The 144,179-nt window shown below is 34.8% G+C and overlaps 9 protein-coding genes across 10 annotated transcripts; 6 read left to right on the top strand and 3 right to left on the bottom strand.

Moving 5' to 3' along the window:
* Positions 1 to 2,568: 2,568 nt before the first annotated feature.
* LOC144446403 (uncharacterized) lies at positions 2,569 to 8,899 on the bottom strand. Its single transcript, XM_078136157.1, has 6 exons — positions 8,655 to 8,899; positions 6,913 to 7,758; positions 6,118 to 6,268; positions 5,393 to 5,566; positions 4,397 to 4,538; positions 2,569 to 4,044 (listed from the first exon to the last, which is right to left on the bottom strand). The coding sequence occupies exons 1-6, from the start codon at positions 8,837 to 8,839 to the stop codon at positions 3,794 to 3,796; spliced, it is 1,749 nt and encodes a 582-aa protein (XP_077992283.1). The 5' UTR covers positions 8,840 to 8,899; the 3' UTR covers positions 2,569 to 3,793.
* A 267-nt stretch (positions 8,900 to 9,166) lies between these two features.
* On the top strand, positions 9,167 to 15,585 carry LOC144446968 (coiled-coil domain-containing protein 172-like). The gene is made up of 9 exons (XM_078136834.1): positions 9,167 to 9,329; positions 10,112 to 10,197; positions 10,907 to 11,023; positions 11,465 to 11,630; positions 12,693 to 12,794; positions 13,331 to 13,433; positions 13,925 to 14,108; positions 14,553 to 14,773; positions 15,454 to 15,585. Exons 1-9 carry the CDS (start codon positions 9,251 to 9,253, stop codon positions 15,497 to 15,499), a joined length of 1,104 nt encoding a protein of 367 aa, XP_077992960.1. The 5' UTR covers positions 9,167 to 9,250; the 3' UTR covers positions 15,500 to 15,585.
* A 7,791-nt stretch (positions 15,586 to 23,376) lies between these two features.
* On the bottom strand, positions 23,377 to 33,150 carry LOC144446292 (uncharacterized). The gene is made up of 3 exons (XM_078136040.1): positions 32,939 to 33,150; positions 26,782 to 27,205; positions 23,377 to 24,829 (listed from the first exon to the last, which is right to left on the bottom strand). The coding sequence occupies exons 1-3, from the start codon at positions 32,993 to 32,995 to the stop codon at positions 23,604 to 23,606; spliced, it is 1,707 nt and encodes a 568-aa protein (XP_077992166.1). The 5' UTR covers positions 32,996 to 33,150; the 3' UTR covers positions 23,377 to 23,603.
* A 274-nt stretch (positions 33,151 to 33,424) lies between these two features.
* LOC144446486 (putative ATP-dependent RNA helicase DDX41) lies at positions 33,425 to 43,421 on the top strand. The gene is made up of 15 exons (XM_078136256.1): positions 33,425 to 33,590; positions 34,514 to 34,600; positions 35,096 to 35,249; positions 36,203 to 36,338; positions 37,123 to 37,240; positions 37,641 to 37,732; positions 38,094 to 38,247; positions 38,590 to 38,726; positions 39,036 to 39,198; positions 39,600 to 39,803; positions 40,056 to 40,152; positions 40,511 to 40,660; positions 40,824 to 40,895; positions 42,115 to 42,225; positions 42,509 to 43,421. The coding sequence occupies exons 1-15, from the start codon at positions 33,534 to 33,536 to the stop codon at positions 42,643 to 42,645; spliced, it is 1,869 nt and encodes a 622-aa protein (XP_077992382.1). The 5' UTR covers positions 33,425 to 33,533; the 3' UTR covers positions 42,646 to 43,421.
* Positions 43,422 to 44,481: 1,060 nt separating this feature from the next.
* Positions 44,482 to 58,313, top strand: LOC144446461 (dual specificity protein phosphatase 3-like). 2 transcript variants are annotated; one of them, XM_078136228.1, is made up of 5 exons: positions 44,482 to 44,690; positions 55,889 to 56,071; positions 56,406 to 56,517; positions 57,390 to 57,501; positions 58,053 to 58,313. In XM_078136228.1, exons 2-5 carry the CDS (start codon positions 55,932 to 55,934, stop codon positions 58,259 to 58,261), a joined length of 573 nt encoding a protein of 190 aa, XP_077992354.1. In that variant the 5' UTR covers positions 44,482 to 44,690; positions 55,889 to 55,931; the 3' UTR covers positions 58,262 to 58,313. The 2 variants fall into 2 exon arrangements, with proteins under 2 accessions (XP_077992354.1, XP_077992352.1); XM_078136226.1 differs by lacking the exons at positions 55,889 to 56,071; positions 56,406 to 56,517; positions 57,390 to 57,501; positions 58,053 to 58,313 and adding exons at positions 50,970 to 51,123; positions 51,681 to 51,792; positions 52,203 to 52,314; positions 52,830 to 54,416 and having other exon boundaries at positions 44,484 to 44,690.
* Positions 44,745 to 50,638, top strand: LOC144446460 (antiviral innate immune response receptor RIG-I-like). Its single transcript, XM_078136225.1, has 4 exons — positions 44,745 to 45,635; positions 46,221 to 46,716; positions 46,926 to 47,171; positions 47,491 to 50,638. Exons 1-4 carry the CDS (start codon positions 45,156 to 45,158, stop codon positions 48,726 to 48,728), a joined length of 2,460 nt encoding a protein of 819 aa, XP_077992351.1. The 5' UTR covers positions 44,745 to 45,155; the 3' UTR covers positions 48,729 to 50,638.
* A 1,569-nt stretch (positions 58,314 to 59,882) lies between the features above and the next one.
* LOC144446955 (dual specificity protein phosphatase 3-like) lies at positions 59,883 to 63,733 on the top strand. Its single transcript, XM_078136813.1, has 5 exons — positions 59,883 to 60,004; positions 61,099 to 61,253; positions 61,801 to 61,912; positions 62,636 to 62,747; positions 63,515 to 63,733. The coding sequence occupies exons 2-5, from the start codon at positions 61,111 to 61,113 to the stop codon at positions 63,721 to 63,723; spliced, it is 576 nt and encodes a 191-aa protein (XP_077992939.1). The 5' UTR covers positions 59,883 to 60,004; positions 61,099 to 61,110; the 3' UTR covers positions 63,724 to 63,733.
* Positions 63,734 to 65,579: 1,846 nt separating this feature from the next.
* LOC144446291 (uncharacterized) lies at positions 65,580 to 132,317 on the top strand. Its single transcript, XM_078136039.1, has 85 exons — positions 65,580 to 65,744; positions 69,086 to 69,182; positions 69,619 to 69,661; positions 72,034 to 72,221; positions 73,037 to 73,143; positions 73,611 to 73,696; positions 74,840 to 74,907; positions 75,334 to 75,458; positions 76,192 to 76,276; positions 76,881 to 77,219; positions 78,041 to 78,175; positions 78,531 to 78,742; positions 79,119 to 79,249; positions 79,598 to 79,791; positions 80,544 to 80,689; positions 81,347 to 81,679; positions 82,128 to 82,270; positions 82,722 to 82,953; positions 83,377 to 83,543; positions 84,235 to 84,397; positions 84,839 to 84,973; positions 85,260 to 85,442; positions 85,741 to 85,897; positions 86,312 to 86,472; positions 87,149 to 87,287; positions 87,527 to 87,736; positions 88,287 to 88,387; positions 89,166 to 89,316; positions 89,814 to 89,935; positions 90,488 to 90,644; positions 91,470 to 91,540; positions 91,841 to 91,998; positions 92,484 to 92,706; positions 93,284 to 93,556; positions 94,151 to 94,357; positions 95,179 to 95,502; positions 96,240 to 96,363; positions 96,853 to 97,024; positions 97,521 to 97,615; positions 98,331 to 98,501; positions 99,700 to 99,880; positions 100,053 to 100,219; positions 100,911 to 101,084; positions 101,640 to 101,831; positions 102,131 to 102,310; positions 102,451 to 102,704; positions 103,228 to 103,352; positions 104,020 to 104,188; positions 104,583 to 104,742; positions 105,122 to 105,287; positions 105,962 to 106,230; positions 106,745 to 106,965; positions 107,246 to 107,455; positions 107,766 to 108,012; positions 108,477 to 108,695; positions 109,001 to 109,094; positions 109,426 to 109,686; positions 110,430 to 110,566; positions 112,204 to 112,455; positions 112,799 to 113,084; positions 113,352 to 113,481; positions 114,115 to 114,372; positions 114,731 to 114,934; positions 115,515 to 115,689; positions 116,149 to 116,306; positions 116,807 to 116,929; positions 117,287 to 117,539; positions 117,792 to 117,983; positions 118,374 to 118,528; positions 119,033 to 119,211; positions 119,357 to 119,486; positions 120,096 to 120,291; positions 120,838 to 121,013; positions 121,341 to 121,524; positions 122,511 to 122,681; positions 123,388 to 123,619; positions 124,344 to 124,423; positions 124,986 to 125,102; positions 125,592 to 125,748; positions 126,114 to 126,256; positions 126,901 to 126,992; positions 127,474 to 128,574; positions 129,290 to 129,477; positions 130,556 to 130,844; positions 131,040 to 132,317. The coding sequence occupies exons 1-85, from the start codon at positions 65,580 to 65,582 to the stop codon at positions 131,148 to 131,150; spliced, it is 15,651 nt and encodes a 5,216-aa protein (XP_077992165.1). The 3' UTR covers positions 131,151 to 132,317.
* A 2,678-nt stretch (positions 132,318 to 134,995) lies between these two features.
* LOC144446789 (dual specificity protein phosphatase 3-like) lies at positions 134,996 to 139,166 on the bottom strand. The gene is made up of 5 exons (XM_078136622.1): positions 139,137 to 139,166; positions 138,037 to 138,193; positions 137,268 to 137,382; positions 136,065 to 136,176; positions 134,996 to 135,408 (listed from the first exon to the last, which is right to left on the bottom strand). The coding sequence occupies exons 2-5, from the start codon at positions 138,186 to 138,188 to the stop codon at positions 135,200 to 135,202; spliced, it is 588 nt and encodes a 195-aa protein (XP_077992748.1). The 5' UTR covers positions 138,189 to 138,193; positions 139,137 to 139,166; the 3' UTR covers positions 134,996 to 135,199.
* Positions 139,167 to 144,179: the final 5,013 nt, after the last annotated feature.

Genomic DNA, 144,179 nt, shown 5'->3' with positions numbered 1-144,179 from the left:
GAAGTAAACTCGTAGTTCAGAAATGAGAGATTATTGTGGTTGGATTACAACAAAGAGAATTTTGACTTATACTATATGTAATGTCAGTTTACATGTAGAATAGATATTTTAAATGTATGTCAGTGTTGATATGTATACTTTGTGTACTGGAGCTGCAGTGATGTCAAATACTGTATGTTCCACAATATTAGAGGAGATGTTTTGCTGTATAGAATATATATGTTTGTTAGTGATAACTGTAAGTGAAGTTCTAAGTAGTTATGTGTTACATCAAAGTTAGATAGTAAGGTTGCGTGAACTCCAAGGAGGACATTTTTCATGTGTGCTTTGGTGAAACTTACAAGTCTCAACTCAAGATTTTACAATTCACTTACTGCAGTTTTAAAAATACAATTTTTCCCTGAAAATGTCACAATATTGAATGGAAGTGGGTGGAAAGCGTTGAGAAGAGTAACCTATAGACACTGCCATGAACCCAACATATTTTAAAGCCACTATGAAGTGTGCATTACAACTGAGAAATTGGGTTGTCTGTGTCCATTTGGTTAAACCACTGCAGTTGGGGTTTCAACCCATTCAGGGTTTGATTAAATTTACCATGCTGTATGTAAGAAGTGTCGTTCAGTTTGACTCTACTGTACAACACAGGTTTTCCCCAGGTACTCCAGTTCCTCCTGCATTAACACTGAACCAAAGGAGCCGAAAAATAGCTCCTGTTGGTTATCCAGTAAATAAATAAATAAAATTTAAAAAATCAAGCAACATAGAAGATATTATGACATAAGGAGCCAGGGTTATTATTTGAATGTGTATGAAAAATCACAACTCTGGGGCAAGTGTTTTTTTAATGCGAGACAAAGAGAGAATACTCAGCTAAATGTCTACCATTACCTATCAGTCTTTTATTCACTGATGAATAGTATGATGGCACAAATACAGCCACACTATTCTATGGTTGTTTTACAGAGGTTTCTTTTGCTTTTGTTTTGAAAACATATTCAATGAAATTGTGTCAGTAGAGTCCAGGTGTAGTTATTACCGTGGTAGTTGAGCCTTTTCTAAGATAGACCACAGACAAGTAACACCAATGTTACTTGTCTGTGGATGGACACAAAGTAAAACTATTGTCGCAACATGTTGATACAACAGTGATAAACTTTTGAATGGATGTTGGTTAATTATAGTCTCGGTAGGGAGATGTCTCTGAAAACTAGTCATGAACTTGTAGTACTGTGTTTGGACTTCTTATATTTTACACTATGTTGATCATAGGGTGATAAGAATAGCACAGCAGAGGAACTGCTATCACCCACTTGTGTAATCAGGGACGTATATACATCCCTGGTGTAATCTACCACATTAAAGAACAATAGATTTAGTTTGTGTCTATTCTTAGTAAACCAAAGGCTTGATTACCAGTTCCGTATCAATTATTAGTAAGAAGAAGAAGAAGAAAAAGAAACAGCTTGAATTTCCATCTAGTTCACTCCAGTTAATTAATCTCTGACATACAATATTCATATTGGGATATATCATAGTCTGTATGTTGGATTTCTTGACTGAAGATATCAACAGATATTATTAAAGGGTCCCAATGATTATCATTGCACATCTTTGGGAAGCTTTCCTTAATCCTCTCCTACTGGTAAGTTATATACAAATTACATCACGAGGAGAGTGTCAAGTCACATAAAAACTGAAGGCATGTGGGGCACTCAAAAGCTATACCGATTAAATCTATGATTCACAAATAAATAAATTTGTATTTTTTTCCCCAAAATATGTCAGCCACTTTTGAAGCAGGGTGTGTATTCTAAAGTATGGACTCAGCTCTTGATGAGATTGATCCAATGTCATTCGTGTTAGGTTGGGTTGGGTTAATCCTCATGCTTCCCCAATTGCATGAAGAGAATCAATTTTGGGTAGTCAGAGTATGCCATCACATGATCATCACGCATAATTTTTGGCAACTTGAGGTTCTTTGATGCTCACCTGGAGTATGTTTGATTTGTACACTTATATCTTATCAATGATTGTCAGTGAATCACAATCATAACATCATGTTTGGTAAATACCAATCACAATCCTGATTGCATAATCACAGTAATGGTGACTTGAACCATGACTGATGTGATTACAAGATAGCAACCATTAGAAAAAGCATTTGTGAATAGTCAGACTGGTCATTTGTTGTCATAACAACAATTTTGATGGTGTAAAATGAATTGATTTTTAGGAAATACAAGAAACTTTGTGGAATTATTACATGTAAAATAACCATGTTTGTGATCAAGTGTTTTGTTTACAATCAGATAAATCAAAATCATGATTGTGCAAATCAAGTACGACCACCGACCCAGGTAGCATAAGTGAACACACCTCAGAGATTATAAAATGTATTCTGTAACCAGATATGAATATGTATGTATTAGTTGGATAACAAGCAATCTCTTTAATTCTCAGATTGTCTGGTAAATTGTAGTATATGTAGCCTACAAATTCTTTGTTGCCAAGCATACTTTACCAGAAATAAAACAAATGTTAGCCCTCTAAAAAAGAGACTTGGAGTAATATTTTCTTAATGTGAGTATCTATTTATTTATTGTTTTTATGCAAATACATATATGGTTTCAATGTAAATACATTTTCTTAGGAAAAATACTTTTTACCATCTATGAATGATGCAAAAGAAATTTATTACATGTGTTTTTAAAAACATACTACGCTTCCCTGTTTTCAGTTTTGTATATACATCCAATGGCCATATACTCAATAAAGTAGAAATATTTCAAATCAGAATTAGTTGTGTTATGATTAACACCTGCTTCCTTTGCATCAACAAGTAAATGAATATGTAAATGAAGATATAGTGGTATTTGATTGGCTGTTTGAAACATGCTTGTCCAATGGGGGCATTCTTGCAAGCCAGAGCATATTTTCTATGTTATGAAAAATAAGATGGATGGTGTGGTGCCATAAAGAGGTGTGTACTTTTATGACAATGAGTGGCACAAAATTCTATCTGTGTTCATTTGTTGATGTCAACTTTAATATGCAGGAAGTCTATACAAATGTTACTGTCATGTGTGGCAATACTGAAGGAAACTACATCTTAAATTGGACTAGACTCAAATCAAATATTTGAGTTATGGTAAATGAAATAATCATTCAATACTAGTATACAAAATGGCAATGTAAGTACAAAAGATAATGGAACTGCCCATTAAACAAATACTATATTAATTATACAATATGTTAAATGTTGACCTGTTTAACAAATAATCATACTAAACCTTAGAAAAAGTTGCAAAAATGTGTTGCGATAGTGAAAAAACTTGTCATGCCCAAAATAGTGCCATCTTAACTGAATAAACTAATAGCATTTTCATGTGGATAATTGTAGATACTAAACAATTTTTACAAAATGTTGGTGTTTCAGATAACTATATATATATAATCATAAAAGCACTCGTACCCTGTGATGTGGGTGCTAGAGTTAGTACCCGGGGTATTTCCACTTGTTCTTGTGGGACTTTCATTTCTGCTTCACTCATGAAAATACACATCCAAGCACTCTTGCAACTATATTGAGTATGCAACATTAGTATTCACATGTCATGAAGTTCTATCTTATTACATAACTGGTCATGTGTTCTATCCAAATCTTTTGGATATACCTGTATATTGTAAGGTGTTATCAGTACTGAGGTTTTACTTGCAGGCAGGTCACCTATCAATAGTGTTCTCTCTGACAAGGTATTATACCATGAAATTGTCAATACAGGCAGGCATATTAACTTGATTCTTCAACATTTTCAGCAACACATCTATATGCTCGAATGACATCACGTATCGGTGCTCTACACATGGGGCAGTTTAACCCTTGACCTTTGAGTCGTAGACCACAGGTCATGCAGACACACATGTGACCACACTGGTATAGAACACTGTCAACCCCTCTATCCAAGCAGATCAAACAATTTCCATCTTGAAGTGGTTGAGCAGTGGAGGCTGGTGCACAACTCGGTGATGCATTGCTTCCACCTGTCAGTGAAAAAAAGATATAAAATGTAATTGTTTAAAGATAAATGTGATTTATGAGCACATTTTTTTTATATTTTTATTTAACTTGCTCAATTTCAAAATCAGGCTTTTCAGCTCTCAAATGTCATACAATTTTGTACACACATTAATATACATTATAGTGTATAATTCTGTTGTCTCAAGTCAGCCTAATACTGAGAAAATACCCCAAAGGAGCACTTTCAGTTCACCATCTGGTTGTAATGTGTACCTTTAGTAATTCTGAAATTGTTGCGTATACTAAATGAATACTGAATAATAATCAGGAAGTTACAAAAAATGAAATCAGCCTTATAAACAAATAATTTCTTACCTGCAACAGTTGCTAAAGCTGCTGCCACCTCCTGTCGTATAGCTCTCTGGATGTCCAACTGCATCTCAAAATTCATTCTCACCATATTCTTCAACTCTTCCAGTTCTTGTCTCATGGTTTCCAACATAGGATTGGCATTACTCTGCAATTTATAACATTTAGAAATGATGTAATATACTTCTTTAAATCAATTGTACAATATGCTAGTAGGTGACTTTTTGAACCAACCTTCATAATAGGTATGTAAGACAACAGTTTTTGGTATGTGTAATGGTTGGAATTTGTCATGAAGGCCTCCATATCAAACCAACCACTTTAGAATCTAGATCACTTGTAGTCTTGGTTACCCAGACTCTCACTGCTGGGGGCTCTACCAAGAGACCACCCAGGTGACAGCCTGGGGAAAGGTGATCCCAAATCGCCCACACTGGATCCGTCTCACAGAGCAGTGCATTCTGGGGAATACTTCACATCATCCAGGTTCCTTCATGACAGGTTTGCATGTCTCAAGTGACTGATTCATCTTAATTACAAAGAACGGGCCCTGTAAGACTGTTTTTCATGACATGGAAGAAATTTACTGTGTGACTTTCGGTGCAGGTGACTTGGAATTATGTTTCCCCAGACTCTCGTCTGGGTGGTCTCATTGTAGCGCCACCAGTGGTGAGACTCTGGGTAACCAAGAATAAATCACTGACTGAAGTATCACAACTTGTGCATGGGTACTAGTCTCGCTGCCAGACTCGTGACTATTGTCCGTTAGCTTTGTAAGGTGCATAAAGTGCGCCCTGAGCAGTGAAGCCGCGAAAAGTGAGGGATTTTAGTCCTGACAAGTCCCTCTATTCTTGCGGCTAAGCTGCTCGGCATCCATAAAAAGATTAGGGAAGATAGTCACGTGCCTGGCAGCAAGACTACATGGGTACCTGAAGAGCAAACAAAGAACTTTAATCCTTCTATAACTAGAAATAGAGAATGTCTAAAACAAAATATACTAACCATGTAAGACATCTCTTCTTCTGCAGTTAGTGGTACTTGTATACCAAGGTTACTAAAATCATTTCTTCTGTGGGGTGTACTAGACCTCAGAGATCTGACAAAGTCAGCAACATGTTGTCTGTCTACACCTGTTTCTCCTCCTTCTACTCTTTCAGAAGCTCCTTCTAATCTTCTCTGTTAACAAATACACAACAACAACAAATTATTGATTATACCATGCACGAGCCAGGTTCAACAAAAAATATGGAATATGTACTCTGATCATTCTATGTTATGATAACGTGTGTCTATTACATTGGTTCTGCTTTGAAATATGAGTCAAAACATCAAAATTACTTTCCCCAAAATGTCTTTGATATTACTTGTGCTGGTATAATTATGTTATTCTGCAATATTTTTCTTTCAGCCGGAAAATACTTGTGATCTAAGGATTTTCACTACTCATCTAGTGACGCATCGTGACAAAGGAACCTTAGGTCTCTCATATTTTCCTTGGCTGAATGAAGACAAATATTGGGGAATAACATCTAAGCATCTGAAGTGAACAATAAGGAAGCCTTTAAATAACATAGTTGAAAAAAAGAAATTGCCACACTTAGAGGTCATTTCTAACAGTAAATATGAAATTTGCTAAGCCCCACACCTTTGAAATCCTAAGATAGACATCAAGTTTTTATTGAGAAAATGACAAAACATCGTATGACAAGGTGACAATGAATTCTTACCTGCAAGTGAATTTCAAGACGTCCTCTGAGATCACCATCCAAACTTTGTGATACCAGTCTTCTATGAACAAGCTCACTAATTTCAGAAACAAGTTCCTCTCTCTGAGCCTCTCTGACTTGCCCTGGATCACTCCCAGTCTGTGGTTGCTGCCTGAAAATATCATACACAAAAGTTTAAATTACCCAGACTATTTTTTTGTAAACAGACCACATTTTTTGTATGGACCATGATCATAACATCTGGCTCTAAAACTACACTGTTTGCACTTATCCAGACAGAATAAATGACTTCGGTCTTTTTATTTGTATCAGATGCATTAATTAAGGGAAAATGGGCTTTTCTTTAAAGTTTTGTCATAGGATATTTACATATTATATGATTTTAAAATATCATACAATAATTACATTATGTACAAATGAATACTTGCCTTGGTGTACACACATACTAGTGGCATTTACACTGCCACCACCAACAAAAACATTAGTACATGTACATACTTATATGGAAGTAAGTATGCCATTATTCCATATTCTATGAGAAATCTCATGCACAGACTTGCATTTTTATGAAATTTGTGCTTTCAGATAAATATATCAAATAATATCAGTGCAAATATGGGTACTCTGGTATTTGCACATGTGCTTGTAGCAGTTTCTGCTGTAATATATCATTCACTTCCCTCTTGAAAGTTTGGTCACAAACCACAAACACTCATGCAAATATCATGTTTACACGATCACACTGGCACTCATGCGTCTTAAGATTCTTTTGTATTATTTACAAAGTATACTTACTGCTGTGGTAAACGTATTCTGGCATTGGGTGGCTGTTGTTGCCATTGGTTTCGTACTTGTGTTGGCTGCCTCTGTTGCCATCCTTGTGTCTGTGGCTGATGTGGGAATGGTTGTTGTGGCATTTGTTGCCATGGTGACATTCCATGGTACATCTGCTGTGGTTGTGCTGCTGGCATTGGATGCTGATGCATTCGTTGCCACTGATGAGTCATATTCATATGTCCTTGTTGCTGTGGCATCTGTGGCCATGGTGATTGTTGCTGTGGCATCTGTGGCCATGGTGACTGGTGTTGCTGTGGATACTGTGGTGGGAACTGATTCATCATTGTGGGTTGTGGTTGGGGTGGTAGTGCTGGTGGTGGTGGTGGTATGTTCATCATTGGGTAGGGTTGGTTTGTTGGCACATGGGGTGGTGTGAATGATGGTGGTGCAGGCCATGTCAAATGATCCATTGAAGAATGTGAGCTGACAGCACTGACAAAGCTTGACTGACTCAAAGTGTCCCAGTTGTCCTCAGTATTCATCATAGCACCTGCAGCTCTCTCCTGTTCACGTCGCTCTCTGTGTGCCTTATCGGCTCCTCCTTCCTGTCTAATTATGGTTCCACGGATGACATTTTCTAGGTCTCGTTTAAATGATGAACTCTCAAGGACTGATGTTACTCTTCTTCGTTCAAAGAGTCCCTGTACTTCTAACACTAAAGGGTCATTAGGGGAACGTTCTGGTCTTGTATTCATTCTTGGATTGGTTTGCTCTTGTAGGAAATTCTCCACTTTCTGGCGGGCATCTTTCCCAGTGACTGGTTTTTCACCATGCTGTAGTTTTCTGAGTTCGAACATGAGCTCACTGGAAAATAAAGAAGAATGTACACTAAATACCTAAACTAGTACACACAGGCAAATGTATTGGTATATTCTGATGTATCGTAACTATAAGACTTTCTCTTGACCTGGGTGAAATAGCTACTGGTAGCATTTTTAGTCACAAGATCAAATGACTCTGAGTACATGCTAGTATGAGTCATAGCACTTTGGTTGTCAATTTGACTCAAAAAGTAAAAATAAAACAGTTTATTTACTTTATCAGTACTTGTATATTATCCTTTCAAACTGTGTGCACATATCTTAGAGCACTATGAGCATAATATCTTAGTTGTGGAAGGTGTTTCATAAATATGTACTTTTATTATATTCACACAGCATATAATTTGTATATCAGATTAATCCAAATACTTGATAGCTTGCAGTATATAACAGCAAGCTCAAGTCTAGGTTAAAACAATGAACTACAAATATCTGCAGGGGTGTTGCTTGCGAAATTTCTATTTTACTTTTATTTTCCAAATGGGTACTATTATTCGTTTTCTCTGTCGAAGTCGAGTTCTGCCCGTTCAACACCAAAAAAAAATTATTTCTAAACTGAATAAATCGCCTGGTGGTTGGTATTTATTCTCTGCAGTTCTGTATATTGCACTCTGCCTAGATCATATTACTTTTTATTTCCTTAAAACATTGGGTAACACGGAAAATGTGTCATTTTAACACATGCCGGCATGTATTAAAATGACATATTTTCCGTGTAGATGACAATCGCGGTTACAACCGAGTTATTACACATAAGGGGTTATTTACTTTTTTTTCAAGCTCTGAATGGTACATACAATGATACATGTAATGCGTGATAACAACATAAACTTTAAACTTTCACTGAAATTGCGTGGGTGGAAAAAAAAGTTAACTTACCTTCGTTGTTTCTGTATGAGCTTTTCCCAGCCTGAGTCACCTGTTGCGCTTGAAGGGGCGGCACAAGGCGTCTTGTTACCGGGGATGCTGTCGTCTGCTTTGCAGCCTCCCGCGGCCTCCGATATGTCCACTCTCACGTCTTCTTTGCTGGAACTGCTTGAAGTTGTACTCACAGAGTCTGCCATAATAACGATTTTCGGTCGGGATTCTTCTCGCGCTACCTAGAGAATGTTGCTCTCACTGCCGTTACCTTGCTGTATCTGCAGTCTTTATATAGGTCAGGTGAGTCATCATTTGCGAGGCCCTGCCCACAACACAATAAACAAACATGAATATCGCGCCAGCAGTATGAGCTCATCTTCCACTTTTAGTGACTTACCTCACCGACCTATGACATCATTTAGAACACTTTCGATTGGTTAAGATCATGGGCCATATCTTTTATTTCCGCTTCCGGTATTACATGTATGAAAAGCAGCAGACGACCTTTTACATTTCTCGGACGATAAAATCCAGATGTGACAAGTCTACTCCTTAAAGAGTATTTTAAAAAATTAGCAAACGTACGAAGAATTTGAGAAAGGCTTCTGTGAACCATGAGTCTTGATGAATTATTTGTCCAAATTTTGCAGTCCGAGCAGAAAGCTCAAGCAAGGCGAAATTATTTGATAAAAAGTAAGTGGCATGTCATGTCATACAATTTCATTTCTGGTATTTTACGATAATTCATGAAAACTCGGAAATTTTAAAATTAAATGTTGCACCTGTAATATTTATTATTGATTCAGTCATAGACCCTACACCAACGTTGCACTGTAGGGTCTATGATTCAGAACTCAAACACTGTAAATTGAATTTATTAAATTAAATATTTGAATAACAACGAAGATAGCGTTACATAATTTGTAGTCCTGTTTACGTTTGCAGACGTAGACGGACTTGGGATGGGAGTACGAGTAACTCGATTGTGACATTGCCTCATTTACACCACCCAAGGACCAATGTCAAAATACCGTCCCTGGCCATATCATTTACTAGTATATAAACACTTATCAATATTTGATTGTCTTTGTCAGCTAGCTTTGATACCCATAATTTTACATGTGATATTAATACTAATAATAGAACTTTGAGAATTCACAGTACTTAATTTTTATGACGTCTCAATTACAGAATTTGTTGCTGAATTTTGTGCAATAATTAAATAGGTTTTTATATTTCTGCATTGCTCTATCATTTTCCGATAACTTTTAGAACTTCTGATGTTTTAAAGAGAAGGCATTTTAATACATATAGTCTCAGTTATCTGAACTTCTGGCAAACATTAAACGTTTTTTATATCCCTGCATTTTTTGATACAGTAAGAACTTTGACTGTACTCATGTTTTTTTTAATGTTCTCACAAATAGAAAGAGGGGACATTTTTAACATTATAGTCTTTATTTTCTGAATTTCAGATAAAACTGAAACAAACGTTGTTCATGAACTGGTAATAGATACAAATAAAGAGGTGAAGGCATTAAGAGAACAGTTACTTTTAAAGGTATGCAATGAAAAGGTGTGGTGAAAATGATAAGTACCACAACAACTTTTAACCTGAAAGATTGATAGGCAAAGGATTAGCTTGTCTACTTGCATCTCAACGAGCTTTGTTTTGGCATGTGCCGTCCCCTTCCCTTTACTGGTGAAGAATTCATTAGACATATACAAACTCTTTAACTTTGTATTCTCCAATTAAGATAATGAAGTCCATGTTCATATCTGTCCAAATAGACTGCAATATGGTAAGCAGTCATTTTGTGGTTTCCATTTAATAAGTCATGACCCAGCTTGACATATGTCTTTCTCCTAACCTGTCTGATTTTATGTAATCTTAAAATTTATCTTTATAGATCTGCTTTTACTTTTTGATGAAAAATTGAACACAAAATTGTGTTGTATATACTTTGCCATCTTTCATCATGTTTTTACCTTAGATGTTGATGCTATCTATTTCCTGTTTATGATGTGTATTTCATAAATTTTATTTCCATGCAAGTAAACAAATGCATGTATGCATTGCCTTGATTAAATAAATGAATAATAAATATATGAATAGAAATGAATAAATGCATAATAAATATACATATAAATAATAATGATTTATTATACCTCAGAGCCAAACTGAAAGCATATAGGCAGTCTATGTAAGGGATACTTATAAGCCAGGATGTATAATCTATATTTTTGTCTTCTATTTCATAACTTTTAAGTATCAAACATTAGGTGACGAAGAACTGAAACTGAAATGGCTCAAAAGTAAAGAAGGCATTTTACAAGAACAAGTTCAGGAACTGGTGGCAAGCCAAACTCTTTATACAAGTAATTTGGTAAGAACTAAAATTCTATTTTTTCATTTGATAACTTCATGTAATAAAAATCATAATTTTTTAGATATCAATTTGCAAAAAATTCAAATAAAAGGCTACCAAATTGCAAATTATATTATACCAGTATATTGATGGCGCAAATCGAGAGATCTGATTGGTCTAGACATCGAAATAGCGCGTCTAAAATGAGCGACAATGCACAGTTGGCACGCATCCAAATTTTGATGTTCACTGTTCGGTTTTGACCAGAGAACTCAATATATGCACTCGCTATCGCTCGTGCATATATTTCATTCACTGGTCAAAACCTCTTGGTATACCATTCCCAGGGGGTGGTTTATTGCTTAAATATCACCATGACAATAACATTGGTCTGTTCTGTTAATGTATACAATACTCTATGCTTTATTTCTCTATGTATCAATATTATATCAACTAAAGGAAGAGACACAGACAACAGCTCTCAAAAGAAGAGAAAATTTTGTGTTCAAAATTCAAAAGTTCAACAAGAGATATGATTTATGTGAAAGTGGTCAAAAATTAAGGCAGGATGAAGCAAAAACCAAACTTACCAAATTGATGCAAGAGGAAGAAATACTAGAGAAAGGTAACATCTAGACTTTTAAATTTTGATCCATTATGTAGATTACTACAGTATTTTTGCTAAGTAGGTAAAATCTAAAATTCAAAATTAAAATAACTGGGATTCCATGTTATTTTACCTGGATTCCCTAACAAAATTACCATAGACAATATAAAGTAAGGTAACAAAACAAAATAAAACAAAACAAAACAACAAAAATTACCATAACAAAATTACCATAGACAATATAGGAAAACACTGTCATTTTTACCCCTTTCTCCCTTTCTGTTACCAAGGTTCTCCAACCTTAAAAACACTGTTACTAAGATTAAAATTTAAACTCCAGGTATATGTGAACATACAAGTACTTGAAAAGTCAGCAATAGCCAATTGTCTGAAACCAAAATCATTCAAATCTATCCAAACTTTGCCATATAAAAGCTTCTTCCTTGCCCTTTTGAAAAAAGAAAAGAAAAGAAGAAATTTAAGATTCACCATCTTGTTTTCGAGGAAATCGACAAGCTTTTATTTTCCAATAGAGTTACATGTAACACAGTATTTGGTTGCCACATTTGATTCTAAACTAGGTTAATCATAAGATAATTTGTACCTCTACTTCAAAAACATGTATGGTGATCCTTGATTCTTTACTTGATAGGTACTAAGAATGAGGTCGCAATTTTTTCTAACAAAGTTATAGTAAATGTTTAATACTTTTATTTCCAAGACACGTAGATTGTGATGTCTGTCACTTTTATGCATTTTCACTCATTCACCATGCCCTGGTATTTCCTGTAGGTATTTTATTTCTTGTTCTTTTAATGTTAGAAAATGAGGGCCTAATGATATACATTGTGCTGTTTTTTATTCATTAAATTATGTATGATATACTTCACTCAGAGTCTGAATTCCAAAAATTAGCATCTCATGGTTTCACAATATGTGCATTTCTGTTTGTAGACTCAGCATATACAGTATGTTCAATCAGAATGGCAAAACCTACCTTTTATATGAGTCAGTTAATAAAAAAATCATGATAAAAAAAGGGGTCATTATTTAAAATGTGCTTTTTTATTGTAAAATCAGAATTAACTACTTTCAAGAGCCACCGTGAACAAGTGCAGTGCTTGGAGGAAGACAAGTGTCTACTAAAATTGGAGTTAGAAGATATTCTACAGAAAATTCATGGTATTCTGATTTAAGGAAATTTCATTGCCTCAATTTGCCTTGAGATAGTCCTAAGGGAATATACTGCGATAATAGTATAGATGGAATAAAGACCATTTTTATCTGAATCATTGCAACAACAAAAATGTAGAGCTGAACAGACAAAAGCAACACTATCAATTTTACAAGTTAAAATATCCTATCCTACCACCATATATTTTAAGTGTCATACACAGTAAACTTGTTATATATATTGTTTAAAAAAATATTATTGAAATACAACCAAAAACATTGTTTTCTTGCTCAGGAATCATATTTTGCATCTGTTCTGAACTCAGAGCGTAAAAAATGTACCTAGCATATTCTGCGAAATCACTAAATTGAACCAAACAAAACATCACCTTAAGAAGCTTAGTGATTTAGCTAGAATATACTTTATGGTTAATTATTTACATTCTGAGTTTGAAAAATTATTTTTTTTAAATCATTGAGATAGAAAATTACATATAATTTCAACATGTTTAACTATTTATCATATTCTGTCCTATAATTTCAAGAATTAGAAACAGAAATTGAGAAGGAACATGCTGTGATAATAGAGTTAGAGAAAAGGAAGATGTCAGTTGCTAAGAAACCACAGACTGATCCAGAATTTCAAAGGTAAAATGTTGTCTCTATATAAAATGTGTACACTTAATTCCCCACCTTCAATGAAATTATGATGTACTAAAGTAACACTTGCATTGTATCAAATGTAAACAAAGTATAACAATCATTTTGACCCTGTAAATTTTGATCTCTCAATATTATTCATTGAAGTTCTAAATATTATTCAGTATAGATTTATGTTAAATGTATTTTCTTGTGTATTTTCTTTTTATTGGAGGGGGTGGGATTGTATTTTTTTTAAAATGTTTTAATATTTTACAATTATGAGGTGCTTTTACATGACAGATCTTACTCAAAGAAATTTGCTTATTGTATAATATAAAGCCTTGCATCCCCATGCAAGGTCAAATTTTTTACGGCGGACATACAACTTTTTTGGAACAGCGCCCTCAAACATACATGTTATCTTTTATTTTGTTTTTCATTTTATTCAAATGTGAAGCCCTACATATACCTAACTTGTACTGTTTCTCACCATACAGGTTACAAATGGAACTTGAATCATGCAAAGCATACTCAATGGAGGAAATGTGTGAAGTATACAGGTTAGAACTACAGCAGCTACAACAAAAACAGTGGCAAAAACAGCTTCAACAAAGACAAAATATGAAAACAAGAAAAGTTTCACAAAGTCAAAATCAAAAACACAGAAATAGTAGAATACAGGTAAACCATTCATTGGGTAAAAATTTGACAGCAGGCTTAAATAACTTATTATTCTATTATTACTTTGAACTGGTGTTTTTGGCAGCTGATGTATGTACAAGTTTGAACTTAGATTCATCATTTTGAACAAACAAGCAAAACATTTAACTAATAACCAGTCAGTGGTTTTGATCTTAAGTGATTTATGAACAAAAACAAACTGTAATTTGTGTCTTCACATACTGTGCTAGAATTCAGAGTATCAGTTATAAATATTCTACGTCAATGTGATTATGCGAGTATACAATCCTTGAATTTGAAAACTGATAATACTACACTATGCCACTCATATATACTATACTATTGCACTTTGATTTTGATTGTAAATATATAACATGTAAATAATAAAAGGGATAAATTTCTTGCTCAGAAGTGAAATATAATATGTATATTTTTTTATTGTAGATGGTCCAGGGTAGGTTGGCTACTGTTAATCCCTATCAAAGTCAAGATAACTTAAATGACACTGATGTTCAGACAAGTTCTGATGTTGTGGCCATTACTAGAAGAGAACAAAGTGAACCAGCAGCATCTCAACAAACACAACCAAATCAAGTACACAGACAAGAATCTGAAAGTACCAGTACAAGAAGTATGAGGAAATCATCCAGAATGTTGCCATCCATGTAAGTGTCTTTCACAGATATATAACCTGTACTAAAGTGAAGTAAAAATAAAATTAAAACTGTGGTTGTCATTTAGGTCATTGAAGCTATACTCAGTATAAACAGGCCCATAAGGTTGGAACTTTAATGAGTAGTGTTCTTCGATACACAACCAAGTTACTTTTTTTTCACCATACCACCATCTAGTGGTGAAGAGTAATCATTGTCAGTTTGTCTTGAGGAAGGCAACAGTGATGTTGCCGAAATGTAGATGTGAAAAAAAGTAACTTGGTTGTGTATCACAGAACACTACTCTATCTTTGAAGTTGTAATTTGGCAAGCAGAATAACTCAGTATTTATGAAATACCGGGTATATACAAATTGTTCATAACCACACACTTTTCATTACTAACCCTGTAATAGTGCAAGTTCTAAGCAACAATTTACTCAAACAATGCGTGGCAGGAAAGTCAAAATGAACAAGCATATACAAATGCAAAAATTCTGACTACTAAATGGGTGTAATTGTCAGAATGACATCAGTGTTATACATTCTATCCTTTGCTGACAGTCTTTTCCCTTTGATGATTCTATATTAGTGAACTCCTCTGTAATAAATATTATAGGATATTTAAAAATTATTTTAGAGTTGAACTAACATGCATGCTCAAACAATTCATGTTTCTGTTCTGTTTCTTAGACACCTACCTCCTCGAGCAAAGAAAGTCCATTTCAAGAATTCTTGAACAGACATGGAAAACAAAGAGAGAAATGTGTGTACAAGTATTTGACTGTTGTTCTTCACCTGCTTAAAAAGTATCAACCACTGGAATCATAATGAGAAATATGAAATTGTCACCTTTGTTCTTTGCTTTCCCAAGGTGACAATGTCAACTTTCTTATATCTTTCAACTGCCTTGGGTGGCCACCTCAGTGCTCTTGGACTCCTTAGTTTCTTAAGATTAGTCAAACTATTGGACAGATTTTCAGCATGATACAGTCAGGAAAGATATAATTACATTAATAGAGGACTTGCATAATTGTTACTTACTTCAGGCGAAAGTGTGGTTAGTGCAAAGTGAAATGTCTGGTAGGACAAGCACTCAAGATGAAAAAACACAAGTCTTACAAGTCCATTAGTACAATTGTTTGAACTAGTACAGATGTGGAAGTGGAATAGTTTCTGCAAATAGAAGTCAAATGCATCAGCATACCTTTGTTTGCAAAATTGAACAGCTTTGTGACACTGTTGACTATTACTAATTGCTTGTTCCAGTACAAATATTTCTTCGAAATGTGAATGAAAAAGAACAATAAAGAACACTTTAATCTTTATTAAAATTAATATTTATTATCTCAGTCTACATTCCATGTAAATGGTTATTATAAAACATTCATATTACTACAATAACATCTCATATTCTTAGAAAACAGAACTAATTTTGATAAAAGAGTTTACCAGCGGTCAAGAATACAATACAACTAAATGAGTGTATGAAATTATTGACTACACAAACAAAGTTTTTTGAAAGATTATGTTATGTAAGCAAGTCAAAATTGGTTCAGTATTATTGGTGTGGTTTTTCCAGTATGAAGAAGTGATTGATTGTTAATCTTATTCCTGCCAGATGAATAGAAGGTTATTGTATAACATGTCCACAGGCATTGACTTTCTTTTACACATTCTAAATCCACTGGCTATGGCTTCAGTCAATTGTCAGTATTTAACAATTACTTTAAATAGCTATACCTTTCAAGTTAGAAAATGTCCCAGTGCTCACCTCATATAGTAGCCTAGTGCTATCTGTGGCATCGAATCTCAAGCTTTTTACAGAGTTAATTAGACACCATGCGTAGATCTAGAATATTCATACAGTGCATTCCCAATCCCTTCAGTTATACTTGAAATTATAACTGTCTGCTATAACAACTGAGCTGGCAAAGCTTCCATGGATACATGAGAATAGCTGTGTACTATGACCAAGATGACCCCCCCCCCCCTCCATGCAGTAAATGCATGTAGACAAGTTTACAAACTGTATGTGATATTATTAGACTGAACTGTTATTCTACCTCACCATTCTGTATTTACTATAGAATCACATGAGATAGCACTGATCTACTCTCAGGTCAATATAACATTCAAGAAACCTCAAGTCAAAATTTACAACACATCACTGAGTTAGACCAAATAGCTCTAGCTATGAGTTCACAAAATTTCCCACATTTGTGTGGGTATGTCAGTTACATATAATGTGTGAAGTAACTGTTCACTGTGGTATAAAACAGCTTTGTAAATTGTAGTTAGTCTTGTACTTATTGAGAGAACATCTGTGGTTCACATGGATATTCTATGAACTCATGCAGCTACTTTCAAAATTTCAAGTAAATTTCAAGTAAATAATTCTGGTGAGGCTAGTGGACTGTGCTGTTGAATTCTTTGATATAAAGCTGACATCAACTACAAACTTAATGAAACAACAACAAAATGTCAAATACTTACATAATACTATGACTAATACTATGATCTCTACTATAGACAATTGTCTACTATCTATCTTTATTGAAGTTGAAAGAGAAAGGAAATTTTATGGTAACTCTTCAGGCAGTTTTCTACTACAAATTTGTAGAAGCAGATCTTTACTGTATTCACTACAAATCAATACATTTAGAATTAAAATAAACCACAAAAGAAGCCTGAAACAAAAACAGTTCACTGATAATACAAAACTACTTTTCTTTACTCACAGATACTGTAAACTTGACAGATATACATCTATCATGCTAACTAATTTTGGTGTCACTGACAGCAGAGTTGTGTTAAAAAAAGTCACAAAATTTCATTGCTTCTATACACACATTGGTTTGTTTTTTTAATGTGATGCTGTTCATCTAATTTCTGTTGCATGAATTAATAACATACTGACTTCCCTTTGAACACACTAAATGTCTGCATGTTCTAGAAATAATGCGCATGAATTAAAAAGAAAATTGAACTGATGCATCTCTATTTCAACAAAGAAGAGTAGTTGCAGTCATTTTTGATTCTGTTTTATCTGAACTTGACAGCACTAGATGTGTTTAGTAGATATTTTAGACAATGCTATAACTACCTGTTACTACCAATACATAATTCAAATAAAGTATAACGCTTTGAAAACATCTGAAAGTTCCTTGAATAATACGGGAGACGATAAAATTTACTAAACAGACAATATGATTAACAACGTAGTAAATGCCATCTTGGGTATTATGTAGCTACTAAGTATACCAGTACCTATACTGTACAGCTTCTTAATAAATGAGACCATCATTTACAAAGTAGTAATAATTTTTAAACAGCGCCCTCTTGTGACAATTTGGCTATGTTATGAAAGATAAGATTACTCAACATGTACTTTTAAAAGGGACATTTCAGGCAAAAATAAAAAAAAAAAACGTTTGTTTCCGATAACATGGCTTCATAAAATAGGGTAGGTAGGTCGGAGTTTTATATTTTTAATTTCATGGGGGGTGGGGGGGTGGATTGCTTCAACCCTAAGACATGATAGTACTCGTGTGTAACAATACTTCTGTGATAGTTGGCAAGGTATGAAAGCAGTACATGAAGACAACTTTAGGTGAAGTATACAAACACAATATGCATACTGTATTCTATATAAGCATATAAATTCAACTTATATTTTTGAAAGACTCGATTCTGGGGTGGGATTTTAATAATGAAATGACCAAAGATGCTTTAATATTAAACAAAATTTACACAGATATAGTAATAAATTCTCACCATTAACATTTTTTCAATGTAAAAAATTGCTTAGGGTTGGCGGCTTAAACTAGGGTTGGTCGGGTTACCGGAAACATACAATTTTTTTTTAATTTGTCCTAAGCAGAATGTATTGCAGAGTTCATTCTTAATATTTATAGGCATAATATATAAACAGCTTCACAACATAATTTAGTATGCATATACTAAAACATCAAGGAAGTCCCTATTATACTATCCACCATTCCAACAATGCCAGTAGTAGAAGTTATACATTGACACTTATCTAACAGTATACTATACTAGGATTTTTGAGATTCTATGTCAATTTTCCCCAAAGTAAAAATACTTATAAACTCTGGATAAAATAACTGAAAATTTGAACAAATACAGGCACCATCCTTAAAAATTTGTTTATACAGTATAGGCATCATTCTTACACCACAGCATTTTACTATCCACAGGAAAATGATAATGTGGAATTTTGAAAAAAATACACAAACTAAAACAATGCCTTCCGGCTGGTAGCTGATGAACTTGAAATATTGCATTTAGTTAAAAGAGATCCACTCTTCTACAGTATTAAGAGATAGCAGAGATCAACTCTACATCATTTTTCTGGGTATAAATCATCTTAACAAAGTGTTTATGTCTAGCTGACATTACCTATAAACATGATCTACTCTTCAAAAAAAGTTGTCTGTAACTCTCAATAATATTTAGGTAATGTCTCTCTGTAAATTCCTGGATTGTATAAGTTTTATTTTCCCTTATTATTTTTTCTGAAACACTAGCATACAAATTAATTGTTAGACTATATCACTACGTAAAGTATAATCGGAGCAAGAAATTCAGCAAAATACAAATGAAATTCTAAAAAAAAAATATTCAAATTGTTTGTCCCAAGTTAAGATTAACCTTGTGCTTTACATTTAACAAGTCAATGAAAATGTTTGAATCCTTTGGTTGATGTAAATCGATTTCTGATATGGGATGTTTCAGATAACAACTTGTATACAAACTTACATTCTAAAACTGGTATATGAGATAAGCCTGCAGTGTGCAAACAGCAATAAAACTACACCAGTACCCAATGGCATGTTCAAGAGAGAAATTTTCCAGGTAAATTTTCTCTTTGAAATAACTTGTATTAAAGTCTAAATGACTCAATTGATAATTGATAATCGATAATCAATCAATCAATCAATCAATCAAAATGAATTTCTATAGCGCCAGACTCCAAAACCATAGTTATGTTCAATGGTGCCAAAAATCTGTTTGAATAGAAGCATCTTCAGTTTGTTCTTGAAAGTGTTCAGATTTGATGATTGCCTTATTAGATTTCATAAGGGTAATCATCATGAGACTAAAATTAGAGACATGTGGTCTGTTTAGATAAGCAAAGTTTATAAAAAATACCGCCAATGGCGTTGTAGCACAACTGTAGTTTTTAAAAATGTTTATCCATATGCTAGTCTATGCTAACAATAGGTGTTTATTTGCTGAATAACTATCCAGTTGCCTATCCAACCATGTTGCTATCTTTACGATAAATGCTATCATTTGGCTGTTGCTATTGGCGTGGTCATGTTGTTAGATATATTTGCATACATTTGTGTATGTTTTTGTTCACTTGTGTATGAATTCCTGATATTGTCTTTGCAATATACGTGATCATTTGGCTGTTGCTATGGGCGTGGTCTTGTTGCTAGGAAAATTTACATACATTTTTTTGAATGTTTATTCAATTGTCTATTAAACCCTGTTGTTATCTTTGTGAAATACACCACCGTTTGGCTGTTGCTATGGGCGTGGTCATGGTTACTAGGGTATTTGCATACATTTTTTAAATGTTAATTCATCTGTCTTTCTATTCCTGTTGTTATCTTTGCAATATACGTGATTATTTGGCTGTTGTTATGGGCGTGGTCTTGTTGCTATGCAAATTTACATACATTTTTTGGATGTTTATTCAATTATCTATTAAACCCTGTTGTTATCTTTGTGAAATACACCACCGTTTGGCTGTTGCTATGGGCGTGGTCATGGTTGCTAGGGTATTTGCATACATTTTTTGAATGTTTACTCACTTGCTTACCAGTTGATGTTGTTATTTGACCAAAATATACTGCCATTTGGTTGTTGCTAAGGGCGTGGTCATGGTCGCTAGGGCCAATTTTGTCAAAATGTTTTTAAGAAAATCTGCAGAATAACAGTTTCAGAAACATCTCGCCAAGTTTCAGACTAATTGACCAAGTACTTTTTGAGATATAAGTTTTTGACCAAAAATGAACATTTTTACACCTAATTTGCATATCACTCATGGAATCATGGTAAGCTTAATATTTCTTCGTCCATACATCCCTAGATACATTCCCATTAAATTTCAGCCCAATCTGCTCAGTAGTTTTAGAATTATAGATTTTTAACCAAAAAGACACATTTTTAGCCCTAATTTGCATATCACTGATGGAATCATCCCGTCATGAACAAATCTTACTTTACACCACCTTAAGAATGTTCCCACCAAATTTCGCACCAATCTGCCCAGTAGTTTCTGAGTTTAAGTTTTTTGACCAAAAATCACATTTTTTGACCCAAATCACACACCTGTGATGCGATCATTTTGATTTGAACAATTTCCCAACTAGACACCCAAAGTAATGGACCCACCAAATATCGTGGCAATCGGTTCAGCGGTTTTTGACTTTAAGTTGTTTACACACACACACACATCCACACACACACACACACACACACACACACACACACAGACAGACAGACGCCGGGCGATCCCTATAGCACTACTGAACAAGTTCAGTTGTGCTAAAAATCACCTTTTCACTGTTGTCTTATCTTTCGGCAGTGATTAATTAAGTACGATTGAAAGAATCAAATTTTTAGTATGGATGATACAAACCTGTCCTATCTACAGTATTTCACAAGAATAATATTATGTCTGTTTACTCAAGGTAGTATCCAATCTGATTAAAATCTGATGTGGTGAAAGTGGCTAGATGTCTTAATTTACCTTTATTTCCATCGATTTATTATCGTTTGTTTTGTTCTGGGTGATCGCGGGAAGGTGATACAAAACGATACAAAATGATGGAAATAGTGGTAAATGAAGGCATCTAGCCGCTTTCACCACATCAGATTTTAATCAGATTGGGAAGTATCATACAGTCTCTAAAGTATTTCAACTACAATAATCCCATATGCATGTAGATACTCTCCATTTTTATCAAATCATTGTTCCAGTACTTGATTTCCAATTTAGAAGTACTTTGTGAATTGTGATATTGTATACACTGCAGTACTCCCCAGATAAGAATGAAGATTGTTCACAAGCTAACTACTGCATTAGTTTACATTGTAAAAACAAGCAAAACTTACTTTAGTTCATATTTTGTAATCTTAACCTGTTTGAAACCCAAGCACAAGGAAAGAAACTATGATATTACTTGTAGTTATTTGGAGTCATTGCTGGTCAAATTCTGTTGCCCCTTATTTAAATTATTAGGGGATAGAGTCTTGTTTTATCTGATAACTGTATCGATAAACTGAAAACTCTAATTTAAACCATACATGTACATAATTATATCATTGTGGTATTAAACCAGCCAAACAGAGTCCAACATTTAGCAGTATTTAGAGTCCAACATCTGTTACCATGACAAGGAGTTTGTATATGGCAATAAGAGGACACAATGATAACTTTCAAAAGGCATCTGCAAAACTGGACATTCACAAATGTTTCTTTCCAGTCTCTATCGTAAATAAAGGGAACACTGCCAAACTATGTGATCTTGTCAAAAGACACTTTCAGACTCAAAAGAGATTTCAACTTGCATAACAGTAATTTACATTTGTGCACTACAAACAGAACCTAGGGGACTTTATAATCCACAGATATCTGTCCCTTAAAATGAACTCAGCTGAACTGAGTTCAGTGACTTTGTGTTCTCAAGTGTCCAAAAGGTCTACAGGCAAAGACTGTCTTTTCAGCTGACTACCAGAGACTACTGTCAGTGCTGGATTTTCAGCCTTATTATGAAAGTGTACCATGTATAAAAGTTACCAACCTAACTGCGAGTATTTCACAAATTTTATCAAAAATTCTGGTTCATTTGGTAGTGAAAGGTTATGACGAATCATCAAGTACAAAATAATGTCTTTGATCCTCTAAATATATTTCCTGAATATGTCATTCTGAGTAAATTATGTCATAAAAAATCGATGAAAATACAGAATATGTGTACATATATATAAATGAATAATTGTACGCATATGCCATTACGTAGCACATCTTTCAAGTCAAACAAATCAAAGTGTCGTCTCTGATAACATGACATATGTTACTTTATAGGAAGTACTGGTAAGGAGTATCTTAACTGAGATTTTAACATCCAAGAAAACCTGCATCAATGAGATAATATTGATACACACCCATGTAAAAATAATGTATTCCACTGTTTACTGTGTATGGATAATGAGCAAAAGTATGAAATATTTCTTTCTGACTATGCTTCAGATTTTCCTAAATTTATATTTTCATAACTTTGCTGTATAAATGTCTTTAATCTTGTCTGATTACACAATACACAATGCACTTTCTTTACCTTTCTTTCGTGTATGTATGTGTGTATATGAATTACATGTAGATGTGTGTGAATATGGCAGATAAAGAATATTAAAGTGACAGAATAAACAGTGTCGGCCTAGAGACTATGTTGAAATTGATGGTTTATCTGAATATTTGAAATCAGACACTCATGGAATGAAATGTAGGCATATCATGATCTATTCAGCATTGTTACACAATTACATTCATGGTAGTTTTAAATGCAAATTTATCCAGTATGTGACTGCAATGTGGATGACATGGCTGTTTTTCCCATAATGTGGGTTGATGACCATATTACAAGAAGTTGTCTGGCAGTCAAGATAAGATGGAATCAAATTTCAGCTCCAATGACATGAAATGTAAACTATCAGTAAAATTAAGTTATCTTTATATCGCTGGGGTTGATTTTGAACTCTGGCCTCAATACACTGACCTTACTCTGTGTATATAGTCTGTCAAATTAGTTATTAACCTCATCATATGTTTTAAACTCTGAGTTGTGTGGTTTATTAGCTTTGACAGATGCATAGGCATATGGATTACCATCTGTGGGCACAGTAACTGGTGGAGTCTGCATGACCTTTGAATGTGTGAAGTATCCATCTTCATCTTGTTTTAAGTCAACAGGTTCAAGGGTACCCATTGCGTCTTGTCTGACAGTCTCATACTGATCCTCTTCATCTAATTGGTATTTTGACAGATTGTTTGAAACTGCCAGGGAATCATATGTTGATGCACCGCCCCCAGTTGTTTGGTTGGGTTGGGTTGCCGCCATTGGTTTTCTTTTCATTGGCTTAAGTTGGAGATGATCATATGCTTCACCTACAGGTGCAGCTACCAATGCGGGTGTTTTCGGTTGAAACATTGCTTCTTCATATGAATCCTCGGGCCCAGCTCTTTTAGGTACATCATAATCTTCTTGCTCTGGATTAAAAGTACTTTCAACATGTATATTGACATTACGACCTTGTTGCTTCCAAGCTTCCTGCCTATCTTTAGTTTCAGCATAGGTGATGTCTTTCTTGTCTTGGTCAGTATTCTTGACTTTCTTATCGACACTCCCCTTTGAAATACTGTTCAGTCTTGGTTTAGCTGGAACAGCTGGCTTCACTTTGACACCACTAGTATCGGAGCGAGTTCGTGTGACAACAAGCTTATCTCTAACTTGTTCTGCAACACTTAAAGGTCTTGAGGCACCCGGGGGCTGATCTGGAGCTGGTGCTGTACCAGGTGGTGGTATTGGTGGTAGACTACGCTGAGGAGGCTGCCGCTGAACTAAAACTGGTGATGATTGGGCACCTGTTGGCCGTTGTGGTGGGGGTGGTGTTGACTCCTTTGGTGGTGTAGTACCAAAAGGGGCGTCAAGGACTTCTCTAGGGTTTGGTGGTAGTCCTTTTAATTCTCTGACATAATTATCTACTGTGTAGAATATATCATTACCTTCCAAAGTGCTAAATTCAAAGACCCCTGGACCTGAATCACATCGTCTTCCTGCTTCAAAAGAAAACATACTGCGATCTCTACCATATCGTCGCAGGTACTTGTAAGGCCACACATACAGAGTCGTCAATGTAGTAGGATCCACCAGTGCAATATTAACTGAATCCAATATCAGGTCATACTCGCCACACAAGTTGAGTTCTACTGCCTTCTCTACTGGTTTAATTACTGTATGGAAAACAGTCTCTGAAAATGAAAGGAAAATACTGGAGTGAGATGAGATGTTCAAACCGATTCCCATCAATGTCAGTCTGGGTTGAGCATCTTTAAAGGGTAACACCACTCCAGGAAATAAATGTATTTTCATAATCTTGGGGTTCTGGAGAGTCATTGCATGATTTCACATCCCATATTTTGCATGATTGTGACGAAACACTAAAGTGACACTCTACTTCACCTTCATTGTCTAGCAGTGGTTCACTGTTGCCTCATAGGCATTAGTACATATTAGATGATGCATGACTTCCAAGTGCGTATTACCTTTGGATAAATAATAATGAATATTTGTTGTTCATCTGATACATATACATGTATATACATATCAGCTAGTACCATGGGCCAACACTGAACCACTACTTGAACAATGAAGGTGAAAAGAGAGTTTCAATATGGTGTTTCTTGTTTCGAAAAATGTATGTGATGTGAAAACATGAAATGACTCTCCAGAACCCAAAGTTTAAGAAAATACCTTTACTTCCTGGAATGGTGTTCCCCTTCAATCTTACTTTTACATGTAAAATTTCAAGAGCACAAAAAACAACTTGAAAATCAACTTCCAAATCATGCTTTGAAAAGTGATGCATAATATGCATTAAAAACAGAGCACTGGAAATACCATAGATAACACATTTAAATGTACTTAAAATTCTTTTCAGTGGAACACTTTTTACCATGGTTCATGTGTCAATTGATTGCTGGCATTGTGTAAAGTGAAGTAATCACACTTTGGTGGACAAAGAAGGTATGGGAAGGCATTCAAGTGTCACCAAGGGGTTTCACATAACATTATGATGTCTGTTTGTTGTCCTTGGTTTTAACACAGACAACTTTAACATACTTCCTTGTATTAATTCACTTTAATCACCTTCTCACAATATACACAAGGATTACCGTCCAACTGTGGTAATAAAAGAAGTGACCCATGGTCTGGTTGCTACATGTTATCTCATATATCAAATACATCATGTATACTATATTCAATATGATGTAATCATATACATGTAATATAAAGAATTAATAGTGTATGCAAAGACAGATGCACACACACACCACTCTGATGTTGGGTTCTTATATATAGCACTTTCCCACGCCGTGCTCAAAGCGCTTTACAATTATTACCCCTGGCTCGGATCAGAACGGCACAAAGACCCTTTAGTCTTCCTCAACTCCCCGGGAGCATACAAACCATTGCAGCCATTTTAGCGCATAGGATTAAAGCCTTCACATTGCAACCTACATCCTACCAGGTCCCCAATTATACAGCTGGGTTGACTGAGGCGCAGTCATAGTTCAAATCTTGCCCAAGGACTTTAGCCACTCAGAAACAAACAGCAGGCAGCGACAGGGCTCGAACTAGTCTTGCTGCTAGACGTTCGGACTTTCTCCTGATACAATAAGCGATGTTCGGTCATGTGTCATAATGTATTGGAAGAATATCCAAGGTCTAGCAGATAGACTAGGCTAGAACCTGCAACCTGTAGATTCCAAGCCGGTCACGCTAACCATTCACCCATCATGATGCCACACTCTAAATATAGTACCATAAACTGAAAGGTCATGCAGGTTGCAGACTGCACTGGTAAATACTGCATACGATTAAGTTATCAGTTCAATGAATGTTTACAGAAAATATCTTAATTACCACCTTATTAAATTGAGAATGAAATTATATTCATTCATAATTCATATTTGGAACAACAAAACATCTGGGCATGTATAGCCATATGATTCCCTGGAAGCTACATGTTTTTACTTTCATACCTTGTGTATGACATAATACCATTAGGATTGAAATTTTGGTGAGAAAAACAATGCCTGGCAGACCTACAAAAATAGCTATCCCATCACACAAGATATATAATTCTCACGGCTCCATTGATAACATTACACTAATGCAAGAAACTCCAAGTGTCACTTACTTTGAATTGAACTGTATGCAGTGTTTTCCTGACTGGAATACTTTTCCATTGGTGTAGGAATAGATTTGACAGGTTCTTGAACCAACAGCTCACTATTATTAGCATATTCAATTACCGATACATCCTTTTTAGAAGGCTTAGTACTTCCACTCGCAACATCTCTTAGAATTTTCACCCACTTGTCCATCTCCTCTTTGTTCTCTGCAGCAAAGCCATATGTCTTTGCATCTGTGGTTATTTCAAAGTAGAATTCTTTATTTTTATTCTTAACTACTGAAGTATTGGTACTCAAGTCAAAGTAAACTGTTTTCTTATTTGTTGATCCTTCCTTCTCAGCATTCTCTCTACTATCATACATGGATAATGCTGCTTTTCCATCATCTTCAGTTAGTGATAAAATACACCATTTCTTTTGCCAGGATCTCTGTCAAATAGAAATTAATAGGCTGTGATTAAAAACATATCAAATACAAACTTTGTCATATTCAATTATACATTTATTTTTAATGACAATATAATAAAATTGAAATCTGATCAAATTTCTCCATGTGAAAATGATAGCCGAAAGACTTGGGTACCTGACTAGATGATGCCGTTTGCCTGAATAGCCGGGCATTTTCTAACTCTATGGATCCAACATCACCTAATCAATGATCCACAATGCTCCTTTCCCATCTAAAACAACGGACGACTACCAAGGCACCTCTAAGTGTGCCAATCTAATTGTTTGGAGTTGTGGCCTTCAGCTCAGCCAATGAGATCCATACACAGGCATTTATTAATGCAGTACGTTCACACACATCCAAATGGCAGTAGTAGTGCGAAGTAACCAATGCCTTTCAATATGGTGGCAGTGGTGGGATTAATCCTTACCATTGATTCTGGGACTCGTGTCCTTTTACATTTCTTTCAGTATTTTAAACAACATTTTGAACTGCTGGGAGGGTCATGTTTTAGAGAAAGAAAGTTGAGGAAGTGCCACTTTTTAGCATGACGGAATTAAGGGAGAGTCACGTTTTACACAACAGCCCGAGCCTGACCCCCCACCCCCGTAATTTCTGAAGGTTCTCTTTGTCATGGTTATAATCGGGTTGTATGACGCACATTTTTAAATCATAATTACCAATGCTTTCAGATTCTCAATACAAGTGTGCTATGAGAGATACATGTAAGCAGAGCACAGGCTAAGATAATCACAAAGCCAACCACAAAATGATTGATTTCATGATGGCTCCATCGACATATCTGTGTGGGCTGAGAAGTTGCTATTTGAAATTGTAATCTAAATTTAGGTTCGATTATAATACCATTAACACCATTCTTAGACATGGTGTAAGTTAAGCAACCCAAATCAACTGCAAGCCTAGAGTCTAGACTGGTGATATTGCTAATCTGAAGTTTAACATGTTTGGACAGGCACCAACATATCAATATGAGGGCACACACACCCAAAGGAGATATATAGTCACATTGACATATGTATGGAGAAAGTAAATCCCTAACAATTTTGTCAATCATGTTCATCAAGCACACTGCACACTTTATCATGTTGTGACTGGAAAAATACATAGCAAGGTCTATCTGTCTTTTAGAATTCTTGGTACCTGCAATAGCATTTTACCTCATGCTACACTGAGGGTCAAAATAGAACAAGACAGTTGACTTATTCTCATGCCAAGCCTATAGTGCATGCGTACATGTAGCGCATGGAGCAGAAGTTATAGTGTCAACCAAGATTTCGAATAGTCACCGTTTTTAGGTCAAACCTAGTTGGTAGAATTTTCTTTCAGGTACTGAGAATTAAATGCAGACTCTATCATTTTGATTATAACAAGGAACAAACTTTTAATTCACTGTGCTAAAAAATCCACACTGACTTCTATTTTACCAACTAGGAAAACTTGTGTGGGTGCTACTGAAATATTATATCTTTTTAAAGGACATTTCCTTGAGATCCGTAAAATATTTCATTTCGTCGTGATTGAATAGTGTTAAAGTTAGTTCCTGCTAGTTGTGATTTAATATTAATCATTACATGTATTATGTGTTTCATTAATGACATCAGATAAAAAGACCCAGTGATACATCTATTTTGGTACCAAGCAACCAAGGCTACATCTTGGATGTATCTCACTAATAAATACATGGTTTATAGCCTAGGTAAAGAATGTTCAGTTCAGTTCAGGAATAAGGTTAGGATTATCCGTTCATAGTAAAAATTCACTTCACATGCATGATTGCGCGCCCAAGTTGTTAGGTTGTCCACCATGATTATGTAAATATTATGCTAATTTATAAATGGAACGCTCAACTCAGATCCCTAAACACTAGGGGGTGCTTCCGGGTTAGTACAGATGTCGGATTATATTTATGTGTTCGAATCCTCAGCTCAGAGAGTAGCATGCGTTCTGTATCATGTGTACATGTATAGAACAGAAAATGTGCACTGTACATTTTTTTGTACATGCTGATTATTATATCGCATATTATAGGTTACGTATGTGTATTTAAATAAAAAAATAATTTCAAAAGGTTTTTTAGGAATACGACAAATATAATTCACATCTGAAAACAGACTATGTACTATAATACATTGTACTACTGTACAGTAACCGACAGTGCTACAAGCATGTCATACACTGAATTCAGCACACACCCTATAGAACTCATTTCAGAGTCTATGAATTCCAGTAACATTGTACTGTTGTCATCCACAATCAATCTGTATAACAAGTTGTATTTGATACTGATTATGATACCATAGTACAGTAGAATAGGCTACCTATCTAGAATCATCTATCCATTTAGGTTGTCATCTACTATTGATCTGTATATCAAGTTGTCTTTGGCATTGATGCCATAGTACAGCTAATAATGTTTTCTTTCTAGTATGATCTACACAATTAGTACTACATATATCTATACCCAATATTACTATCTACCCCAATTAGTACTATCTATTCAATTAGTACTGTCTACCCCTATTAGTACTATCTATTCTATTAGTATGATCTACCCAATTAGTACTATCTACCTAATTAGTATGATCTACCCAATTAGTATGATCTACCCAATTAGTACTACAGGTATCTACCCAATTTGTACTACATGTATCTATACCCAATAGTACTATCTACCCAATTAGTATGATCTACCCAATTAGTACTACAGGTATCTACCCAATTTGTACTACATGTATCTATACCCAATAGTACTATCTACCCAATTAGTATGATCTACCCAATTAGTACTACAGGTATCTACCCAATTTGTACTACATGTATCTATACCCAATAGTACTATCTACCCAATTAGTATGATCTACCCAATTAGTACTACAGGTATCTACCCAATTTGTACTACATGTATCTATACCCAATAGTACTATCTACCCAATTAGTATGATCTACCCAATATAATAGTACGATCTATCCAATTAGTATGATCTATCCAATTAGTATGATCTACCCAATTAGTACTACAGGTATCTACCCAATTTGTACTACATGTATCTATACCCAACAGTACTATCTACCCAATTAGTATATCGACCTAATTAGTAATACAGTACATGTATCTAGTAATACATGTATCTACCCAATTAGTAATACATGCCTCACTTAATACAGTCTACCCAATGACACCAAGACTTACATGTATGTGTGAGGTGCTGCTAATATTCAGAGTTTGTAGTCAGTAATGGAAATAATACACATGAAAAAGTTCACAAACTTTCTTTAACAACTTTAAAACTTTCCTATACTGCATACCACACTCATTCTTTCAAAGATTTACATTTGTTGACATTAAAACTCAGGTCAAGCATTTTATTTTCATAGTCTGTCGCCTCACTGCTGAGAATTAGGCATATTTCTAACAGAAATATTCAAAACTCAAATCCTTTAAGTGGCAAAGTATGTAACTGGAGACTATTTTGGCAGCGTCAATGTAAAACAATACATTACATGTTAATATGTGCCTTGGAAGGATATAATATTATTATTCAGTCACATTACTTTGTACATAATTATACACACACTCTGGTATAAAATTCCCTAAAACTAACACTGTATAATTGTGTTTATCAATTATAACCAGTATGGTGTTATTTAATGTAAGTCACAACTCAAGCTATTAAACTATATGTCATGCCATGGTGACTCTATGGTAAATCATTCTTCCTGGTTCAAAGTGCATAACAGTCATATTATGTACAGACTTATCTCTGACCTATTCAAATACACAGAGAAGTCACTTCCAAGAAGGAAACTAAACTGAGCTCTTTACAGCATCTTTGTACACCCACTGAATATTCTTAGTAGTATTCCAAATAATATGTATTTGGTAAAAAATGCATAAAATTGTGCTAAATTTCCATGATCTTGAATACCATTGAACACAAAGCAGTGATTGTATTGCATTATTGATATACAATGTACATCCCCTTATCTACTTCATTACATAACGTAGTTGTCATATACACTTGCATTAAAAAAAACTACTGAAACTATTTGTCTGGAAATCCCTAGTCTAGTTCTTATACAGTATCACTACCATTTACACCTCCACTCACGGTTTAGTTAGAGACCACGTTGGTGTCCACACTAGGAAATCCCATTTCTTGACAAAAAGGGACGATATTGATATTGTTATCGTTATGGAATCAGATGAAACGGAAATCAGAAAAAAAATATATGAAATTGTGGAAAATTAGGAAAGGTTAAAAGTGGAAGTGTGCATGTATGTTATAGATGACATTTTTAAATTTCTTTGTAAGTAATTTATAGCTGACACATGGTAAAGTCTATCACCCTGTGTCTGTACCACTAACTGAGTTCACAAGGTTATCACATGTCACATACTATGGTGACAATATACAATGTATTACATAAAAATTTCACAATAAATCATATTTGATAGACAACACTGAAAAGGGTTTTTGCAATAGTTTGGGAAATTCAGTACCAGTGGTATGAAAGTAGGTAAAATTTCAATGCATACCATACACCATGATTTTGATGGGATCGAACCCTATAAAATACCTGTGGCACTGGAGTAGATTTTGCCAACTTATTGCCCTTGACAAAAACATGGGACATATATTTACAAGATGTTAAAGTCAAACTTAAAAGTGTTTCCTATATGAATAACTGGATGGTGGAAATTGGGAAGGAGATTGAATTTGAATAACAATACAAAACATTGTAAAGGTAAGTTTATTATTTTCAGCAATAATCTCTGTATGATGGTCTGGAGAGAACTGAGACTGATACTCTGAGTTGCTAATTCTGTTGACAATATACACAATGGTGAAACTGATACTTTTATAAATCTAATAAGCAACATTTAACATTTTAAAATCAATACTTTTATCTAAAAAAAAAATTTAAATAGTGACAAACACTAACAGCCTTTCATTATACTTTGTTTAAAATCTGGAATGAATTCAACTTTCAGGTACAAGCTGCATGAGCAAAGGAGCAGCTAATAGAAAATGTAATATCACCCTGTGTCTGCACCACTAACTGAGTTCACAAGGTTATCACATGTCACATACTATAGTGACAATATACAATGTGTTACATAAAAATTTCACAATAAATCATATGTGACAGACAACACTGAAAAGGGTTTTTGCAATGGTTTAAAATCTGGAATGAATTCAACTTTCAGGTACCGTACAAGCTGCATGAGCAAAGGAGCAGCTAATAGAAAATGTAATAGTTATTTCTATTTTGAAACTGCCTTTTGTATTGGTACAGTACACTAGTGCACTTTATAGCGAAAGTCACACTATTGTGAATTAAAGGCTGTGGTGCATTATGAAGAAACCGATTTACTTGCAGTCAAAAATGTGCCTGGAACTTCATACCATTACCACTGAGCTGGAACTAATAGCTGATAGTGCTTATCATGTCTGCATATTTCCTCATCTTGTTATGAGAGGGGTATAAAACCAAAGACTATCTAAGAACTGCAAACGACATTCAATATTTCAACAATCTGAGGGTTAGTGCGTTGCACGATTTGAAATCTTTCTAATCAAGACAAATCTCACCTGCAAGACTCTATCTAGAACCCGGAAGTATCAATCCAATCAATACATGCAATGCGGAAGTAGAGTTGTAATTTCATTGTATATCAAATTATCGCTTACCATGAGAGATTTGTGCTGTTTAAAAAGATACCCGTCCATCAACGTTTCTTCGCCCATGGTGGTATTCTATGTTTTTGGGTCTAGCTTAGAGTTGTCGTCTTCTTGAACGATTCACATTGCACACACCGCGACCCAAATCTTTCGCTGATCGGTGTACGTCAGTACGTACCTTGAGCTTGAGCGTGAGCAGGGTGCTTTCTCGCGTCTATTGAACTCCCGTTCCCGTCTGTAATGATATAATGAGAATCTATTTACAGTCCAATGTTCAATAGTGTTTTCTTTTACATGTTCCAAGTAAATTCGAATTATTGATATATAAGAAATAGTGTAGTAAAATATCAAACCATTTAGAAGGATTTTTCAAGTATTTGAAGATTCTTATTATTGATTAGACTGTTTTATATTTAATTTGAAATTCGACAACTAGGACTGCAAATGTAGGTATAACCTTTAACCCCCAGATGAGTCGTGACTCGCGTATCGCATCTAATACGGAAGAAGACGTGGTGTTTACGTTTGAAAGGTTTGATCATTAGCTCTGGTCATTAGTCCAACGGAAGTTATAGTCGCTCTACGAAGACCATCCCATGTAACGATGAGTTCGGACACGAAAAAGAGAAGTAAACATATCGACGGAGATAAGCCAAGCAAAGTAAGAATGTCTATTGCAATTTACATGTACACGGTCCTGCTTGCATACGGAGTAATCCGGGACTCGATTCTGACAATTGTCCCTCCTGTTTAGAGTCAAGTCAGTAATATAGACTCGTGCACCGTCTGTAATCAGCACTACGTAATTGTAAATACGAAACATTTGTTTATGTGCAAATTATGATTCATTTTTGCTATTTGTAACCGTTTGTAAAATCAACACAGTAAAAGTCACAGCTGTATATCAGTAATACATCCACGGTACGCATACTAGTACATGTATGTAGATCCATTGAAACGAAACAAAAGCAACCTCTTTTGGATTCATCCCACAGAATTCAAGTTTTACAATAATAAAAAAATATGAAACGTTTAACCAGTCTGAAAAGTTTATATATAATGATTTATACATGTACAGTGGGAAGACTCAGTGTAGGTATTTTATGTTGTTCATACCATTTTAACATTGGCCTATGGCCATATATGTACCCATACCAATACAGTTCTTACAAATGTATTTACCAAAACCTGTAAAATTGTTAAGACCATTTACTTGTCAAAAATTAATTGCAATGGCAAAGTTAGAGAGGATGCTCTTAGGTTGAAAGTTATTCTTGATAAAATTGATGATTTGTGCATATGTATAACTTAAGGCAAAGCAATGGATTGTTCAACTTACTAAAACATAGTCCTGCTTGCAGATAGTGCACAGGTCTAGATTACTGACATGACCCTCAACACCAAAGGGATGACTTCTCTATATGCAAGCAGGACTAAAACAATATAAAGACACAAAAAACTGTGTTTGAAAGTATTCTTATTTGAAGTTAACAGTTGTATCATAGCCCATACATAACAGTCATGTAACTGCACCCAAGACCTGCTAATATGAATTATTTCACATCTTCAAATTTGTTATTTCAGTATGCTAGACAAGATGACAGCAACAGTGATTCTGATGATGATGACTATGTCCCATATGTACCACTGAAACAAAGAAAACAACATGAGGTAAGGGAGATGCATTAAGTTTATGATAGTTTCAGTGTTCAGAGAGTGTTCACAAGACAGTAAGTACCACCACTTAATATAGACTAAAGCTATGCAAAGACAAGTTTCCCAAACAAGACTGGAAACAAAAGAGATATATTCTATCTCACTCTTAGATATTGAAAGAAATAATTGAGCAGATGTGCCAGTCCTCTTGTATATTTCTGAATGAAAGAACAGCTCTTTTTAAAATTTCTTTCAAGGTTCTCTACACATATTATAGTCAATGCTAAAAGTAAATGTGGTAGATTTTTATAAAGGATTTCCATCAGTTGTTATGGTGACCCCACTACTTTTACTTTTGTAAACTTTCACACACCAACGGACTCAGCCTCATGGTTAGTATCCCATGACAGCATATCATATTTTTTGTTATTATTGAATAAAGCAACTTACATTACAATTATGACATAGTATTACTTATTTACTATAACAAGTATAATTATTATCATACAGGTGGAAAAAGCAAAGAAATTTCTGAACAGAAAATTAATGGTACAAACAAAGCAGAAGAAAAACATTGAGAAAGAAGAAATAGAGGAAGTTGAAGGACCACGACCAAATGTTAGTTTGTTAGATCAACATTCAGAGTTGAAAAAGAAAGCTGAAGGTATGTACAATGAGTAACACTGAAGTAAAGCACTTTCTATATGTGCTACACTCATTTATAGTATTCATATCAAGTATAAAGTATACTGTTTCAGTTGGTTTATTTACAATCCCAGCATGTGGCCTTTCTAATGTGGTCAATTAGCAAATGAAACTATACCTTTATACTTGATATGAATGCAATAACGATTGTGGTACATACAGAAAACACTTATGTTATGGGTTGTAAGAAGTATGTAACATTTATGTGTCAATAGATTGAGATTTGTCTATGGTGGATCTTTGAAGTGAACAGTCTGCTCTCTAGAGTCTAGCAACATAACATTGGAATGACTCATGAGAACATATATGGTTACACATTACTAGAAATCATGTGTTGTAATCAGAAATTTTTGAAACTACACCATCTTGAGTGGTGCATTGTGGAAAATGTTATATCATGGTTATGGAATCCATTGAAAAATATGAATCGAATACTGTTGTTAGCAATCATGCTGTCACATCGATTGTCACAACTAATCTAATTTTAGATTACTCTTGGTTACCTGGAACCGTGCAGGAGTTGGGCTTTTCTATGTCATGGTGGTTCTGAAACGTCATTTCTCTAGAAACAAAATCTTGATATATTTATCACAAATCTAGTGATCTTGTAGAATAGAACAGATTTTGTTTCCAAGGTATTGTCAAGCAAATTCAGGGCCTGTAGATTTTTCCCAAATCACATTGCACACCTATTTCATTGCATCAGTTTTCACATATAGAAATAGACTTGCTCATGTCTCTGGCCACTTTTCATTCTTTATTTGAATAAAAATGTTATTTTTAAAAAAAAAAAAAAAACACAACTGTGTTTTGTTTGTGTGAAATGATAACCTGGCTGAGTGATTGCAAAACAGTGGGTATAAACCTTGGGAGACTACTACTAATATGCTCATATTCACTCTTTATATACAGTCAGCAAAGAAACCAAGAAAGATAAACAACTCCAAGAAGAAGACAAGATCTTACAAAGTATCCAAGAACAAAAAGCTTTGATGACAGTGAAAGAACTTGCCAAAGGTATCACATATACAGAATCTATCAGAACGGGGTAAGTCTGAGATTTTTGTCATTGTAGAGCCAATACACTCACTAGGTTCTTCACCAATTCATTATAACAAAGCATTCTCACAAGCCAGACCTCATATTTCTGCTGAAACACCTCTTGGTGATGTGTCTTGAGCGGTGCTGTAAAAGAAGCTGTGGTTTACGATAATGTACAAAGTGGATCCTATTCTACGTTTTATAAAAATGATAAATGGTCATTTTGTTGTAAACATTGATAACTCTCTTCCAAGAAAATTCTGTTTACTATATTTCATCTGGAATTCCTATGAACATGTTTGTATGATGTTAATATGATTTTGCGAGCAAATTGTAGGACCATATTTAAGAGATGTTTTGAATAGCACATTAGTGTGTGTGTGGGGGGGGGGGGGGCTATGTCTTTGAGCATAGAATAATTGTTTTCATTTGTAACTAGTGCCAAGAGACTAAATTTTGACACGCTATTGAGTCATGTACAGTACATTATTGTAAACAGTTGTTAAAAGACTGTTAAACTACAGCAACTACAAATTTCATTTCTTTTTCTCCTCCACAGAATTGATGACACTTTGCCTTTTCATGTTTACACTATCTGACAATCACTTACAATTATGGTACATTAATCACTCACATACTTTTTCTAGAGATAAGAAAGTGTATTCAAAGTCATACTAACCAAATTTATTGTGTCAGCAATGTCCCAAATTTTTGAATGATTGATGTGTGTGTAAGAGATTGTGGCTCAGTTGTGTGTGCAGATGATTTATGTTATTCATATTCTTCTTTAGATGGAGACCTCCAAGGTATATTTTAGAAATGTCTGAAGGAAGGCACGAAAGAGTACGAAAAAGATGGCATATTATAACAGAGGGAGAAGATCCTCCTCCACCAATCAAAACTTTCAAGGTGAGAATATTTGCATATATTACAGATGTCTGTAAAACTATAAGTCATAATGTGGCATTGCCTTGTGATGTCAAAGGGGAACACTTGACTAACAAATATATAAGTCTGGTCGCCATCTTTGATTGTCCCATAATACCTTGCAGTGTCAAAGGTCAGTGAATGCAAAGTTTGAGCTCTGCCTGATATATTGCTGTCTGAGAGTAATACTCTTCTGTATTATTGTAAAATTTCTATTTTAATGTACATTCCAAAAATTTGAATTTGATACAAATATATTATCCATGGTATCTGTGTTATGTGAGAGTTGAGATCAACTCCATCTTAATCTGCACACATGGACAAATTTTGCTTTAAAAAAAGATGAAACTATAACTCTGCTATAATTTATTTTTCTGTACAGGAAATGAAATTTCCTCGAGGAGTGATAAATGGTTTAAAGAAAAAGGGCATAACACATCCAACTCCAATACAGATCCAAGGTATCCCGGCAATGTAAGTGTATAAATCTCAGTCAAAGACATGGAAGAATCTACCATACAAAGGCCACTTTATTAAATTGTAATTTAGTTATATTTGTCATACATACATGTGAGCACATGATCACTATGTGTCTCTGTATGTCTGTGTGTGTCTGTGTCTGTCTCTGTCTGTGTCTGTATGTGTATGTGTGTGTGTGTCTGTGTCAAGTCATCCATCCATAGAACACAAAAGTCAATTCACCTAGTTGTAATTCAAATTATTAAAAACTATGAGAGACTCGGCGTAAAGTAGTAATCATTAAAAGCCATATGATATTCTTACACACAAAGTCTACATCAATCATAATAACTGAATCTCACTTTCTGTTTTACAGCTTAGCAGGTCGTGACATGATTGGCATAGCATTCACTGGTTCAGGTAAAACTCTGGTGTTTGTATTACCTGTTGTTATGTTTTCTTTGGAACAAGAGAAAAGACTGCCATTTGTCAGACAGGAAGGACCATATGGACTTATTATTGGCCCATCAGTAAGTCATTACTACATTCCAGCATAACATGTTCTCTCCTAGACTGTAATATATGTCGTCATATACATAGACTGTAATGTACGTCATCATATACATAGTCTCGTTCAGCCCAAATTAGTCTTGTCTTTACTGGCTGGTACACATAGCACAACATGTTGTATCTTACAGACTAGTTCTTCCTTGTATATATCATAGCCATAATATATTTATTCATTCATTTAGTTGGTTTTGATTTCACTGTTTTCTAGCATAACAAAATATGTTTTTGAGTTTTCTTGAAATAACGGTGAGAACTTCAACGCATCACTACTAAATGTCTTTATCATTTCCTTGTATTTTTAGAGAGAATTGGCCCGTCAAACCCATGAAGTCATACTTCATTTTTCAAAGTGTTTAGAAGCTGAGGGACAGCCACCACTTAGAACAATGCTGTGTATTGGTGGTGTTTCTGTTAAAGAACAGGTTGAAATGATGAAAAGGTATGTACCTTTGTTTTCTTTCTGATGTTTTAATATGATAGTTCAAAAAAAGTCTAGTAATGTGTACTAAAAAGTATGAAGTTCCCATGTCAATACCACCAGAATTGCACTTGATTGGCCAATCATCTAAGAGCAACACAACCACAATTTCTGTAAACTTGTAAAAGTACCATCTATCATACCTTTCTGAACTTCTAACAACTAATCATAGAATCAAACTCACTTCCCTGTAAAGTGTCTATATCATTCAATATACATTTGATATATAAGATATACAATATATTTAACTTCTTTTTTTCCATTTTTCAGAGGAGTCCATATTGTAGTTGCTACACCAGGACGACTGATGGATATGTTAAACAAGAAATGTTTTACATTAGATGTATGTCGGATTATGTGTTTAGATGAAGCTGATAGGATGATTGATATGGGATTTGAAGAAGACATTAGAACTATTTTGACTTATTTCAAGGTAGGTTGAAAGCTCTCAACTTCACACAAGGACACCACAGAAACTGTTTTACCCAACCTACTAATGATAACAATTTTGCATGGCATAGTGCCATTTGCATTAACATATTCTCTAACTTGTACTGCTATAAAGCCAGACTCTGTTGTTTTCCATGAGTCCCAAAACAAACTACAGTAAATAACATATATTTGACCAAGTAGGCTTCATCTTCTCCCTGATTTTTATTCATTCTATTTCAAAGAAGGGCACTTTATGACTTTCAAATGATAGTAAACATTTGTTTTAAATATTCCACATAATGAAACACTCTCACTGCTATAAAAACAACACTTATACAAGAAAGAGTCAGTGAGAAACAAAATATTGTTATTTTCAACTACACTGAATTTTTCACCTTTCAGGGGCAACGTCAAACTCTGCTCTTCAGTGCTACTATGCCTAAAAAGATTCAGAACTTTGCCAGGAGTGCATTGGTAAAACCTGTGACAGTGAACGTCGGCAGAGCTGGGGCAGCCAGTTTAGATGTCATCCAAGAAGTAGAGTATGTCAAACAAGAAGCCAAGATGGTCTATCTTCTAGAGTGCCTACAGAAAACTTCTCCACCAGTAAGTGAAAACTTTCTATGAATTGACAAACATATAAGTAATTATTAAATATTATTTACAATTGTTGGAACTACTTTTCATTCGTGATATCAGGTACACTGTAATTACTGTAGGCTCTAATGCATACATGAGTTAGTATTAAATATGTAATTGAGTGGTTGCCAAACATATTGTGACTCATTGGAAATTTCTGCTCAGATCTTTGTAACCTTGGAAACACTGATAATATCGTGAACATTGTTTACTTCACAGGTATTGATATTTGCTGAGAAGAAGTCTGATGTGGATGATATTCATGAATATTTACTGTTAAAAGGTGTCGAAGCTGTGGCAGTCCATGGTGGCAAAGGTAAGAAAACGTTTATGTCTGTACGAGTTTGATTTAAAACAGAAAGATCCAAACACTGCTAACATTTCAACCTAAGCCATTGTGAATTGTAAGATGATATATCAAAGTAAGGGTGTATGTAAACTTTAAATGGGTTTCTATTGTCATCAATGATTTTGTAAAATTTGAATTATTCATTACACACTGTACAATTTTGAGATGAGAATTTAAGGCACAAAGACTGCAAGTCTCACACAAATAGTTCAAATCAACAAGATGGCTGATCACATAATATTGACCAGAATTTCAATGGTGTTGGCATAGATGAGCTTGGTATGTTGAAACTATCGTGCTAAGTATATCTTCATTGATATTTCAGACCAAGAAGAAAGAACCCGTGCAATAGATCAGTTTAGGAAAGGTGTAAAGGATGTGTTAGTAGCTACAGACGTTGCATCCAAAGGACTTGACTTCCCGGATATACAGCATGTTATTAACTATGATATGCCTGAAGATATTGAAAACTATGGTAGGTCCAAAATAAAGTTCTTGCCTATATAGTAGTAAGTAGATACTGATGTGTACTCCATGATTGATGGATGCACGTTCCTACTAACACAATGGCAAGTCTTCTACACTGTCTGTTAAACTCTCATGTATAGATAGACTTACATCTTCTCTTTTGTTCACAGTACATAGGATTGGACGTACCGGACGATGTGGTAAAACTGGCATTGCTACGACATTTATCAACAAAGCTTGTGGTATGTTTCTCATTCGATTCTTTTATTTTGCCATTGAACATAACTTGCCAGTGTACAGTATACAATTGTTAAATCATTGAAAGTATTCTCTTTCCAAGTATTACTGTTAGCATGCTCCATTTTTCATCTGTAGCTCTATTATGTAAATGTAGTGTTATTGCTAAGGGTTAAAGGTCATCTCAGTAGATGGCCTGGGACTGAGGGCAAATCTGGGTTAAATTTACAGTGTTCCAAGTACAGCTTACCATGAATTACTAGTTCTGTTCTGATAAAACACATAGAGAAATCTAGTACATTTTACTCATACAAAATCTTTGGTGCTGGACCTCCAATTTGGCACATTTCATGTGCATGCTTGCTATCAGTATCTGTATATTGTTTGTGTACAACTGCCGACATCAGACTGTGGACAAATGGAACCTATCACAAACAGGGAAAGTAAACAACTGAATTGGATTAACAACACTTGGCACAGCCTGTTGGAAGTGTAGAGACTTGTATTACATTCCATCATTTGATATGAACAGTTTCATGGCCAATGTACATAACAGTTCACATTCACAAACAAAAGTCCAGTTCCCCTGGCAATTCATGTACACATAAAGAGGCCATAAAAGTGTTCTTATCAAACCGTGGTGTGTAAATACATGTCTGTTCTGTTCCAACATGCTGAGCCAAGTGTTACTAATCCAATTCATTTATTTACTTTCCTTGTTTATGACAGGTTCCGTTTGTCCACGGTCTGATGTCGACAGTTGTAATTCATAACAAAAAAAGTTGTGAGATGTAAAACATTGTGCCTCCTAACTGAAACTCTGTCGTCTTTCTGATTGGTAGTAAGTTTTAGAAAACCAAACATTGAAGAAGCAATCTATTCTGTTCAATACTTCACAAACTGTAGAACCATAAATATATGTGAATTAATATTTATGTATGCTGAATTACTAAAATTGTAACACAAGAACAGTTCAAAGTTTTTTATCATTGAGCTTTTGATCTGTCTTTGTCGAATATGCTCATCAGGATGACAAATTTCATAGTTACAACACAGACCTACAATCAGCTGATCATACCATCACATCAGCTGTAACTATGGACTTTGTCATACTAATAAAGATCATCAACCAAGCTAGATCAAAAGCTCAATTCTTAAAACATGAACTGCTTGATCTTCCAAGCTGATAAACATTTTTGGTCATTTATGTGTGTTTTGCTTCAGATGAGTCTGTATTACTTGATTTGAAGCACCTACTTCTAGAAGCATCACAGAAAGTACCACCAGTATTACAAGCATTACAAGGTGATAATGAAGAGTATCTCACATTGGGCGGTAAGTATTACAATTGTACATGCAAAAAATGTGATATAGCAAGCTTACACACTGTACTTGAGAGAATCTATTGATGTCCATGGACTCGGGATTAATTTACTACTCAAAAGTCAATAAATTCTTGAAAATAAATACCAAATTTTCAGTCAGCTGATAAACCCCTTAAATGTACTGACAAATCATACAAACGTTTAATGTCATTCTTATAAAGGAATGCTAGCATGACTGTTTATATTGTGGAAATTTTACACTTACAAATAATTTTTGTCATTCTTAATTACAGAGGAGCGTGGCTGTTCATTTTGTGGAGGTCTTGGTCATCGTATTACTGAATGTCCAAAGTTGGAAGCAATGCAAACCAAGCAAGCCAGCAACATTGGACGCAAAGACTACCTTGCCAGTGGTGCTGCAGACTGGTAGATAACATGTCAAGAGACAACATCACAAAGAAATACATGACACAGTTAATTTATAATGTGTTCACTGCCATGTACTTTAGAAATAACTTACTACTGTCTGTCTGTCAGTAAAGGATGTTACAGTACTCAAAATATTAGAAGACATGGAATGACCATGTAAAATATGAATCACTTCTTTTGAGAATCTATGATGTGTATATATTTCTCCTTGTGTTTTCAAACATCACAAATATAAACCCCACGTCTGTGCAGTTATATGGGGGAGAAAACAGGTTGTGCATCAATGGGACTGTGTGTTAGCCAGAGAATTCTTTATTCCAGAAAACTAAGATGCTAAGATTATGTATGTTCATGTTATTTCAGAGACTGTCAAACTATAAAGCGAAAGTGTTATTTTTAGAGACTTTATACTGCATGCAGTGCAAGGAAGCAGAATAGATAACTGTCAGAGATAGTCTGTAATGTATACAGTGACAGACCACCAGTGTGCCCTCTAATGATAGCCAAATTTTGTTGTTGTGTGTCAAAATATGAAAAACTGGGATTTCTTGTGAGTCACCACATAGTAAGAGATAGGGGAACTTCAATTTTTTTCAGTCACTCGAAATTATGCACATCAGTGGGACGTCAAATTGGCTTAGAGGGCACACTGCAGAGCGCCCTCACACATCAGTCAACCTCTTAGAACTGGCCAGTGAGGCCACTGTGACACAGTTTATGTATCTTACAGTCTTAGTCATACTGAATTACTACATACTTTCCACCAATGAATTATAACCATCACTGTATGTATATATTTTTATAAATTTAAAAAAATAATAAACTTCCTTCAATTTTTTTGAGTGACTTCAATGGTCGGACAAAAGTTAATTGTATTGGGTAATATCTGAGGTAATATGTGTTGTCTTTTTACAAACATTTTCCTTTGCTCTGTGTTACTTTCAAAACTCTCAGGGTGAAATTAAATAGCAAGGCTCGTAACTTAATTGGGACAATGGAATGGAAATACCAGCAGTATACAATGTCTTCTTGCAATCGTATGACAAGTCTATGTCATTGTCCTGTATACAATAATAGCTGAGGAAGGCCAAGTGATTCAGCTAAAATGTGCTAGGAAAACTATCTATGCTGTGAGTTAGGAACTCCCACAAAGTATTATTCGAGAATAAGACATTCTTGCAAACCAGAGCTTATTTTTCTTCTGTGATGCATCATAAAATCTCTTGACAGTGCATCTTGAACGGTTGTTGTAAAAGAGGCTGTGGTTTTACGACAATGGAGCAAAGGAACAACATTTCTTATGGTATCAATAGTATACCAGATATATTTCTTTTGAAACATAACTCCTTATTTGAGAACAGTGCCCCGGATGGTGAAAAGAACACATGACACAGTAACAGCAATTAGCCCTTGGATATGCACTCTCAGCAGCTACAGTTATGTTTTTGTTTGTGTTTTACTAGACTGATGCAGGAATGAAGACATGAAATTCATCTTGATTATGTAAAATGGACTATTGGTACTTGTAAAAACTTACATGTATATACAAAAGTACATGTATATACAAAAGAACTACATGTACAACAATGAAAATTGCATTTTGTTTCAAAACACCGTCCATCATCATCACATCATTGGAATCCTTTGTCGTTATTGGCAACGACTAACTTAGGTGGTCGAAATTAAAACCCTACAAAGTTAGTGGGTTTTGACCTGTGACCCTGTCTTTTGAGGTCAAAGTTCAGATACAGAAAGTGATCAACGCAGATAAGATCCGTGATCTTCAAACTCTCGCTTTCTAGACTCGAATTGGGCGGACAGGGAATTACTAATCGGGTCATTGAGCCTACTTTACATTCACGGTTCAGATCATGAAAGAACGTGTTTTCGAACTTTCACTTGCATTATCAATATTATTAGGTAATGTCTAAAGATAGCCGTGAGTCATACTGACGTTGTGACATCATCATACATCTGTGGACCAAACAACGGGTGCGGTGTAGTTGCTTGTGTTGTGGAATGGTAAGAACCCATGTACTTAAACAGGTAAGTTTTATATGTTTATGCCTACATTTAAGAAAAAACACCCAGGACTCAATAATAGCACCGGGGAATTTCGTAAGTTTCGGTTGGAAATTCATGACGTCATTTCGGGGAAGTCCCGAACGCTCTTCATTGGAATATCCCGTGCACAGTCTTTCGTTTTCACATTTAGCATGTTGTGTGTTGTAGCAGGTAGTGTTCGTTTGTTTCTCCGTACGAAATAGACGCCAGTTGCGGAATTATCACCGACGGTGTTGCATTGGTTCAGTTCGTCTCTTTACGAAGAGAGAAATTATTGCACAACTGGATTGTTTTGTAGACATCGACCACACACTAGCTGAAAGATCTCAGTGGAGAGGATGTTTTGTTAACGCATAGCGCAACTGCAGACATGGTTCAGGATATACGGTCTCTCTTACCGCAACACCATTAACAAGCCGTACTTTGAACCGATCCATCTATTGCCATATGCTGAAGCGTATCACCTTTTTGAGAAATCGAAACATATTTGCAAAGAAGCGAAAAACCATGGATTTCCACACATGTGAAGTTTGTGATGTCGAAGTGTCAGGTTATAGTAACTATCAGCAACATTTACGGGGCAAGGCCCATGCTAAAAAAGAACGGCAACAAATGCTGTATGGGCCTCGAACCACCCCTCCAGCTCGTGAGCAACAACAAGAAGATGTGCAGCTGTTGATGGCTTCCAGCTCTGGTATAATTCCACAGACGTTTCACTGCGATGTGTGTGGTGTCGATGTGTCAGGTTCAGCTAATTATCGTCAACATTTGCAAGGTAGACCCCATGCTAAAAGGAGAGAGCATGCTCGACTCTTTGGTCCCCGGACTTCACAAGTCAATACCATTACTACAGATGAAGATGCGATGTCAGAAATGACCACAGACTCAGAGTCACCAAGTAATTATGATACATCAGGATCATCCATAGTAAGTTCTGATTCGTCCTTCCACACAGATAGTTGTGTAGAAGATGACATTGACAGTACAAATGACTTGTCTTTTTGTAATGTATGTCGTGTTCCCTTTACTGGCCCAGAACCTGCTAGACAACACTACGTCAGTATCAAACATAAGAAGAAAGCAGAAATTGCTAAAAGAATGAGTGGACTGAAAAGTAAAGCTGCCAGCAACATACTTTTTACAACCCATAATTTTTGTGAAATTTGTAATATAACCTGCTGCACTCTATATGATTTAGATCGCCACAAGCAAAGTCCTAAACATGTAGAAAAAGCAAATGCAGGCATGGATCACAGCTCAGATGCTTCATATGATGAAATCAGCGAAAGTAATTTTGGGATGAAAATTGCCAAAGATACCGACTCATGGCAAAATGAAGAGCAGTTCTGCCCAATATGCAAGGTTTCATTATCTGGCCCTGAACCAGCAGCCCAGCATTACTCTGGTTCAAAACATCGCAAGAAAGCAGAAGCAGTCAGATCAGCAACAGAAAAGTTTGTAACATCACGTGCATATTGCAGTGATTGTCATATTTATTGTGACACCTTCCAGCAGTTACAGATTCATAAACAAAGTCCAAGCCATTTGGCAAAGGCAGAGATAGATGGAGATTCCACAGGATCAAGTTCTGATTATTACAGTACTGGTGGTATTGATGGAGGAGAGATGGGTGATAGCTGTGAGGTGTGTAAAATTGACAGCTTCACTTCATTTTCACACAAGCATGATCACTTTTCTGGAAAGAAACACAAGCAAAACATGGCAAAGCAATCATCAGCAAGTTGTGCAGATCCAGGAAGATTCTGTAATGCCTGTAATGTTGTACTCTCAACCCCAGCCCAAGCTTTTGATCATCTCAACAGCCCTAATCATAAAAGTAATATAGCTAAAACTATGAAAGCACCAGAGAGAGTGCTACCATCAATTAAAACAGAGATGATGACCAGAACACCACCACATGAGCTGACTCAGAAAGATCCAAGAAGTTATCAGGTTGAACTCTATGAGAAAGCCATCCAGGAAGATTCCATTGTGTTCCTACCAACAGGTGAGTGCTGCAAAAATACCCTTTTCATGATTTCTAGTTTAAAATTAGATAGCTGATGATGGTATGGTACCAATTAACTGCATTATTCAATTGCAAACAATCTATTGAGATTGAAACAAAAGACTTTATGTGTTCATATAGTAACCCTTTTTGGGAAAAAAGACAAAAGAGAATTATTTTTGAAAATCAAAAATTTCTTTTTTGTGCAGGTACTGGTAAAACACTGATTGCTGCCATGGTGGTAAGTCATATGCTACAACAGAATCCTAAACGTCAAATTGTGTTTCTGGTTGATCGTGTTTTACTGGTGATTCAACAAAGCAAAGTTCTTAAGACAGAGTTATCTCATCTGAAGATTGATGGCAAGAAGGTAGAAATTGCAGAATTGTGTGGAGAGAAACAAGATGTGAGTGGGCAGCCATTACATGAACATCACATACTTGTCACAACTGCAGGTAAGAAAAGGAACTTTATATTTCGTAAGAGTTGTAATTTGCCCCTTTTCTGTGCCCTAAGCTTTCTTCCACAGGAGTGCAGTTTTGTACACCACCACACTGCATCAATCATTTAACACCTCCCAGTATCAGTAGTAGAACAAACAATAAGTTTACCTGAATGAGTGATCGATACTGACAGAAACATGTTCTATTTACACTTGTTGGCTTTACATACAAACATAAATCAACATAAAATTATTTTGACTACTGTAGATTTATTTTAAGGAAGACAAATATGTGTTTATAATTTATGATTGTATTGTTCTTTCTTTACCAGCCTACTATCTTAATCTGTTGGAGAATGGAACAGTTCGCTGGCAAGACTTGTCACTGGTTGTTTTTGACGAAGCCCATCACTGCACCAAGAGCCACCCCTTCAATGTTATCCTAGAAGATCATTACGTGAAGTATGCAGAAACACCTAAACTGTTGGGATTGACAGCATCCCCAGCAGGCCAGCTAACAGTCAAACAGACCTACCTGATGTTGCAGAAACTACTGCTCAACTTTGGCAGTGCTAAGTTAGCCTTTGTTGAAGAAAACAAAGATGACTTGTTAAAGTTTAAAACTGAAGCAGAACCGATCATAACGAGTGTTAACCTAAATATGAAGGAGACCGAACTAAGTGAACAATTGCAAATGTATTTGTTCACATGTTATTATAAATTAGACAAACTGATAAGTCATCTGAGTGATTATATTGATTTAAATAATGTATCAGTAATCACTAGCTCTCTGTTGCAAGATTTGCAAAGAAATATATCTGATATTTTGTTACCTATGTATCAACGGCAACCACCCATTCACCAGTTTCTGTCCCATGTTCTAGACATGGCTGATGTTTTAGGGGTATTGTGGGAATGTGGGTTAGAAATCGCAATTGAGAAATTGAAATCAGTCATGGATGGATCTAACATCAGAGTAGCCAAGGAAATGAAAATACAGCTTAGCGGCAAGATTCACAAAATAGTGAAGGAATACAAAGTGGGAAGTAATGAAATGACCGCCGTTACGCAGTTATTGCGAGAATTAGAAGAACATATGGATTGGAAAAATGGCATTGCATTGGTTTTGGTGAAAATGCGACGCTCAGCTAAGTCTATTTGCAAATACCTGAATGAGTCCTCCCTGTTAAGGCAGAAAAGTACCCAAGCCATACGCATGGTTGGTCATGGTGGTGGTAGTCAGGATGGTGGAATGTCTGTCAACAAACAAAAGTCAACAATTCAACAAATTTGGAAGGACAACAATAATCGTGTCATCGTCGCGACAAGTGTAGCTGAAGAAGGGCTTGATTTGCCAACATGCGATTTAGTGTTGGTGATGGACCCTCCTAACAATGTTACTGCTTTGGTTCAAATCCGAGGAAGAGCACGCAAACGAGGGGCCAAGTTCATCATATTATGTCGCAATCATGAACAACGTCAGAAAATACAGGATTTGCTGAGAAAGGAGAAGAATATGGAGGAGGCAGCTGAAATGATCAAAAGTGCATCAACAGTTGACATCTATTAAAGTGAAATGGAATGCCTCATGAATATTCAATATTCATTAACATAAATGAATACTAATTAGCTTCCCATCATGCATTGGGGTCAATGTGAATCATACATTGTTGTATTTAGAGAAATTTACATTTTGAAACAGAAAGTACTAGAGATAGTGTTTTTAACATATTAGTAATATGAAACAAAATTTCAGATCTAGAAGTTCTTAGTTTTAGAAATACTTATGGTACTAAGAATTTCATCAATGTATACAACATATTATTCTTATAACAATATAGCGTGTCATCATTTTAGTAACATTACAACTGTTAGGGCTGTTTCACTTTTTTGAAAACTTTAGATATTAGTCACAAAATTCTCTTAAATTTTGACAAGTTTGTATGAGGGGTAAAACAACATTGTATGAAGGTAACCCTTTTTAGTGTGTGTGTGATTTATTTTAGTTCTTTCCACGCGTGTTTCCATCACAATATTCTGGATTTTTACATGGTATTTCATTTTTTTCATAAGTGGCCATTGTGTTGTCTTACCTCCACCTAGAGTTAAAAAGCATTTACTGTTAACATTGATGATTTAACTAGTTTGTAGGATTGTATGAGTTACAACTCTTACATCTTGTGTGGTTTGTAGATGTGGTCAATGACAGCATCATAGCTACACTAACTGCAACATGAAAAGTTTATGACACTGGTTTGTTAGATATAATGGCTTACTCATAATATCATATACTGTGTGCAGTATTGAGTCACCTGTTGATATATGTATTTGTGTAGCTGTGTACCGTACTATAAATCCAATCAAATTGTTCTTTTGGTCCATACCCAAACATCAGCATGCTAATGCAGTCATGGTTTCAACATGTTACTCCATTGCTCATGGATAAAATCAACCATAATTAACATGCACAGTTTATATCTATTTGTATTTTAACAATTTTCAGTGAATATGTATAGTTGGTTGTCTGATTGAAAACAGTAATGCTCAAGTTGCAGCTGTATTATCACCCATAAATGTAATAAAAACCACAAATATAACCACAAATGTTATAAAAATTAACCATTTATAAACATAATTGTATTTATGGTTAGTCAGGTAATACATTTATGTTTTTATTACATTAATGGGTGATACAGCTGTTTGTACAGTTATAGAGTTGCATATTTAGTCAACAAAAATGAATGTGTGTTTATACTTTTTGAGATAGAGTTTTATGTACAAGTGTCCCATATGATGTGATGGTAAAATGTGTGAAGGCTTTATTGATGGTTTTATGAGTACGAAATCAGTCCAATGGACTAAAAAAAATTTAATTGATATCTTATAGAGTAATATAAATGTGAAAATAAAGTTCTGTAATTTCAATACTTGTAAAGTATGTATACAGTGGTTCATTGGATAGAAACAGTGATATAATGTGAAAGTTCTGTAATTTCAATACTTGTAAAGTATGTATACAGTGGTTCATTGGATAGAAACAGTGATATAATGTGAAAGTTCTGTAATTTCAATACTTGTAAAGTATTATACAGTAGTTCATTGGATAGAAACAGTAATATAATGTGAAAGTGTTATAATTTCAATACTTGTAAAGTATGTATACAGTAGTTCATTGGATAGAAACAGTAATATAATGTGAAAGTTCTGTAATTTCAATACTTGTAAAGTATGTATACAGTGGTTCATTGGATAGAAACAGTAATATAATGTGAAAGTTCTGTAATTTCAATACTTGTAAAGTATGTCATTCATTGTACAAAAAACAATAACTGACAGTATAAGTTATATGTATTGCTATATATTAGGGACAGAGAGTCATTGACACCCTAGATATTTGCAGTTATGTAATTGTCTACATGTTTAAATGTGAATGGATCTTATCACAATAGTTGTCAACACCAGGGTAAATATTTCAATAAATATCCAATATTTAAAAATTGAACTATGTTTCCTGAGACTCTTTGTTTAAATACAACTTTGTAATATAACATACATGTATAAATTATTGTCATTCTTGTCTTGAATCTTTCTCCATATACCGTAAGATCCCTGATTGGCAGTTCTTGTTTTCTGCGGCATTCTATTATGGCCTTTAGTATAATCAAATGACAGATATAAGGGCTTGCATGCCAGAGCTATCTTTTTGTGACAATCAAAATATTTGCTCAGTCCAAAGTAGTCAGAATCTGACTTCATAATTCTTTTTATACCCATAAAACATGTGTCGTCTATTATAAAAATGTTTTTCTAGGTGTAGTAACCATGGCAACAAGTTGTGATTCATCAGTCTCATGCACAATGGAAGAACTGAATACGATTTTGCGAGAACCATCCCCTAAGGGTATTCTAATGTTGCCAAGTAATAGTGAAGATGAAGTCTGGCCACGACTTTACATAAGCGCAGTGTGAGTACACTATTATTTGGTAATGTGTGTATTGTTCTATATTCACCAATTTCTTTATTGTCATGTATGTAATGAGTTGTGTGAATATTTCTGAATATTTTTTGTACTACTGTCGTATTATAGCACTCACTACAAAATTACAGCTTACTTAGGGACACTGGACACATTAAATAACAGGTTGAGAGGGCTAGTGGTTGTTTTTTTATAGATGAGGGGTCAGCATTTTTTCATGCAAGTGTTTTGGGGTGGATCAGTATTTTTCATACAACGATATTTTTGTTCATGGATATTCCAGTGACAGGAAGGGGAGGGGGGAGGGGCGGGTGTTTTTTTTTCATGCAAGTGTTTGGAGAGAGCCAGTAATTTTTGTGCAAAGTCTTGGAGGAGGGTCAATCTCTTTCTTGCACCAAACTTCTGAAACAGGCCAGCAACCCCCTCCCCCTGTAATTTGTGTCTAGTCCCATATTAATTGTAGGACTTGGATGTGAAGTAGCCAAAACTGTACTTTATGATGAAAAATGAAAGTAAACTTTTTTTACCGGTATCAATTATTTCAGAGCCACTGCCAAGGATGTAGATAGACTAAAACATCTTGGAATAACACATGTATTGAATGTTGCACAGGGTACACGTTTTGGACATGTTGATACTGATGAAACTTACTATGAGGTAAGTCTCTCGTTTTTAGCTGCTAAATAATGTTTCATACACTCAAATTTGCTTATCTGTATACACTGTCCAAGGTATTTAATTGTCATTGAAAATAGAAATTGGTTGAATTCCCTGGACCTAAGTTTTGCTGATTTTAAATTTTGAAAGGAAGTATGTATGGTAACTATGAGAACAATATTTTTGATTTTAGTCAAAAAAAATGCCTGTGAAAAGAAAGTGAATTCCAAATGAATTATTATTCATTTTCATAATTGCAGTGTGACCAGACAGTAACACCTTGTTGCCATGTAACCTATGACCTATGACCTTTGGACTGTAAATCGTGTTTGCTAACTTCATAAATAATGAAGTCTGTGAGATTTTTTAATAGTTCCATTGAATGTTACTTCAATGTTAAACTTTTTCAGAATTCTGGCATCATATTCAAAGGAATAAAAGCTACAGATGTTGCAGGATTCAAATTACTGCCATTTTGGGAAGACACTGGTGAATTTATACACACAGCTCTCAGCGAGCAAGGCAAGTCACCCACTAACATTCATTATCTAGTACAAATGCTAAATCTATATGGCCCAGTTGATAGAGGCATATGAAGTGAAAGGTAACAAGTTTGCAGAATCTAGACTTATCAAACAGAACAATCTCAAAATGTTTTCTTTAATAATGAAGTTTTCTTTTGGTTAGTATGATGATTTTATCATTCAGGTAATTTTTAGGTTTTGAAAATAGAGATATTTGGTGCTCTGCATATAATAATATATATTAAGGTATATGATCATCATACATCAGCCGTTTGAAAGAGTACTAGTATATCTGAGCGATATAGTAGTATGCTTATTATATAATACTGCCCTCACTGGCATCAACTCACAATGTTTTTGTTTTTAGCCATGTTATCCCACCTCATTTACCTGCTATCCTTGTATCTATGCTAATGCATTGTGAACATCTGCAGATGTTATACATAGATATTCCCAGTTATGTAATCATAAATATTTGTCAATGGACATAACATTTCTTTTCTTGATTTCCAGGTACTAAAATATTGGTCCATTGTCGGGAGGGTTTCAGTCGTTCTGCAGCTACAACCATTGCATATTTAATGATGTACCACAACTTAACTGCACAAGAAGCAACAAGAGCAGTAAGAGCAAAACGTGAAGTTGGTCCTAATGCAGGGTTTCTTAAACAACTCTGTCAACTTGATGCAACACTTTTGGAAAAGCGAGAATCATCAAAATAGAAAAAAAATTAGTTTACATAATTTTGTAAAAGATACCAGTAAATACTCTAGTGTTGTACGTAGAGCAGGTTTAGAATAGTTTCATATGGGTGTATGGGTGTACCTTATTCATATTTTGAGAGAAATTTAATTTGGTATGAAATCCAATTTTAATCTGAATTACTTTGTTCTGTCGAGAATAGCAATGATTCAGTTCATATTCAGTTCATATTCAGTTCATATTAACCCTTCAAAGCCTGACACTCTATATAGAGAGTTACAGAAGCCAAGTCATTAAAAGTGTACAGCAGTGGAGGAAGTATGATAGTCAGGAATGCAATATCTGTGAGTTATGGGGATGTAAAAAAAGAAACTACTGAAAAATATCAGATTTATGAACTTATTGTATATTTGTACCTATTGTTTGTATAAATTGCATTTTATCATTCAACAAAATTACACCATGACATGAGAAGTTTGAACGCCAACAAAATAAGTTGTAACTTGTTAATAATTGATAGAATTCGGGATGTTAACATTGGGTATCATGTAATATATAGGATTGTGTATTTGCCAGTTATCATCAAAACAATTGTGGGAATCCTTGACTTTTACGTGATTTGTTTAAGTTAAAGGGAAACAATCAGAGTTTTTAGGTTTGTTTTGTTTTGTTTGTGTTGTTTGTTTTCTTTGGGGGTTTTGGTGGGGGGGGGGGGTATTTTTGCTACTTCTTTGTGACACCAATTAGACAGTATAAAGTTTGAAGTGTTATGCTTGATTATGTGATTAAAATAAAAAGTTCTTTCAAACTGATTGCTTGATGATGAAAATATTTACAGTGATCATTAGTTTTAGAAAACTGACCATTTTTTCAACTATTTCATAATGTAAAACATTGTATGATTTATCATCAATTCCTAAAACTGAAATATTCTATGATTTACTTCTTTATAATTTGATATCATTTGTAGATATTGTACAATGTGATAAAATGTGTTCTAACCTGACTGCAATTAACAGGGGGTCATTGTAGGTTGACATCAACCAATCACAGGGTCTGTTATATTCTTACCTGACTTTTACAAATCTCCAAGGGTTATTGCTGATTGGCCAATAAAATATGAGTATTGCTGTCTTGGGGTTATAAACCAATGAAATGGTATATGTTATATCCAAGTTTAGGCGACTCTTTAGTCTGTCTAAATGGAGTTATGCATGATTGAATTTTAAAAAAGGTCACTTTACAGGTGTAATTTGTTGAATCAATCCTCAGTCTGTCTATCTGCCCACTCCAACTTGTTCCCTGTCAACCCTGAACTTTTTATGTAGCTTAATGAAAAATATCTTTAAAAAATACCAGTAGTGAACAAATACAACTTCAGAAGAAATGTCAAGACACAGAATTTCATTCTGATTCTGGCTTTGAATATGAAATAAAGTTTTGTTTATTAATCTAAATTTTGTATCAGAGTTTTTATTTACCTTTCTTATCTTTATTGACTGTAAATCTACCAAGTGGATCATATTTGTATGAATAAACCAAAACCACAGATAAAATTAAATGCAGTACTATCAGCAGTAATACTGCCCTCTAGTGTCAGACTGTAATTGTATAACCTCTTGTTTATTCAAATAAGGGCATTCCTCAAGGATATTGACTAACCAGCTATTGTTGCTCAGACAAGACCCACTGTATACACATTTTTGTTAAATGAGTAGGTCTGTGTTTATTGTTATTTGCTGACCTTCAATTAGAGAAATGGGTCAAAGTGTAAAGTTCGTCGTTCACATAGTGAAAGGAATGTTGTGACTCACTGGAGAGGTATAAGGAAGTACTACATGTATAACACTATACACCTACAGTATACCTGCATACAGCATTTCTATAATATAGACTGGATATACTGTCAAATGATATGTCAAGTGTTGGTTTTATGATGATAACTGAAGATAGCTAAAGTATCTTTGCATATTCACACGCCATCATCACACCAAAAGACAGACTAAAAAATTGTAAGCTGACAAATTTTTTTTGTTACAAATTGGGTAGGTACTAAAATTTCCTTTGTAACAATGTCATAATACATGCTGTTATGTATGTATACCAGTATACTATCAATGGACACTGAATTAATGTTGTCTTTAACTATATACTCACAGATATTTCAAATAATATTTCCTGTATAGTCCCTTAACTGATATTATTGGCCAGTTCAAGAACAGTTCTTCTGAAAGTTCGACTGTGAGCAAAATTATATGGGTACGTAAATATTTTATCAGAAAAATAATGTTTCACACTTTTGCTCTGTATTACACCTGTAATTTGGCAGTGATCAGTGCGGTGTACCTATAGCTATTATCAGGGTATCATAAATAGGACAAACCTGCCTTTTGTGATACAATGTGATGTGGGAATATGACTCCATTCTTTACTTTAATACCCGTTTCCTTCCCTTAGTGTCATTGAATTGTTTACACAAACTTTGAAATAAAGGTAAATACAGAAATTGAGCCATGTAATCCACCACAGCAGATTTTAATCAGATTGTTATATACATAACCTATGTTTGAGAATTTACCAGTGAAAGTGCATGATTCCATTTTCATGCTGATGTAATTTATTGCAAGCATGGTTTCAGCTAAATACACTAAAACAAGTCAAATCAAAATATGTCCATGTTATTTGGCACCCTCAAAAGATCAAAAATAGTGATAGCAAATATGCAAGTATATGTAGTAACATAATGACAAAACTTATACATTCCATTGATAAACCGACTGACACATGGTACAAGTACTTGGCAAGGAGCTAGGTTTCCAGTGTGAAATAATTTCCTTGCTAACAATATGCCATTTCTTTGGATCTACTAGGCTAGAATATTTCTAGGCTAGATATTTTGTAGGTCAGGTTACCATGGCAACAAACTCAGCAGAATCGTGCACCGTTGAAGACTTGGAAGAAATTTTGTCATCCAGTGAATATGAATCAAACCTTCCTCTCTCTGCTCTAGGAGGAGTAAATGAAGTATGGCCAAGACTTTATGTTGGAGACGGGTAAGTATAGGTAGTCATTCAGTGCAGGACTCTTAGGCAGTTTTAGAGGAATGCCACTACAAGAAATAGAGACATTTTCATAACCTATGGGTTCTGGAGAGTTGTTTCATAATTTTACATCACGTACGATTACTTGCAATTTCAGAGAAACATCAAGTTGATCTTGTGCCTGTACAGGGTATCTTTGCTATTGTCTATTGCATCATGGGAGTCAGCAGAAATAATGTATCGAGTCCAGGTTGCACTCTTAATATGCATGAGTTCCCTGAGTGTCTATACTCCCCAGTGTAAAACATCTTGAGAATCTATATCAACTTATATTTCATCTTTTCAGATCCACTGCTAAGGATCTTGAGAAACTATATCAACTTGGAATAACACATATATTAAATGTAGCTCAGGGTAAAGGTATTGGATATGTGGATACTGATGGTTCATACTATGAGGTGAGTTCTTAACTTATTAAAAGGAAAACCCAGTGCAGACTCGAATTATCAGAAAATGAAACCTGAAAGTTTTTCTTGTTAAGTTATGGAATAATGGAAAAGTGTTAGTTGTAGCAAGAAGGATTTTATTTTATAACACCGATGTGTTTACTTTCTCATGTCAGTCAGAAATGAGACTTAGGTTCATGCAAAGACCAGAGCAAGACCAACCATATAATAGTGTCAGTAACTTTAACAATCAAAGTATAAACACCATGGGATCACGGATTCCACCCTGTTCACTGATTAGAACCCTTCATGTTCTAACTCAAGTGTGACTGCATGCATAGTTACTATAACAACTGAAAGTTTTTTATTTTAAATTCCATGCTCCACATGTATAAGCAAGCTGATAAAAGCATCCTGTCAACCTACATGGTACCTGCTTTTGTTTTGTATCAGTTATCTTGTTGTCATATACTTAATTTGTCTTTGCATGAAGTCTAATCTCTTAGCTTACTTCATTCAAGCAAACACATATGTTAGTTTGACAGTACAGCTGGCTTCACATTTTAGAGTGTCAAGGCTAAACATGTTTGAGTTCCTCCAATTTATTATAATATAAAATCAGAAAAAAAATTCTGTTTAATAATTTTTTTAAAGCAGATCATTGAGATTTTAATATCAGGAAAGATTTATGTCAAAGTTTTTTTTTTCTTCTTAAATTGATCCTTGTCTCTGACAGAGTGTTGACTTAATCACATTCTAAGGTGTCAAAGATTAAGATGTAGAACAGCTTGAGTTCCTCCAATTTGTTGAAATATAAAATCAGAGAAAAAATTTCGTATAAGTTTGTTTTTAAAACAATTTTTTCTGATTCTTGTCCTTGACAGAGTGCTGGTTTCACATTCAAGGGTGTCAAAGCCACTGATGTAGAGGAGTTTGAATTACTTCCATTTTGGGACGACACCAGTAAGTTTATTCATACAGCCCTAAGTGATGAAGGTAAATGTCACCTTTACTAATTATTAATAATTGCAGTGTCAGTAGTTATATCACTAGCAAAATAGAATTGTGTATTAACCAATTCTGTTTCTCTCAAAGTTCATTAATTGCCACATATGCTTAATTTTATTATTAAAGTTTGCAAAAACAAATTTATCAATGTTCATATATCTGTATAGTACAGCAAAATAAATGAAAATGATGTAACAGTTGTAACCCTTCTAAGAGCTAATATATAATTACAGCTGAGAAGGCTAAGAGCCTATGAGCTGATCATGAGTCAAATACTAAAAATATAACAGTCAAAAGTTCAATAGACAGAGCGTGAATACAGTTACTACTCCAGTATTTTTGGGAGGTGTTCATTATATACAAAGCACAGATATTACAATTCATACATATACAGTCCATAGTTCAGTTCTGGGTCAAACAATGCACTTCACAGAATAAATAAGTATAGAGTTCCAGAAAAGGGTTATATCAAAGGCTCACATGACTACAGTGTATTAAATGTTAAACCCTAACTAAGATGGTTTTGATTTTCTTGCCAGCCTCTAAAGTATTGGTTCATTGTGCACTGGGTTTTAGTCGTGCAGCAGCTACAACCATTGCATATTTAATGATGTACCACAAGTTAACTGCACAAGAAGCAACGAGAGAAGTGAGATCCAAACGATTTGTTGGACCAAACGAAGGATTCCTTAAACAGCTTTGTGAATTGAATACAACTCTTCAACAAAAGAGAGTTTACTCAAAGTGATTGAGCTATTCTACATGTCAGCTGTGTGTAGAAGATTTCTGCCTTGATTTGTAATTATTAGAACACTTTTTCTTTACTTTTTTAATTTATTTATTTGTTTTGGCTGATTTTAGAATAATGCATTCCTGAATGGAAATTAAGTGAAATATATATCATTTTTATTTCATTTTTGGTTGATTTTTTGAATTAATGCATTTCTGAATGCAATGTAGATAAAGTATGTAACTTTCTAGTTGTCATTTACATTTTGCTCAGTTTTTCATTTATTTTAGTTTAATCAGTTTAAATATATAGTTTACTATAGTTTCCTATTAATTATAATACAAACTGATTTTGTATACATGTTTATACCCCAAACATAAGGTACGGAAGATAAACATGACATGTCACATTTCACAGATGTATAGGTAGATGAAAGGAAATGCCACAAACTTTATGTACAGTCACAATCGGAAAGTGAAACTGACAGACAAACAAATGTATGAAAAATTTACATGTTGAACGGTAAAATACACACTAAGTTACATAACATTAGAGGAACAAGACAATTGTAGCTCGAACTTATTAATTTCCACGGTATTCTCCTCTGACTGTTTTTTACGCTCGAAGATAACTTCAAGATATATGAATTTAAGTTAATGTATTTTTAAAATATCTTTTTCTGTCTGTCTATTTTTAAGAGTGCTTTTTTTAACGTTTGTCTTGTGTACTATGTAAATGTTGTGTTTTTTATAGTATATGGGAGTGTATCCTGCAATAAAGTTATAATAAATAATAATAATAATTGAAAATAAAGGCGATGACTTTAATAGTGAGTGGCTATATGCTTTCCTGGTGTTCTCCATCTTTCAGTTCCAAAATGCCAGTGCTGACAAACAGTTAGAAGCCAAAATGGACAATTATGTATACTATCAGGTACTAATTAGTTGTATGTGTGGTCTCTAACTGACAATTACACTATATTCAGACTACTACAATTTATTACAAACAAGAAATATTTATTGTGCCACTTTCATTTACTAGTACCAAAGACACTGTGAACTCTATGTATGTATGTTGATCAGTATTTTTAGCTTTGAATTCTCTCTTTTTGTAGGATAATAATTTAGGAGTAAGGAATTTGTTGATTTAGCTTTGTCATTTCTTTTCTTATACAGTTAAATTTGTCTGATTTCAAAAATGCTGCAAGAGTGAAAGATTGTAATTATATCAGTAGTCCCATATCTTACTTTTCACTATTAGACAACAGCATTGAAACCAATTACAAAGTTTGTAACTTTTCCTCGTGCAATCAAGAATAACCACTGATCAGATCAGGATTTACCCCAGTTGGGATACACAATTTTTAAAATTAAATTGTTGATATAATTCTCGTAATCAAGATTTCAGAACTGTTTAAAAAAGGTGGGTAAAGAGTATTGTTGTACTTCATAATTGCATAATTATATTTTTTCCATAAATTGTCCATTGATTTTAATACCAAATGACCACCTTCAATCTGTCACTGTTCAGTAATCAAAGTTCAAAGTTCAAATAAGGGAAAGTGAGGTCATAGGAATGGTATGAGGAAGCCAAATTCAATACACACATGTATACCTCGACTTACCTAATCGTGACCTGATAGCAATGGGTGTGTGTTGATGTTATTCAAGTCACTGAAAGGGCCGGTTTTTACCATTGTATACCAGCTCGCCACAGGTCACACGCTATATATACACACATGTAAATTCAGCAACCAAGCAGGTAAGGTTTTAAAAGTGTATGTTCTGTTCTTATTTATCTCCCTAGTCATGCATCTAGCTGTACTTTTCAACAAAGTAAAAAGTAGATCCCTCTATCTTGTCTAATTCCTGACAATCAGGAACTAGACTACGTACCCTCTATCAGGGATGGTACATAAGCTGAGAAATACCTCCATACTCTATCATAGAGGGACTACAGTGCTTGATTATGGCAATATACACACCTAACAATTTGTTTCCCCTTATATCTGCTGATAAGACAAGTGATGTGTGTGTCATATTAACGTGCAGTGTCACTTTGGGTGTATGTCATTAGCACACACTAGAGGTGCCAGGCCTTTCTCCTTGCTATACAGTGAACTAATTCCAAGACTCTATTCTCTGTAATTCTCCCTCTGGGATAAGACAACTAAGTTCAAATCAAGTCTTTCAATGTGTCTTTGTCTTTCGATCAATGTGCATGTATATTCCATTCGCTACCCAGAGAACTTGCATGAAGAGACTGGGGTTAAATTATGCAACTAAAGGTAAAGGGTATTGAATATCTACAATGGTGTGCTAGTATACCTGAAATAACAATGACAGCTCAATGTCTGTGAGATTATACAAGTATATTGTAAACAGTATTCATGCTTTTTGAGCAGGGGAACTTTTGAATCATTTGTAACCCTATAGTTATTGAAACCATGACATTTCACAAAATAGTCGGTCAACAAACCCAGATTTTATACTTGTGTTTGCATGAAGTTTTGATTACTAGAGACCCAGTTTTCATTGAATTCCCTCAGATATTCAAGCAGTACGTGTTATTTTCACACTGGTAGCGGTATATTAAAATAGGCATAATAAAAAAGCATATCACAACCCAACGAGTGTCCATGCACTTTTACTTTATGATGCACAGACAATCAAGGGAGAGATCGACTCATCTAACTCGATTTTTAAATGTTACATGTACTTTATTATCAGTCCACTGTATTTTACACATGGTTTCCATTCAGTTGGCCCATACTAAAAGTTGTGTCACTGTTCATAATATAAATTAATAAATGTCATTAAAAAATATTGTTACTGAACAATTACTATCTTCTTTAGCATTGAGTAACTATGGCAACACAATCAGACGCATCTAAAGCATCATGCACTGTAGAAGAACTGAATGAAATTTTACGAGAACCAGCTCAGGGTTTTCTGATGATGCCCTCACGAGGTGAAGATGAAGTGTGGCCGAGGATTTATGTAGGAGAGATGTAAGAAACCTTTTTTTAGGGTATCTGTGTGTGTGTGTTGTAACGGCAGAAAAAATATTCTTTGTTTGTACCAGTTATCAAGTGAGCCCTGGCAGGAATACTTTCAAAAATATTGTCCTTTTAAATCTACAGATTTTTTTTACTTTTGTGAGCTAGAAGAGATTGTCTGCAGTGAAACTTGGTTGTGATGTTATTTGGGGTATCTAGTTCATGGATTGTTCTAGGCAAGTCGTCACTTACATTTAAGTGATTTGTCAATTTATGGCCAAGAATTGTACACACTCTATTTGGTATTGGGTTGACTGATCTTAAACTTTGTGAATATGTCCTCTCATGTAGAACAACTATATTCAACTGCGGAGACATCGCTCCCAAGAAATATTTTGATTCTGTGAGTTGAAATGTCATTACCATATATTCATCTAATATATGAATATAATTGTTATACATGAGAGGACCTAAATTGGTGGCTGTCACATACATACACAAGTCAGAGAATTACACTAAGCATTTGGTAAAAGTCCTTTATTTATGTGTTCCATTTTAGGGGAACTGCAAAGAACATTTCTAAACTGCAACATCTAGGAATAACACATGTATTGAATGTTGCACAGGGTAAAGGTTTTGGTCATGTGGATACCGATCAAACATATTATGAGGTAAGTTTACAGTCATGTTTTAGAGTTATGGATAATTTGTGATGTTGATTTTGTAAGGTAAAGATGTACAACAGTAAATCCAATAGTTTTAGTATGTCTACCAAATCAATTAATTTTAAGGAGTGTATTGATAACCACCTCGGAACAGAAAGGGGTCTTTTAAAACCTTCCTACGTAAAATTCACAATATTGCAAAAGAAGGTGCAGATTTGTTGGTCATTATACATGTCATTTAACAGACTACATTTTTTCTAATGTTGTGGTATTGTAGTATTATCAGGACTCAGCATCATTAGGTGTTAACATTTTATCAGAAATACATAGGTTTTACAACCAGTACCAAGTCAAACAAAGTAAATTATGAAAACAATGAAGAATATTCAAGATAAAATTTAAACATAGACAATAGAGAAAATATAACATCACATTGTGGAAACTGTGTGAAAAGTTTTTTATTGTATGTACAATAACAAATATTTTACACATTTTTGATATTTTGCAATTTATTGAGTTACAAAAAAGGATTTGGTATGTTGAGTTTCACATTGTTTTCCCAAGTATAAAACATGATAAAGTTATTTTATGAATTAAAAATCCAAATTAAATACCCATTTGTCATCCATATGGCCACTGTAAATGTTATAAAATAAAATTCAACTCTCTCAATTTTGAGATTTGTGTTACATTGCATAAACCGATTTTATTTTAATTTTTGATGACTAGAAAGCTGGTATTATCTTCAAGGGTGTTCATGCATCGGATGCTGCAGACTTCTTCATACTTTCATTATGGGATGACACAAGTGACTTTATTCACACAGCTCTAAAGGAAAAAGGTTTGTATTTCAAAATTGACAAGTCAAGCATGAAATAACAATTTTATAGAACTGAATATATGTAATATAAATTGTAAGGAACGTTAATCTTGGCTGTGTGTATAATTAGTTTCTAACTATATGATATTTTCTGTATCCAAAGATTTTCAAGCGCCAAGTATTTATTTTTGATTGTATAAGTCAAAACTATAATGCAATGTGTTTTCTGCTTGAACACACTGAGATCGGCGTTAGACCAGCCCAAGTAATACTGCCCTCACAATCATAGTATGGATTGCTTTTGTTTTTATATCCATGTGGCTACCCTCTACCAATATATAGTACCAGTACATACTATAGTACAATGAAGTTGATAGAACAATACTGTTGTTAGTATGTCTATATTTTGATACCTATAATACTTCTGTACTATATTAAATAGCACTACTGTACAGTATATAGTACTGTAATTTCCTTAAACCTGTTCAGCAGGTTGGTAAAACATAAATTAGTTTTTGTATCACGACCAAGAGTTCTGTTTACATAGGAGAAAAGTTTTGCCTGGTTCACCTACATGCTGAAGTCAGACATTTGACAAAGCATGCCAACCTGAACAAGTGAAATGACTTATTCGTAAGATAATTAGAACCCTCAGTTGTGGTACAAGAACTAATTATTACTATAATACTAATTCTTTACCATGTGAAGTTGATGTAAAGTGTTGTTATTTTAGTATGTGTTGTTATTTCAGAGTATATTCATTGTCATGTATATCATATAAATTCCAGATACTAAAGTATTGGTACATTGTCGGGAAGGTTTCAGCAGAGCACCGTCCACAACCATTGCATATCTAATGATGTACGAGAGCTTGACTGTGCAAGAAGCAACACGAGCAGTGAGAGAAAAACGTGAAGTTGGTCCTAATGAAGGGTTTCTTAAACAACTCTGTGAACTTGATGCAATTCTTCTGGAAAAAAGAGCATCATTAAAATGAGCTAGATATACACTCAGTGATAAACAAATGTTTCAGTAATTTGATTATACATCTTTGTGAAATGTTAAAACAGAAAGTTTACATTTAGGTGAATTTCTCCAGTTAGTTTTGACTTTCAAATCGGATTTGATGTGTTAATTTTCACAAGTAGAGGATAAATAAAATCAAAATCAGTTAAAGTCAGCAGCTTTGTCCACATTAGGAATTTCCGCCACAATAAGTTTGTTTTAAGTTTTGTACACTTCAGGTTTGACGTGTCTGCTGTCACATCATTGTCATATTAAAAACCATAGTTCTATTTAGAGCACCGTCCAAAACTTATCATATATTTCAGTGTGTCACAAAAAACATATGCTGTGGCTTGTGAGAATATTTACACAGACAACAACTGTACAAGTGTAATTGAGAATCATCAGTCATGTTCACACTTTGTTGTCCAATTTTAGGTAAAGGTCTGCATTGTAATCCCAATTTATGACATTTTATGATTTAATGATGCAACTGAAAAAAATTCACTCTTTTATCTACTGACAGTGTTCAAAGTGTCAATCTTTGTATTGTAAATAGATTATTTTTTAGATATATGTTGCTGGTATATTTATATGTAATGGTAATATGCAAATTTTAGGTTGTGAATTAAAAGCTTGTATACAATGTGTGAATTTATTTTTAGTCATGATTGTAATCAAAGAATTAATAAAATGATAACTGTGAGTCTATGACTGACATGTTGACTTGGTTTTATATCTTGTTTGTTGCATCTTTCACTCAATTGTTTTGTTTTGTTTTGTTTTGTTTTGTTTCAGAAAAGAAAGAATTTTTATTATGTATTTTATATAAAGTTGCTATTTGAATGAGAAATATGCATTTTCTTGGATATTTTTAACAAAACAATTTCACTATTCTTTTCTACTTCAAAAAATGATGTGAAATAATGTAGACGAAGTAAGGTCCTTTACTAAAAATATTGCAAAAAAACCCGAAAAAATACCCATTACACCAAAGTAAAGCATTTTCTGTATGTACCACAATCGTTTATAGCATCCACATAAGTGCAAAAGTATACTGTGTATTACCATTAGTCCATTACACTCATGGCATAATGCGTTAATTTGGGCAAATAGTGAGTTTGTTTTAGCAAGCTACTAATTAATGCAAAGCTGATAAACTCAGATAAGACGATTGATATCAGGTAGGAAATAGAAAAAAAACAGTGAGAGGAAACAGTATTTAAAACTTTATTTGAAATATACAGAAAATAATATTAGAAATCCGAAAAATCGCGAGTATAAAATTGATTATTTGTCCTGTACCATGTGGGCTAGGCTTGTAAATAGACAATATAAAAAGTACTTTTACACTTGATGTAATACTTTTTGTAAATGAGTGTAGCATAGAGAAAGTGCTTTACTTCCGTGTTAAGGGTTGTTACTTGTAAATGTGTAAAAGTTTGATATTGTAAATTTACGTACAAGAATTAACTTGTGAACAAAATTATAAATTTATATGTTACAAACAAAGACTTAGGCTATGTTGTTCCATATTGTAGAAAATACGTAGTATATTAAAGTTGCGAGATGCGTAAGTTAATACGTGTATTTCCCATCCATACCATGGCCACATCTTAACTGCATTGTTTGTAGTGGGTTTTTTTAACACAAAAAAAATTCTTCTCATTTTGTTGACGCCCTTTTCATCTGGGGCTTATGAAATTTGTTTGAACGGTATGTAATTTGATATGAATCAGGACTATTTACTTTCTCAGTCCGCCCTATCCCTATTATGACGTATACATATTCATGACCCTGGGCCTGGTGCAGTCGTTTCATTCTATTCAGGAAGTAGCGTAGATGAAGATGGCGAGAAGTTTGGCCAAAGACGTACTTTGGCTTTTACTAGGCCTAACAATCAAACTCTGTGACTCAAACCTCGTCCGAGTTAAGCCAAATCAAGAGTATGTTTATAAGTATGACGCCGAATCGCAGTTAGAAGGTGTTGGAACTTTCCTAACAACAGCAAAGGTAAGTTTATTCATCCGATCGAAAGTTAGGGAGCATTCAACAACAGTACAGTGTGAATCAATGCCCAACACAGGGTTGAATATCGAATATACACCCATTCGCACGTACGCATAGCGTGTAAATGATGATTGGAAATGATCGTATGTGTAAAAACCTCGAGATCTCGCCACGTTATCTAGCTTATCTGCAAATATTTTATCGTCCGTGGTTTCTTCCGTCAGAACCATACTGGTAAATAGACAGCGAAATGTGATCATTGAAATAGCATGATTTATTGTTATAGAATCGCTGTGTATTATTCTTTACATGTTTCGATTATGTAACGGTTGTCTGAACACGAAAAACATTCGGTTTATCTGAGTGGGAGCTCATTCAGCAGCGAAAAGTTCGACTACGTAGGAAAAAAAACCGTCAAATCGGGATGTACTTGCCACTGCACTGGGCCCTTGACCGTTCAAGGTTATATACATGTACATGTAAACTTACATTTGACAGCAAATTCATCGTTGCAAACCACGACCGTTTTACGGTACCGTTCTTAACGAGCCGGTCCCCACTGTTTTATTTCGAAGTGTAGTGGTAGAAATAATAACTCTGGTTTGCGAGAATGCAGCAAATTATATTGCGTCTTATTTCAAATAACATATGACTAGAACAGGCAGAAATTAATCAGAATATGAATACACATTACGTCTTGTCATTGTATATGTCATTGGTTTGTTTGTTTTCATAGAAGTAAAACATCTTGAGTATATCGGCTTCACTTATACTTTTACATGTCAAAGATTGAAAATAAAAAAAAATGTATATTGTTTACATGTAAAGAGTTTCACTTTTAGATTTAAAAACTACAGTATGTGTAAAATAAAAACACCAGAAACATATTTAAAAATGTTGACATTGTAGACATACTGAGTAAACCTCACACCACTTTGAAAAAAACAGTGGTCTAACTAAAACATTTTAAACTAAATGGAAATTTTTTAAATTTATTTTATTTCTTTATTTTCTGTATTCAAACTATTAACAATTGGATAGGATGGTATGAAAACATGCAATGAATCCTCTAAAAATGAGGGAGACTGCTAAATTTGATAACGATCTCTTTCCTCATTTGTTTATTCTATGGTCTTGTCACTCCAGGGTAAACCAAAGCCTAAACTGTGAAAGTTAATACCCCTTTAATTGGCCTTTGACCCCCATTGTTAGCATTTTTACCAACCACTCTATATAAACATGTATGATATACTTGCAAGCTGATCAGTATAAGTTATAACTTTGCTGTAATTGTCAAAATGAGAGATGCAAGATAATTTGTTTTATATTAGTTATAAGTGAAGTGTTTTAGCATATTGCACATCTATGAAATTAATTTACTTCATAACAAAATTCATGTGCTAATGATGGATACTGTAGCATGTATACCACTGTATATTACAAATATTTGAAAAAAAATTATGCAAATGAGACAAAATAGTTCAAACTGAGAATCTCCTTTAGTAAATAACTTTCATTAATTGCACTTTATAGAGAATAAATGGAATATTGAAAGTTTACCAACAATTTTATAATGACACATTCACAACAAGAGATAACTATACCAAAATTTGAAATAATTGAAAATTTTATGCGAGTCAAAGTCTAGTTATTGAAAACTTTTATTAGAATACAGTATTCTCCTCAGAATGTTTTCAGTAGAGGACACACAGATTGACAATACCGTCTATAAATTTGCCAGTTTGAGATGATCAGGAAGGAATATTATGGGGTCTGGTATCTGTTGTGGTAACATTTTAGCAGAGAATAAAGTGCTTTGGGATAATGGGTTGCATTGTATCATATAGACAGAAAGATATGTGGTGTTGTTTAGCCCTATCAGGTGATGAATGCATGCTGGCTGATAGCAAGGCACAGATGTCTGTATCTTAGTTACAGACAGAGTATCAGAGAGTGTGATCTGAATTTACAATAGGGCTTGGCACCCTTGTTACTCTGTAACACTGTGTACACAACAAAAGTGTTAATCTACTTCCTGTACAGTATCATTATGATTTACACTGCCACTCAAACCACATTGGCATCCAGACTACAAAAGTGTAATCTGAATACATTAAAAGTATTGCAGTCTTCACAAACTTTAATATTAGCTCCAGTAGAGGAATGCTAAATCCTTCAGTATACGTGTCAAACACTGAGGCAACATTTCTGACACCTAAAGGGTATAAATTATTCATGATACATACCAGGACATAGATTGGATGAGTCATCAAACAAAAAGGATCTACTTCCAGGAACTAGATTATGAGATATTCATTGTCATTGTGTAGTGTGCTATGAAATTTATGAAATTAAAATGAAAATATTATCAAACTGACTTATGGGTCCCATTCTTTCACATGACCTCAAAGAAGAAAACAAGTTATTATGAGACCTACCAAGACACAAGAATTTCTGCCTTACTTCCATGGAAGTAAAAGTGAAAGTAGGAATGTCTATTATGAAAAGTTGAATCTATCAAATAACCATAATCAGGAAGTGTCATGTGTTTTGCATACTGTATCTTGATTTGAACAGATTTTCACTTTTATTCAGACTGATTTAGTTCAGTATATTAGCCATTGTTTACTACTACTACAGTAGTCAAAGTGTTTATGGCTAACTGTTGATATCTTGTCAAAGTTGACTTAGCACATATCAGGAAATAGAAATAAGGTGACGTCATGATTCTGGGAATCTGTTCTTGCCTTGAGTGATTATGTCTTTGATATTATAGTCACAGTCACACCTTTACTGGGGTTGGGGGCGAGGCATGGTGGCCAGGGAATGCAAAAAAGAAAAATAATTTCATCTTAAATCTTTCAAAATGATGCCATGGTAAAGTTTTGGTTTGTTACATGTTCATTGGTTGAACTGAGGCTCTGTTCTGTCACTTGTCACTTTTTTTTGCAAAGCTATTTAGTAATTCTTATGATAAATAATGTACATGTAGATGTTGTTGTTGTTGTTGTTGTTGTTGTTGTTGTTGTTGTTGTTGTTTCATCATCTGTAAACAACAATTAAGAATCAACAAACTAGTTACCTAAGGATATCCTTGAAAGTGTAACATTGATCAGTTAAATAAAAACTCATTTTCAGGCATTGAGGTTGAATCAGTGAGAACCATTGACCCAGTATACTATAATAGTTTTCCCAATGTTTTAGAAGTCTATGTCCATACTTTCTACTAGTATGTAATTACCATATTATTACAAATTATTCACCACCCCCTTCCCCCACCCATGAAAAAAATATCTGCTTTGGCATAGCATGGTCATATTTGTGTTTGTGTTTTTCCTTCAAAGTTGGGAGTTTATCTTCTTGAAGACGTCAACAATGGCCAACATTGTAAACTTCATGTGATTTATATGAAACAGTATGTTGACCATGACAGTTCTGAAGGTAAGTAGATTATAATGGCACCTGTCTCTCAGTGAAAAGGTATTACTTGAACATTTTTGATACTATGATGAATTATGTCATCGGATCGTTTATAAGTGATATCTTGATACCAGGTTTGAGTTCAGTCAATTGCAAATGGTGGTTAAGTAATGGTACAATACTGTGAGTGCCAGATAAATATGCAGCATAAACTACCCCCACACAGGTGTAAACTTGAAGTTTGTGCCCCTTTTAACTTCTATGTCTGGTACACAATCAGGGTCGATGACATGATAAGATATTATATATGGGATGAATGATGATGGAGTTAGCTATAGTTGTGAATATGATTCAATGTGTTTTTCATAACATATACATGAATTTTGTTGTCTGTAAATTTATGTGATTTCTAAAGAACAACACAAATTAATGTGTATGTTGACTATTTGTTTTATAGGTGAAGTTAATCCTCATTCAAGAGACTGGGACTTTTCACAATGGTGAGATTTATTTTAATTTGTATGTTTCAGTTAACTTTTAAATGTTGATAACTTAATTTGAACCATAGACACGTAAGTCATTTTGTAGTGCACAGGATGTTTTGGCCACCAAGATGACATTTCATATTGAATTTTATTAAAGAATGAACTCTTTACACTTTATTAAATTTTTGAAAGATTGCATTTGTGGTGTGTAACATAGTTTGTTAAATTTGTATTGATATTGAAGTAAATATTCATGAGAGCCACTACTGAGATTTGTTTATTCAAGAAATCGTATGTACATCTCCCCCCCCCTCTCCCTCCCCCTTGATATTTTCTCACCTGTCAAATTATTATTACAGTGTTGTTTATACATGTATCTGTATTGTCGACTGTTTTTACTTTTGTTTTAAATATTTAAGATTGCATAAACTTAGAATTAGATAGCATCATCATGCTGTTGGAATTTTTAAAATAGTTTTTACATAAGCTTGTCAGGTGTTTTTTTAACTCAGACACTTGTTATGGTCTCACTGTCTGAGCCACCTGAAGGAGGTTTGAGATAGTGAGACGTACGTGTTAATTCTACCTTTTAAGTTTAGGCTTGAGATAGCTAGACCATGACAAATCTGTACACTAATTGTGTTGTTGTCACAGAGTGGGGTTATTGATGATGTACAGTTATTGAAATAGTGACCGCCTACAACATTCCCACTCCCAACTATTCACCTGACTGGGTTAGGCATGTAAAGCAGTGTACAGGTCGTACATCAAGGCTACACCTAGTATAAGTCAACAAAATAAAGTATTATTACAAATACCTATGTATGACCTCAACTATTACATGCAGTCACCTTGAAACGGTGTAGAAAAGGGTGACTTAAACAACACAAATAACTACACAAGTCAACAATACAGTCTCACAAGTCATGTAGGTGATACTTCTTTTTTTTCCTTTTGAAAGGAAAGCTTCCTACAAAAGGAGAATTAAAGACTGGTAAAATGAATGGAGGTGAAAGTCAAGAAGTCTGTTGATCAATGTATTAAGCAATAGGTGATCCACGGGTCTAATATTTCCTACATAGGCGTAACTACCATCACATTTTTCGCTGAAACGTATTAATTCAGTGAAAAATGTGATGGAAGTACCAAGAAATGTAAACAGTAAACCCAAGAAATGCAAACAGTAAAACCTGAAAACAGTGACTAGTTCAGTAAAAGATGTTTCACTACACTGTGTGGTCCATTTATATTTTACTTACACAAGTATCAGATAAGTTTCAGAATGACTTGTGATTCTCCACCATAGAACCCAAAACATAACTGGTACTAGATGATCCAGTAGCTATTTGGGAGGAGGGGAGGAGAGTTGTATATATTTTAGTATGACATCTCCACTGTAGAACACAAAAGCATTGATTACCGTATAGTCAGACACATTTTTCTACATATAAAAATCTTCCTATACAAAAGCATACATGTACATGAAAAGAAGTCTAAATAATAAATAAAAATAATTCATAAATATATCACTTTGTTTTTGTTAAGTTGATGAAGTAGGTAGTGAAATAGGTGAACACAAAATATCCGACAAAGGAAAACCTAGTGTCTGAAAAACTGAATAGTAAACCAAGGCAAAAATATGAAAATCATCAACATGTAAAACATTATAAAAAGGCACTTTTTTAGAACTTGTGTTAGTAATTTTTATCTAAAAAAATTGTAAGGTGACTAGTTCTATTCTACTAAATTAAACCTTTGAAGTGGAGGGAAAATCTGTATGGCAAATCTTTGATAATGAATTTTGTCTCTTTGAACATGAAATACACGTTGGAATAAACTGTTTAAACTTTTACTGGTACTTTGTTCAAGAAAAGACACACTGCACTCATTCTCAGTTAAAATCAAGAAAATCAATGGGGTCAATGTACAAATGTTTAAGATAGAAGTCAAAATGGTATCAAAATTTAGTCAGTTTAGAATCCAATATGGGCGCCAAATAATTAAGTCTATCGGAAAATGAAAGATTGACGATTTCCTTGAACAAGACAGTGAAGTCCCAAATTTCTTTTATTATTTCAAAAGAACCAAAAAGGAAGCTTTCTTATGGCAAAGTTTGGAGAGGTTTTTGAGCACTTTGATTTCTAGTAAATTTGTCCCCGCAGCACAGTCTACCTTTAACTGTACAATTCAGGTATTGCAAACATTGGTTACTTTTTGAAATGAAAATAGGGATAATACCTAAGATAATATTTGATCTGTATAAAAAAAAGGTTATATTCTTGAGTCATCAACATGTATTTTTTCGACGTTTTAGGTTTTCTAAGAAATCGCAACACAGTTAGGAAAAATAAATTCATATTTGAATGTTTTATCTCTTATTTTGCTAGGTTTTCTTTTGTGATAAGTCGTCATGGTGAGATATTGTCAGTATACTATCCTAGTAATGAAAACATGGAGATACTGACAATGAAGAAAATGTTGGTTGGCTTGTTTACGTCTAAGATGCATACATCAAATCAAGTGATGACAAGTGGTAAAGAATGGACCTATAAAGTCAACGAAATGGGTCATGAAGGTGAGAGTTTATCTGTTCAGGTGCACATAATATACTGATGATGTCCAGTCACCCTTGCAGTATTCACTTAAAAAGATTTTCCTGCCAAAATTTTAGGAACAAATTTTTTGTTGTCTAAAATTTTTCACAAACTTCAACTTTCTGTATGCTATAATCATAATAATTGTGCTTTTGTAGGAATTGACACCAAAATTTGTCGTAAAAAAATGTCAAAGAAATAAATCGGACAAAATGTTGATAACTTTTTTTTCATGCATGGTTGGTAGTGAAGAGTTATACTATCCACCACTGAGCCACAGGAATTTCTCTGGATCTTTTCACTCATTTTACAAAAACTAATGTGTTACATACCGTTTATTCTAGGGTTGTCTTTTTTATGCTCCAAATAATATTTTTTTGCAAACCGATTTTGTTAGGATATGATTTATTAAGTCTTTTTGAAATCAAAAGAGTTTTGTTCCTGAAAAAAATTCTGGATGAATGTGAAGTGTGATTGGCTAGTAGTATTTGGTTTTCTTCTTCTGTGAATTGGTATATTTAAATCTACTGAAGTTTGAATGAAGCTAGTAAGCATTTTATGTGTTTGTCTCTTTGCACTGCAAACAGAAGAAAGATTTCTGTCTTTAAATATTTAATAATTGTTTTTATCAATTTATCCTGTAATAATAAAGCATATATAGTGTTTTGTTTTGGACCAAAAAAATAAATGTTGTTCTTTTTAACAACCCTGCCCAAAATACACCAACTTTAAAAATTATCTTGATGTTTGATTTACATAATGCTATTTAATTTGCATACTATTGTAATCTTTCCAGGTGAACATGAGTCCACTTATACTGCAACGCCTAGTTCTGAGGGGTTGGTGTTCAGACGACAAAAACATGGCCATATTGTACCAAATGCTAATGTAAAGAATGAAAAGGTAAAAATATCAGAAATATTATTTAAACTTAAAATTAAGTCAAATTTTTTTAAATAGAAAAATGGGGTTGTTTGAAAGCATATGTGAATAGGGTGAAGAGAATTACTGAAAAGGAAGAGTTTTAGTATAATTTTATAAAATTATCCAAGTTTTAAGTTTTATTTCCAAAAGATATTTTCGATTTACAGTTCTTGAAATGATCAAAGACAATGAAAGTTTCTGTAAAGAAAATGAGAAAATATATATATTTTTTTGTAGAATTTACATGTCAGATTTTAGAATATGTGATAGATTCCCTGAATTTGAATGGAGTAAAATGTCAGCCATAAACTGTCTGCCCGTGATCTGAACAGTGAAGTTGTCCATGAAATCATTGATATCGTACTGTCATATGTCTGATATCGTACTGTCATATTTCTTATTATCACCATTTATTCTTACAATTAAATACATATTTTGTTCAATAGGAAATCCTGTACCACTCCAGTCTACAACTACCACATACCATCCATATTGAGGAAAGTTTTAGTTCTCCCCGTTCTGCCCCTTCAGAGTAAGTATAACCATAGTAAGTTGATAACCTTGAGGGAACTTTTAGTTCTCCACATTCTGCCCCTCCAGAGTAAGTATAACCATAGTAAGTTGATAACCTTGAGGAAAGTTTTAGTTCTCCACATTCTGCCCCTCCAGAGTAAGTACAACCATAGTTTTCCCTCGAGGGTCTATGGTTGTCACAGAAACCTTTTTCAGAGAATAATTATCATATTACATGTATTTAATATGTTGAAAGCTTTCAGTTTAATATTGCATGTGTTGGTTAAATTTCTAGTACTCTTGGAGATTTGAACTTTTATGGTGATAACATCTGTGATTTGTTAAAAGAATATTGGAGTGGAATAGTTTACCCACCATGAACCCTGGCAAATATTTACATTTATAGTAAATGTGTGTAATACAAATAGTTAGGGTGTTAAGTCAACTCTGAGTTGACTCTAATCTTACCTGACATTAACAAAATATGAACAGTTAATGTGGACTGGGTTGAGATGGGTTAAATTTAAGACAGGTACAATGGTGTTTAGGGTCGCCATATCTTTTTGGGTGAACACAAAATTCCATTTGATTACTTAAGTGTATTTAGTTTCTCAGATAAAGCATGGATGTATTAGGGGAGATGAAGTGGGTTCCAGGGTTAATGGTCAGGCTTGCTGCACAAATGAAAGCTATGCTAATATTGGATAACTTAGGGGGTGGGGGAGGGGGTTATACCCTTCTTATCTTAGATCACCATTCACTAAGAAGTAAAAGCTGTAATTCACCATTTACCAGTATCTCTAGATATCAATTCACGTTCACCAAATATTAATGTAATTTTCCATTCACCAGTAAATCTTGTGTACACACCAATATCAAACATACAAGTTTGTCACAGTTTGACTAGCTTTAAAGTGTATAGGTTTGGGATGTAGACCAGAGATGTGTGAACAGCTGCAGAACATACTTGAAAGTGAAGTTCATATTCAGCAAAATCTGTTAACAACTGGTAATACAAATCAAGCAACTGAGGAAGGAATTCAAGTTATATCTAGATTTTGAAACGCACGCTAAATTGGTCACACCATTGTGAGAAAAACAAAAGTAGTCCTGGTTTTGATGTATGAGGGCGCTAATTATTTCATCTTGATTTCCTGTACAGCTTTGATATGTTTGCTGGTGTTCCAGGAGATAAGAAGAGAAAGCAGGAAGAAGTGATTCATGATTACAGTACGTAACATGTTATGTCATAATTTCTTACTCAGGAAAAGAAGTGTTGACTACATTAAAAACAGATAATGGAAGTGCATTGTGTGACTTTTGGTAAAGGAGTTGGCCAGTATTTTGAAAGTCTACAAAGATTAGACATTCAACTGGCTGGATGGAGGGATTAACTTTCAGATTTCAATTGTAATGATTACATTGTTAATTTATTTGCATGAATTGCTGTGGAATGGGCACTTCCTGATATTATTTGAAAAATTTGAAAATGAATAATTTCAAAACATTAGTGATAGAAATCTATTTCCTTGATTTAAATAGTTATTCCATAGATATTATGTTCAGGAAAACTTTTTGAATTATGGCTAAATTATTGAAGCATTTTGTTACTGTAGCATTTCATTATTAATATTATAACATTTTGTTGTTTTACAGCCTTGCCAGAGATGGCTACATCTTCTACTGGTACATTACAGTTTATGAATATCAAAGAGTTGCCTAGCAACACAACAGTAGTTGCCCCTAGTAACCTGATCAGTGATTCCATAAAGATATCTATGGTAGGTAAAAGAAATCTGTAACAACAACAACAACAACAACAACAACAACAACTAACACGACCGTTTTTCAGCTTTAAATTGCTCAACATATGTAAAATATAAAAAAAGTGTGAATCAAAATTTAATCCTAAAAATAACATCAGTCATCAAAGTACCAAAGAGTGTAACTTCGTCATAGTTCTAAATTTAGTAAATGATTCCATAAAGTAACATGACTTGTTCATAAACAACAATCAATACCATGAATGTGGACAGAATCCAACTCATAGAATATATTTTAACTTTTCCAAAAAAGTCAAACAGTGACAGAGAAGTTTCCATGATTGATACGTCTTATATATAAAGTAAAATTTTCATGGATTTCCTGTACTGCTCTGTAAACATTTGGCACGAACTCACTCTAACGGTTTTAATATTCCATATTTCAAAATTTGCTTTTACTGTGTGACCAAACTTTTCATAGGAAATGAATACTTTTGAGCTGAGAAACTGCATTATTTTGTTCTGGTGGAGAACTAAAATAATATCTTGAATATAAACAAAGGTTATAACGCACAAGTAATTCAAAGTTTTGAAAATTTAGCTCTCAATTTGTCTTGGTCGATGATCCCCATCAATGTGAGAAATTCCATAGTTGCAGCTGACCACTAGATGGCAGTATGTTCAGTTGATTGTAGATGTTAGGTAGTTTGAATAATTATTTGTTAAGATACTGTTTTGTTATTTGTGATAGTATTCCAAGCCACCAGTGCCACTAGAAGAACTTGATGGTTTGATAAAAGGTAACATGACCTGTATGAGAAAGAATAAAATTATAGGTAAGTGGCTTATAAATAAAATAAATCCTCAAAAATATATCGTTGTTGACATATATGCAAATAAAAATTTCTTCCGACATGTTGATATAAGCTATATGGATATTGATGTAATTACACTCACAGTAGGCAGTGTCTCTGATTGCAATATTTTATCAAGTTGTGGCAGATTCAATTGCATTTGTAACTTTATCTTCCAGTACACATTTTCAGGAACTTCTATTGCTTTTAATATGTGATTTTGATTATCGTTCATAACCACTGCACTATTTTATCCACTTGTGTAATCTACAAAATACAACAATAGTTTAGCTTGTGTTATTTTTAGTTGATGATAGCTTGTTTTCCTCAGTACTAAATTGAATTATGTATATCAGGTGGACATTTAGTTTATGATAGGATAGTTCAGTTTGGTTTACATTGGGGAAAAACTGGATGATTTTGGCCTGATCGACTGTCAATACATAGACACTTTATAGAGACACAATTTACCCCACTACTTACCTTCAGTTCACATTGCAAATTTGATTTGTGAATTGAACATTTGTTTATATTCGCATATCTCTTTTGTCCACTCTAACTTGACCATCTTGTGTCAATTTCACAGAATCTGCTGAGCGGAGTAACTGTTTCAATAACTTGGTTGCCATGGTTGCACAGCTGTCAGCTGTCAATACAACTGTTGTTGCTGAAAGGTACATCAAAGACAATGTACTTACCGAAGCAGATGTGGAAAACAGAGGTATCTTCATTGATGTTCTTGGAGGTATTGCCATGGAAACAACTCAAATGTTGTTAACAGAGATGGTGCTGTTGTCTAAGAACCCAAACCCAGAGTTGGTGTACAGAGCTATGGTTCACTTTGTTGCCTTGACAACCCCACCTCCGGACAAGTTTGTAGATACTCTGAAAGAGATAGCTTTTCATCAGAAGTTTACATTTCCAGGTAAAAGTTATCAATTATATAGTTACTTCACTCTACATACCCGTAGTTTTGAAAATATTTAGTGTTTTGAAATAATCACTGCTGCTTAGGGCTGTGCCCGGGGTAATAATTATAAAGTGCTTTGAGCACAGAGTTGGAATGTGCCATATAAAAACTTACATTATTAAAATATACCATATCTTGAAATGACGTAACGTTGTTGACAGTATAGGTTATAATGACTTTTATTCAAATCAGGAAATAAATGCTGCAAGTTTTTTAATGATCTAAATGTATCATAGATGTAAAGATTTCTCACTAGTAGTGATTGCCATTTATAGATTAATGTGTAATCATGAACCAGTTTTTGAGGTTCATGTGTTGATGGTTTGAAAACTACCAAGAAGAAATATCTCAATCCAACACTCATTATTATATATAATAAATGTTGATGCAACAAATATCCTTTCATATTCCTTAACCTTTAAAATGTATAGCTTAAGAATTTTCACTTTTAGATAATTTTCACCAAATTATCTGAGACAACCCAAATTCATCTAACAGGGTGCATTTTAAGCTATCAAATGTATGAGAAGTTGTATTGTAGTTTGATAAGCTCAGAGAACATTCAACAACAAACTGCCAGTCTTGTTCACTCTATGATAGGGTGGCACTGTTTATTATGGTCACATCACAAACTGATATGAAATATATGTTGTGACTGCATGATTGCCATATTCGTAATAAACAGCTTTTCTGTGTCCCATTACAGTTCACCACAAGATTAGCTTATAGTGTTTCTAAAACACCATTCTTTTCTTACAATTTTATTTTTAAAATAGATCCCAAGAATACAACCAATGTTCGTCACCGTGCTCTACTTGTTCTTGGTTCTGTTGCCAAAGTCATCAAGAAAACAAATCCAGAGAAGGCACAGAAGATTGTCAACCAATTGGAAGACACCCTCGGTGTTCATGGTAAGTATAATTGTAAAGATGGCAAGGATAGAAAACTGATGTATTGAAATTTCACAAATGTACATAAAAAGTTAGCAAGGATACAAAACTTTGACAATTTACAATTTGACTATTTAGTAAAAAAAGGACAAAATTTATTGCAAGTAAATCAAATAATTCCCCATTCTAATGTGAAATTTAAAGGCCAACGTTAGAGTTGGAAAAAAAAATTAGGCATGAAAAACAGTTGTGTGGCAGAAATGTAGGAAAGTTAGTCCTGAACAATAGAATGATGTCATCTAATCTTTACTGTGATAAAATAACAATAAGACAAATCTGTCATCAAATTATTATGTCTCACCTTTGACCTCTGTAGATCCATGGAAACACAGACACACCAGATCTACATTATCAGATGACGAGTACGATACTCATCTACATTACAAAGCCAATCTGATCCATGCCTTGGGTAATGCTGCATTTGATAGTTCCTATGACTATTTTATATCCTATATGAATAACACTGGTAGTCCATCATTACTTAGAAGAAGTGGTGTCTTTTCTGTTGGTAGATACAGTCATGAACAGGTGAGTTACACTCAGACTTAACTGTGAGGGCTACTGCTGTCAAATGTTTAACACACAAGTTACAACATTCAGTGTAACTTTTTGTATAATTCAGATTGTGGGAGGAATCTGAAGACCTTTTTTTGTCTTAATTACAAATTCATGTCCAAGCTTTTGAACAGCAAATAGATCAATGCAAACTTTATCACAGTGTAATATTTTTGCAAGTGAAAAGTGATCATCAAATAGGTACTGTGTTTACATTCTGAAGTCAAAACAAAATTCAAGAATTCAAAGTTTTATGAACACATTGAGCAGTTGTTGTCCAATGTATTTTATACGTAATTATGCAAATGTCTCAAAAACTACTGATTGTGTGATAATCCATGTATTTCAGGCGGCCAATACATTGTTAGACATTGCAGTCCACGATGACGAGGAGCATGTGCGCTATACAGCTACATTGGAATATCAAAAACATCCATATGCACTGGAATTAACTGATCTAATGCAGGAATATGTTGCAGTGTAAGTATAACTATTTTATAGTGCAGAGTTGTCGCACACTTCACTTCCAGGAGTACATTGACCAATGCTGCATCAAGTGCTAAAATTGTTTGTACACCATTTTTACACTGTGGTAGAAAGGAATCTTTACATGAAGTCCTTTGCAGGACTTACAATGGCCAAGATTGATTTAAAAGTAGTTTTGTGAGTGCTCGTGTTTATATGCATGTGTGTCAATGAATGTATGTGTACATGGTCATGTGCATGCATGGAAGGAGCATTCTGAAACTGGCTACATTCATATTCTCAAAAGATTTGTTAGGACCACATTCCGAGATGTTCATTAAAATATGTGTGATATTTTCTTAGGCATACCAACCAAACCCATATCCATGGAGATGAAGAATCAAACAGACCCCTAGCAAGAAGTCGACGTGCAATTTTTAAAGATTTCGACTTTGATTTGAAGTTGCCTTTTATTGACTGGAGTAAGACAATTGGAAACAAACACATCGGTGGATCAGTTGGTTTTATCATGAAGAACTTTCTAACTTTGAGTTTGAGTAAGTAGGGTATTTTATCTGAAAATTCTGATCCAAGTGAGTAAAATGTTCATTTTTTTTTTATAAACTTTATTCGTCCAAGTAAATTCGGAAATTTGTTGAATGGTCGCCACAAGATCAGCACCCTAGTGCCCTAGTGTTGAAGAAGTAGGAGGAAACCGGAGTACCCGGGAAAAACCTGCATTGTTTGGTAGGGTCAAACTGAGCATCACCCTTCTTACATGCAGACCTGGTTAAATTTTTAATCAAACCCAACCAACACCTTGCGGGTTCGAACCCACACTGCAGAGGTAAGAAGCATATGAGCTAACTGCTCGGCAACCGACAACCCCGGTACAAGGTAATTCAATGGAAGGTAGTCCCTACAAAAGGTTGTTACTCCTTTGCAGTGGTTGTTTACAGGTCTGGATGATGATATCCACATAACCAAGACACTGCTATAATTACCCACTGTGTAATCTACCACATTCAACAACAATAGTTATACTTTGTTTCAATGATTCTACAACACAACTCCCTTTGATGTCTGCTAATCTAGATTTACAGTGCTGGCTTCTTTATCATTATGTTCTACAACATGTCGTGGTGTTCAGAGTGGTTGTTTGTTTGTTTGCTTGTTTGTTTGTTTGTTAAACTTATTTAAGGATGGTCCTTTCAACCACAGTGGCCTCCCAAAGAGTTTTCTGCAAGTTGTGAGCTTTGCCACAGTATTTGATTTTCTTATATTATAATTTTCACTATTCATTTTACAGAAAAGTTCAATGGTAATTTGGATGTCCATGTTGAAGATGGTGCTTGGGCTAGAGCACACCTTGGTATTCTTGGTGTCAATGTAGAGTTCCTCAATGCTAGGTTGTGTTTTAAAGGAAGTGGATCATATGGACTGAATATCCTACAGGTGAGAGGCTTTGACATAGGCTGACACAAATTCATGGAGAATGAATGAAAAAAGTGCTTCAATGACCACTGATAAAAACATGAAATTACATGAATGTTTGTATTGTTTCTAAAATATTACTTTCTCTCTCTAAAACATGAAACTTAATAGTATTATATGAATTTACCCATTGCATTTGTCTAGTACCCTCTTCATGTTTATACTCTGTGTACATGATATGTAATGTAGTTGTACGTTGTGTTAATAATGTTGTGTCACTGCAGTGTGTGTGGCATTGACCTAGTTCATTCAAGTCAACAAATGGTTTACAGTGTAGCAAAAGATAGCTGGTGTCTTCCCGTCTTAGTAATTCGCGGCCCGGTATCATGGTATTTCCTTTGTTTTATTATTGTCTATGTTTCGCTGAAAGTTTGGTGTATGGGATTTACTTACTGACTCATGATTGGCTGATACGCTCATTTGCACATATCAAACTGGTTATGCCAACCTTGGTTACAAGTATTGTTACATTAGTAGACCAAAATACAATATTTACTGGCTGAATGTAGTTTTATGTTAGTAGAAACCAAAATACAATATTCAACTGTACAGTAAAGTTATTGACCTTCACTTCTTAAAATGTTAAAATGTCATACTTTGTTGTTACTATGCCAACAGGAGTATGGTTTTGATGATGTAGCCGAAGTGGTGGAACTATATGATGATGTTGTGAAGAAAGTCATTGACAGTGTCAAGAACACCATCAAAAGATTCAAAAACCTCCTAAGTCTCACCAAAGGCAATGTCAATGAAATCTTTGATGATTTTGTAGAAGTAATCGAAGATCTACCAAATCGTGTGAAAAACTTTCGTAATATTGCTAAGAATTTGGTCAAAAAGATAGCAGAGTATACCGACCTTCCTGATTTTATCACGGATATCAAAAATGTGATAGATAGAGTCAATACATTGCTACATGATATCAAGACAGACGTCATGGAATTCTACAATGTGAGTATACACAGTTGCATGAATGCCCCTGCATATACAGACATACGTAGATAAAGACACACATTCACACACAGACATACATGTAAAGACACACAGACAGATGTACATGTACACACACACCTGCACACACAGACACACACACACACACACACACACACACACACACACACACACACACACACACACACAAAGATATCCACCGATACACATACAAACACATACACATGGTAGTCCTTTGCGTCTGAGCATGCTCAGTCTGGATTAATTCCCTATTGGATAGAGCAGGCTGGTGAGGGCAGAGTGAAACGACATATCTTAACAGTCTATACACTGCCTTGACTTCCAAATTACAAAATAATAATTATAACAGAATTCTTTAGAGGTAGAAAGGTTTTAATACCAGCAACAAATCTAAAAGATACTTGATGACAAAATAATTGATTTACAGGCTATAGTAGATGGAGTCAAAGTAACATTACCTTGGGCAGCGCAACAAATAGAAGATGCCATTAAAGCAGCAGCACAAGCCGTCAAAAAATTATTTAAATCACCACGGAGTTCTATCTCAGATATTGCCAAGTCTATATACAAGTAAGTATGATGTCATCAGTTACTCAAATCACAGAGTGATGTCATCAATTATTTAAATCACCACGGAGTTCTATCTCAGATATTGCCAAGTCTATATACAAGTAAGTATGATGTCATCAAGTAAGTATGATGTCAGCGATTATTAAAATCACAATATGTCATCAGAACCAGAAGGTTATATTGTATGCAAAAATTTCTTAAGAAATTTGACAGCTTATAGCCACAGTTTATTTAAAGAAGAAGACACATTTTGTCAATCTTATACTTTTCACATTATTCTGAGATAAACACAATACTGTTTCACATGAGAAGGATTAATGTTTTCAGAAAAAAACGTAAAATCTTCAGATCGCTGTCTTTCAGCAAAAAATGAAATAAAATTATATTACTATAATGTTAACCCTTGTGGACAGTAAAGTATTTTATTTCAACACTTTATTTTGTGGTGCAGGATAAAGGCAGCCATTGCTGGTGTACTTGATGCAAAAACTAGAATAGAGGATGCCTGTTTCTTTAAAGAAGGCCAACATCCATACTGGTTTGACCTTGATGATGAAATTGAAGGCATTTGGGAAGATATTCTTAAAGTTAAACAGAATCTGGAAAACTCTATAGACTGGATCAGAGAAGGATTTTCTGATGACACTGAAGATCCTTTTAAACATTTTACAGGTGTTCCACTGGTAAGGATTTGTGTGAATGTATGATTGATGTTTTTGTCTTGTCAATCTTGTGAGAGAGAGAGAGAGAGAGAGAGAGAGAGAGAGAGAGAGAGAGAGAGAGAGAGAGAGAGAGAGAGAGAGAGAGAGAGAGAGAGAGAGAGAGAGAGAGAGAGAGAGAGAGAGAGAGAGGGAGAGAGAGAGAGAGAGAGAGAGACAGAGACAGAGACAGAGACAGAGAGAGAGAGAGAGAGACACTTGCAAATGAAACATCGCTCTCAGATGTGCAAGTGAGCACAAGCTTGGTGCAATCTTCAACTAGACCCTACAAGCTGTGGAGTGTGTGCACACTAGTGGTATTATGATATACGTACTGGTGATTACTTGCAGTGGAGTGTGCGCAAACACTATTTCTAAATAACTTATTGTATTGATATTATTTTTCAGTCCACAGTTAGACGACAGATTATAGATGAAATCTTAGGTGTGGTAGATGATATATTTGCACCACTGACTAAGATTAAACAAGTATCTGAACCATTTGTACTGGCCTATGATTCTTTAATTGGTACTATCGAGGATATTAAAAATGGGTATGAAGATGTCAAAAGAGGGTAAGTTTGTCTTGTTGTCCTTTCAGGGAGGGCTTAGGGGAATCAGGTTCCTGTTTATAGTTACTGTAGTTTGCCTGCTAAGTTAATAGCATGAATATGAGAATGAGTTGTTAGCATCATTCCAGTACTCCTTAAGCTTCTCAGTAACACAGACCTGAAATAATCCTTGGGTTACATCCATGAATTAGTGAGTGTGTTGAATAAATAGTAAACAAATCCCACAATGCATCACTCTTTCCAAAACAAGGAAGCAACTTTTTGGTGTTTTTTGTGAGACATTATCCCATACTTAAGAGACTGTCAGTTTTTACTTATTTGTCAATGGCGATACTTTTTGCAAGATTTGGAACTTTGGTATAATGAGAAGTAGGAAATCAAGTCAAACTAGTATAAATTTGCTTACTTTGCACCATAATGTTAGGTTGGAATCCTACCTGGTAGTAAATTACATAGGGAACTCACTACACAGTGGTAGATTTTATATGTTTCCTGAACAAAAACCCTGCATTATACAATTTTACAATGAACAACTTTATCAATAATGTTGAATGAAAAGTGTTTTGCTTAAAACATGTATTTGACCTTGTTACATAGCCACCTAACTTAGCAAACAGAATTTGTAAGTCACAATTTTATCAGATTTTAATGACTCGCACACCAATTTCATATGTTTTATTTCTCTATTGATCAGCTATGAGACTGCCAAATCATTCATCAATAAAATCTTTGGTCCTAAAATTGGTGAGGCCTTTCCCAATGAAATTATGGACTCTTCCTGTGGAGATGGAGATTATCCCAGTACTAATGAGAACACACTTCCTGGTGTGGATTTGTTTGCTGAGGAAGGATCAGAGGTAAGATGACAAGTTTTAGGTGAAGTTTTTTATTTCATAGAAAACTATACATTTTACTCAATATATCAAGTTTTGCCAGTTTTGTAGTATGGAGTGTTGGAATTTCACGATAGTAATTTTGCATATTGATAATTCTCAGTACCTTCAATAGCATTTTACCCCATGCTAGTGGGATGTGAAAATAGAGGAAGAAGGTTGACTTATTGTCACATGCACCTATAGAAATGCATGTGAACTGCATGGAGTGGTATCGACAAGAAATAATATTTTCGTTATTTTTATGATGTGCCTAGGCAGTAATATTCTATTTCAGGTACCAAGAATTGACAGTTTTTCTAATGAGTAGTAATATTTAGAGGCTGTGTAAGTGATTTCCATATCGTGAAAATTAAATTTATTTCTAGAAATTTAAATTTAATATTTTCACTTTTTGCATTTCAGATTGTCGCACCTTTCCAAGGTGTTGCCAAGGTGACAGGAGTGAACCAAGTGACCTTGACCTTGACCTCAGAACTAACAGATATAGAAGTGATTCTTTTTAACGTAGCATTGAATAGTGATCGAGATGGACATCCAGTAAGTCAACAACATTGTGGAAAAAAAGTGTGGCTGGGGTTTATTTACTGTCACTACAAGTTTTTTGAAGTTTTATCTGTTTTGCATCACTGTTTGCAGTTTTTGAAGATAGAGAAACTAACACTTAATAAGTGATTTTATTTCATAACATTGTGACATTTACTTAAGTTATTTAGTCGTTTCTACCTGTTCTCTAATTTCATGAGAGTATGGAAAGAAAAATTCTGAAAATATCTTTCTGAATATATTTTTCACAATCTTAATCTGTTTGTGACTTCATATTCAGGTCAATAAAAATGAAGTGATTGGCAAGGTTACATCATCTGGCTGCATTCCTAACACTATCCATTTCTCAATGAGAAGTAAAAAGATGGATGAATACATCAACCCAACACGGTACTTTGAGAAAAGAGAGATGCCACCCCCTGGTTGGACTACATATTGTGATGATTATATCCTGGCATTCAAGGTAAGTACAATTTGTTATGTTACACCCCCTAGCTGGAATACAAACTGATGATTACCAGTATATCGTGGCATTCAAGGTAAATTGCAACTTATGAGGTGGCGCCCCCTGGCAATATTATGATATTGAAGACATACAACTTGCAGTGAGGCACCCCCGGCTTAACTACTAATGTTTGATACTATCTGGAGTAAAAGATGATAAAATACTAATAACTCACTATGTTCACCATGTCTTTTGTTATCTGTCACACTTCATCCAAACCATCTTTTGATTGTATGTATCTATTCTTTCTCAACAGGGTGAAATTATAGCTGAAGGCTCAATAACTGATGGTCCTAAAGAAAAAGATACATCTCCAGATAGAACTACTGAACCAGACACTTCAGATTTAGATGATATTACATCAAGTCGTAGAAAACGAGACATTATAGGTGACTTCTTTGATGGTGCCAAAGGTAAGTATAGCTGTTTGTTTCTGAATGGATAAGGTTCTTAGGCAAGATTTGAGCCATGATGTGCCCCAGTCAACCCAGCTGTAAAATTGGTACCTCGTAGGATAGAGGTTGTTATGTAAATGATTTTATCCTACGCTCTTACAGAGGCTGACCATTCCTTGTAGATAGACCCAGTCTTTATTGTAGTTATATAAATATCAGAACATGTGCCCCCCCCAAAAAAAAAATTAAAAAAAAAAAAAAATACACAAAATTATTAAAGAGTAATTTTTCAACGTAATTATATTGGGGTCCATTGGTAAATAATCAAGCAAAGTTATAAACTACAAATAATTTACTTGGTTATTTTTATTTGAGAAACTGACAACAACAAAGCAGTAATAATCTAAACTGTTATCTCCTTCAACTCTGCAGATTTTGTGGACAGCCTTGGACTTCCTGGCATTGATGAACTTGGTCCAGTCTTTGACTTTAACATGAAAGATTTGAAACTAGGTCAAGTGTATGACTTCCTGGTTGATGTTGGATTGGATTCACTCAAAGATCGACTGGAGTCACTTCTTGAAAGATTGAAGGTAATAATTCCCCAAGAATGCATGGATACAACATGAGTTCTTAGTCTAAGTTCAGAAACTACCGAATGAAAGATAAAGTTAAACTGCTTTTGATATAAAAAGTATAGAAAAAGTGAAAAGGGACTTTAATGGAAAAAAAAAAGGCAAATAGAAGGAAAGGAAAGATGACCCATGCAGATGTCTGTGATATCAATAGGGCTTTATACCGCATACTAACCAAGTTGAATGCATTCAAGCTAAAAATATGAAATTTATACCCTTGATGTCTTAGGCATGATTATGGGTGTCTATGTCACTGGTTCTGGGTGTCTTTGTCACTGGTTCTGGGTGTCTATGTCACTAGTTCTGGTTGTCTATGTCACTGGTTATGGGTGTCTATGTCACTGGTTCTGGGTGTCTATGTCACAGGTTCTGCATTGCTCAAAATATGAATCTAAACATTGAAAATCAAAGTTAACTTTTCTCAATTTTTTGTAAGTCATACTTGCAGAGGTCTGTTATATTTCCTACCAATATTTTATTTCATTCTGCAGAAAAATGCTTGTGACCTAAGGGTTTTGTCACTACTTATCTTTTGACTCATAGTGACAAGGCCCCTTAGGTCACTTGTATTTGCTTTGGCTGAAAAAAGAAAATTATTTAGGACTTATATTTGATTGTTTCTTACAATTATCAGAGTGCCATCAACAATGAAGAGTGTAAGAGACCAGAATCCATGGATATCAAGGAATTAAGATATGAATTAGAATTGAGGGGAAAACCAACTACTGGATCCAGAGAGGCACTTATAGAAAGATATTTTGAAACTGAAGAAAGTAAGTTTTACTATACACTAGTTGCTTTCATCAAGTAGCCATCTTGAATTGTCCAATAATTTTCAATTATGTCAAAGATCATAGAGGTCTTGGGTTCAAGAAACAATATGTTTTGTCAAAATTTTGTCAATGAGGTACTTTCTTTGAATTTTAGCATACACAAAAAATAATTTGATTCAAGAATTATTGGCAAAATTTTGTAATATACATACTAATTTTCCATTTACTCTGTCTTGTAGAATGTTTTGGACTAAGGAATGCCCTGACCAAGAATATCTACTGTACATTTGATGACCACTGTCTGGGGATCAGTTGTTGTATGGATTTGAAGTTTTTCCATTTCCATCGTTCATTTACTGCCTATGTACAATATGATCCATGCAGTTTCCAGTTGAAGCTAGGTGCTGACAGCTGGTCTAAGACTTTTGATTTGATAGATATTGACTTTGGTAAGTAACAAGTGGTGGGTTTTTGCTGCATCATATGTAGTTAGTGGGTCATAGTTATAGGAAAAGTCCAGTCTGACTTATTTGTAATACACTTGTATTGATCACTGCTGTCAACTTAAAAGGAAAAGTCCAGTCAGACTTATTTCTACCTTTAGTACACTTGTATTGATCACTGCTATCAACTTAAAGGAAAAGTCCTGTCAGACTTATTTTTTACCTTTAATAGTACACTTGTATTGATCTTTGCTACTAACTTCAAGGTGATTCAATAGCACCTAGGTAACTTTAATAATCAACTTTGAAATCTTGTAAACAAGTCCTACTGCGCTTAACATGTGTTCAGCCATTTTGGGGACATTTCCTACAAGGGTTTATGGGAAAACCTTATGATAACATCATATTTATCTCAATGTCTTTGTTTTGAGACATGCAAAGAGTGCCAAGGCAAAAACACTATAATATAGTAAAGGTGATGTTGTTTAATAAGAAAAACAAAACAGAATGAGAAAGATTATAATATGTTTTTTTGTACACATTTAATTTTGTACAGCTGTTGAAGACAGTGAATCTACTGTAGACAGTGTTGATATACTTGATGCAGTACAAGTAATTATAAAGTATAAAATATCAAAGAATGGAGGAAAGATTTTTGTAAGTATCATACTGTGTTGATTTAAGGTGTAAACTTAGTCAGCACAACACACTTCACTATTTGTACAGTCCATAACAGAAATATATTTCTTTGTCATTATCATGGGTATTAATTGTTGTTGATCCTGGTGGAATAATGACGTTGATCGGTTTACTAAGTCATTCATTCATTCATTCATTCATTCATTCATTCATTCATTCATTCATTCATTCCATTCATTCCATTCATTCATTCATCCATTCATCTACTCATTCATTCATCCATCCAGCCATCCATCCAGCCATCCATGCATCCATCCATCCATCCAGTCATTCTGTCCGTCATCCATCCATCCATCCATCCATCCATCCGTCCATCCAGTCAGTCAGTCAGTCAGTCAGTCATCCAGCCAGCCAGCCATCCATCCATCCATCCATCCATCCATCCATCCATCCATCCATCCATCCATCCATCCATCCACCCATCCATCCATCCATCCATCCATCCATCCACCCACCCATCCATCCATCCATCCATCCAGCCAGCCAGCCATCCATCCATCCATCCATCCATCCATCCATCCATCCATCCATCCATCCATCCATCCATCTATCCATCCATCCATCCATCCAGTCAGTCAGTCTTTGTATTTTTAAAAACATTTTTAATGCTTTTGAGATAGTACAGAGAGTAAAATTGCATGTGTTTTGAATATGTTTGTACAAAGTGTGAAAATGTTGTATAACTTATTATATGGATATTCATTTGTCATTTATTACTGTCTTATTTCCTATTCAGGTTGATTTAGAGACTGGTTTATGTTCAACTGAGGTGGATGAATGTCTACCATTTATAAAGATTCTAGATAATGCCAAGATTGATATACCATTCTGTGATGAAGACATGCAGGCATATATTGATACCAAGAATGCCAACAGTGATAGTGGTGGTAAGTAGCTGTCAACCCCACATCTGTATAATGGTATCAACCATCTTTACACAGTAGAATAGGAATAATCCAAAGTATATGAAATTAAGGGGATGATAATTTACCGATTGAGTCATCTAAGAGTTAAATGCTTGTGTTTATAATATTCCTCTGAGTAACTCAGTTAATATAAAGGTAGTGAAGAGTGATTTCAAGTTTCAAAAATTTATTCAGAAAATGAATTTGACATTTAAATGCACAAATCTCTTCAAGTAAACAAACAAATTGAGAAGTATATGAGTGATATACAACATTTTCTCAAAGCTGTCAACTTATAATTTTCACAGTATTTTTTGCATTTTGCTGGTGGTTAATTTTTTAACATTTCATGTAAATCATTCATTTTCTGGAGGAGAGTCTTCTTTTTATTTGTTATTTAACATGTTTTTTTTCCTTTGTGTAATAATACCTGGCGAATGACATTAATCTTAATTTTGATGTTGTACACTTATATTAAGGTGGCATTGACACAAAGGATCTGACACTGGGGCAACTTGAAGATATGCTAGACCAATTTCTGATTGATGAAGACGATGTCACTCAACTTATGAAAGATCTTAGAAAATTTTATCAAGATCTGGTAAGCTACAATTAATGTCATGTCAATTCAGTGTTGATTTGACAATTAATTTTGGCTTGCAAAGTCACTAATAGAAAAGTTCAGTCAGACTTACTTCTGCCTTTCATACCACTGTGTTGAGTAATGCTATAGACTTTAAAGGATCAAAAACCATGCACTATGAAGCAGCCACCCCGCCAAAATATTTAGTATTTGAAAAAAGTTAATCAGATGTTTATGCAATCATCGATATATTATTTCTGTGTTTTAGTAAAAATCTAAACCTTCAAAACTACTTGGTAGATCTACATACGAAAAAGAATACCTTCTTTTTAAAATAACAGCATAGATTTTAATATCAGTTGCGCACAATGCCATTTGCGCCATTTTTTCACAAACTTCTTCAGGAAATCCCCAAAATGGCAGAACACCATGTATTTCAGTGACAAACTCTGACAGATAAAGATGATTTTTGGTTCAACTTTATTTCGATGCCAAACACCAAGCCAATACCATATGGAAGTGTTGAGGAAAACCAGGGTTAATCAACTTTATTGTTTGTTGTATTTTTAGGTGAAAGAAGCAATTGATACGACATTATCTGGACTCTTTGATGATAAATTTACTGGCTTTGATAAATGTTTGAATGGGGATATCTATTTTGGACACGGAGCAACTTTTTACTCATACACTGTCTTATTTATGGTTGGACCTATCCCAATGTACTTTGGTAGGTAATGTCAGATATTATCCAACAAAGAGTTGTTGGTGGCCAATTGGTTAAACACTTGCAAATCTAACTTTGTCTCTGTATTTACAAGTCTCCATATTGATATGCATTTTAAAATATGTGTCTCATTTGTATGCAAATCTCCTTATTTGATATGCAATCTAATGGCCCAGTTTTTACATGGGATGACGCATGAAGCAGTTCATTGCATGCGACAAGGCTAGCAACTACAACTGAATGCATACACAAAGGAACTAATTGCTTGATGAGTGGTAAGGCTCAATTGTTGCATGTGATAATACGTCAGAGTTTACTCCCTGAGACACGGCGAGGTGGCAGTTCATCAAACAATGCGGTAAGCAACTCACAATGTTGCCAAGGCCCTGCAATTATGTGCATACATGTAGCAATTGCTTAGTGTGTTGCACGTACATCAAATTGCTGTGTTTAACTTGGCCTTTAGTGCAATAGATCTGTATGCAAATCTCCTTACTTGACATGCAATTTAAATGTGTCTCATCTGTATGCAAATCTCCTTACTTGACATGCAAATCTAAATGTGTCTCATCTGTATGCAAATCTCCTTATTTGATATGCAAATCTAAATGTGCCTCATCTGTATGCAAATCTCCTTATTTGATATGCAAATCTAAATGTGTCTCATCTGTATGCAAATCTCCTTATTTGATATGCAAATCTAAATTGGTCATCTGTATGCAAATTTCCTTATTTGATATGCAAATCTAATGTGTCTCATCTGTATGCAAATCTTCCATTTGATATGTAAAGATATTAATCGTATTGTTTGTGTGTGTTGTATCACAGGATTTGGGGCTGGAGGAAATTATGGTATGTCCTATGGTACAAGTATATGTCTTCTTTCAATGACAGCAGATGTAAGTTACAGATTATGACCTTTGACCTTTGAATGTTATTGCAGAAATTTAACCATGACATTTATTTGAGTTTTCTTGATCAAAGTAACAGCAAGAGTTTAAGACTTTTATTTTTTGGGCCGAAACTAACATGAAGTCCAACTTACTCTTGTATTGGTTTTCACAGTACTTGTACATGTAGTATGTTGTATCTTCCACTGTAAAGGTTTTTGATAATATGTGGGTTTGAAAACAGAAACAGGAAGAGCTGCATTTGAAAAGTGTGAGATCTTAATTATTCTTCATTATGTGTTATTTTAGCTAAGCATTAAGCCTCAAGTTGGAGCCCAGGCATATGGTCACCTCGGTATTTGGTTGTTTGTTTTATTTGGTGAGCTACGATTGACCGGCTACATAATGCAAACTACCTTCCCAACCAGAGCTGAAGTGCAGTATGATCATTTCCCCATTGAAGTTGGGTGAGTTCAAACTCATTTCTGTTATCATTTTTTGTGTGATATCTTTTTTCTGTGATACATTCTTGCCAACTGTCAATATTATGTGTAACAGAAAATAACTCCTTACCTAGCTGTGAAATATTTTTTGTTGAGTACGATGTTGTTGAATTTTAATATTGCTACAGCAAATTTGCCAGAAAATCTTCTGAATTGTAGTGTTCTTGTAGTTTGAACTATATTGACTAAAGGTATTCAAGTGGATTAAATGTTCCCAAAGTTGTTGTCAGTATTTGTTTTGTATTTCATACAGCAGTCCTTTCCAACCATTTACATCTTGATGCTTGAACTATGTAGAGATCAAATTTTGTGATTGTCATGTGATAGTTATGACTGATGGTCAGATAGTTAGAATGATGGTCTAGTGTAGTCTACATATCACTTGTTAGGGAAAGTGTTATAAAATGTATTTGAGTATCATTCTGATTGTTCTTCCTTGTCAATTGCAGTGCTAGGATGGACATGAACTTGGTACCTTTACGGGTGGAGCTTAGAATGTTACTAATATTTGAGTTGAAGATCAAGATTGGTTGGGTCAAGATCCACATACGTAAAGTTCTCATTAACAAAGTATTGTGGGAATACACAACACCAATGATTTCCGGCACCTTGTTGGATATAGGAGATTTAGAACCAGATAATACCCCACCTGTGTTTAAACCATTTGTAGAGGTACGTACTGGTACTACTAAGCAAGATATTGAACGATATTGATAGCTGCTCAGTTAAACTGGAAAAGATTTAGTACAAATAAGCAAGAAGACACAATGATAAAATACGAAAAACAGCCATATAAACTGGACATTTACAAATACTTCTTTCCTGTCCATATTGTGAATGAATGGAATGAGTTCAATATAAAATGACAAGAATTTGCTCCCAATGAGGTTGAATTTAATACTTTTATTTCTACAAGTCGGCCCTGCCCAAAGGATAGTGTCAGTGAATGAAAAGTTTAGCCAGACATTATGATCTTGTCAGAGGATACTAATGATTTCAAAAGAATATTAATCTACACTTTCACACTACAGTCAGGACTTGAAGGATATTTAGTATCTTACTGATATCAATCCCTTCAACTGAACTGACCTGAACTCTTTCCTTTTCTTTCATTTATATGATTTATTCTTTCATAAACTGGAAAAATCAGATATACAGTAATATCATAATTACATAGTATTTATTGTACCTTACTATATCATTTGACCATTAGCTTCCAAAAATGTGACCAAAGTTTTGTTTCTTCCAGAGCCCGTTTGATTTATTTAGTGAAGAAGGAGGCGGTGCAGCAGGTTTTAAACGTAGGCATGCTATTGGTGAACGTGACATCGTCATCAACCAAGGTTGTACTGTCAGACAGTTAGAGGGACGAGATTACACTGATCCTGCTTTTGAACTTGAACTAGCTGTGGAAGATGATAGAAGTGAAGTCGACTTGAGTTTCTGTGTTGGTACATACAAAGGAGGCTGTGATATACTCAAGGATCAACCTATGGGAGGATTTTCAACTATTGTTTCTCAGGTATGTCTGATCACATGATCCACAACTAGAAGCTACTTAACATTAATTTATGCAAATTACAGCATTTAGTATTGTAATGGAATTCACTTTCCACGAGAGAGAGAGAGAGAGAGAGAGAGAGAGAGAGAGAGAGAGAGAGAGAGAGAGAGAGAGAGAGAGAGAGATAGAGAGAGAGGGGGAGGGAGGGAGGGAGGGAGGGAGGGTGAGAGGGACGGCCGGACAGACAAGCAGGCAGGCACAGACAGACAGGTTGGTAGGTAGAGACAGACAGTCAAGGACACTAAGACATTTTCGACATGCCATTTGATAATCTGCAAGTTTAAATTATTTCACCATAATCTTGGCTACATAAGAGTGCCTCAAAGTATTGGTTCATGTTTAGAATGATTTTACATTTTATTTTAGTTAAGCAAAATTATTAAATGTTGAATGAGAATCTTGTCAGTTTCTGGCAGCCCCAGCAGCTTGTACTACAGTAGTGGCAAACTTTATTACTGTACAAAAACTGCTGTATGTCGACATGTTCGAATTCATTTTACATTTATCAAAGTTAAGTTTGATTTTAAAAATGCAATTTTTCTTTATATATTGCAGGTGTTGAGAGGAGGAGTTCCATTCTACTTTACAGTAACAGCCGTCAATTCAGCCAAAGTAACAACCAAAGCTACCTGTGAAATCCCCACCTATGATGTCACATTGCCTGGTGGTCGTGTCACACCAGACTTCAGGTCAACCAGTCATCCAAGCATTCTAAAGGCTTCAGCCGTAGCATTAGATGACTCAGTTATATCACAGAGAGAGGTTAGTTGAAGACTGACTGACAAAGACAGTGACTTGCTTATTTGGGTTTAACATTTCAGTGAACTTTTAGAAAATATAAGTTTTAGATAAATTTTCAAATAACTAAAAAAAAATGTTGTTTGTGACAAATAACAGACTGGGGTAATTTTGCAATTGCTTGGCTGGTATTGATTATACATGTCATTGAGCATTTTCATGAATAAATTAAGACCCTGTTTACATGATGCAATTTTCAAATGAAAACACTAAATATTGTTTTCATTTTAATGCATTTTTATGCATTTACTTGATAGGCTGTCATTGACCAGCGTTTTTGACTGTCTACATGAAAACATCGAAAATAGAACATTAAAAAACGATGCTGTTGCACATGGTCAGATATATGCATCATTTTCAAAATCATCCACTTTCAACAACATTTTCAAATCGTTGCATTTTCATGTGCATTTTTGTCATCTCAGTGTGGACAGTAGATACAAATGCGACAAAATGGTTATGTTTTCATTTGAAAACGGTATCATGTAAACAGGGCCTAACAATGAAATTACCGTGATGATAATTACTGGTTGGTGATTCATCACCCATAACTTTGTTGTACATGATGACACTGACCAACCCAACCAGGTTTATAATAGGTCAGTTGCCAGATTTACATTTTTCTGTGTCTTGCTTTTGTGTTAAACCATAGACCATACATGAACGATCTATTTTTTAAATAAATTTTTTTCAGGAAAAAAGTGTGAATTTAGAGGAACTACATATTATGTATGTTTTTTCCATGATTGCCTTAAATTTTCTGACTCTTTTATTTTGCAATACAGGAGGCTGTAGGATTTGGTCTGGATGTTTTGGGTTACCAGGTGTCTGACTGGGCAGAGTTTGATATTGACAAGAACTCACATGACATTGATGTAGGACTTGACCCTTTGGGAACCAAGAGTTTGGAATACTTTGCTGGTGCAAGACTTGGACGTTTGAAGTCAGTCACACACCATACAGCTCACTATCTTTACCCACAAAACTGTGCCAAAGACTGTCTAGCACTTCCACCAACAAAATGTCTCAGTTTCAACTATGATTATGGTGACTCTGGGTTGTGTGAACTTTTAGAAGAAATAGAAGGCCATGAAGTGGAACTCCATGAGGTAAAATGAAGTCTTGATGTAATGTTTATGATATATAGTGGAATGTAACCACAAAGAATATCAGTCATTTAAAGGGCCATGTTTCACTCCTGAGTCATCACATTAGTGATATCTTAATAAGCATTACATGGGATCATTCCTTTATTCTGAGCCAACTGTTTCTATAGCAACTGTTTCTATAGCAACTGTTTCTATAGCTCTGCCAAATAACTGTATTTCAGACCTAGAATTTAATCCTAAAAGTTACAAAGTTGTCCTGTAAGAACTATAGAGTTTCATCAAAGCTAGGATGTAATGTTGATAAGGCTACAGTAGGGAAGGAATATAACATTGAATCTAATATAGTGCAAATAAAAGATGGAAGTCAGTTACTCCATTTTATTAGGATTTACTGGCTCCTTAGCCACATGATCTTAACCTCTGGTGTTGAAAAACAGTTGAAATGTTAGTTGTAATTTATATCTTAGAGGATTATTTTACCAACATTATTCTACTTGTATGTCAGCAAGTACCAATTTAATTTTATCTTGGGGGCTACTCAGCATCACTTGCAGCTGGAAAGATCACCAGCAGGTGTGAAGAGTTTAGGCTACCTGGGGAGGTCCCAGGTCCTATGTGTGCTCCTGAATGTATAGCATTGGATTCTGGTATGGATGTATACCACAGTTATTATTTATAGAAAGTTTTAGAAGTCATTCAGCTTTTGTAACAAATATAATGTATGATTTTTATTACAGACTGGCTATTTCTACAACTTTGAGCGTCTAGGTATTGGACACACTGTAGAATTCACCCACAGTGATCTGGTGTTGAGACATAATGATCTCCACTTTTTCAACCTTCATCTTAACAATGTACTCGGTAAGCTCACTCAAAAATCAACTGTAATTTATATTATAATTGTCTCTTTGACCGACTGATGTTTTCTTACCCCAAAGTTTCATTTGTCTTCCTGTCTGTTTAGGGACGATTGCACAATGTCACACAAGCTCAATAAATGAATTTTGTTCTGTCATTCACAAATGCAATATCGACATGTTGTATATGGTGTATAACCATGGTGAAAATTGTAGTAGTCAACCCACTATGACCAATATCAATTTTTAAAATATGGTAGACACATTAAAATTTTAATCGGAAACCCAGCACTACATGACTATATCACATTAGCAGGACATCATAATCAACATCTCAGTAGTAAATACAGACCCTTTTATTTTTGAAGGCGTGAAAGTTTTCAAAATTTGGTTAGAAGTGCAAAAATTGAAGTTCAGCAATCGCATTGATACCAGTCCAAATAGTCAACATTTTTCTATTCAATAAATTGTTCAATTTTGTTACGAATTCCAGGCTACAGGAATGTAATATCATCCAAGAGTATCTTAGTGGACTTTGTGCCACCAGAACCAGGTCCTATTAGTAATGCAGTGGTAGATGAAGTCTTACATGAGACTTGTCTAGAGTTTGTACCTGATGAATGGGAAAGTAGATGTATAGAGGAAACACCACTACCAAACCATAGGTAAAATATAACAATTTAACCTGTAAATAGAAAAACAATAATTTCAGTATTAAAGTGATCATATGGATGACAAAAGAGTATTTATTTTTTACTTTTTATTTGTATTAAAAACAATTTTATCATGTTTTTCCAACTTGAAAACACCATAAAAAAAGTCTATGTTTGCAATTTAATAGATTGGTAAAAAGCTAGCAAAATGTATGAACAAATGTTATTGTATGACATTGTACAATAACAAACACTACACTTACTTTCACTTAATGTTGTTTAACATCATTATTAATTCAAGTAGAAAAATAAAGTAAAATTGTTTTATCAATTAAAATTCAAAAAATAAATACCAAATTTTCATCCATGTGACCTCTTTAATGAACTCTTATATAAAATTATAGTAATGTAATATGTAGTACAGCTCTCTGTCTTTGAAAATACTAGCAATTTGAATTTGGAATTCATGAATTCAGATTGAACTATTTTTTCTCTTCTCTTTTCAAAGATCTATTATAGATGGACCAGGCTCCATGTGTGCATTTAATGGCCACGAACCATTGGTTGATATGTTGTATACGAGAGCCAATAAATATGTCTCAGGTAAGTTGTCATCTGGGTAACAGATGTACATTTAATGGCCACGAACCATTGGTTGATATGTTGTATACGAGAGCCAATAAATATGTCTCAGGTAAGTTGTCATCTGGGTAACAGGTGTACATTTAATGGCCATGAACCATTGGTTCATATGTTTTATACAAGAGCCAATAAATATGTCTCAGGTAAGTTGTCATCTGGGTAACAGATGTACATTTAATGGCCACGAACCATTGGTTGATATGTTTTATACAAGAGCCAATAAATACATCTCAGAAAGTTGGCATCCAGGTACCAGGTGTACATTTGATGGCCATGAACCATTGGTTGTACATGAACCAATAAATGCATATCAGGTATCTGAGGTATGTTGTTGTCCAGACTTATCAGTTGATGATGACACTTCTATACCATATGTATATCACACTCCTGAACAGCAAACAAATGTTATCAAGTATAGATGATTAGATTAATTTTCCATCCTGTCCACTTCACACGTAGTCATACAGTTGTTGTAAGTTGTATAAAGCAAGTTGCTACCAGGTTTTACACTTCCTGGCATATTGGATAAAATTTCACTTTATAACTTTCTGAGTTATTAGAAACATTTGAAAATGTTTTGAAAGTATTAAAGTTGACACTTAGTGCAGAAAATACCAAAAAAAATCATTAGTAATTTACTCATTTTTTGCTAATGAATATTGTGGATTTTTTGCAGCCAATTGGGATGGTTTCCGAGACAATGAGACGGATATTTTTGGATACACTTGGACTGTAGGAACTGACCATTGTGAAGATGATGTACACCCACATAAAGACCCACATTCACATTTATTTGATGAGAATGAATGGACTCACGTAGGCATTGCACATCCTCTTGATCTGGATGGTAAGTTTTTTTGTAAATATGCCTAGCAACAGGACCATGCCCATAGCAACAACTAAATGATGGTTTATATTGCAAAGATGAAAATTGGGAAGGGTGGGCAAGTGAATAAAGATTCCAAAAATGTATGCAAATCTCCATAGCAACAAGACCATACCCATAGCAACAGACAAATACAGCTGTGCTACAGCGCCATTGGCACTATTTTTTGTATCAGTTTTACTGACCTAACAATATTCTCTTGATAACAATATGAAAGCTAGTCAGGAGTTTGGGAAACTCTTTGAGTTGAGTTTTGTTGAGACCGTCCTGTTTTATTTGACAATGTTTTTTTATAACATTGTAATAATTTCATAAAGTTGCATCTTATATTGAAAAATTTTGTTTTGATATTCAAGGGTATGAAACTGAACTTGCAGCATAACCGAGTCATGTTATAGTCCCAAATGTGAATGGAAATCTGTAGTCTAAGAATGGTGTGTGTGTACTTGTGTACTTGTGTATATGTCTGTATTAAAAATAGATTGGAGCAATACCCAGCACACAGAATTTTGATAAAAAAACTCACAAAAATTTTAATTCTAGTGTATTCTCAGGTCTATTGTATGTATATAGAAATAGCAATGCAGTGAAACTAATATTAAACACTGGAGAATAAAGTACAAAGTATGTCATTAGGGACAATGAGTTCAATTTGTAAATGTATCATTGAACTTTTGATCCCCTTCTCAGAAAACGTTCCTTTTTAAAATATCAGTTCACAAGCCACAACTGACTTGCAAGTGGAATACTCTATCTGTTGTTTTCCACCAAATAGAAATGTTGGGTAGCTTCATGTACTTGTCTGTCTATTTTAGGATTGTATTATCTGATCTGCTGTTAGTAAAAAATTAGCTCTCTGGTACTTTAATTAGTAAGTAAAGTGTTTGAATGTGATTTAATTGTAACTTAAGTTTGTGATTCATATAATTTTATCAAGTTGGATAAATAAATATTTCTGTGGTCAAAAACCTAGAGAGATGAGGAATATGATGACTTTAGTGTTATAGAGCAGACAGATCTCAAAGACTAACGATGTTGTAAAATTGTAGGTTTATGTTTTAATAAGCTCATCTTGAAAATTATTTTTTCCTCTTCAATAACATTTTAAAGTTGCTTCAATCGCTGAGAAATCATTAATGTTATTTGTGTGTGATTCTAGATGGTGCATATCATATAACTGTGAGGGCGCTCAACAAGGTGGAGTTTGGTGGGCCCTTAGCAACAACCGTGTGTCATACTACACCCTATATCATAGACAACACTGCACCAATTGTTTATCACATACGTCTTGTGGAATATGATGAAATGGAATGTGTCATACTGGCTGAATATAATGTGACGTAAGTAGACCAAAATACAACATTCAGTGGCTGAATATAGTGTGATATAAGTAGACCAAAATACAACATTCAATGGATCTTAGTACTTTATTTATTGCTCACTTATTATTGAGTAATTTGAACATTCAAGATCAGAAAATGTTATTGATTGTTTATTTTCACTTTGTTTCAGTGACCCTCATTCAGGCATTCGAGAGATAGACTTTGGTTTAGGGCGAAGTAATCGTGATGTGTATCTCCTTGGTTGGCAAAGACATGACAATTTGACTCATATCTCCTTTGATTTCTGTATTCCGGATGGTATTCCAGCATGGATTAAAGTCAGAGCAATCAATAATGGTATTGTCTATAATTTTGTAATATTTTCCACCAATGGTATTATATATATCATACATTTCCACTGTCAGAAAGATCAGAAAATTGTATGTAACAATGAAGAAGAAGAATGTGTACAATTAAGACAAATTTTGTTGCAGAAATGCTTTGTCAATATATGTACGAAGTAAGAGAAGTATATAGTGTAGATTGACATATGTTCAAAAAAGCATTCTGTGTGGAATGACCCTTATTAGTGCCATTCAGCAGTACTTTGGTTCTGGAGTCTTTAAATTTTTGGATTAGAGACTAGATTAGTTTTAGATAGATTAGCTTACTAAAGCAGTGGTTCATTCAGTAATCTTGGGTCAGTTGTAAGTCATAATAAAACAGTTTTTCTCAGTGTAGTATTGTAAAATTAGTATAAATATTCTCTGAATCTATAGCTATGAGAAAAATTATGGTGTATTATATGTAAAAATATAGACCATAGTTGGATGTTGGTGACACTCCTGAAATCTCTGCTTTGAAGTGAAGATGAGATGTAGCAGAACCTCGTGAATTGGGAGTGTCAGTGTTGCATTCTCAAGGTAGTATCTGGTAATAGATAAATAGTAGACCACAGTCCACAGATAGCAGGTGATCTCAGTGATGATGTCACTTGTTTGTTTTTGTGTATTTGTTATTTTAATACCAAGTATATTTTTATCTTCAGTTGATTTGAGGACAGTCGGACATTCAGACTTCCCAGTGATAGTAGACCGCAGTCCACCAATAGCTGGAGATGTGTTTGATGGACCAGACCTAGGCGTGGACATTGATTATCAATCTATGCAGAACACTATCTGTGTAAACTGGCAGAATTTCTATGATGAACAAAGTGGAATTAGTAAGTGTTTACTGGCGAAATATTTTAATTTACTATTCTTATTTTATGTATTCATGAAAAATGTACCTAAATTGTAGCAATGGAATATTTTTTAATGTTTTACCATATTGCTGGTATTGGTTGTATTCTTGTGTCCTCTGTTTTCTATTGATAGTTTTGTCTATTTTGTAAAACCAATTAAAAGTATAATTTGATATTCTCATTTGAAACTAGGTGTTGAGTATTTTGTTTTATTTAGTAAATGAACAAGTTGAATATTATGTTACCACATGGTATACATGTACAATAGAGTAAAACTCCTAGATGTTATACAAACCCACTAAAATACAAACTTTTTGCATTTGAAAAGTGTCTTGCTAAGGTTTGGGAACCCTACCAACAGAGGGGAAAATCTGTTAAAACTTGCACCAGTTTCCGTACCATGTAGCATAGTTTTGGTTTGGAAACCCTGTAAAATACACTGGTAGGTAGATTTTATATAGTTACCTTTTGCCGTTAACCAAAAAAGACCTCTTGAATATCAGAAATTTTGAATGTTGTATTTTATTTTTGTAGGCAAGTACAGATGGGGAGTTGGTACATCACCTGGTAGTGATGATGTCATTGGTTTCCATGACGTTCAACACACAGAATATGTTCAGTGCAGAGATGATGTGAACCTTACTCACAATACCATGTACTACTCAACACTGTATGCTTTCAATGCAGGACATAAACGATTGAATGTATCAGTTTGGTCAAATGGAGGTAAGAAACAACAAACACAGCCTTACACATATGCACTAGCCAAAAATGTACACATTCAATGCAGGGCATAAACGATTGAACACATTGATTACAATTTTACATACTGTGGCTAATAGATGTGTGTATGCTCGGAGAAAAAACACAGCAACCAGTCACCTTTAAGTGATAGAACTTGATATTTTACATTGCATATTCCATTTATTTTTCAAGGTATTATTCACAGAAGTAAAGCTATAGTACTGATTATATCATTGATAACCATGAAATGGAAAATTTCTGTTCTGTTGCATAATACTTAGTGTTGGTTGACACCACACCCCCAGTAGAGGGAGACTTGAGGGATGGATTGGACCAATTGGTTGACGTAAAATATTCTTCAGAAACAGCCACAGTATCAGCAAACTGGAATGGTTACAGTGATCCAGAGTCAGATATCATGAAATATAGTGTCAGTGTTTATAGACAACATGCTGATGCAGGTGAGAATTGCAATGCTTGATTGACAGGCACAAATTTATCAATTTTTACTTACATTCAAAATATGAAGTTATGTCCATGTTTAGTTGAAGTTGTATAATGCTACTGACAGCAATCATGTTTACCATATTTCCCTTACCAGGCATCTCTGTGAATGGCAGTGTACAAGCAGAACAGATACACACAGTAGAGTCTCTGACACCAGACATCAGTTTTATCAACTGGCATCATTTCCATCTACATCATGGAGATTATGTCTATGTACAACTAGATGCTATAAACCAAGCTGACAACCCTACAACAACATTATCTGATGGCTATGTTGTTGATACTACCAACCCTGTTGTACATTTCCTTGGTGATGGTACTAGTCTAGGAACTGATAGACAGTATACAGTGAGTCAATCTGATTAAAATGTAGTGTAGTGAACTTGGCATGATTTCTTTATTTACCTGTTTCCTATATTTGTTCTTGTTCTGTATGTGAACGCCTTTTTCCTACATCTGACACAGTATCATAAGTGTGGTGGTCTCAACAAATCTCATAGAAAATTCTGACTTGCTGTCACCTTGTTAACAGTCTCACTCTCAGCATCAACAAGTCACATTCTCATAGCTTACTGGTATTAATAATCTCATCCAGTTAGAATATACAATATATATTGCCAGAGAAAGCAGTCGTATGATATTGTCCACTAACAAATTGCTGGAAATTAATAACTTCCTGTTGCAATATTACAATCAGCTTTTTTGTTGGAATTTTAAATATGCCCAGACACAAGTTACCATGGAAATATCACATGCAAGATTCTGACAGTTTGAAATGGATTACATTTCATAGTGAATGTAATGGAATGGATGCTTCAATGAATTATTTTCATCAACTTATCAGTTTGTTTATTTTTTTTGCTTGTGACAGTCTAGTACATCACAGCTATCAGCCAACTGGGACTTTGAAGATCCTGAATCAGGTGTAGATCATTATAGAATAGCAGTGTATGAAACACAGGCAGGAAGTAGACGACAGATCCATCCCATGGACAGGTGGGTATGATAGAATAGAAGTGTATGAAACACAGTTAGTTAAGTAGACAACAGATCCATCCCATAGACAGGTGGGTATCATAGAATAGCAGTGTCTGAAACACGGGTAGGAAATAGACAACAGATCCGTCCCCGTGGACAGGTTATTTCTGTCTTTAGTACACTTGTATTGATTACTGCTATTAATAATATGAGTTTTGGTGATAAAAGAGCACCTCAATAACTTATTGAATGTTGAAATCTTGTAACGAAGCCCTACTTTACTTGACATATGTTTGGTCATTTTGGGCCAGTAGGGCTTTTGTTACAATATTTCCAAGTACCTGCCACATACCTGCACAAATGTCAAGTACAAGCCTATTCCTTTAATACTAGAATCAGCCCAGTCAATAGAAGTATAAGGCTGTCTTGAAGTGTTGTGGTAACTACAAGTATTTGTAAAAGATTGCTATAGCGACAGAGAGGAACTACAAAGTCAAAGAACAAACTACAAATTTAGTAACGTCAGATAAGTCGATGACTGAATACTACATTTTAATCAATATACATTTTTTTGATAAGCATCAGAGGTTTCGATTGCAGACTGTCAGTTTAGTTCATGCCATGATAGATAGGCACTGTTTATGATCATGTCACTGTTTGATGACTGTTTGGTTTTCCACCACAGGAATGACTGGGTATCAGTGCCTGGTACTGCTACTACATGGACATCAGTAGATACTTTGTCTTTGAGAATTGGTGGTCACTATAGTGTGAGAGTCTCAGCTGTCAATGGTGCTGGTTTATCCACTGTACATGACACTGACGGTGTCGTCCTTGATCCTACACCTCCCATGGTAAGTATCTCTATGGTAACACAATTGTAAGTATCTCCATGGTTACACCATGATGTGGTCACACCATGGTAAGATCATGGTCACCATGGTGTTTTATCTTAGGCTAATCAGAATGCGTTTTGGTATCTTATTGTCTAGCTTATGCAAATCGTAAGTATTGTAAGCCAATCAGAATGAATTTTGCTATCTTACTGTCAAGATTATGCAAATTATAAGTGTCGTAAATCAATCAGAATATACATGCACACTATACATCTGTCTTTATTATGCTTAGGTCATAAAGTTGGCATCTTCTGATAATGAGACAGCTTCATTAATATTTCTTTTTGTAACAGTGATTTTGCATTATTGTAGTTTCTACTGATATCTTCATATTCATGTTTGTCATTTACAGATGAGGGCAGTGTTTGTTGGTGTGATAGCTGGTGAAAGTGAAGAACGGTTTGATGGCTATGTTCTACAGACAGATCCCAATGGTATACAAGCTACTTGGCTAGCTACAGATCCTGAGAGTGGTATACTGGCATACTGGGCAGCTGTAGGAACTACTCCAGGTGTGCATAGTTTGTAGGTCAAAGGTCAAAACAATTCTGCAGGTAGTATACTGGCATATTGGGCAGATGTGAGAACTATCCTGTGTTTATAAACTTCATATTATGCTAATTATCAGGTCAAAGGTAAAAACAGGGACTGGTTTACTTACAGTGGGAACTACCCCTGGTATGTGCAATTCTACGAAAGTCAAAACGTTAGCAAGTCTTTATGTCCCAAAAGTAGTATATTGGCATACTGGGCAACAGTAAGAACTGCTCCAGGGGGTATAACTCTTAATATGTAAATTGTTGGGTCAAAGGTCAAACACCCTAACTTCTTTGGCAAAGGCAGTGGATAAATACAACTTAATACAAATATCTCATGAAATCTGTTTTTCAGGAGGAGTTGATGTGAGTGATTATCGTAGTATGGGAATCAACAGAGATGGATACATTGACGGCCTAGAGCTGGAATTGTATGATGAAACTACAAATCAACCTATATACTATGTCAGTGTCAAGGCTGAAAATGGAGCTGGTGAACTGTCTGCCCCTAAAATATCCAGGTAGGAAACTACAGAAATTATTTGTTATAGCTGCAATTCGTTTTGTGATTTGTAGTACGTGGTTTGATGATGTTCAGTACTAGGACAATACAAAGAACATCATGGTGACTTATAACTAGGAGTTACTGTTACAGTAGTATACTGAAAATATACTGCAGTTACAGGAGTACACTCCACAATATTTCTTTTCTTTGTTTAGTTGAGGAAAATATGAATGACATTAAAGTGACTTTGTCAGGACGACTTGAAGACAAGTATTGTTGAAAATGAGTAGTGACAAAACATTATATCACTTCGTGTTTTCTGGTCAATGAATATTGGAAATAATAAAGTTTTCCTGGGAAAATTTCATTTAATGAAAAATCGTCCTTTGGGAAGATGATAGCAAAATGGTGATTTTGAATTGTATGTATACAACTTGAGATCCACAAAATTAATGACTCTGCATTATGCAAATTAATTGTTGTGATATAGAATGGTTGGAAAGTAGATCTGATCCTCAGACCTACTGTTACATTGTTATTGTTCATTGTGTACAGTTTAATATAAACCTAATCAAATTTGGGAAAATGCGAAATTTGCCAAAATTTGTGATTCGCTTCCAAGAAATATTTTGACTCTGTGAGTAGAAATTTTCATTACTTTACCTAATCACTTTCTATATTTGTTCTCAGTCCTATCAAAGTACTGCAGGGAGATATAGCTGGCATTGTTGAAGATGGACCAGAGACAGAGATTGTAAGCTCTGAAATTGTTAGTGTTGATGTTGACTACCAGAAAGAAGAAACTGTTGTTACTGCTCAGTTTATGGGTTTTGAAAGTCAAGTTCATGGCATTTCACACTATGAATGGGCTGTTGGCACACAGCCAAGAAGTGATGATGTACAACCATATACAAATGCAGGCATTGTATTGTCAGGTGACCATGACAACCCTGGAGAAGGTATCTGGTGTTACTGTATTCTGTTCAAATGCCCAAAATATTAGTCTTGTATACTGTGTGTGTGTGTGTGTGTGTGTGTGTGTGTGTGTGTGTATGTATGTGTGTGTGTGTGTGTGTGTATGTGTGTATGTGTGAGCATGAATGCTTGTACATGTGTGCACCTATGTTCATTCAGCGCAAACAGTGCAGTAACTGTATATTCAAACTTTCTCAGTGCATCTTCTCTTTTTACAAGTGATCGTTTGACAGTGTGTGTACATGATTATCTTACCTCTACCTTTGTTCAAGAATTTTTATTGACAGTGACAATGATTTTCCTTAATGTTAGGACTGTTTTATCTATAACTTTAAGATGTTGTGTCCATGTATGCATGACTGCATGCATGTTGTGTTTACATGCACTGATGTGTTTGAATTATAATATATATGTCTGTATGTTCATAACATGTATCATTGTATGATGTGTGATATCTCTGGTATGTGTGCTATAATAACCTTAATTTGTCTACACTAGGTCTGAGTGGTTCTGGCAAGGCCCAGTCATTGTTACCTCTAGAGGGCGGTGTGACATATTTTGCTTCAGTGAGGGCAATAACTGGTGTTGGTAATGTGTTAGATTCAACGTCTGATGGTTTCACTGTTGATGTGACATCTCCTGTCATCACAATTGATAGTCTTGGAGTAATTGTGGAAAATACAACTACCAGTTTAGATGTCAGCTCATCACACTACCAGGTAGGGTTGATTGATTGATTGATTGATTGATTGATTGATTGATTGATTGATTGATTAATTAGTTGGTCAGTTGGTTGGTTGGTTGGTTGGTTGGTCAGTCGGTCGAGCTTACTTATAGAGGATAATCCTTTCAATCATGTGGCTACTTTCCCGAGGAGCCCTAGCTTGCAATATTGTATAGTTTAGCACCCTCTATTGACACACTACAACATGATCTTTGAAAAGAATGACATGGATGTAAAGCAAATCTTAATTTCTTACTTCAATTCTGATTTGATAGGAATCCGTAGACTCCCTAACTGCTGAGTGGACTATTACAGAAGATGAGAGCCAGGTTGTTTATTCCTCATTTTCATACGGAACTATTCCGGGATCTCATGATGTGTACAATACAACAGATAATACTGGCAGTTCAAGCATTGCCAATGGTATGGTTTCACCAGTTACAAATGGTAAACCAAACATCTTGACTGTCCGATCCCTAAATAAGGTATGTTACATACCAGTACATGCATGAATGCAGACAGACAGGCAGACAGACAGACAGATAGACAGATCGACAGACACGTGCAGACAGACAGACAGACATACACAGATACATACATACATACATACATACATACATACATACATACATACATACATACATACATACATACATACATACATACATACATACATACATACATACATACATACATACATTTGCTCTCATTTGTTTAAATGGGACTATGTTTGATAAGAATGAAGTGGAATATGATTAATTTTCTTTTGAAATTTCTACTCAAACATTTGAACAGGTTGGTTTATGGAGTGAGACCATATCTGGTAGTGTCACTGTTGACATTTCACCACCTGAAGCAGGCATAGTTGACTGTCCAATGAACAGTATAGCCACTGATGAACTATCTTGTAGCTGGGGTAAATTCTATGATGGTGAAAGTTACATTGATCATTATCAGTTTGGTATTGGTTTATCAGAAGGAGATGATTCTGTGTTTCAATTCATTGATCTACCAGCGTATCTGACAAGTTACAGAGCTAGAGGTTTGTAAATTATACGTTTTGTTTTGTTTTCATACATTGAAAAGTACACATATGTTGTTTTGGGTATTTCAGGATACAAACACCGTGTGGCTACCTGAGTATCATAGTGTGTGTTAATCACATTTTACATGTATCAAATTTTGTCATGTAATTGTTCTTAGGGTTTTGTGTCCATTATGTGCATTTTAGTGATTTTTTGACAAAATCATGTGATTAATCACTGGATTTACCAAAATTTAGAGAGGGCTAAGTAAACCATTTGATATCTATCAATTACCATCCTATTACCATATTTCACAAGATAGGAAATATTTACTTTTATGACTAAATCTTTATACTCAATCTCAGACAATATACAATCTCCAGAGGACCTGCAGTATTTCCATTTAATTGGAATACATGATAGGTTCATAGTTCACTTTTGGTAATATCTGGAATTTGTTTACTATCCGTTGTACTTACAGACTTGTTAGGTGGTGGTTTACAACACCAAGGCACCTACTATACCACTGTCATTGCATACAATGCAGTAGGCTTGAACTCAAGGGCATTCTCAGCACCAATCATTATAGATGGTACACCACCCATTCCTGGAAGAGTTATAGAATTAACAGGTGTTGATGAAGTAGATGCCACCCAAGACAATCAAGGAGAGGAAATCCAGACTTGTATAACCAATGAAGGTAGGTTATGTCATTAACATCTCCAAACTTAAGCAATAGCTAAATAAACAGTTGCACACAGATATAGACAGACAGACAGACAGACAGACAGACAGACAGACAGACAGACAGACAGACAGACAGACAGACAGACAGACAGACACAGACAGGTGGACAGGCATGCAAATAATAATGACTAAAAGAATGTTGTTAATGTTGGTCAACAAGTTAAAAATATGAAAGCCAATTCAATTTGATAATTTTCTGTAATCATCTGTCAATGTAAGGCAAGATAAAAAATAAGGTTTTTTTTGTTTCACAAACAGAATGTGATGCTCTTGATGTGATGTGTCAGAAATCTCTTACCCAGATTTCTGTAACTTGGCAGCCATTCACAGACCCTGAGACAGACATTGTAAGGTAAACAAAAGTTGTCATTGTCACCCGTTTTCTGATTGGCCAGCATCATACTTGGTCTAGATAACATTATTTCTGACAAAATAATGACAAAGAGATTTCACTTACGTTGTCCTGTGTGAGTTAAGATTCAGCTTGTCGTAGATCTAGGAAGAAGAAACATACAGTCTCTCTTTCTGAATTTAGTGTACTCTACTAAGCGTTGTAAAATTCTACAAAACTTGTACAGTTTGTTGATTATATTTTATATCCATAGGATCAAGTCTTTCATTTTCTGGTCTCCGTGATATTTCACAAAATTGTTCTGATTTCATTCTATCTTTCCTACACATAGATACCAAGTGTCAGTTGGTACATCACCTGGTGGTACACAGTTACGTGAGTTTCAAGATGTTGCCACGGATACCAACTATGCGGTTATCACAGGGTTAGATTTGATGTCTGTTAGTGTTGCCTATGTGACAGTAAAAGGTACCAATGCTGCAGGGTTAACAAATACAGCTATGTCTAATGGTGTCTTTATCAGTCGAGTCAGTCAAGGTTTACCACCACTAGCAAGTAGTTATGTATGGGATGGTAGCAGTTCTCAGGATCTGTAAGTAGTAGTTTTTGTACACGAAATTGTTTATATAAGTTGTCATAGTTACAAAACTGTAAGTCAAAAATCTTTTTACTTATTAATTACTTATTAATCTGATTAGCATCAATGAATCACAGGTCATTACATTTTCATTGTGTATGTTATTCAGCCTGTATTTGCATACTAATATAATGTGTTTTGTATACTATACTGACCCACTTCATCACCCTGGCCTCCTTCATGGGAACCTCTGTTAAAGTGAGGGGTGGGCTCTCACCCAGATATTATATTTAATAAATTGATGTAATTTAGTCTCATTTAGTCTGATTAAAACATACTATAAATGTACTTGGCATTTTAGTCAGTGTAGTGTTGCTGGCTTAGCGTTGATCATAAGTAGCTTACACACTGATTAAGTCATTGTAAATCTTGTATTGCTAGACTATACAACTATATTATGTATACTATTACTATAAAGTTTGTTTCTATTAAAGTTGATTCTGTTGTGATTAAGTTATTGTTAATCAGTAACTGCTTAGTTATTGGGTGATTGCTGACCAATTAATTGGTTGGTTGGTTGGTTGGTTGGTTGGTTGGTTGGTTGGTTGGTTGGTTGGTTGGTTGGTTGGTTGGTTGATTGGCTGGCTGGCTGGCTCTCTAGCTGCCTGGTTGGTTACATCTGCTAAAACGTGATTGTTCTAATCTATAAATTACCATTATGAATATTGTCATAATATCTATGTTTGTTCATTTACCAGTGATTACCAGGAGAACAGTGAGTTATTGAGTGGTCAGTGGGATTTCAGTGGTGATCCTTGCCCAATTCAGAAATATGAATGGTCTATTATGGGATTTGATGGCTCAGTGGTTCAGCCAATGACAGAGTTACCTAATGGTAAGTGATTGTAAGTTTTGATGGCTCAGTGGTTCAACCAATGACAGAGTTACCTAATGGTAAGTGATTGTAGGTTTTGATGGCTCAGTGGTTCAGCCAATGACAGAGTTACCTAATGGTAAGTGATTGTAGGTTTTGATGGCTCAGTGGTTCAGCCAATGACAGAGTTACCTAATGGTAAGTGATTGTAAGTTTTGATGGCTCAGTGGTTCAGCCAATGACAGAGTTACCTAATGGTAAGTGATTGTAAGTTTTGATGGCTCAGTGGTTCAACCAATGACAGAATTACCTAATGGTAAGTGATTGTAAGTTTTGATGGCTCAGTGGTTCAACCAATGACAGAGTTACCTAATGGTAAGTGATTGTAAGTTTTGATGGCTCAGTGGTTCAACCAATGACAGAGTTACCTAATGGTAAGTGATTGTAAGTTTTGATGGCTCAGTGGTTCAACCAATGACAGAGTTACCTAATGGTAAGTGATTGTAAGTTTTGATGGCTCAGTGGTTCAACCAATGACAGAGTTACCTAATGGTAAGTGATTGTAAGTTTTGATGGCTCAGTGGTTCAACCAATGACAGAGTTACCTAATGGTAAGTGATTGTAAGTTTTGATGGCTCAGTGGTTCAACCAATGACAGAGTTACCTAATGGTAAGTGATTGTAAGTTTTGATGGCTCAGTGGTTCAACCAATGACAGAGTTACCTAATGGTAAGTGATTGTAAGTTTTGATGGCTCAGTGGTTCAACCAATGACAGAGTTACCTAATGGTAAGTGATTGTAAGTTTTGATGGCTCAGTGGTTCAACCAATGACAGAGTTACCTAATGGTAAGTGATTGTAAGTTTTGATGGCTCAGTGGTTCAGCCAATGACAGAGTTACCTAATGGTAAGTGATTGTAAGTTTTGATGGCTCAGTGGTTCAGCCAATGACAGAGTTACCTAATGGTAAGTGATTGTAAGTTTTGATGGCTCAGTGGTTCAGCCAATGACAGAGTTACCTAATGGTAAGTGATTGTAAGTTTTGATGGCTCAGTGGTTCAGCCAATGACAGAGTTACCTAATGGTAAGTGATTGTAGGTTTTTGAATTCTCAGTAGTTCAATCAATGACAGAATTACCTAGTGGTATGCTGATGGATAACTATAAATAGATTGATTGATTTATTGATTGATTGATTGATTGATTGATTGATTGATTGATTGATTGATAGATCAAGTGGTTGAATCAATAAAGAGTGATTGAGTGATGCCGTTTGTAAAGTGACTGAATGATAGACACCAATTAATGATATATTGATTGATTCGTAGGCTGATTGATTGATTGATTGATTGATTGATTGATTGATTGATTGATTGATTGATTGATTGATTGATTGATTGATTGGTAACAGATAAATTGATTGATTGATTGATTGATTGATTGATTGGTAACAGATAAATTGATTGATTGATTGATTGATTGATTGACTCATAGAAGATTACACTAGTTATGATAGTCTAAGAAAACTAATAGCTTTAACCACAGTAACTATTTGAAAGTTAATTTCAGTTTTCTGAATCATCATGGTATTGAAAAAATCCTGATAATAATTCAATGTAAAAATTTTGATGATGTAAACACATACTTATCTATTTCCTAGCACAAACATATGGAATGAATGATGAAGTTGCTCTCAGTGATGGAGAATCATACTTCCTGGTTGTCAGGGCAACCAATCTCCTTGGTTACACACAGAGTCTTAGATCAGATGGTATAACTGTACAGAAAGAACCATTACTGCCTGGACAGGTTCGAGATGGTGATGTATTAGGTTTTGACATCAACTATCAACCATCAGTGACAACATTATCAGCTAACTGGGATGGTTTTGGATATGATGCACTCTCACCAGGTCTGTTTGATCTATGTTTCCATAGTAACTATACTTTTCATACTCATCAAATTAAAAATCAAAGCTTTTCAAGTCTGGTCTCCACCCCCACCCCCACCCAACCCCCAACCCCACCACCACCACCACCACCACAGACAGACACACAGATGAGACACACATCAATGAGATCAGCTGTGAGTTTAATAAGATGTTTATTTGCAAAGAAGATCACAGGCCCAAAGGCCCAAACAGTTTATACAAGTTCAGAAAAAAATAATGGAAGCACTGTATGAAACTTTGAAAACATAATAAATAAAACATGCAAGTTATGTAAAATTGAGTTATGTTAATTATTTGGCTACAGGAGAAACACGAAATGGAAAACATCAGATTATTGACCACTATGAAGTAGCTGCTGGAACAGATAGGAGGTTTCCAATGAAGAGAACTGATATTTCCCCATTTGTTGATGTTGGCAAGAACAAATCACACACTTTTACTGACTTACAACTACAGCCTAGGTCTTTGACATACTACATAACAGTGAGGGCATACAGTGTATCGACAGCCATGACTGAAGTCACTTCGAATGGTCTCCAGGTCGGATATGGTGGCAAAGCTGTATCGTTGGGGACTGTCACTGTGCCAAGGTAAGAGAGGGTTAAAATTGAGGGGGAGATGTTGTGTCATTGGGGACTGTCACTGTGCCAAGGTAAACGGGGGGTGAGGGGGAAATGTACCAAGGTAAGAGAGTTTTAGGAGGTAATGTTGTGTTGTGTTGTGTTGGGGACTGTCACTGCAAGGTAATAGTGGGTACAGCCATTTTGTAATTTGTAGTTTTCAAACAGTTTGCAGCTAGCATTTACTAACCAATTTTGCAGCTCATTACATAATGCTCATAATGTGTCTTCCAACAGATATATTCCATCCCGTTCTGAGATGACGATATCTTGGGCTGATTTTGTCTTTACCATGCCTGTTATGTTCTACCAATGGGGACTGGGAACTGCTGAAAATAATCTGAATAAACTAACTTGCAACCAGTTGGTAAGTTACTGAAAGTTTGTATTAAATCGGACTTGTTAAAGTCAGCAAATATACTGTGCGAGTTTAGTAAAGTTAGTGAAATTAGCCATTACAATGTTGCTAATGAAGAAGGTGGATGGTTGTTTTTATTGTTGTTAGTTCTTAAAAGCCATTATTAAAAACATCTGATTATGTACTAGTGATTACTTGCACTATTGTGTGTGCATACTAGTGGTCTTATTACATATGTACTTGTGATTACTTGCACTGGAGTGTGCACACTAGTGGTATTATGACATACGTACTGGTGACTACTTACACTGTAGTGTGCACATACTAGTGGTATTATAACATATGTACTGCTGATTACATGCACTGGAATGTGTGTATACTAGTGGTCTTATTGCATATGTACTGGTGATTACTTGCACAGTCACGGTAGTGTGCACATAGCAGTGGTATATGACATACGTAGTGGTAATTAGTTGCAGTGTAGTGTGCGCACACTAATGATATTATGACATGCGTACTGCTCACTACTGCGTATATGTTATAGTATTATTGCAAGTGAGGATCATACCCCTCAAGTGGGCATTAATTATCCCAATTGATGTATCCTGCCATCACATACTAATCTGACATCTCTTTTTACAGCAAAATTTCAATTCAGAAGGTGAAGTGTTAAATAATCCCGAATTTGGCCATCTATTTGATATGCATGACCTGACCAATGTTGGCACGGATACCCTAGTGATTCCTGATAACCTTGACCTTGAACACGGTCAGAGCTATACAGTGGTTGTCATAGCAACTGATGAATCTGCTCAGTGTTCCTTAGTAACTGCACCTTTTACCGTGGATACCACCCCTCCAGATGAGGGCATACTACAGATTGGTGCCTTCTGGAATACAGTAAGTATTCTTCTTCAGTTAGGAGTTGTAATTTCAAAAATATTAAAACATGGAATAACTTGAAGTCTTTTGTTACACATAAGATAGGTATAGTCCACTATTTTTCATCATTATAGTACATTTACACAAACAAAAAAACAAACAAACAAACAAACAAACAAACAAACAAACAAACAAACAAAAAAATATAAATATGCTTATGTATCATACAGATAATTGGATATGAAGTATCTGTATTTCTGTGCATTTACAAATTATAAGAAGTTCTTTTGTAAAAATGATATAAAACTGAGTTTATGTTGTAAATGTACACAGTCTGTTATTTTAATAGTCCATCATACAATGTTGTTTGTGACAGAGTGTAATGTACGCCAAGAAAGCTGAGGAACTAGAAGTGTCCTGGTTTGACTATGTTGATGATGTCAGTGGTATAGCATATTATGAATTGGCATTGTTTGAAGGCATTTCATGTCAAGATAATCAACAACTTACTATCATCCAAGATTTCATCAAAGTGTCTGCCAATCTTACAGATTATGTATTCCTGGACCAGAATCTACAGGTAATTTATGTGTCCATCTGCCTGTCTACTTGTTTTTTATTGTCTATCAGTCAATCAATCAATCACTCTATCTATCTATTATCTATCTATCTATCTGTCTGTCTGTCTGTCTGTCTGTCTGTCTGTCTGTCTGTCTGTCTGTCTGTCTGTCTGTCTTTAATTATTTGCCTGTCTGTTTATGTATCTGATTGTCTATCTTATATTCGTCAGTCAGTCAGTCAGTCAGTCTGTCTGTCTGTCTATCTGCATGTCTGTCTGTCTGCCTGTCTGTCTGTCTGTCTGTCTGTCTGTCTGTCTGTCTGTCTGTCTGTCAGTCTCTCTGTCTGTCTGTTGTGCTGTCTCTGTGTGGTTGTTTTAATGCAGCTATTAAGATCACCCTGGAAAGTACTCACATAGCATTTATTATCTTTTGCAACTAATGATTTCAGTGAATATTTACCTTCCTGCCAGTGTAGTGATCTTATTATGTAAGAATTTCAAATGAATTGGAATGGGAAATGACTTAAAATAAATATTTTGTATCAGATTTGTACAAATAACGAATAATATAGCAAATTTGATGTATGTTTTATTGTATCAGGTTGATATACCATATTATGTTCATTTGAGAGTCAGCAACCATGCAGGTTTATCAGTAACAACCATATCACCACCAATACTGTTAGATTTAGTGAATCCTGTTGGTGGTACTGTCAAAGATGGCCACAACTATGATTCAGATATAATGTACCAGAGTACAACAACAAGTATGGAAGGTAGGAAATATCTACATCTAAAATATTCTAAACGTTATCTCAGGTATTTAAAATTTAATACAGATTATTTATGTTTTAGATTATTTGAAAAATGTTGATGATACATAGATGCACTTTCAAATTGACAGATGAAAAATAAGAAACCAACCAATTTGAATGGTTATTGATGGTCGCTTAGCAACTACTAAGTGTCACAGGGTTTACTACCTTGTTAATAGATGTTGATTTGACATAAAGTCAAAGAAATAGAAAATTTACGCTTTTTTGTAAGAGTGCATGTACTTGTGTTTAGTGCCCAACTTGTAGCCTTGTTACTATGTTTTGGTGATTGATTGGTTTTTTTTGGACCATTTGACATTGATCAGCTCATAGGCTGTTACCCCTGGTAGTTTTTTTTAGCTGTAATTTGTTATGATAGCTACAAGATATTAATTGCATGAGTTATATTTTCCTATTCAGGTGTTTTCCTTCACCTACCTGACCCAGACATCGATCCATGTCCAAGTCGACAGTTCTTATCAACTGTCACTTCTACCAATACTGATTGGTTTACAGTTGTTGATAAAGGTATCTGGTCTGTCAATCCTAACCATAGAATCCTCTTTACAGAAGACAAGGTTAGTAACATTTGACATTACAGAAGTTCTTCTAATGTTTCCTTCTGTATTTTCACTATATGTATGAAAGTATGGCTACAGTGATGTTCCCACAAAAACTTACACAGTACAACATTGACACTCACACATCATGGAGTTCTATTATGGAATACTACAAAAGAATCTGCTTAATAATTGGAACAACCGTGAATGTATCATAATCAATATTGGTTCTCTTAAGCATGGATGTATGACAAACAATATATCTTTACTATAGTCTAGGAGCCGTCTTGATACTTTCTTATTGTAATTTATTTACATAATCTATAGGTAAATTATTTCGTTGTAGGTGAAATTATATCGTCTGCATGTATTTGATTTTAATATGACTTACAATTCAAAATGATATAAAAGGAAACCTAGATTATTGATATTTGAAAATATCTGCATTAGGAAGTATCAAATCTGAATAAACTTTTGAATAATTTCATATTGTTATGATGTGCATTCTTTGTTGGTAGGTATCACATACATTGGATGGTGCTTTAAGTATCACAATGACTAGAGATGTCAAAGAGGAAAGAGTCAACTCGGGGGCTTACTACTACACCAAACCAGATGTACATAAAGGAGGAAAATATCAGGTATAATATCCCCCCCCCCCTCCCTCCCTCCCGTCTTTCAGACACTGACATACACACTCTCTGACTGTTTGGAAAGTTATTAAGTATTTGTTAACATGAAAGTTCATAATTAAGTTTTTGTTAACATTACTTTCAAGTTCATAGTTATTGTAATTGGGAGACAGGAATGTGCCTGCTCACTGTGTGCCAGCTGAGGACAATCCAAAGTTTCAAAGATCACTTGAAATTCATAAAATTAGTAGTCAAGAATTCTTAGACAACCCCCATGGTGAGAAACGACTGACTTTCAGTTATTAACCTGAACTAAAAAAGATTCTTCAAAGCTGTACGTAACTAGTAATTATGGTATTTTGATAGGTTGAGATCCTTGCCGCCAATGATGTTGTCCATGCTGTAACCAGTATGGTGTTCTGGGATGGACCTACTGGTGTTGTTGGTGATTTTAATGCACCACTTGGTGAAATGAGATGGGAAGAGAGAGTTATAGAGAAACAGGAATGTGCTTGCTGTGTGCCACCTGATGACAATCCAGTCTCTACTGGTGGCTACAATGAATCTACTGCTAATGTGTCAACACCTGACACTACAGAAACAGTCACTATTTCAGAAGGTATTTCCAAATATTAGACTTGATGTTTTCTATGACATTAACACATCACATGATTAGGTGAAGTGAATCCACTTATATCATAATTTCACTGATAGTGTAATTTAAAAAGTAAAACATTGTGGATCCCAACGTTGAAACCAATTAATTCCTCATTGATGCAAGTGTACTTTGTTTGATAAGTCACTAATTCAGAATGTTGAGAGTTATCTGTTTTCAAATCACCATTCCATACTATATTCTCTGTTAATACAGACCTTCGATGTGAATGTAACTGTACTGCCTACTTTATGACAACTACCAAGTCACCTACCACCACAACATCAAAGACAGTCACAGACCAGTCATGGCAAATCATTGAAGATGAATTACCAGGTAAAACCTATACTGGAGATGAAACAACCAAGGGATATGCACATACAGCACTTGGCCTTCAACTTCATTCAGGTAATGATTTCTTTCTTTCAGTATTTTTTTTCCATTTCAAAGAGTGTTATATAATTTTGTGAAGTTGTTCTACAGTACATGTCAAAAATATTTATTATCCGCGGTGTTCTGTCACCCAAAATCTTACCACAGATAAGGTTTTATCATAAGTTTCAGATCTGTAACTGTAAAGACAGTAATGCATTGACCAAGTTTTAAATCCCAAGTTATCACTTGAGTTATATCTTAACAGAGGAGCCATGAGAATTATAGGAATCCATTCTTTTCTTCTCTACCAACTTTTTCTGTAGCACTACCAGACAATCATTTTTCATATCTGGATTTTAATCGTAATCTGAACTTGACCGTAAAGTCCATATTTTGTCTATACTATTATTTGTACATTTACAGGAGTGATTACCAATGGAGAAACCAAACATTATGGGATATTATGGTACAGACATAATAATGATACATATACATCCAAGTATGAGATTGTGGAATTATCATTTGATCCTTCCCAAGCATGGCATACATACACTCTACAAGTATCAATGGATGCACAGGTCAGTAGATGCAAGTTAAGAAACTTAGCAAATAGATTAACAGAAACGTGATATGAATAGTTGATTTGGGCCATCGCAATAAGTCCCATAAAATCAATTATACAATTCTGTTTGACTGTCTTGTTCTTAGTATTTTGTCATCTCAGTTCAGTTAGTTATTCTCTGATATTTTCCTTCGTTCATTCAAGGAAAATATGATTGACCTATTAAAGGGCCAAGTCACTTCGAGTCGGAGACAAGAAATAGCAAAACACTTAGGTCACAAGTATTTTCCAGCTGAAATTAAAAAAATATTATATCTGCACAAGTTTGGAAATTAATTGTGATTCTTAACATTTTAATATTTAATATACTTAATATTTTTTAACACTGTAGAACCACTGACATTGATGAGTGTTGTCATGACATAGATTAACCAGGGTATAAATTCCATATTTCTGTTTGAATGCATACAATTTGGCTTGTCTATGCTATAAATGGTGTTATTTACTTTCATAATTACAGGATGATTGGACTGTTGAGTTAATGATTGATGGTGTACCTGCATCTCTGATGACAGACATACCACATCTGAGTGAGAACACTAAACTAGTGATGACGGTCTGGAATAGATTAGACTATGTACCTGATATTACTGATATATTTAACCCACCACAGTCTAAGGCATCATTCAGGAATCTCAAGTAAGTGAAAGGGTTAAGGGTCAGAAGTTCAAAGGTTATTGTGATTACTGGTTTTGAACTTGTGTCTCCTGTCCATAAGGATCTTTCACTTTTCTTTGTGAATATTTCTGTTTTGGTTCACATTATTGACTTCTTTTTACTCAAGGTTGCCGCCATCAGCTGATAATTTATGTCGATTTGGAGATCCATTCCGTAGTGGTGATAATGAAGTAGAAGCATTCTTTGCTGGAGTAGGATCAGCCAGACTACAAGATGATGTGGTTCCATTTAGACAGGTGAGCTAGGTGACAGACAGACAGACAGACAGACAGACAGATGGACACGCACACATTCAAAGAATGGACAGACACACACACACTCGTATACACACAAACACACACTCACACACACAAAGAATGGACACACATACACACAAACACACACACACACTCACACACACACACACACACACACGCGCACACACACACACAAAGAATGGACACACCTACACACACAAACACACATCGCCATTTATTACCTCCACTGATGGGAACAGTCAGCATTTCCAAAAGATTTTGAAACCCAGGAGAAATCTGTGAAGAAATTAGTTTGATATACAACCAAGGAAAACACTAAAATCATGAAATCAAGTTGATGATGTCACTCTATGCAATGTGTAGACAAAAGTCTTAAATCAGAAACCACTCTGAGGAATAAAGAAAGTTTTGTAAATTTGGGGATCTGGACAGTCATTTCATGATTTAATATCATTTAGAAATATTAGATAAAGTGCAGAGGTAAAGGTATTTCATTGAAGAGGAAAACTTACAAATAATTGCTTCTCCAGTAAATTTCACTTTCTTAAAAATCATCTGATCCTTGATAAATTTGTCTTTTCTCCACAGGTTGTTAGTCCATGTATACCCTGTGTCAAGTCATGTGACATACTACACTGTCATAGTAGCTGTTCTAATACACAGACCACACTTTACCATGTGGTACTTGATGACATTAACTTGGCACCTGAAACCACCATCGAAGAGGATGGAGTGAATCAAACAGTTCCTGTAACATATTACTTGACCATAAAGGCTATCACAGGTACCAACAAATCATTCAAACCCTGTATCAAAACAATACTTTTGCAGTTTATTCTTTTCTGGTTCAAACAAACTTGTCTGACTATTTCTACTTCTTTCTACTACTTCTACACTAATTCTTGTCAAAACAAATTATTCAGCAGTTGAATGAGGGTGCATGTAGTGAATATATTTAGACAGGATTCCCACATGTGCTCAGGATGTGAATAATCCCCAAAATGAAGTTATAAGAGTTTATTAAAGTATGATACACAGTTTCCAGGTTGGGTGGGGGGGGGGGGCACACAAGGCATCACAATACATCATCACATTATTCAGAATAACTTGACAAGTGTTTCTGTACTGTACTTGCTATATTCAAGTGAGATATTCTATCTATTGAAGTTTCTCTGTCAAAGTTATCTCAATGCACCGTTCAGTTTGAATTTCTTCATATTATTTTGACTTGGTCTGACAGTTCTTATCCAAAAACTAAAAAAAAATGCATTCAGGACATCACAAAACTGATCATCAGTAGAATGTAATATTTTTTGTTTTACTGTTTTAGGTTCAGGAAGAGGTGGTATAGCATCATCAGATGGTGTTTTAGTAGATACTACACCACCAATCATTGAAGAGATATTTCATGTTGATATTGACTGGTCTGATACCGAGCCTACAGAATATCAAAGTAGTAATTCTACCATTACTGTCAGATGGGACGCTTATGATCAAGGGAGTCAGGTAGAAATTTTGGTTTTAAATAACACATGAAATATGACAAATATATTCTGATTTTTTATTTTTTATTGTTGACAAACTTTCATATCATCATGTCATGAAAAATTGATTTTGATGAGGGACTGTAGATTAAATATACATTTCAATCATAATTTACTATAATTTTCTAAATGGGAGTTTTTCAAGCCAGACAAAATTTTATTTTTAAATATACTATTTATAATATCAGTGATGTAAACTTGACAACCAAAGTTTTTTTTTTGAAATTCTGATAAAGAGAAGATGGCATACAGAAAAAAACAAATTATTGAATTCCTACGTACTTTACAGGTTAAAGAATTTTTGTGGGCAATTGGAAGTACACCAGGTGGATCTGATATACAAGGGTTTATCTCAAATCACAAGGAAATGTTTGCTATAAATGATGACTTGGAACTGAAAAATGATGAAACTTATTATGTGACACTGAAAGCTATCAATAACGCAGGACTGGAAACAACTAGGTCAACTACAGGTATGTAATACAGGATTGGAAACAACAAGGTCAACTATAAGTATGTAATACATGACTGGAAATAACTAGGTCAAATACAGGTATGTAATACAGGACTGGAAATAACTAGGTCAACTACAGGTATGTAATACAGGACTGGAAACAACAAGGTCAACTATAAGTATGTAATACATGACTGGAAATAACTAGGTCAAATACAGGTATGTAATACAGGACTGGAAACAGCTAGGTCAACTACAGGTATGTAATACCTGACTGGAAAAACTAGGTCAACTACAGATACAGGACTGAAAACAACTTGACAGGTATGTAATACAGGACTGGAAACAACTAGGTCAACTACAGGTATATGTAATACAGAACTGGAAACAACTAGGTCAACTACAGGTATGTAATACAGGACTGGAAACGACTACATTTAGGTCAACTACAGGACTGGAAACAATTAGGTCAACTACAGGTATGTCTATTTCATTTTTATGAAGGTGCTACTGGAGATGTTTGTTTAAATGCAAATGACTCAATACCAGGTTCTCACATTAGTGCTTTCTTCCATTTTTTTGTTCTTGACAAGCTTTTTCTACAGAAAAAGGTAAGTGTTTTTTGCACCTATAAATTCTTATCCTACTCTAAAGTTAGCAGTATTATCATATTTGTACAAACATTAACAGGAATAGAGAAACATGACTGTTTTGACTATTCCTATAACAACTTATTATTATAAAGCAGAAAGTTTTTTGCCAAAACAGATTTATCACTATTGATGAGTAAACTCCAGTTTCTAAAACCTATGTCAACAATGATAGTGGTCAATGCCACTTCAAACTCTTACAGTAATGACATGAACTTGCATGTAGATAATTTCAGCAGTCCGTTGTGCCATAATGTAAATTGATGATATTTTTTTTGTCACACATTTAAACTGGTCATAATCTTTTCAACAATAATTTCATTAAAAATAATAATTTCTATTTTGTCCACAATAGGTGTTACAGTGGTCTTGGAGGCACCTGATACTTCACATAGTAATACAACATCAATATGTAACCATGGTAACCTCAGGACTACAATACCAGGTGTTGATGCCTGCCCTGATCAGAACTCAGTTGGAATGACATGGGAAGTTATACCAGATGATAATTTAGTTGACCAATATTGTAAGTATTAATTTACTCAATGTAGTTTGGTTTCATGTCTTTATTAGCCCCAGTGGGCACAGCCCAGAAGAGGCTGTAGGATCTAGGAATGATCTGTGGCCAACCATCCATGTGTGCATCTGTCCGTCTGTCTGTCCATCCGTCCATCAACACTGCTACAAAGTATATCTTCATCACTTATAAAACACCCAGTGTCATCAGACTCGTGTTGTAACTCAACTTTTGCAGCCAAATTATGTCATCATGTACTGTTGGCATCTTGATAATGTCTTGTGAGAGACATTTCTGTCATTTACTATAGATATGATTAATATGATGTAGTTGGAATAGTATGTGTTGTATTCCATTATTTCCTCCAATGTATGAATACAATACAGACACTTCTAGTAGAGATACCATGGGGAAGGACATGACAAGTAGCTGTAACTGAGCTAATGAGATGATATGTCCAAATATGACACCAAAGTAGCCACCAAAGAGTTTAAAATTGCAGACTATTTCAATTTAATCAAAAGCAACCATCAAAGACCATAAGTTACAACAAAATTAACCACCAAAGACCATAACGTTACAGACTGTGCCCCTTTAAACAAAAGTAACCACCAAAGACCATAAAGTTACAGACTGTGCCTTTAACCTTCAAGGCTTCTTCTATTCATTATTACAAATGTACAAATAATGTATCAACTATCAAATTTGCCAACAGATTACAGTGTGAGTGCATCTAAGGACAAGACACAAACCTTGATTCCAAAAGTACAAGTTGCCCTCAACACATCTGGATCTGTACATTTAGAAAATGGTATCCTGGTAATTGGAGATACTCCGTCTGCTAATTTGTCGGCCATGAGACCCAGAGATGAGGAGGAGGAGAGACAAAGATTAGAGAAGGGAGAAGAAGACATCTATAGTAATAAATTCCTAATGGAGCCTGGAAGGTTGGCATTGACTTAAAAATACAGTGTGATTTACCTGGAATCTATTTTTGTTGTTATGAAGTCAGCCCAACAAATGTAATGTGACCAAAATGTTCATCAGCTTGGAAGATCAAATGATTTTACAAAGGTTAAAATGCACAAGCAGTTCAAAATTTTTAGTATTGCACTTTCTATCTGTCTTGTGATTCTGAAGAGGATCGCTGACCAAGAGAGATCGAAAGCTCAATGCTAAAAACTTTGAACTTATTGTGCATTATAACCTTGTATAAATCAAATGTAAAATGGTTTATTTTCACATCGCTAGAGATCTTTTATATCCACACTCTGTATATACCCTTTGATGTGTTCTAAAGAGTAGGTGCCTATTGTATGGAATTTATGATTTATTTGTACAAGCCTCCCGTGATAATACTTGATTTTAATATCTGCATTATTTTGGTAAGAAATATATTTCCCGACAACTGATTGTCCTAAAAGTATCCTAAATATATTTCTTAATATACACCATGGCTAAAATCATTTACTTGTAATCTCTGATGTTCTTCCTGCCCAGACTGTGATCACCCTTTAATACCATAAATGTTTGAAGAAGTCAATCAGATTCTAGATATTTTGTGTAGACTCAGTGCCCAGTGGTCACTTTGTGTTAGACCCTGCAGTCTAGTCTGTTATACATGTCAAGCAAACAGATAATTCTTGACTTTCAAATGTTGTTTTTTTGTAGGGTTTTGTATGGACATTTAACAGCTTGTAACAAAGGTCATCAATGCAGTGACTATAAAGTCAACAAAGTTGCCATCATACGTAAGTATTAATATTGTATGTATTGCATAATTGTGAAATACGTGGCTGTACTAGGTTCACCACAAATCAAAGGTCCTGGAATTGTTTAACTTCTGAGAATTTGCATTTTTATTTTTAACTCCACTCTCAGTGACAGCAGAGTGGAGTTTATGGGTTAGATTGATTCTTTGCTGCCATCTGTCAGTCTGTTGTCCATCATCCATCAAGCTGTCTGATTGCTTTGATATTTGGTGTACATGTTCCTTTGGTGGAGTCTATTCAGATTTGTTCATGCTACGTTGATATTAGTCATTTTCTATATTGAGCACATTTTTGGGTCAATATTGATATTTTTGACTTTTCTGAATCCAATAGTCAGATTACTTTGATATTTGGTGTACATTTACCTTATAGGAAGTCTATTTAAATTTGTTCATGCCAAGTTAATAGTTGTCATTTTATTTTTAGCAGATTCTTTTGATATTTTCATTCAAGATTGATATTTTATACTCTTCCTCTTGACTTTAATATAGTTGGCATAAGTAGTTGCTCCTCATCATGGTAAATAATTTTATCCATACAGGTGAGGAAGATAGTATTGTAACTTTAAATCAACATAGCAATACATCACTCAAACTTTTTAAAAGTGATGAAGATACGACTGAAGACAAACCATTTGTTACTGTGGCAACAAAGTCAGGTTAGTGTTTTCTTTACTTACACATCACATCTAGAGAAAGAGTATCAAAACCATAAAATAAATAAGATATTTGATGCACATAGCACCATCCAGGGATATTGAGTTCTAGCAGTCATACAAAGTGATCTGAAATTAATTTCTTCCTGTTTTATTCAAATATGGCAGAAGTATTAGAATGAGTCATCTTCAAGAACAGATTTGTCCAGTATATTTATGATTCAGCCATCTACACCTCACTTCAAATTGTACCACTAGAGGGCACTGTTCAGGACTACTGGAAAGGATTGTACTACATTATACCATTTCCATCCTAATAAATATTTGTTATGTTATGAGACCTGGCTAGTGCTGGCTGCCAGTTTGAGATTCAAACTCTGAACATAAGTAATATGCATGATAATGGAAATAGAATCACTTTCAAATGTTCATCTCTTGCCAAGTCAAGTGAAGTTAGAAAGCAACAGGTTATGATCCCTTTTTCCATTATAGTTGCAGGTCGAGTTCATGAGACCACCTTTGCAGCTGGTATGCTATCAGAGGATGACATGTCTCAGGAATATACATCAGATGCTTCTGTTGATTTCAAGCCATTTATTGCCAATCCTGCAAAGACTATGCATTCAACCAGTCGACCCTTGAAACACAGGTGAGAAAATAAGCAAAATTCAAATTGGGGAGGTGAACAAATGTGAAAATCAAAATCAAAACTCTATTCAACAAATCCATCCTTACAGAAAGCAGGTGAATAACTATGAATATGTAAATGCCTCAAATTAGTAAATGATGCAAATGAACACAAGGGAAAACATACAAGTAAATATGAATATGTTATGATGAAAATTGAAAAACTTCATGGTCCAAAATAAATGAAATAATGTATTTTTTCATGTTGAAGCAAAATAATGTCATGAAAAGGGTATAAAAAAAGTAGCACCTAGAAACTGAAATTATTAAAATCACAAACAAATGTCAGTTATAACACGCATGTTTTCAATGTTGTACACCTTTTAGAATCAAGAAATTCCTGGATGGTAATTTTTATCTGACTGTCCTAAGTGATGAGAGTATAGATGGCAAATTGAACATCACCGTGACCTTTAACCTTTCTGACTACCAATCAGATGCCTTACCAAGACTACTTTATTGGCATACAGGTTAGAAACACTTGTTAATGACCTTTGACCTATCAAACTGCCAATCAGATGTCTTGCTTTGACCACAGGTTATCAATATTTGGGTGTCTGCAACAGAATTGAACTTGCCAGGCCCAAATCAGGAACCATATCTCGGGAATCATATCAATATAAAATTTAGAGTCTCACTGACATCAACAACATACATTTATAGTGCTATATGGTGTGTCATATCAAGTGTTGATTTTGATTTGTTCCAATTCAAAATATTCCCAAAAAACTGACTCTGTACAAGACCACAGACTGGCAAAAGTTACTAAATAGTTCATTTGAATGTATGGTGAAACTGAAGATGATGGATGAATGCCAGTCCATGTTGTTTACCTCAGCCCATTTTTATACTCAAGCATTTAGAATACAGGGTTATCGGTAATTTCTGACTCTAAATTACTCAAGTGTCAACATAGACTTGCTGTACCTACAAGTGCTTGACAGTTGTCCTCAGGTATAACACAGCATATATTTTCATTCAATGTATGGCTAAAATTTGAACAACAAATTAAATAAATGGATTGAAAGATATTGAATAAACTTCTCTTATTGTTAACTTCCAAAATAGTAAAATTTGCCTAATAGTAATTTTCATGCTGACATTCAACCTTCAGAGTTGGCTGAATGGCATGATTCAAGCCATTCATGTGAAGATACCTATGACCAGTACACCTATGACCTAATAAAGGGAACATTTACTGTACAGGTGAGTTTTTGACTGATGCCATTTTTGGAAAAATAATATATGAAGCTTACGCACAAGCACTTCAATATTCTGTAGTAAAATGAGTACAAAAATGGTTTAATTTAACGTCAAACTATTTTCATACTCAATCTAGCAGTTGGTGACAATTATCCGTGCGTCAGTGTGCCTGTCCATCCATAATAGTCATTTCTCAAACATATCTGATATCTGTGTAATCATTCAAGTGTCTACCCCATGTTATCAGGTGTAACCTTCTTTTGAGACTCTAACCTTTGACTTTGACCTCTAGGGCCAGTTTTCAAGATCAAAGAATACTGAAAATGTTGTACGATGTTCCTAGCTCTGTAGATCATATTGTTCATAAGCTACAGTACTCAAAGTGCCATGATGGCAATGTGATATGATCTAAGTCATGCATTTTTTCACACTTTTCTCCTACAGATCTAATTTTACATGTTTGTGCCACTTCTGTCTTGCTTAGGTATGTTCTACAACAGCTATCCCAGAGACCAGTGAAGTTTACCGACGACGACGACAGTCGGACAGTAGCAACAATCCTTTCACAGGACCAACAACTTTTAGTGTAGCATCTGTTGATAACCAGTATATCAATTCACCACCAGTTGTCATTTCACCATTCACAGTGTTTATGACAGAAGATAGTGGAACCTTGACTGCCATGATCATTTCTTCAGATCCCGATGATGACCAAGTTGTTTTCCGGGAAGACACCTCCATGCCTTCTCCACAGCTTGGGGAAGCATCCTTAGCAAATGATGGCTTGTTTACATTTCGACCCTGTCCAGACTGTTATGGAGAAGACAAGTTTTATTTCATAGCATTTGAACTAAGATCTGATGGCATTGAGTCACTGTCAACTGATGCAATACTTACTATCGTTGTGCATCCTCAAAATGATCATCCTGAAATCTTCTTTGCTGTCAAGGGATGGAATTTGGTACAGAAAAATTACTTTATTGAATTAAATCAAGAACAAAGGAAACATGATAACAAAGACTATCGTCCATTCCTAGCGACAGTTGGAGCATATGATGTAGACACAGATGACGAACTAATCTTGTTGTTTGACACACCTCAGAATGGTGAATTAGTGATCAATAATCAAGTTAGAAATTTTACTTTTGAAACTGAATACTGTTTGGATAATTACTCTGTTGTCAATGACTTGGAAAGTGAAGATGTTGAGTTCACAATGCCTTGCAATATGACACATCCGTACGAGCTTAGCCGACAAAGTTGGGTTGCCACACACATCAAATATGAACCAAAAGAGTATTACTATGGCGATGACGAAATGAGGATCACAGTTATGGACAAACTTGGCGACAAATCAGAAATACTGATTGTAAAGTTCCACATCATGGAAAATAAATGTGTGAATGGTGACTGTATTGGTCCTGAGGGTGATGTGGATTGTACAAGCAGTCGTCGCAGTCTAGGGTTTGATAGTGGTAGCTATGGATGTAACTGCAGTCCTGGTTATGTGGGTGACTACTGTGAAACGGAGTTTGATGAATGTGTATCCAATCCATGCCCAAGGAATTATAGTTGTATTGACCAGGTAATCAGTTTAATTAATTGTTCTGCCCTCTGAAAACATGTGAACTATTGCCGACTCACGTTGAGGGTATCACACTAGCATCAAACTGTACTCTCTGTTGTTCTCCATGTCGATCCACTTTATTACTACATATCTGCTATCTACATTTTACTAACCTTAAAGATACAGGGCATCCACCATTGTAAATAGTCTATCACTCTAATGACGTACTGCATTTTCCCACTCTTTTTGATATTCCAAAGTATTCTTGTACTTTATTTCATTTTTTGTGTATCTGTATCGTTTATAAGTAATGTATTTGTATAGTTTATTGCAGTTAAATGAAAAACCATTTTACGTATGCATTGCCGTTAAAATAAAGAAATATTACTAAATAAATGAAAAATATCATACCCAGCATTTTGATTCAATATTTTTAGTTAGATTTAAGTTTAAAGTTTAAATGCATATTTTAAATTTTTGGAGGTTTGATTTAAAGGGATACAGACCAAACCTGTACAATTTGCTACATTATTTTTGTTTCAAATTCAGAAGTGCTGGATATGTTATTGTACTTCCTAAAATGTTAATAATTGACATATTTATTATTCATCATTTGTAACTATGATATACTTGTTTGGCTGTAAAATTTCAATATTTATTGAAAAATGTATTTGAAGTAAATAATGACAAGTATTTAATTAACAACTTGACTCTCTTTTCATTTGTGTTGTAGCTGGATGGATTTGTTTGTTTCTGCAAAGAGACGTGGCCATGTGCTGAGAAGTTCACTGCAGCTGAGATAGCTGGTATTTCTGCAGCAGTTATTGTTTTTATCATCATTGTGGTGATTATTATTGTGGTATTCTACAGTAGACACAGGCAGAAGAAAAAAGGAAAGAAAAACTCTATCCTAAATGAAAGGTTGGTTTTTGTTATTATTATTTTTAATTTATGTATTCACTGGATACAAAATGTGTTCAACATACATACAAAATAACAAAGTCAGCCTCGGAAGTTGTCGGTAGTTACTGCAGGTGATAAATGGTCCAATGGAGGTGAATTTCTGTAAATACCTGCATTCAGCAGGTGAAATTTTAAATTTACTGGCATTTGAAAGGTGAAAATTCAACTTTAGCTTCATTTGACAGACAAATTTTGAAACCCACTAATTTGACTATTTTCATGATAATGGAGAATCATTTTATTTGCATTATTATGAATTGTCAGTCAACAAAATTAATGATTGTTTTTGTTCAACAGATACACATGTCATTTGTCACAATGAATGTTGTTAAGAATTAAAGTTTGATATGTATTATTTTACTTTGCTCCCAACTTTTATGTTTTACCATTTCGCTCAAAATTTAAAATTCAGGAGCAAATTCATCCCTAAAAAATCTTGCTCAAAGAGTTAACATCCTAGGCTGAAAATATATTTTGTACATTCAAGTCATACAGAAAAGTGTGTAATGATACCGGTACTTAAATGTTGTACTGTTGGTGAGTTATACATCACCCAGACCACAGCTTGAAGTTTAAACCTACTCATATTTATGTTGTCCAAATGTCACATATTCATTCGGCACAAAAATGTTAAACATAAAATGTACAAAGATAACAAAATGCACATTTTGTGAAGTGATAATACAGAAATTTGTAAAAATTGTTGGTACTCCAAATTTTCATTGTTGAGGAGTCTATTAAAATGTATTGCATCCCCAGACCACAGTTTGAATTGTAAACTGTAACATTGCATCCCGAAAACACAGCTTGAATTATGAGCTACTGCATCTACTCCAATATATGTTGATTAATTGTACCATATCATGTATACAGCTACAAAAATATGTTCATTCAGGTGATTCAATACTGTTCAGGGTGTACAATATTATGAGTAAGTTATTGTATCTAGCAAAACGTTTTCAAAAAATGTTCCAGATGCAACTAGTGCAGATTTAAATTGAATGTCTTAATGACAAATATTTTAATTTATTGTCAGGAATAAACCACCAGGCAGTGAACCAATGCAATTCCCTAGAGCACGACATCTGTGGTTTAATGGTGAAGGTAATGCTGAGACAGCACAGCAGAACATTACCTTTCAGAATCCTGTGTATGACTGTTCTGCTGTTGGTGGTGGTGGTGGTGGAGATGGTGGTGCTGCATGTGGTGGTGCTGCATCTGGTGGTGTGGAGTTTAGCACATTCAACAAGAAGAAGAAACAGACAGATAATGGCAACTCTGATGGTAATGCCAGAGATTCAGCATATAGCAGTCATAGTGGCGAGGTAAGATTCAAGAAATATTATATACAGTAAGAATGCTTTGAAAATAAACTGCATGGTTCCAATGATGGTAGATCAGGTTATTACATGCAAATCTTGTGATTGACTGACTGATTTAATGAATGACCAATCAATCTCAAGGTATGTTTTGAGTGTTTAGACTTGGTATAAATATAATCTTCGTTTTGTTGTTGGCAGGTAAAGATGAAAGACTCCCCACCAGACCAGGGTAGACCACTGCCAAGACCAGACTATCACAGTGAAGAAAACCACTATGAGTGCGTACCTATTCCAGCCCCTGACTATTAAAACCACCAAATATGTGGACAGGGTGCATGCCCTTATCACTATAGCGGGCACTCTTACCTTCACTGCAAATTACCTCTACAGTAAAAGGCTGAACTGTGTGATATATACAATCATACACTTTTTGTCTCTTCTTCATTCACAGAAATCTTCTGTCATAGCCTTTCCCATTTCAGAAATATGATTAATGGTGTAAAAGTTACAAGATTAAAACCCAAGTTGCTGTAACTTGAACCATATTTTTAATAATTTCTGTTGTGCTGTCAACTAATAAATTGCTTATTGATTAAATCCTACTAACATCCCTACAAATTTTGACTTATGGTATAATCAGGTCTGTACCTTGTATTATTCACAAATGTTTACACATGGACATCAATCCAGTGTATACTGTACCGTCAATGATAAATAACAAGGCAGTTCAGTTAATAAGGATTCAACTGTTTCCACTCAAGAATTGGTGTCTTTTCCAGTGTTTAAAAATAATTAAATATTGTGAAAAGTTACCACAATTAGGGTTGTAGAAATAGTACATTTCAGCTATTGGACAAGTTATTTTGTTGTGGACAACAACCTTTGATATACTGCACATGTACAGTTTTTCTGATCATGGCTTTCCAGCATTTGGCCAAAAAAGGGTAAAAATCTCATCATTTGTCGATGGTATGTGCACAAAAATATGGCGTACTCATCCTGAAAATGTCATTGAACTGTAACAATAGATATTATCATAAACTGATTAAACCTTTCAGGTTAAATTTTTTGTCAAGGTAATTGTTCACAACACAATCACAAAATGCCAAATATTTCATTTTTTTAATTTGTTTAGAATGCATAGTATTATTGTGGTCAATACACCCATTGTTGGTAAATCAATAAACTTACATTATATTAACAGTATGTATGTCAAAGATGAAGGGACATGGACCAGATCAGAACATTTATTCTGGTGTGATTTGTTTTCCTTCATGAAATAATATTGTAGACTATTTTGTTGATCTACTTACTAAACATTGTTTAATCATCACTTTATATAACCTTTAGTGTAGTCTGTAAGGTACACAACGTGACAGGGCGCCCTCACACATCAGTCAACCGAGAGGAGGCTGGTGAGGGCAGAACGACACAAGGTATCTTACAGTCTACCTGTAGTGTAATAGATAAGCAAACTGAATAAATAATTCAACAAATCCTGGCTGGATATGATGTATTAATTATTGCACATTCGACAGGCAGTTTGTTAAATTGAATGGGCCTTGTTTTGAATGTACGTTGCATCTATATCTTCTCATTGGGGTGCTGCACCTCTTTCTTCTTCTTGGCAGCTGCGTTTCTATCTTCCTGGGGTGCTGCATCTCTGTCTTCTTCCTGGAGAGCTCCGTTTCTATCTTCTTCTTGTGCAGCACTTCCCTGTCCTCTATCATCTCCGTTTCCTTGTTTATCTCTCACTTCGTACATTTTTTTCCTTTTAAATGATTTCCCTCTATATACTGATCGTTGATGTTGTTTAGGCACTTATTTAATGCCAGATACCAATTTATAGTAGCCTTGCTGCGTGTCTCATATGTGAGTCATTTGTGATGCTCTGTCAACAGATAGTACCATCATCACAATTGACTAGTAATTGTGTACCTCACAAATCTTTGTCAAGAATTTTTTTAACTAATTTATTTAGTGATGAGGAAGCGAAAGGTTTGCCTTTGTATGTTTTTAACAAGTGTTCTTTTATGTGTAATTTGCAATTAGCCCATGGCATCATCTTTTTAAAGTAGACCTCGGCCCACAGTGTTAATGTGTCTGTGAAGTCATGCTTGTTTTGTATCGTGTAACAGTTACAACCTTCTCAGTGTTGACCACTTTCACTCATAGGAAGTCCTAATTTTCATATTCCTAAAAGGACCTTTTCTTCATACACTTTGAATGATTACATGTAATAATGTTATTATCATGTTACATGTGTTTCTGACATTTATTTTGTGCATTTAGCCTTTTGGTAGAGGGATACCATTTTTGTCACTCTAACTGTTTGCTTGCATAATTCAAAGTCTTTCATCTCTTTTGCTGTTATAAGTTAATGAACTATCTCCTCCTGGTGCTCATTTTTTCTTTGTTTTACTGGGATTTTTTTGGTAGAAATGTTGACCATACCTCACACTTTTTTGTCAAGATTTCTGGGTCTTTAACAATTGTATTTGACAAAAATGTAGAACTTGAATACATATACAGATGATAAATATGAGCTGACTGTACCAGACTTCAAACATCCCTCCACATAATTAGGTGCAATATCTACCTTTCCAAAGACAGTGATATCACCACACAGTTGTTTTTTTTTCATTTTAACGACCTGTCTATGGTGGTGTTTAGCATCCAATTGTATTCTTGTACCTCCCATAAAGCTATTTATGTGTACAAAAATTGTTTCATGATATCATCTGGTTTTGAAATTTCTTTAACCACAGGAAGGTTCATAGGTTCAAACCCCTGCTGTCCTTTCCAGAGGGAGGTTCATAGGTTCAAACCCCTGCTGTCCTTTCCTTTGTAGTAGAAGTGGGAGATTAGTGTTAGATTCAGCATTAGTGGAAATGTCATTTATTGAGCTTGTGTGACATGCGATTGTCCCTAACATCATTCCATGTAAAAGAGTGAAAAAAAACCACTTTCTCAGTATATAAATTTTATTTATCAACTTTTAGACAACTGTATTATTACAGAGTGCATTTTATGCTTTAAAGTCCATAAAATATAGTGATTGTGTAAAAATTGTATAAATAGAGATCCCAGATATCATCAAATTATTTATGAAAAAGATTAATTTACATTCACATAAACCATGACACTGTGCTTGCAGAGATAGGTGCTCTATAAATCTTCTTTAGTATTATTATTAAACTTTCATAAATATATAAAAATTATCATAAAATGGTATTTAAGAATATCAGTAGTCTGTTAGCAAGGTGTTGATGATATTTACAAAAGAAAAACACTTACAATAATTAAAAAATTATAATGCAAATGTAGATGTATTTAAATGCCATATAGTTTAATAATTAGTGTGTCTTCTAATGATAAACATCCTTGTAAGTCACTAGATAGTGCTAGGGCACCACCATATGGTGCGTTACAATAAATTGTATATTAATGCCATGGTGTGTCAAATAGGCCATTCCAGACTGCATACAAGAAATTGAGAATACAGCGCCCTCGCTCAAATTGGGGGTATCATCACCTCATAGTACCGTTTCTTAAGAGCTTTGTTCCTTGTATTCTATAGAAGTAATTAAATCAGGGATGTTTTTTGTATTGTTCAGACATCGAGGAGGGCAGCAGTGCTCTATGATTAACCAAGTAACCTATACCATGCATACCCCCAAGGTACACACAGACAGGAAGTAGAGCGCCACCATGGTACACTGATGATTACTCATAATACATTATAGTAAATACTCATTTGAAACATTTTTAACCAACACGCATGTTGGGGTTTCATGATTTAGTTTAGTTAGCTTGGAGAAAGATCCTAAAACTTTAAAATGTAAATATTGCATTATCTCGGCATCATGTTAGAATAGCATTGACTCAACAGGTTACCAAAAAGTATAAATAAAGTCAATAATAAAAACTGTTGTTTGAATATTACCTGTACATTCCCACTGACTCTAGCATAATGCACAACCTGAGAAGTTCAAAAATACTTATATTACCCTGTAAGTGAATGAAAACCTATCATGTCTGAGTTGAAACTTGGGACAAATCTACACAGGATAGCTAAAATATGGACATGCATGGCTATCCTTCTTTTTCACTTCTACAATTGCTGTGCTCATGCATGTGAAAAATAACATCAAATCTGAGAAGTACAAAACACAGAACTAACTTATGGAGGATGTTCCTAATGTTGACAGGCTACTAAATTTCTGTAATATTTCAAAATATTGTGTTGATATCTCTGTTTACGACAACTAACACATCAAACTAAACATGTACTAATATTTTACAATGTTGTGTTATTAAATAATAGAAATATGTACTTGTCACTGAGAGGATTTATCTCATTTTAATGATCCTCTTTTTTCCAGAAGAATTGCATTAAGATGACAGAGTTGTTTACGAAACTCCATCTTGGGACCAATTTCACGTTTTGCTCGCACTGTTCTTGTTGCTTCTTGTGTAGTCATGTTGTGGTACATCATTAAATATGCAATGGTTGTAGCTGCCGAACGACTGAAACCATCCCGACAATGGACCAATATTTTATTTCCTTTCATATGAATAAAACATAACACAATGAAAATACTATTACAGTAAGCATATGATAAAGAATTTGTACTGTGCAGGTGGCGACGCATAGACATGAAAACAAAAGCAATCCATATACTAAGTTTGAGGGCAGTATTACCTCAACGCATACTGAAAGACAGAAGAACTCATACAATAATTACTGTATATTCAAGCTTGAGAATGGACATTTGGAATAGAAATGAATAAGGTATCTCTGGCAGTCTATGTGACCAAATTCACTGATATACAAGTTGGGTGCTTTTCGTTGTTGCTTGTGGGTTTTTTCATTTCCAAAAACCCACAAGTCCCATTTACAAACCCCTATATTTGAATTCACCACCTCAAATGTGCTAGATTTATACCAGTTCAGATCACCAAAGTTTGAGATATGAGGTACATGTAATACTGCCCTCACAGTCATTATGTTTAGTTATTGCCACCTAAAATAAAGCTGACTTCAGAATAGTTTATGTTCAGCAAAGAAATAAATACTCACTTGGCTGCAAAAGGATTACCTTTGGATAAAACTCAAAAAGTTTTAAACTAGTCATACACACAGCAATAATTAATGTTCCCTACAATTAATACACATTCAGTTCTATTTCATGCCTGATTTGTCAGTTTTGAAATACAAACCTTTTTCCTCTAGAGCTGTATGAATAAAGTCGCTTGTGTCATCCCAGAATGGAAGTAACTCAAAGCTTGTGTGTTCATGGGCATTGGCACCCTTAAAGACAATACCAGAATCCTACAAAAAAAAGTTAAAATTTGTTTTTAAAGGGACACAGTCTGTACCATTATGGTATTTGGTGGTTACTTTTGTTTAAAGGGACACAGTCTGTACCATTATGGTCTTTGGTTGTTACTTTTGTTTAAAGGGACACAGTCTGTACCATTATGGTCTTTGGTGGTTATTTTTGTTTAAAGGGACACAGTCTGTACCATTATGGTCTTTGGTGGTTATTTTTGTTTAAAGGGACACAGTCTGTACCATTATGGTCTTTGGTTGTTACTTTTGTTTAAAGGGACACAGTCTGTACCATTATGGTCTTTGGTTGTTACTTTTGTTTAAAGGGACACAGTCTGTACCATTATGGTCTTTGGTGGTTACGACTGTTGAAAGGGGCACAGTCTGTAACTTTATGGTCTTTGGTGGTTACTTTTGTTTAAAGGGACACAGTCTGTACCATTATGGTCTTTGGTGGTTACGACTGTTGAAAGGGGCACAGTCTGTAAGTTTGTGGTCTTTGGTGATTACTTTTGTTTAAAGGGACACAGTCTGTACATTTACAGTCTGTGGTGATTCTTTTCTTTCAAGTTGAGATATCCTTCAACTATGTCAACTCCAGAAACATTCAAATCATGTTCAACAACTGGTAAAGCTCTAATCAGTAAATTGTATATGATATCAGAATATCATTATGACATAATTTTGGGGGTACCAAAAAATTTGACAAACTCCAGTCCTAAGTTTCCGAGCCTCTTTGTGCATAGTTTAACCACCTCTATTAAGCATTGTGATGATGTCATCTTCACCCTAATTTCTATGTCTTAACAAATACAAAGTGTCAAGACAAGGAGGCTGTGGTAAATATGATGTCATCATGGCAGGTTTTCCCATAAACCCTTGTAGGAAATCCCAAAATGACCAAGCACATGTCAAGTGCAGCAGGGCTTCTTTACCAGATTTCAAAGTTGAGTAATTTACCAAGGTGTTATTTTATCACCCGAATCAAAGTAAGCTGATAGCAGTAATCAATACAAGTGTCCTAAAGGCAAAAATAGGCCTGGCTGGACTTTTCATTTAAGGTAAAAATGTTTGTAATGGCAGAAACTGACCTTATAATATATTTCATCAGTATCCACTGCATGACGGGTGCCTATCCCATATGCTACATTCAATATATGTGTTATGCCAAGATGTTTCAGTCTGGCAATGTCCTTGGCAATGAATCTGAAATACAGCAAATAATTAGTTGCCTCTGTTATATACCACACACGTAGGAGAATTATGAGGTACATATTAGAAAGAGTTCATTATGTCTGTCAGTGATTCCTTTCTATCTATAAGTGAGTTGTTTTGAAGTTTACTTTTACCATTTTGTGAGTTTGATGAGATGTTTGAGGGCCTCAATGGAAAGAAGTGTTTCAATTTTGTTACTTAACACTTACTGGTAGATTTTAATTTCTGTCGTTGAGATGCTTGGTTTTGATATAATATGGTAACAAGTGGAAGAGATGGGGTAAATTAAACAGACACACACACACACACACACACACACACACAAATATATACATAAATAAATACATACCTACACACACATATACGTATACAGACACACATCCATACATACACAATACACACATAGATACACACATAGATACATACATACATACATACATACATACATACATACATACATACATACATACATACATACATACATACATACATACATACATACATACATACATACATACATACATACATACATACATACATACATACATACATACATACATACATACATACATACATACATACATACATACATACATACATACATACATACATACAACACATGCTCAGAAGAAGAAAAAAACTTACTCATCGCCAACATAAATCCTTGGCCAAACTTCATCTTCACTTTCTGAGGGCATCATTAGAAATCCCCTGGATGGTTCTCGTAAAATTCTATCTAGTTGGAATAGTTCTTCTTCAATGTATGATGCTTCTGATGGCACTGATTGTGTTTCCATGGTTACTGAATGTTGATAACAATAGAATATTAAAATGTATAGTAAGAATGTTTTTTATGGCAGTTGTAGAAGGTTCATGGTGTTGAACGTGGTTTAGAAAATCTGGCCACATAATATCAACTTCTTGAAGCAAAGTAATTTCATTTCTTTATTTACATGTACCTATAAGCAATTTATGCTCATCAGTACAAAGTAAAATGAATGGTTGAATTATTATACATATACGGTCAGTACATTATCTTAAATGGTGTCAAAAAGACAAAAAGGATAGTTTCTATTTCCTCAAAAATGTCCACCAAATCATGAGTTTTAAGAGGGTGTTTATATTGTGCTATCTTGGAGCGTATATGTCATGATCGCCTATATACCGAGCCCTCCTTATATCTAATCATTATATACTAGTAACTGCGGTCATCAAAAACGGCTACAAAAATAATAGCAAATATGAAACATCGCTCATGTATAGTTGGGAGCTATGTCATTCTACGAAAAAATCATATAATTGGAAGCGAGTAGAGTACGACTACGTGTTCTCGCTGAAACTGAAAGTGTTATTTCAGCATGATCTCGAAGTCGTCAAATTTCTACTGTGCCTTGTTTTATACTTATTTGCCGTTTTTGACATAAGAGCATGGAACAATGATAGGGTCACGATGGGTCCGAGTTATACACTTACGAAATGTCCTATTTTTTGGCAGGTTAGGCTCAGTTTAGCAAATAAATCATGTATCGTATCATCAATATGAGTTCATACAGGTGGATTTGTATCGTTTATAGTTTTGACTGCAAATACCGGAACGATAAAAAGCTCAAAAGCAAAAATAACGCTATACACTATAACTATTCTCACAATCAGCTATGCCAAATGACAATAGTTAATAAAAAGGGAGAACTGTAGAGGTGAATATTTCTCGTGGTACTCCAGGACAACAAACACTAAAACCTTACCTGTTTGGTTATCAAATTGTCTGCAGTCCAGTGACCTCAATTCAACAAGCTGTTTACTTGCAAACTTGTATATGCAGCGTTTGTTTGGTCTGTTTTTATCGTCAGTATAAAAAATAAACAATACAAACGCTGCCCCTTTTCAGTGCCCGGGCTCGAATAGACCATAGACCCTACCCTCTACCGATCACCATTGCTATATAGTATGAGATCACATAGGTAAGAAATAGGTTACTTCCTCATGAGTCACATACAGGTATGTACATGGCATATGATGAAGACTTCTGACCTCACTTTCCCTTTTCGTTGAACTTTGAACTTTGTGCTCTGTTTTGACTGTTATCTTCAACTGGTTGTACAAGGTCATCTACACTGTAATAATGGTGTTACTAGAAATCACCAGCACAAAGTGCATTGTACTGTTACACAAGCTTTATAATCAGTGGTCAATCCGTGTTAATATAAGAACAATAGACCAAAAGATATAGTCGTTGAGGGCAGTATTGTAGATCTAAACATGTTACTGGGCTAGGTTCCTAAAACATTCAGGCTACTTGGGGAGAGGGGGAAGGGGAATCTTAACCAATCAGTTTTTGACATTTTTGTCTTCAACATTTGGTTCACTTTCTAAGTATTAAAGGAATACTAAATTTTATAATATCTGGTATAATTTCTGCGCCTGAAGTAAATTCGCGTTGCCAGAGGCTCAGTTATTATTCGTTTTGTCCCTTGATTTACATCAATCAGATAAGAGTTTTTCCTCTGTTTTTTTTTTTTCTGATATTAGGCCTAGTATGCTTTGAATATGTTGTCTATTTTAGTCAATATCTTTGTATTTTCTCGGCTTTTGAGAGCAATAATGATAATTTTTCCTCAAGCATTGTCACATGCAATCATGAAAACTCCACTTGTTCTTAGATTTACATGTAGAATTATAAAGCTCTGTAAGCAGAAATGTATGTACCAGTAAAAACCTTTTACAAGTAGTCATAAAGCAGAGTGCTCACGATTATCTTACATCCACCTTGTTAAGAATGTCTCAGTCGAAACGAAAATGATTTAAAACTTCTTTATGGCCTGTATATCAATAACTTTTGCGCTCTTCGATCGCAGTGTAACGACGACCTGTATAGCGCCCCCAAAGGACTGGCAGTTTTGCCTAAACATGTTTTCAGGGTAGATATTTGATGTTTGGACCCTGTCCAATAGTATCTGACCATCGAGGAGGGGAGAGGAAGTCAATCCTTTTCATTAATTAACTGAATTACCTATTTACTGTTTTGCAAAAGACCACCGTAGAGGGAGGGCATCAGATACATCGACCTATCAGCAATATTAAACCCACCGCATCTCCACATGGCTTGCTTGAGAAAGTGTAGGAGTATTTGTGACGCCCACAACTCGTAACCGTTCAAGTTCTAACAACAACGTTATCGAAATAGTTTATAATGGATCAAATATTGTATTAGTGTACATAACATCAATTCAAACCCATCCATTCATGTGATACATCACCAGTACAACAATGAATAGGTACCCATTGCTTGATCACTGTCAATAAAAAAACGTTTACCCATTTCCAAAGTGTGCCATCATAACCATACCAACAATTTGTTACTATAATAGTGTCGATATGTAACAGTTTGAACAATATGTCTGATGACAATATTGACTTTTTTGTATGTTTATTCTCTTTCCAGGGGAAACAAATCAAGGTACATAAACTTTTTTCTACATCATTCGCCGTCAGTGTGTGGAATTTGGTAAAGTAGAGGCGAGTTTTGAACGTATACATGTATTAACAGGAATAACGAGTCACGTGAGTCAGCTCCTTTCATGGTGATGACTTGATGATATTCATTATACACCACAGCAGCCCGAATTACTTTCACATATAGGCCCGATTCACACTCAAACCAGTTCACATTGTAGTCATTGGTTGTTAGACGTCATAAATTGCTTAATTCTCCAATATAACATCAGTTTTTAGGTGTCCTGGCATATAGATCCACGTGTCTTCTTGTCTCAGAATCGAAGGAAAGTGGTTGTCAACGGTCGATTCAAGAACTGGGTTTATCAGCAAAACCATTTTTTTTCTTTTCTTTTTTGCATTATGGCACAATAAACCAATCTCGTTCTGTGCAGAAAACGCACAAATATAGTGCGATAAGGCGTGCCATGGAGGTAGACATTCTATTCAACTTCAGTTTTCAAGAGATTAAACAAGTACCTATTTCTAAGTAAGCTTTCCGACTGGGGACTCCGCTACGTCTTCACCAGACGGATCTTAATCGAATCCCCGGAGCGTATATTCCAGAGTAAATAGCACTATGAGCTACTATAATCTCAATTTCTCGTATAGCACGTATGTCAATATTTCGCTGCCTTTGTCAGTCTCACAGAACTGATTTACAATCACGTGCAACTCTGTCATCTCGATACTATTACAACATTCACAGCTCTGTCACCTCGATACTGGCACATCATTAATTTTGATACTCGTATTCTTGATAGATTGGGTCAATAGGTGTGTTTGTTTGTTTGTAAATCGAGAACTCGCTACTATAGTGAGGCGTTACCTATCATAGAATGCTTTTCACAGAAAACAATTTGGTAATGTTCCAGCAAACAAATTTATCGAGTTATTGTTCCCAATGGGCATCACATACCACAATTGCCATGACAACTGTTCTAATTTGTTTATTTTCACATGAGATATATTTCTGTAACTGTAAAAGTGATGACCCAGGCCGTGCCCTATCCAGGGACTGGGGTCACACACGGATGAACGGTCACTCAGTTGGCGTTTTACAACACTATCTACCCTTCGGCAACAGAAATGGACCAGAACATACCCTTTCACCCATTTCCTACGTTCTCAATCCTTCTCATACAAAACCTATAGATAACAAAAATTACAAAGACGGTCTTCATATTACAGTACACATGTATGTTTAAAAATGCTCAAGAGAAATAAATTCCAAGGTAAAGGTGACGACGAAAAGTAACAATTCCAGAAAGTAAAAATATGAAATTCAACACATACTACTATGAAAACGGATATGCAATTTGAACGTCAGACTGATCTCGGACCAGGACTGATCAAACACGTGGTTATATTCCTCTCAGATTAGATCTGATGACAGAAACTGACCGTTTTTTGTTATGGTATTGGTAACTACAATTTTTAATTGGTTGGCTGGCAAGTCGCGGTTGGTTAATAGACCCGCGGTTTTTTTTATCAATTGGTCAATTTATTGATCGATACACTAGCTGACTGATGCGGTAATTTCGCTTTGTTTATGTATTTAATACTGTACTCTATCTTACATGCGTGACTGAAACTGACGGACGTTACCGAGTGATTTGTGTCATTGGTTGATTGATTTTTTAAATCTTTATTATAACTAGTGAATGCAGTACTGTTTAGTTTATCGTTTATAACTTTTTTGGAGACATTACATTATTTCTTCATTCAGTACACAGACCTATTTGGCCACTTGCCACGAGCGTTTCAGTCTGTCAGCGACTAAAACTGCGTATATATATATATGGCGCAGCGTACTACGACCTCCAGGGTAAGAACTGGGTGAAACTCCCATCGAACATATGCACTTCAACGAAGCGAAGAAAAACTTGAAAACCAATATATATCAATTTATGTCAAAATATTTCTATGACATATTCTCTTGGTGAAACAACAGATGCAAAAAGTGTCATTTTGAAAACAAAACCAACAGCTGGCATATTATCGACGGCATACAAAAATTGAATTTGGGAACGGAGAAAATGAAAATGTTAACCTTTTCATTCTTCAAACATAACCTCTCTATCTACATATGTTTACTTTGTGATGTAGTCAGTACATGATCCCAACGTGTTTACATTGAATAAATAGTGTATCCCATTTATAATCACGGCACTAGATGTTACTTGGAAGGCATATAAGCCACATAACGCCCATATAACCGCAACACATGTACATAACATATCGCGCGACAATTTGAAACATCATGTAGCGACAAGTCACTGACGCTATTTTTTGGACTTCGGTTAAGGTTTAGCCACCCCCACCCCCAATAAATTGTACATACATCGCACAACTTTTACCCTCGTTGAAATGATTCACTAAAATTTGCCTAGATTCGTGAGATGATGCATCGTTGACAGAACCCGAAAACTTAAAATTTGCATAATTCATCAATCAAGATTCCAGAAATACAGATGCAAAGCAAAGGTCGTCTCATCAGCCAGTGGACATCGCCAGATCACATGTGTTATCATTTTTCGCTATGCGACCATCCGTACATACCGAATAGATCATTATTCATCTTGGCGATAGACACTTTAAGTAATATACAATTCATTGACCCAAATCAATGTGTAAATACCTAGCATTTTATCTGACTTATCCAGCCATCACTCCATCACCTGTGTCCCTTAGTTTCATTTTGTGTAGCAACTATGCATACAAATTCACTGTGTGAGACGAGTGCCAGGGTAGTACATGATTGTATAGTGCTTTCGCGCAAAAATAGGAATTGGATTGCTATTAAAATCACACACAAGTTGGCAAATTCACCAATAATTTCAAATTATCAAGTTATCACTGTTATTAGATCAAATCACATTCTGCCAAAATATAGAAAGAGTTCAAAGCCATGAATAGTGTGTACACTACCTTGACTGTGTAATGTACGTAACGTGATCAACGTACGTAAGTATTAGCTTTGATCTCTATCGTCAGCATCAATATTTTGTATGCATTCATTGACATGTCGTTTCTGACCTAAAAACGCCTACTAAGACTTATTAGCAGTAAACTCATTGTAACTCCAAATCTGATAAGCTTTAATTATAAATCATAAATTTTGAAACTGAAATTAAACACGTTTAAAATGACATATCTCGTACCAGTAGAATGGTTTCGGGATATACGTAGATTTTTCCCGCGTAGACCATAATTTTTCCGTCGGGTAAAGGAAACGTAACGGTTACACCATGTAATAGGATAATGCCATTCGAGTCACGAGGGCTGGTGTTTTT

Source organism: Glandiceps talaboti, chromosome 15, assembly GCF_964340395.1.
Source record: "Glandiceps talaboti chromosome 15, keGlaTala1.1, whole genome shotgun sequence".
In the NCBI taxonomy this organism is placed as follows: domain Eukaryota; kingdom Metazoa; phylum Hemichordata; class Enteropneusta; family Spengelidae; genus Glandiceps; species Glandiceps talaboti.
Note: the sequence above shows the minus strand (reverse complement) of the source record. Positions and strands in the feature narration are given on the sequence as shown.

What these genes read in the sequence shown, in the direction of transcription:
- LOC144446403 (XM_078136157.1), bottom strand. Translation starts at nt 8,839, where the DNA reads ATGGCAGACTCTGTGAGTACAACTTCAAGCAGTTCCAGCAAAGAAGAC. An exon ending in AGAATACGTTTACCACAGCA is followed by an intron (nt 6,269 to 6,912) that starts GTAAGTATACTT and finishes TGATATTTTCAG; the next exon opens with GCAGCAACCACAGACTGGGA. An exon ending in GTCTTGAAATTCACTTGCAG is followed by an intron (nt 5,567 to 6,117) that starts GTAAGAATTCAT and finishes ATTTGTTAACAG; the next exon opens with AGAAGATTAGAAGGAGCTTC.
- LOC144446968 (XM_078136834.1), top strand. Translation starts at nt 9,251, where the DNA reads ATGAGTCTTGATGAATTATTTGTCCAAATTTTGCAGTCCGAGCAGAAA. An exon ending in GCGAAATTATTTGATAAAAA is followed by an intron (nt 9,330 to 10,111) that starts GTAAGTGGCATG and finishes TCTGAATTTCAG; the next exon opens with ATAAAACTGAAACAAACGTT. An exon ending in ACTGATCCAGAATTTCAAAG is followed by an intron (nt 13,434 to 13,924) that starts GTAAAATGTTGT and finishes CTCACCATACAG; the next exon opens with GTTACAAATGGAACTTGAAT.
- LOC144446292 (XM_078136040.1), bottom strand. Translation starts at nt 32,995, where the DNA reads ATGGGCGAAGAAACGTTGATGGACGGGTATCTTTTTAAACAGCACAAA. An exon ending in AACAGCACAAATCTCTCATG is followed by an intron (nt 27,206 to 32,938) that starts GTAAGCGATAAT and finishes TCTATTTGACAG; the next exon opens with AGATCCTGGCAAAAGAAATG. An exon ending in TGCATACAGTTCAATTCAAA is followed by an intron (nt 24,830 to 26,781) that starts GTAAGTGACACT and finishes TTTCATTTTCAG; the next exon opens with AGACTGTTTTCCATACAGTA.
- LOC144446486 (XM_078136256.1), top strand. Translation starts at nt 33,534, where the DNA reads ATGAGTTCGGACACGAAAAAGAGAAGTAAACATATCGACGGAGATAAG. An exon ending in GACTTATTATTGGCCCATCA is followed by an intron (nt 38,248 to 38,589) that starts GTAAGTCATTAC and finishes TTGTATTTTTAG; the next exon opens with AGAGAATTGGCCCGTCAAAC. An exon ending in AGAGTATCTCACATTGGGCG is followed by an intron (nt 42,226 to 42,508) that starts GTAAGTATTACA and finishes TCTTAATTACAG; the next exon opens with AGGAGCGTGGCTGTTCATTT.
- LOC144446460 (XM_078136225.1), top strand. Translation starts at nt 45,156, where the DNA reads ATGCTGAAGCGTATCACCTTTTTGAGAAATCGAAACATATTTGCAAAG. An exon ending in ATACATCAGGATCATCCATA is followed by an intron (nt 45,636 to 46,220) that starts GTAAGTTCTGAT and finishes GACACCTTCCAG; the next exon opens with CAGTTACAGATTCATAAACA. An exon ending in CATACTTGTCACAACTGCAG is followed by an intron (nt 47,172 to 47,490) that starts GTAAGAAAAGGA and finishes TTTCTTTACCAG; the next exon opens with CCTACTATCTTAATCTGTTG.
- LOC144446461 (XM_078136226.1), top strand. Translation starts at nt 50,981, where the DNA reads ATGGCAACAAGTTGTGATTCATCAGTCTCATGCACAATGGAAGAACTG. An exon ending in CTGATGAAACTTACTATGAG is followed by an intron (nt 51,793 to 52,202) that starts GTAAGTCTCTCG and finishes AAACTTTTTCAG; the next exon opens with AATTCTGGCATCATATTCAA. An exon ending in CACAGCTCTCAGCGAGCAAG is followed by an intron (nt 52,315 to 52,829) that starts GCAAGTCACCCA and finishes CTTGATTTCCAG; the next exon opens with GTACTAAAATATTGGTCCAT.
- LOC144446955 (XM_078136813.1), top strand. Translation starts at nt 61,111, where the DNA reads ATGGCAACACAATCAGACGCATCTAAAGCATCATGCACTGTAGAAGAA. An exon ending in AGGATTTATGTAGGAGAGAT is followed by an intron (nt 61,254 to 61,800) that starts GTAAGAAACCTT and finishes GTTCCATTTTAG; the next exon opens with GGGAACTGCAAAGAACATTT. An exon ending in CCGATCAAACATATTATGAG is followed by an intron (nt 61,913 to 62,635) that starts GTAAGTTTACAG and finishes TTTGATGACTAG; the next exon opens with AAAGCTGGTATTATCTTCAA.
- LOC144446291 (XM_078136039.1), top strand. Translation starts at nt 65,580, where the DNA reads ATGGCGAGAAGTTTGGCCAAAGACGTACTTTGGCTTTTACTAGGCCTA. An exon ending in CACTTCTTGAAAGATTGAAG is followed by an intron (nt 86,473 to 87,148) that starts GTAATAATTCCC and finishes TACAATTATCAG; the next exon opens with AGTGCCATCAACAATGAAGA. An exon ending in AGGGAACATTTACTGTACAG is followed by an intron (nt 126,993 to 127,473) that starts GTGAGTTTTTGA and finishes TGTCTTGCTTAG; the next exon opens with GTATGTTCTACAACAGCTAT.
- LOC144446789 (XM_078136622.1), bottom strand. Translation starts at nt 138,188, where the DNA reads ATGGAAACACAATCAGTGCCATCAGAAGCATCATACATTGAAGAAGAA. An exon ending in AGGATTTATGTTGGCGATGA is followed by an intron (nt 137,383 to 138,036) that starts GTAAGTTTTTTT and finishes GCTGTATTTCAG; the next exon opens with ATTCATTGCCAAGGACATTG. An exon ending in CTGATGAAATATATTATAAG is followed by an intron (nt 136,177 to 137,267) that starts GTCAGTTTCTGC and finishes TTTTTTTTGTAG; the next exon opens with GATTCTGGTATTGTCTTTAA.